At 35.2% G+C, this 144,179-nt stretch overlaps 1 protein-coding gene and 1 long non-coding RNA gene across 2 annotated transcripts; one reads left to right on the top strand and one right to left on the bottom strand.

The window, feature by feature from the left end:
- Positions 1-27,821: 27,821 nt before the first annotated feature.
- LOC141481192 (uncharacterized) lies at positions 27,822-102,264 on the bottom strand. The gene is made up of 3 exons (XR_012464801.1): positions 101,589-102,264; positions 99,466-99,557; positions 27,822-28,797 (listed from the first exon to the last, which is right to left on the bottom strand). It is a non-coding gene; the product is annotated as an uncharacterized lncRNA (long non-coding RNA).
- A 39,176-nt stretch (positions 102,265-141,440) lies between these two features.
- LOC141481191 (uncharacterized) lies at positions 141,441-142,638 on the top strand. The gene is made up of 2 exons (XM_074172377.1): positions 141,441-141,717; positions 141,781-142,638. Exons 1-2 carry the CDS (start codon positions 141,566-141,568, stop codon positions 142,490-142,492), a joined length of 864 nt encoding a protein of 287 aa, XP_074028478.1. The 5' UTR covers positions 141,441-141,565; the 3' UTR covers positions 142,493-142,638.
- Positions 142,639-144,179: the final 1,541 nt, after the last annotated feature.

Raw genomic sequence — 144,179 nt, 5'->3', positions numbered from 1 at the left:
GTGTACTATTCGATAGTCGACGTTTCGCCATCATCTCAGATGGCATTATCAAGACGAGTTACTGACGAGAGCGAAGACGAGACGAGAGCGAAGCTCTCGGAGTACACAACGGATGAACACCCGGAAGAACAACACATTATATATATATATATATATATATATATATATATATATATATATATATATATATATATATAGATACGTGGACGACACCTTCATAATATGGAAGCATGGGAATGCAGAACTAGACACCTTTCTGAAGAACATCACCAACGTAAGTCCTTCCGTCACTTTTACAATGGAGAAGGAAGTCCACAACGAATTGCCATTCTCAGACGTATTGGTGAAGAGGATTGACACGAAATGGGAAACATATCTGTGTATCGAAAACACACTCACACAGGACTCACACAGGACTACAAAACTAAGAGAAGAATCATCAAGACTCTACTAAATGGTGCTTTCAGGTCTCGAAAAGAAACTAGGCATCATCAAAAATGATCTTCAACGAAATGGTTACTCCAAAGTGATGGTGGAGCAAGATTTAGCTAGAAGACAGCAAGAGCTCCACAAGGAAGAGAAGCCGCCACAACCAGTAGTTGTACTTCCCTACATCAGAGGATTGTCCGAAAGGATAAGAAGGATTGGGTCCAAGTATAACATCAGAACATGCTTCAGATCTGGGAACACTATCCGTATCAGTCTCACGAAAACCAGGCCACCAAACGCAATTGCAATTGCATTTAACGGATATCCTGAGAGTGCGAAGAATCATATATCGGTGAAACTAAGAGGACATTGAAAGTTCGCATTGCCGAGCATAAGAAACACATACAGCGAGGAGAAACCAGCAAATCAGGAATTCATCAACATAACATCAAGTGGGATCAAGCTGAAATCCTCCACAAGGAAGAACATTGGTTTAGGAGAAAATTCAAAGAAGCCGCATACATGTTGTCCAACAACACATTTAGCCAAGCTAGCGACCAACTCCCGACAAACGATCAGCTTCCGCTAAAACCGATGAAGCGGATAGAGGGAAGAGGGGACAGGTGAAAGCACTCGAATGACCTTTAAATTGTCAGAGAGGAATAAGTCGTTATCACCCGAAGACGAATGTGGATACTAACAATCAAAATGTCGTTTGGAATGTTCTAATTTCTTGTTAATAATTTTAATTTCGTGTTAATAGGTTAATTTTTTTTATTTTTTGGTTGTTGCTTGTATTTTATTTCATTGTAATTTCAGTATTTTTGCTTATAATAATTGTTATTTTTCTGCTGATCTCTTTTTAAATTTTTGTCAGATTCTTTCAGGTATTTCAAATAAATTTATATCATATTAGACAATGGAAGCCCGAACTAACAAAATGCACCAAAAAACATTGTCAACTACCTTCTAACAAACCCAATGAAAGTTGCTGTGGCAAGTGTAATCATATTTGCAATATCTGTACAATTGAAGTAGATAACAACAATAGAATTTTTAGGATTTTCTCGTATAGATATGATCGAAACCGAAAAAATATGAATTTGATTTTTTAGTATCACTCACTAAAAAATTTAAACGATTCCATCTCTTACCGTTTACGAGGTTCTTATGCTTAGATTCGAATTGATATAGATCTGTATAAATTAATTTTTTTAACGTTTATCGAAAATTATAAAACATATTTGTATCAGTCACAATCAAGTTTTAAATGAAAATTGAAAACACTAGTACAATATCAACTATCTGATCATCAGTTTGCCAGAACAATTTGTTGATCAAATGATGACAAAGTGATTCAATTAGCAAGACCGTAAGTTCCCGCTACCAGGCGAATTGACGTACACCCACCCGCGCTATCTGAACGTTGCGACCTTGACTGGTTGGAGTTCCGTTAGTTTGAGCAAGGTCATGTATAGCTCACGGCCTGCCGCATGCCGCCTGCCATGTACCATACGAGATTTCATAATAACGAGCGCTCTGCTCTGACGAACCTTCGTCTTAATAGATGCTGGCATGGATCTGAAAATTAAATAGTTGGGTATTAGCCTCAATTCGAGACGGTGAAATATGGCGCTAAGCCTTTTTTTGATAAACTGTTCCACGAGCTGAATAATCAACTGAAACAGACTACACTGCTGATTCATTTTCAAAGTTGAAATTTTAACTTAAGACACGATTCAGCGTGTTAGTACTTTCTGTGAGATACAGGGTAGTTTATTTTCGGGTAAATTTTGTGGAAAGAAATAAAATTACATTTATGTGACACTAAATATATTTATGAATGGTAGTAAGCATCTTTTTGCATTCTCACTCCTTTTACTACAAATCTGGTCTCGATTATTCAATTGAATTGTCATGAAACTGGCTTTTGTTCATATTAGTAACGTAACGTATCCAGTAGGTAAGGAACATGCTTTGTTTGGAAGACTTTCAACATAGTAAGGGAGCCCAAGAGGCTAAAAAGTGAAGTACTCGAACGCTTTGGAACTTATTAGATTGCGAAGATTAGATGCTAAAAAAGTTTATCTGATATATTCTTTTTCACTAAGGAAGGGAGCGTGCACAAATTTTCAAAAATGTAAAAAAATCAGTCACAACGACATACTAAAGTGCGTCAGATATTAATAGCGTATACGCCCAGCATGTTTCTGAGAACAGAAAAATATGAATCTGCTGGCTTGCTAGATAGAGGTGGCCGCATGACGGGGTAGAAAATGACAAACAAATTTATTGGAGCTTATCAGATATTCGGGGGGAATGTTGAGTGAACTCTAAAAAGTAATATATTCAAAATAAATAGGCAGAGATGGCCACTAACAATCTTGCCCTTTGGTGAGTTGCGCCACCACTTACCCGAGCAACTGGTGCAAAACCGGCGCCCAGGCGCACCAGGGAAGGAGAAGACTATTCTCCCTCCGGTGCCGGCCGTGGGTCTACAGGTCTAACTACCCAGTAGATCCAACACTTGGTTCCTAGTAATCGAGGAAAGGGCCCCCACAATCGACCCGCTCGGAGGGGTCAGAGGCAAGGTGGTGGGTCCCATAACAATGATTTGCCTACCGATAACAACCCTGGCAATGAAAACAGACTCTTTGAGTTGACGCATGAGCTAAGAGATAATTTTATGCATATCTACGAGAGTATTGAGCCCACGCGGGTACATGGCGAGATTGCATGCTCTGTGGTGTGAAAAGGTAGAAGTGACAGTTCTACCACCCGTTGGTACGGCTGAAGAGGAGACTCGCATCATCTCAACAATAGAGTCAGTCAGAAGCCACAAAAACTGACTTGTTTAGATGCGGAGGTTCATAGTGTTCTAACAGAAGAGGCCGACATCTGGCAAATCAACATACCATGTATAGCGTCGTCCAGTCGCTTTCCGAATCGGAAGGACGGAATACCGATTCGGAAGACTGAACGGCGTGTACACAAAATGGAGGCTAAGATCACGTCGCGTCGGCGAGACAACACGCCTCTCGTATCCAATGTGTGATGGATTACAGGGCGGCAAACAGGCCTTTCATGCTCACAGTGCAGCGAACAGCCGTCAAACTACGACGTATCCATCACACTTTAAGTCAAGGCGTGCTGCTTACCACCACACAGCACTGTCTTAATAGGAAACGAATGCTAGTGGCTGCTAAGAAGTCACAAGTGAGGCGAGCGAGAAGTATCGCGGAAAAGCTTAAGTTCCGCGAGAAACATTCTAACTTATTCCAAGAACCTCCACGTGATGTGGATAATACGCCGACCGCTGATCAGGTGGAATCCTCCTGGAAGGATATCTATGAACACCAGCAGCCACTCAACTTAGACACTCCAGCCCTAGCGCAGTTCGAAGCTTTCAACAGAGAGCTTCGACAGCCTGAGCTCAATGAACTGCGCAATCCGAAAACCCTGGATGACATTCGAAGCGCCCTTGTGGGTTACAAGAATTTTGCTGCTCCAGGTCCAGATGGGGGGAACACTTACTGGTGGAAAAAACTTACAAGCACCCACCGCCATCTGGCCAGAGTTTTTAACTAATGACTGGACGGAGAACAGCCGATTCCGGATTGGTTTGTCGAGGGGCGGGCCGTTCTCACTCCCAAAACCGGAGATTTGTCGATTCCTAAGAATTACAGACTGATGACATGCTTGAATTCGTGTTATAGGTTGTTTACAAGCAGCTTATACACACGAATACTCACCGCAGTTGACCGAGTGTTCGAACGGATATATGAGCACAGAGGGTCGAAGAGAGGAATCGCTGGACGTAAGGAGAACTTGCTCATCGATAGATGTGTAACGCAGGACTCGATATAATATAAGCGTAACCTCTCTGTGGCCTGGATCGATTACCATAAGGCATTTGATATAATATCGCATGAGCTCATCTTGTATTTGCTCAGATGCCTTGCGGTACCCGACAAAATATTGAGATGCATTGAACAACAGACACCAATTTGGTGAACTCGCTTCACCATAACATCTGGTCAAGCAAGAGTCCAACAAGGTGGGTCACTTTCAGAAGGGGTGTATTTCAGGACGATTCCCTCAGTCCCCTTTTCGACTGCATCTTACTATTACCATTATCCGTTGCGCTCAGAAATACTCGAGGGTATAAGTGTGGCACCCCCGGAAACCAGAGGCACAAGATCATCCATTTGTTTTATATGGATGATCTTAAACTTTATGCCTCTGGAGAGAAGGATCTCCATCAGTCCTTGAGGGTGGTGGAAGAGTACACGCATGATATCGGTATGAAATTCGGGAAAGACAAATGTGCAATGGTCCATCTTAAAAAAACGACGATGCGGGGACGACGCAGAGGATGTGCAGCTCGATGGAAGCATCCACCACCGTTTGGATGCCGGAGAGACGTATACTTACCTCGGAGTGGATCAACGCCACTCACAAGAGGTAACAGCAGTGAAGAACTCTCTCCGCGGCAAGTATCAGCACAAAATTCGACAGATCTGGTCATCGGAACTTTCGGGGAAGAACAAAGTTGCTGCAACAAATATGATTGCCGTTCCAATCTTACTCTACTCGTTTGGAGTAGTGAAGTGGACTCCAGAGGAGCTGTATCAACTCGACGTAAAGACTGTAAAGTCGTCAGGAGTTCGGATAACCTTCTCTTCATGATCCGTGACCATGAGAGAGCAGGAATTGGAGCATTTCTCTTTAGGGCAGCTGCCCGAGTAGCTGATGAACTCGGTTTCGTTTTCGACACTAAACGAGGTGACCACAATTCTGTCACCGAGTTGGAACCCGTTCAGTAAAAAGCTCATATATAAAAGCCGCAGAGATCATCTCACTTCTGGGGAAACACAAGGATAAACCTTGGCTTATCAAAGCGCCTGACTTTCGCTTTCTTCAGGTCGAGTGGGCTGAAGTCGGAAACTGAAGGGTACATCATGGCTTTCCAGGATGGTCTCTTCAACACCTTAGTCTACCGCAGTCGCGTAATGGGTATAGAGGTTCTTAACACAAGGTGCAGGGCCCGCCGCGAGGTGCCCGAGACCCCAATGCACGTGCTATCAGCATGTCCAGCATATGCGGTATTGGCCTATATTCTTTAACTACTAGGCCTAGATTTTTTATTTCATCAACTAACGCTATTACCTCCATTTGCATTAAGAAGCAGGCAGTGATCAGTGGCACAACTGATAAAACTTCTTAAATCCTCATTTATAATTGCACATGCATTTTCTAGTTCTCGAGACTTGAAACTATAGTATAGCTGAATATCGTCAGCGTAGAGATGCACATTGCAGTTTCAGATTTTGGTATATTCTGATTATTTTATAGATCTGTAGAAGGTAACAATCTCAATAAAAACCTATTTCCTTCTCAAAATAAAATATTTGAACAAAATTAGTTTTCACGATATTTCAATTATTTTCGCATCATACAGAATATATTATTGGAAAATTCATATTAATACCCCCAGTCCGACGCCTATTGATACTCTTTTTTAACGAAGTACTTTGTCCAAAGTCACTATTTTAATGGCACCTTAGCTGCGTCCTCAAGAGGCATAGCGTGTAGAAATATCTCAGTGACTTTGCTTGAGATAACTATGTTGCTTTTTTGATGTACCGGCACTCTCAGACAATATCGAATGGACTATAGTCGGTGATGAATAAGATAAGGATTTAGGGGGTGGAAACTCATACATGTCAAAAATTACTTTCTATTCCTATTCTTTTTCATTATCAATAGAAACTTCAATATAAATATTTTGCACTGCGTGTCAAACTTCAGTTGTGGCAAAACTCATTTTGCTAGTTTTATACTCTGGTAAGCATTTCACTGTCAATATGAAACAATTTGTTTCTGCATTTCTCAGATAGGTATATATCATTTTCCAAAAGAATGTAATCATTATTGGTTTCGTTTCCTCTTACCTTGAACATTCGATTGGGCTTAAAACTATGAGTAGTTTCAATGACCTATATTTCACACCAAAACCCAGTTGCCAGTTCATTATTACAAACTAAATAATTGAATGGGCAGTAATATAGCCATTACAATGTGCAACGGTAACCTCCTTTCACTTTTCATTTTTGTATTCGATATTTTCATTCTTTCGCAATTCGTTGTGAATCGCTCATTGGGTTATTCTTGATTTACAGCCCCATCAACAGCTTATAAATTCCTGGTTCGTGATATTGCCTCGAATATAAAATTACATACATTGTTTTATTTCCATTATCACTAATAGTAAATGAAGCAGATTCATCAACGTTTGAAATAATCAAATATGCAGAACGAAAAAGAAACCTAAATATAATTTAAAAAAGCATTAGGAAAATATATTCGGACCCCAATTTTCCACCTTTTATAAGTGATTGGCATAAGGTTCAATTGTTGATTGTTTCATAAAGAGCTCATAGAGATTAACTCCACGTACATTGACGACTGTGCTGTACTGGACTTTTGATCATAATATTAGTGTTTCTTTTATTTAACCAATAAGTATATGCCTTAAGTACTAATTTAAACAGCTATTTCTTGATGAATATTTCCGTGTTTGATCACTGATCAACGTTGGCATAAGGTTCAAAAGAATCAATTTAATGTTTGAGGGCATTATTTCATGGCCTCTTATGATTATTCCTTCATAGAATATACATTGGCCGAACACAAGACTGTACTGATATTAATATGTGCTGTACATTGATCAATCAAATTCATTCCTTTTGTATTAAGAATCTGAATCTGTATTCTATTACTATAAAGATATCTTCTATCACTAGTGATAATTGAGTCAATGCCAAAAACAACGTTTTAGAAGAATTTCTTTCAATTGCTAAGATTTTGGTTGAATTATAGTCCATAATATGACCTTCTTTAAAAACGTGATTGCTGAGAGTACATCTCTCAGGATGTATGTAATCTATTATCACTTTGGTGTGAAGTGATTTTATCTTTAAGTAGTCTTGACGTTCAGCCAATATATGCATTACTACAATTCAAACATGGTATGGAATAAACTGAATGAGATTAAAAATTTGAAAGTCTTTTATCCTCAAGTTTTGAAAATAATTCATTTATGGTTAGAATGGTTCTGAAAGCTATTTTGACATATAAATTTATGATTCTGCATAACTTGGGTGTCATATCACTGATGTATAGTAAAGAAGTGAAGACTATAGAAATTGGATGTGTATTAGTCCCAATTGTGATATTATTTGATTGTAACGGATTTCTATCCAACTGGTTGTTAGTATCAAGTTGAACGTTAATGGATGACGTATTAGGTAAATAAGATCTTCTTAAGTTGAGGATCTGGGTAAGAGTTGTCAGTAAATAATTGGAAAAATATTTTTAAGTTTTTTGAATGAAATGTGGGATAAGAAATCTGTAAAATGCAGTTCTTCATTTGTTTAACCAATTTAATTTCGACCTCAATTTTGGAACGGGCACACCCAGCTCTTTCAGTTGTATTGCCAATTGTATATGCTGGAAATTTTCTGTGAAGATTCCTGCACTGATGCCTGTCGGATATAATCCAACGCCCTTCGTGGTATTAGCCAGGGGAGTAGTTGTTTTCTGATAGGCATCAGTCCATTCAACATACTGGGTAGGTATATTTGAGATTGGCTTGAACGTTTAAAGTTCATTTCTGTAGATTTGTTTACTACCAGTATTCAAGCATAACCCACTGGCTAATAAGAAAATTATACTATTATACTCATTAATTGTTTGTTTGAAGGTGATTGCAATGTTTCATGATGAATTTCATTCGTTCGGACTTCCATTGTCTGATATTATATAAAATAATTTGAAATCTGTTTTTCCGTTAACCAGCTATCCCACCCCCATGAACGACAACCCTCAGAAGTCGAAATTTCTGCGAGCTAAGGACTAACCTGCTCTTACATTTTAACGTGTGATTCCTAACACTGAAAGAACTAATAAAAAAGATGAATTAAAAAAAAAGGATAGCTAAAAATAACAATTATATTGAGCAAAAAAACCCTGAAATGAAATAATAATGAAATAAAATATAAGTAAAAATAGAACAATGACTATTTATGGGTCATTTGAGTACTTTCACTTATCTCCGTTTTCCTTTTTGGAAGTCCGAACTAATGGAAAAATCCTCACTGGTTTACTTTGTGGTAAATGTTCAAGAAGTACCGAAAACTTATGTGAATTTCTGGAACTTCATCTAGCTTTTCCTAATACGACTAATAACCAGTCCGTGCAAAGCTTATTGTTAAATCATCTGAAAATGGAATTTTTAACAGGTGATGATCGACTGTATTGTCGAACATGCGCCAAACTAACTGACTGTTATAAGGAAACAAGTATAGCTGAGGCTCCAGTCAATCTAATAATAACACTGATGATTTTCAAACAAGACTCAACCTCTAACGGAAGCAAGAAACTCTTTGGAAGGTTCGAAATAGATGAACATTTCAACCTAGAAGACCACTATTATAATATTCATGCAGTCATTGTTCACCGTGGTTCTGGCGTTGAATTTGGTCATTATTACGCCTTGGTCAAAGAAGAAACGGACTGGTTTAAGTTTGACGATAGTCATGTCACGAAGTGTTCTGGTGATGCATTGAATTTATTGGAGCCTCTGGAGACACCCAACATTTTGTTTTATAAGAGAGAGGACATTGTTAGATCAAGATCTTCAGATGATATGGTGCTGCAGGGTTTTCCGGGTTTTCCTGATGCAGCTGAAAAAGCAAATGCGCCACTGGAATCAATGAAGTCGCCCCGGAGCGCCAATTAATTTTAATGTTTGCTATTATTTTTATCGTTGTTTTAATAAAATAGTCTTAAAAATAAATATCATTAAACTTATTAACTGTTTGCGAAGCAAGTACCTAGACACTTTATTCAACTTGTTTCCTTGGAAAAAATAGTACGTTCTTGATCGGTTTTTTGAATTTGAAATATTTATTTATGATGAATTCAATTTTGTAGCACTGTGTTCGGATATTGAAGCCCTTTGAGTGTTACTATAATTTGATTTGTTTGTATCCAGTCCGCATAATTTGTTGCACTTGTTTTCCCTATGTTCGTGATGAAGTCCCGTGGGATTATAACAATATTCAGATATACTGATATCACTATCCAGCTATTCTGAACGTTGACAGTTCTTTTTTTGCTGGGTGTTTCTCTTCTTCGTAACTTGGAATTCTTTTAGATTTTGTGTTGCAGCCGAAATGAAAGATTTAAAAGTTTTGCCTCAAACAATTATTACTTGATTTGGTAAATTTTTTTCTAGTAGAAAAAAATTAAAAATGTTCCAGGAGAGGTCCTAGAACATGTTACATATCATTCCTCCCAAATATACCGTTTGCGAGTGAAACGTATATATAAGAGAAAACTGTTTGCCGCTACAGTAGATTAAAATGCACTGTAACGCTGAATATACTGTGGATATTCTGAGATATATAAAATTATGTGTAGAAGTAAAATACACTTCACTTCAAAATAATTCAACCCATTTTTTATAAAGAAAGTTTTTGGCTTTCTACTACCCTATTTTGATACAAAAAATGTGGAAATCTTCCAGGGAAAGGAAGGAAGCAATCAATTTCAAAACACGTAACTCTATACATATATATATATATATGTAGATCATGCAAAGAAGTAACTTCCAGACACAAACTGGAAGCTCTTATTCAACTTGACATGTATGTATGTTAACAAATCTTGCAAGTTTAATTTGACCCACTTTCCGGTATCCGATTGACCTGAAATTTTGCATGCTGGTTCAGAGCCGATGACAATGCATGTTAATCATAAACGTGACCTGATGCTGCTGCCAGGATCGGCTCCGTACGACAGATCTCCTCAGCGGTAAATAGCAGGGACACAAAATTTTGTATAAGCATTCTTTTATAATAGGCAGTTGCCTCATCCAGGCATCTAGAAAAAAATTCAATCAAGCTTTTACCTTTAAATACCTACTTCCCGACTTGAAGACAATAAATGGTTGTAGTAGGTTGTAAGAACCCATATTTATTTGCATTGTGAAAAACTATTATTATCTACCACCCTCTAAGTTCCTAGAGTAAAAGGGTCCGTCACGCAATGTGAGCAAAAGGCACAAGAGGCATACCATGACTTGTGTAATTTGTTGAGATGGGCGTCATTAGCTTTGGTCTGCAACCCGTCTAGGAGAAGGAAAACTCCAAAATAAAACCCGGAACGGTGTTTCGTCAGGCACGAGTAAGCTCTAAGCTGAAAAAAGTGGCGCATCTTTTACCAAATTACCACTTTGACCAAAGTCAAAGTGAGGCCGTGCCGAGGACTGAGTGGTATCAGGGTGTTAAATGATGTCGTAAACGTACCACCTCAGGACACCGGAGCGCACCCTGTTGTATATTAGCTCTTACCCTGCTAAACGAAACTCTGGGAGGATTGACAAATATTTCTTCGGTACTTGTGGGAACACCATGGGAAATAAAGAAACATCAACACTAAGAAAAAGAAGGTTAGAGAAAGAAAAATTGAAACGAAATGAAAAACTTGCCAATGAAAGCGTTAACTTGAAACGCCAAAGGCCTCCTGATAGAAGAATTAGACTGTTCGAAATTAACTGGGACTCAGCCATGTAATAATGAAATGAACATTGAAATGAATAGACTAAGAAATATAAGAAGCTAATTCTTCTATAAGGTATGCTGGAGGAGTAGGTACCTACCTACTTCTATAGAATATAGTTTATCCTAATAGTAGTTTTTCCAGTTCCTTGAGTTTTTCTGTTGAAAGACTCTCCGTTTTATAGATGGAGTTTCGTATTGATCGATAACTATCGATTGAAACTAAAAAATATAAAATAAAATAATAAAAAAAACTTTCAAAACAAGCTTTTATTTAAGTGCCCTAAAAAGATCAAAACAAAATTTTGAATCACATTAACCACATTCATTTATGACTTCACAGAATTGAGATTATATTAAAAGCTTGTCGCGATAATTTCAATTTGTAATTGAAATTTTGTAATTGGGTAGGCACCTACTAAAGTTGTGAGCAATTCATAATGTTTGTAATTGAATTAAAGTGCTGTGAATGCTTAAAATGTGAAACTTTAACCTTGAATAACTTTTTTGCACACATAGGATTTATTGGGTTTAAAATTTATTGCAGTACCTAGTTGATCTGTCAGAATATTTCTTAATTTGAATTTTATCTGACTGAATATGTAGAGATTTCGTCTAGGCATCGCGACAGGCTTTTATTATGAATTCAATTCTGCAAAGTCATAAATGAATGTGGTTAACGTGATTTAAAATTTTATTTTGTAGTTGATGCGGTTATATTAAAAAAGAAGACCGAGTAGTAGAAAACCAAATTCTTGCCCAAAAGTTTGTCACTTCTGAAAATATAACCCTTTCAATTTAACTCAACACATGATTTTGCCATTGCAACTGAATGATCGGATAAAGTAACAGTGGTTCTTCTCTAATGATAATTCTCAAAGTATACTGCTTTGTCGAACCCTTGTATTGTTATAAAAAATAAATATCGATTGAAGTACAACAAAGAGTTACAACCATTTTTAACAAATATTCGTTCCACTGGTGCTTTTCTTGTGGATTTCTTTTGAAGAAGAACCACTACAAAGTTTTCAAAAGAATAATATATTTGTCACAAACATACACACAAGATTTGTAACTGTTTAATTTCTCTGTCAAAATATTATTCCGAAAAAATATTATTACAAAAATTTTTTTTTGGTACCAATAAATAATATCGTTGAACACAATGAAAATTTTGTGAATTATATTAAGAATAATAGGATATTGTTCAGGATGGAAATGAATTTACAAGAACTAGTTAATCAATAATTTCGTATTGGAGGGAGCATCTGGTTTGCATAACAAAAATGAGCAATTTCTTTGATTAAAGTAAGGACTCTTTCACACGGGGAGCTTCACGTCTCGCGCTCCTATGCGGGAGGGCTTATCACTCTTACCTACCACACATTCACACCAGGAGCCTTTTCAGTTCCTAGCTACTTGAGGTCAGTCATAGAATGGATCGCACGCGAGCTGTCCTTCTCTACCGTCGACACAAACCTCGACGACAGAAACGTCAACGATCAAGAATGGGATGTATAAAGTTGCGAAATCTACGTTGAGCACCTTGCAGACTTCCACGCATTTTTTATGCCTTCATTTCGGTCCTTATAAATGTCGAGACCTTTAACCCAAAGAGCAGGTCGGTTGCAGACATCACTAATTAACAGCTCCTCATCGTAATCTGCCACTATGAATAGTGTGAAGCGTCAACTAAGAAGAGCCGTTTTCACTTCTCGTATTGAAGCCCCCACTCATTTTTTAGCATTTTAAAGTGGAGACGTGGCTCCCCGGCTCGAGGTGCAGGAGACGTGAGAGCTCTCGTCTCCCGAGACGTAGCGGCTCCCGCTCTTCGTCTGAAAGCTCCATTGGACTCGTTGCATTTTAACGCTAAGAGTCTCTTCAGCAGACTTGTGATGCACTGTTTGGAACCTTTAGTGTAGTAATGAATATACCTGGAGAATAAACAGTTTAATCGTCCTCACTTGGTGATCGAAACACGTGTCGAGGTGTTAAAACGACGGTTTGATGTTGGGAAAAACTCCAGTAATATTCTTCAGCAGACTATTGATTGAGATTTCCTGTGGGACTCTCCACATAATCGTCATAGATATTTCTTCGTGATTGTGAAAAAAGTACCTACATTAAAACTATATTGACCGATCAATAAATTCGAGTAAGTATTCCGGAATATCGTCGTATCATTAATCTCCAACACGAGACAATACATTCGTCCCTGACATTATAAAGTATTTCATATTATTGAAATTTCTTACATGAATAACAATTGTTATGGTATTCCTGAGAACGCAATTCAAATTCCAATTTCTTGAATAAAACAGGATATCAAGATGTTTAAGATCTTATGGCAACCTTAAGAATTGCAGTATCGGAATATATTTATGAGTAGCAATTAAAACTTACAGTGCCGGACTGATTCAGATTGGAATAAACAAAGAGCGGAATAAATTGAATCAAGTTTTACAGATCTATTTAAAAAACAACGTGGCTGTCTTCTGATATAAAAACAATCGAATTGTTTTCGTGAAATAGGAAATTATCACAAACTAATAATTCTTCTCTTAACTTGAAGTACTGGCAAATCTTCACTAACCTGACTTCATAAACTCCAAGCTTCCATTGTGTCCTATATGTATGTCCTATATATATATGTATATATATATATATATATATATATATACATATATATATATATATATATATATATATATATATATATACATATATATATATATATATATATATATATATATATATATATGTAAACGGTCATTTGTCAGCCCGTAGAATATACGATGTGAACTCTGGTCAGCCCTCGGAAACGTCGGTCGTCCCGGTTTCGGGCTCACCAACGTTTCCCACTGTATATAGTGTTTTTTGGACATGTTATCATGTGAAATGACGTTTAGCAAATTTTCGGTTGGGCCGACCATTACACCATATACACATAGCTGATACACCACCTACTTTCACAAAACTTCGCTAGGAGGCGTGGCTGTGTAATTGTATACACCTGATGTGAATAGTGTCTTTGTGAGCCCAGGTTTATACGAACACTTTCAATGGATAGCATGTTGGTCAGCCCACAATCGGGCAACGCTGCACTTGCATTTCATGATTCTAACTAGATTGTCGTGGTGCAGAAATTCGATAATAGAAATGGAAAATTTTTTGAGAGATGTAGAATTTTATGAAAAAGTTCCTGTTTTGTATGTTTTTTGTACAAGCGTTCATGTGCGTGCATCACCCTATATCTATACAAGCAATTTAGATCAGGAATTGTTTCGCATATAAAAGTTTTATCAGAGCTTCGTAACATATTCACTTGTAGAAAAATGCTTGATCTGAACTCATACTTTCCCACATTCGACTACTTACCCGAAATCAGCTTTTTCGGATAACGGTGTCGAGTACGGAAATGTACTGTTTCCGTTCTAGTTAGGATAATAATAATATAATTACTAACAGTGCGTTATTCCATTTAGCTTGTCGAAGCAATTTTAACCTCCGCACTATCTTAGATACAAAAATTTGAATATGTTATAAGTTGAAAATATCAATATAGTGTTCGGAATCACACGTTAAAATGTAAGACCTCGTTAATCTATAGCTAGTACAAGTTTATACTTCTGAGGGTTGTCGTTCGTAGGGGTGCGAGAGACATATTTTGAACCGTTTCCTGTTTGTATTTTCAAATGTAGATTTTCAAATTCTAATTATTTGGCATGGATGCCTCAACAGAAATCGCGTTGTGTAAATCAATTTTAGACATTAAGCAGGAAACTTCGGATTTGACATTGAAATTGTAGATTTGAAAACCTGACTGCACAAAAATAATCGAAGTGTGACTGAGTAGGAATGAGTAGATGAAAAATGACATTTTTTTCACAAACGAAAAATCTAAAATGTGATGAATGATCTGGTAATGAATTTATTGAGAAATGAATAGTGAATATCCAGAATGTCTACAGTTTCAATAAATTCTATATAAAAATCCGCAGCAGCACTACGGATTTCTGATATATAATTTAGTTCAAAAATTAGGTAAAAATCGCACTAAGTATGTTTTCTATGACGAAACGAAATTCTGAGTGACTAGCATAAGGTAAGATATAATTTGTGAAACAGATATTAGTAATAAGTTTCAATTCTCTTTTTCTTAGCAATAGTTTTTTCGAAAACTCCCTTTCAGTTTTTGGAGGTATGATGTTGTTCAGGTTGAACATAATGAAGTGGAGATTAAACCAATGTTTTTTTATTATGTTGACTGTTCATGACGATGAATACGTCATATCATCATCGATTATAACCTGCAGCAGACATTTCAATCAAAATAAAAAACACTTGGAATATTTCAGCACAGAAAAAATTTGATCAGGTTGAATGAACATTTATTTGAATGGAGTATTATTCTTCAATTTGAGAACTGCTGACAAAAATTGTTCGGTAAACTAATAAACACGTAGTATGAAAAAATAACATAATTTCTAATGAAATGAAACTACAACATGGGTAAAAAAATATCAAATGAAAATTATTAATATTATTTCTTCTTTCTATAACAACAGTAAACGTATTCTTTGATTGCAGCCCAGTTTCTATTTTTTAATAATGATGAATATTTCTTTTCCTTATATTTTAGATACAAACAAGAACTAATTCAATTCTAGCACTTCTTTTTTTTCGTAGCGAAAAACTGTTTGACTATATTTCGTTTTGCTCCTTAGACCAAGTTTGTTTTTGAGAAGGTTTTATTGTTTTCAAAACTGTGCGTGTCTGATGATCTGAAATGAGATCAGTGTGTTGAAAAACTCTATCAAGATATCAAACGGGTTGAAAATAGATCCAAAAATGAATGATAAAAATAAAAAATGGAAGGACGATACTGAAAAGTGATTTGACTCATTTCCAACCTATACTCAGAGATACGGATGATTCCAAAACAGCTAAAAATATAAATAATTGCATATAGGGAATTTTTTTCAAAAGGAGCCACGTTCAATATCTCCATCAATAAGACAGTAGTGTAAATTTCCCGAAACACCTAATTTTTGTGAAATAATATAAGGTATCGCTAAGATGCGTATACACTCCTCTTCAAAATATCAAACAAAATAACCCCATATATGCCATCTATTAGATAAGTGATTTTATCAGGAATTCAACGATGATTTTTCAGGGTTGATTTCTAATTTACTGTGAAGAAGGACCTTGAAGTATAAGTGAACGACTTTTTAGATTAATTGATACAATCTCTCACAAAAACGTATACAACAATTATTTCTATTGTCAAGTTCCTAACAGAAAACAACTTTTGTCGCGTTGAATTATATCTGTCGGATTTTTGGCAAAGTTTCTAACACGAAACACTTCAAAATACTTTCTAAAACTCAGTCAAAAATGTTCCACTAAACAGTTTTATAAAAACGCGACACGTGTTTCGCCATACAATGGCTTCTTCGGGCGTATCTTTATCTACTATATTTTACAAATTTAATGCTTGGTATACCTAATTTCAAAATTTAAAGTACCTACATTTCAAGTACTTGAGTTTGTAATGGATTAAATGACCTGAGCTTATGTCCCAGTCCCAACATTTGAAAAATATTCAGTAACGGTTATTCAATTCTAATTGATCATTTAGTCAGTTACCCGAATTCTTGAATCTATTGATTGCTTGACATTTTAGAAGATTGAATTTCAAACTCTTCTCTTCTAAATATAACATGTCATATTCATGACTGAACTCATGTACTTCTGATGAAAGGTGGTTTGCAAATGTGAAATTGGTCTTTCTATTTACAAAATTACATCTAAGCTTTTAATTCTTTCGAAAATAATCTCCCTGTTTGGCCATTATACAGTTTTGGGCAAGAGCCACAACTCAGCTGATATACTCCTGATCTATCCGATACCGAAGTTTTGTCTTTATTGTTTTTAATAAATGCACTTACACTATTATTCGGACTATTACAATTTCTGTGAGCTAAGTTTACGCAGTCTTTCTTCAAAAAAATATTATTGGTTGGTTCAGCCAAAAATGACAATGTCTCATAACTGACGTTATCGCATCTTGAATTTGGGTAGATATGGTCCATGGCTTGCTTTTGTAGTATTTTGTTTGATTTGTTTGATCAAACTCAGCTTTCTCTGGAAATTATTCAATAGTCTATGAAGAATATTATTGAATGCAGCAACTTTATGCTGGTAAGAGTGCGTAGAGGAATTATGTATGATAATGTCCGTGTAAGATGGTTTGTGAAAAATTGCAAATTCATGTTCATTGTTATTTTTTGTAATGGTTGAGTCAAGGTAATTTAATGAATTATTTACCTTCCTCTCAGTGGTAAATTTTATTGACGGGTGGATGGAATTGACATATTCAACGAACTTGCCTACTTGCTTTTCTGTAATGATTTCATTATTCACTAGTGATAAATGGATATCGTAATGCTTGAAGAAATACATGCATAATGAATATTTAATACAACAGTCCTGAACAAACTGTAACGTCTATTTGATAAAAAAAAAAATGATGAGCTTCCGTGAAGTATCATATTTATTCTAATACTTGCTACTTTCTACACACATTCACATCAAATCGATATACCAAATTTAGAACATCCATTCGAAATGAAAATGAAAACACAGGAAAATAATATTTCATTTGAGTTAGGAAGTGGAAAACAGTGAATTACTTAAAATTAAGTAGATTCTATGATATTTATTTGTAATCGTCATATACCTATATATTCTCTAATTATTCTCTAAGTATACCAAAATATTGGTAAGCCAATTAACAAAATAGCATTAGGACCATTGCAAAGATCGTAACGGTTCTCAAAGAGTTTCCCGCCAAAATAGTTAACGCGTGTCAAACAATTGCAGATTTCGTAGGAATACTGAAACTTTAATGAAATGAATAAAAACACTTTTGTCTAATTACCTATATTTGATTTTATTTATATGACCGTTTTCGGGTTTGACCCCATTACCAAGTATTACCTTACCTATAAATTTCGTCGCCGCTGATATATACCATTATTTTTTGAAGGGAAATTTTGATGATCATAATATCCCCCATTTCATAAATTTATTATCGGATGAAAAGTGCAATTTTCTATACTTCACTGAATTTGACTTCGATACTGAATTTTCCCATTTTCATGATGTTTTTCTTCAAGCTTTTGATATATCCTTTCCTAAACAGTTTCAAAAAATTATACAAAATCAAAATTCAAGTAGACACAAACCAAGGATTACTAAGGATTTCGTTGAAGAAGGTATATTACTCAGAAATATTTCTAATTTGAACAAGAGCCAAACCAATGTACATTTATTGGGTCAATATAAGCAACTCTTAAAAAATCATAGACAAAAAATTGTGCTCTCAAAAAGTCAATACTTTAATAATCAATTCCTCAAGGCTCAACATAATCTGAAGCTGCCTGGTCTATCATCAGGAAAAATACTATTATAAACGATTCATCTAAGACATTGGCGATGGTGTACTTGTTGACGATGGTCCCGGTATATCTCAAGCATTTAGTAGTTATTTTGTCGATTCAGTGGAGTCATTAGTAAAAAATACTGCACCTGGTGGCATTGAAAATCGTTGTGTAAAAACTGAGAGTCTTTTCCTCTATCCAATAGATGAAACTGAACTCGTGGAAATAATTAAATTCGCATGTTCGAAAAATTCCAGTGGGGTTGATGAATTGCCAGGCAATGTTTTAATGAAGGCTGCTTTGAAAATAATGGAACCTCTGATTTATCTAATCAATTTATCTTTCTCTGAAGGTATTTTTCCTTCCCGACTTAAGTAATCAATGGTCGTCCCAGTCTATAAAAAAAGCGATAAGCATGTAATGTCGAACTACAGAGGTATTGCTTTACTATCTCCATTTTCGAAAATATTTGAAGAATCATATCAAAACTTGTGTCCTTTTTAAATAAATACAATATCGTGTCTGACAACCAATATGGGTTTCAAGTGGGCTTGTCAACCCAGGATGTCATCCTTTCTCTACATAATCATGTATTATCAAACTTCGACAACGATGAAAAATCACTTAGTGTTCTTTTCGACTTGACACGAGCGTTTGATATCAGTCATCATGGTCTTCTTCTTGATGAACTGTTTGGCATGGGCGTTCGTGGTTGAATAACCTATTCAACTGGTCGTACACAGGTTGTTAAAGTTAGGCTTCAGACTGGGTCATTTTCCTCTGAATTTCGAAACGTTGTTACAGGTGTGCCCCAAGGTAGTGTTTTGGGGCCTACACTATTTATTTTATTTGTTAATGACCTTTCAAAAATTAATCATCCACAGTGCTCTATACAATTTGCTGATGACACATCTTTTACTGTCAGTGGTTCGGAATGTGAAACATTGTCAGTAAAAGCAAATGATGCTGTATTCAACATGCAAAATTATTGTTCTAAGAATGGCTTGATTCTAAATAATCTTAAAACCAAGACCATTTTCTTTACAATTCAGGAAACTGATTGTAGTGTATTGGTTAGGTCTGAGATTGAAAATATTGAACAGGTAAACTATAAAAAATTTTTAGGAGTTTTTATTGATTCCCAACTCAATTGGAATCATCATATTGATTTCATACTGAAGAAATTAGCGACACATTGTTTCGTTATATGGAATCTGCGTAATTTTGTGTCTATTGAAATTCTTAAAAGTTACTATTATGCATATATTTACTCTGCCCTCAATTACTGTAATATTTGTTTTGGCAACTGCAATAGAATCAGTGTCTTATTAATTTTCCAGAAAAAAAATATTAGAACAATTTGTTTTAAAAAAAAACTCGATTCCTGTAAACCACTATTTGCAAAGTTTAATATATTAACTGTTACTTGCATGTATATTTTTAATTGCGTAATCTACGTTAAATCAAATTGCTCCAAGTTTTAGAACAGAGATGATACATGTTTTCTTTCGGGCTTCATCCTGAGAAAAAACTATAACATTTTAATTCCTAATCATAAGTTAGCCAAGGTGACTAATGGACCTCATATCATGTCAAAAAAACTGTACAACAAGCTCCCAATATCCATTAAAAAATAACTAGTGTAAAGCTCTCTAAACAAAAAGTTCGGAAAGTATTATGTGAAAAGGTATTTTATTCGCTTGATGAATTTTTTCAGTCTGATTTGGAATTTTAAATTTTAATTTTTGTACCCCTTTTATGGTCTGAATGTTATGTAATATATCATATAATTATGTTGTTTTATGATTGTGACCTCATTGTAATTGTACTGAGTTATGTGACTTTTTCCATGCCGTCCCTAAGTCTACGGAAATAAAGATTTTTGATTTGATTTGAAGTATTGAAAAAATACTTAATAATGCGGGGTCAAACCCGAAACTGGTCGTATACATAAAATCAACTAGTGGTACTTAGACAAAAGTGTTTTTATTCATTTCATTAAAGTGATCATGAATTACCACAAAATAAACAAGTAATCAATCATACATAATACAGAAACTATATGAAACATAAATAGTCGATAGTAACGGCATCTTTTTCTTTTCCTCATATATTTTTTCCGGTAAACTAACACATAGTTTACCTCTGAAAAACTGGATTTGCCAGGATTTTAAAAACACTTGATACCCTCACGATGAAATCCAATGATACACTGAAATGGATCACGTTCCTGGTCAGCCCCTTGATGTGGCAGCATTGTAGGGCTGACCAAGATGCTCTTCATATAGCGATTTGTATAACTATGGGCTGACCAACAACATGGGGCTGACAAAGGTTTAAAGGATATGTAAAATTTTTATTTTCAGAAAAAATCTACCCCTCTGATGGGCCTATTAATAAAATCATACCACTGAAGAGTATTCCGAAAAGTATATACCTAAATATATTCGGGAAGTGCTGGGTGGACCAACGCCCCGTTCATATACCGGGCTCACCAATATGCAATGAACAAATATATATATATATATATATATATATATATATATTTATATAGAAGGAGGTTTTATATGTATATATATATATATATATATATATATATATATATATATATATATATATATATATATATATATATATATATATACATCCCGATATCAATATGGCATCCATACATTGAATGCGCTGATAGGGCGTCCATCATAATTTGAAGAATTTACCGAATATATTTCATGGTAAGTACTAGAAAACTGATTTCTGTAGGCTGGCATGACATTTTTACCACCATAAAAAAATTGAGTTCACTATTGATTCGATAGTAGAGCGTCCGTCCGTCAAACATTCATAAGAACTCCTCAGTATACACCATCATCAGACATCTGATTGATAATAGGGAGTCCAATAAGTATATTTTCATACATGAAATAGATTATTGGGAATCCTTACAACGTTGCCAATATTTACCGCATTAAATGTAGGCAGCAAGTGGGTTTTAATTTCTTCACATCTGTTTTTCAACAAGCGTTGTGCCAACGACAAATTGCGTATGGATTTCAGGTAGCCGGTATGTATTTCATTTTTACATAGGTACCAAGTGATATTGACTGATCATGAAAAGTTTATTCCATAACGAAATTTTCAATATCATTCGATAATTTTTGTCTTGGTTGGCATATTTCCATTTTAACACTGTATGATATTTAAGCGAGCCGAATATAATGATAGGAGAAGTGAAACCGACACATGCATGGTGTGATTATTGAAAGTTCAACTTTAATTACAAAAAGTTCATTGTATATTTCCATTAGAAAACAGCAAGAATTCAAAGTATTCAAACTAGTTGAAGACGCCAAAATGACAGACGATAGGATAAATAATATGAATTACCAAAGAATGTAAATATTCACGGCCGTAGATGACGCTGTTTTCAGCGTTTGCGTGGTTTGCAGGTTTTTATGCCTGACGTTTCGTCTACTACTGCGGTATACATTATCAGAGGCGATGTGGTAACGGTTGCAAAGCCCGAGTTCGTGGTCGAGTTGTTGTTCCCGTTAACTGAGTTATTGAGCATTGAAAAATTTGGTTGTTGAAAATTGGACGTGCCTGAGTGTTTTGTTGAGCACAGTCATATTTACTCAGTGTCATATTTATTCCATTTGGCTGATACACACTACACAGGATAGCCATCTAGAAGGCATCAAGACCTGTCAAGATTAATTTCCGTGTATGGTATACGATTTTTCGAGTCATGCATTTTTCAATATTTCTTTAAGGACTGACCTAAATATTTTTTAATTTTTTCTAGAGTTTTTCGTTTTTAATACGCTTTTATTAGGTCGACCTGTATGTATGTATGTAACTATGTAGTCAAATCTAAGAAAACTAATTTAACCATCTTTTAAAGATCGTAGCGTTATGAAAATTGGCAGTTTTATGTGATTTTGATGACAATATGGTAGGTACTCTGGAGCTGATCTGATGATGGAGCCGGAAGATAGGCACTAGGATTCCATGATGAAATATCGTATCATAGTCGTGTTTGGTCTTGTAATGAACGTGAATCTCTTTTTATCAATGTGCTCCACAAGATCACATTATAAAAGTTCAAAAACATTATATTTTGTTCATTATGATTTTTTTTAGTAACATAACATATTGTTTTAATTTTTCTATATATTTATCATTATATCCTGTTTCTGTATCAAATAAAGACATTCGGTAAGTTGAACAAACTGTTTTAGCGCAATTTGTTTATAAATTGTGTATGACCGTATGGGATTTCAAAAAATTTTTATCTTCATAATATGATATTCAGAAAAAAATACGATTTTTAATTGTTTATGAACGTTTTTTTATATATCTCGAATGTTCAAATGATTATTCGGAGAATGTTTTCTATTTTGAAAATCATAATTGACATTTCTCTACAAATTGACAGAAACATTTTTCATAATTAATTTTATCATTTATTACCAAAACAATTTATTATTAACGCATTCTTAACCGTCAGAGTTAGTATCTGAGTTTGATACGTAGAATGCCTGAATCAGTTTTCGATATACTGGATGGTTAGTATTTTGTTGATCAACAATCATGCCGTACTCGAAGTTGAAATTGTCATCATCCCAACAACATCGGATGCACTCATCACTTTTTTTCTACTGCTTTAAGTTTTACTGCAGTTAGATACCTACTATGCAACTACAATGAACTAGTTTCAGTAATTCTAAACCTGCCAATGATTATGGTGTTTTCATGGGCAAAAACAGAGTCTCTGTTTTTTCTCATCCCCAATCTGTAGCTGTTGAAAGATTGTTAAGCTATGTTTGAACTTGACTAATCTGATCAAGAAGTGCTTTTTTCCGAACTTTCTTCAGCAGTCTCCGAAAATTATGGTTGAGGTGTCATTCGATTCGGAATAGCGTCTAGAAAGTTTTTGAAAACGGACGACTTCCGAAAATGAAAATAGCAAAAGTTATAAACAATTTAGAGAATAATAAAGAATGGATTTAATTTTTTGAAAATATTTCTAAAACTAATTGAGATTTTCAAAATCGAAAATTCGAAAATAGGAAGAAATTTCCTATAAAAAAGTTTCAACTCCCGGAACTGTAGGACCAATATATATAATTTTCCCGAAGCCCTGAAAATGAGCTCGAAATCGGCTGTCTGGCCGCGCGTGAGCCGTGCCTGTTTGGGCCATTTTTACTAAAAAAAATTTCAGCATTTAAAATATATAAATTAAGGAATGAAAGAATTCAGGCATATACTCAAATGATAAATGAACAATAATCTGTCGGTAAAAAATGTTTATTGCAGTTATTCGATTTATTACGCTATTGTTAATTAACAATTTTCTATCGCTCGATCATCAACAAATCAGAAGTTAGATGAACATATTTCTTTAAAATTTTTATCACTCATTGTTCAAAAATTTATTATAAACAAATGCATTGTTTATAACATGATTGAATTTTTTTTGGATCTTAATTTTTGATAAAAATCATGATTTTTTTCAATTGTCTCTTGAAGAAATTTTTACAATGCAAAAAAACGCATTTGTTGAGTAACAATTTTTTTACCACCAATTAATAATATTAAGAAACCAATTTTTTAAAATAATTATTCATCTTGTTTTTAATTCGGAACAAAAACAATTTAATTGAATACATTGTGTATTGAATAAACAATTTGTTATAAACAAATGAATGTTTTCATTTCATTTTTGTTCCAGTTGCAATTGATGAATGAAAAAAACCATGCATTTTTTTATTCACTCCATTTTTTATCGAATTTATAACAAAGTTTTAAACAATAAGTGATGAAATAAAAAAAATATTTTTATGTAGCTTCTGATTTAAAAAAAACATATCAGTAATAATGATGAATAAAAAAATTTTTTCGATTATTTATTAAACTTTCTCATTAAAAAATGCAGTAAATTGTTAATAAATAATTGAAAAATAATAATTTTTCAATATTTCGAAAATGAATCTATTCCTAACCGTTATAATCATAACTCTACGAAAGGAAAAAATTTCACACTTTTAGTTTAAAGTGTGAAAATATTACATTTGCAATAATGATAATCGAGTGATAAAAAATTGTTAATTAACAATAGCATAATAAATCTAATAATTGCATTAAAAATTTTTTACCGACAGATTACTGTTAATTTATCTTTTGAGTATATGACTGAATTTTTTCATTCCTCAATTTATATATTTTATATGCTATAAATTTTTTTTTGTAAAATTAACCTAAACACGCACGGCCTACACGCGGCTAAACACCCGATTTAGAGCTCTATTTCAGAGCTCCGGGAAAATTATAAATATTGGTCCTACAGTTCCGGTAATCAGGACTTTTCGATAGGAAATTTCTTCCTCTTTTCGAATTTTTTTTTTCGATTTTGAAAATTCCAATTAGTTTTTGAGATATTTCCAAAAAACTGGACCCATTTTTTATTTTTCACTAAATTGTTTATAACTTTCGCAATTTTCATTTCCGAAAGTCATTCCGAAACATTGGCAAATGTTTCTCTGAAAATAGCTCAGCATTCTTGGATTATTCTTTCCTTCAGTGGCTTTATTGAATCAGATTGCGTCGTCTTTAAAACAACCTATTTTAAGTAAGTGGCCCAGAGGAAAAAATCTAGAGGAGATAGGTCCAGGGATGTGAGAGGCCATTCAGTAGAATCTCTTCTTCCAATACATTGATCAGCATAATTATTATCTAACCATTGAATAACTGGAACTACAAAATAATAAGGTTCCCCATTCTGTTGAAAATGTAATACATTTTCTTTCAAAGATAAATTGCCGTGTATGTCTCTGTGATTCTCTAATTCATGAACTATCCGAGGTTCGATAGATCTTTCTAGCATGTGATCATACATTTCGCCATTTACATTTTCTTCTATATACAGTGTGTAACAACGTAAACCTAACAGAGCCGTTTTTGAATATAAAAAGTAAGATTTTCAAAAAAGCTCGGACACGTCGATTTCTAATTGAAGGGGGACACCTTTCAGACTAATCAGATTTTTTGTAGTACGCACCCCCTCAGAGAGGTGCGTCCGACGACCTTTATTTAGATGGGGAAAGTAGGTCGAGTGGCACCTTGTTTTAAAGGTCTTTCGAATACCTTCACAACTCTGTTAAAAGAAAATTTTTGTAACGATTAGTTTTCGAGATAATTTGAAGTTAAAATTGCCATGTTGATAATACATTAGACAGACCACTCGGTAACTTGTATGCCTAAATAAAAAAAATTTTAAGCAGTTCTTCTTATCAATTTTTTGTTAAATAACAACGTTCGATTGTTTTGTTGAAACGGGTCGTGTATTGTTATTTGTTTAAACATTTCTTTCACTACTGCCGAAAGGGTTTCAGTTATTGCTTCATTTTTTGGCAACGACCAAAATGCTAATAAAACATCAATTTTATTTAACGAGCAAAAACCTGGTAAACACCTAAGCAGAAATCACGTTCTGGATTTGGTCACAAAATTCAGGGAGACAGGTTCGGTTTTAAATGAAAAAAGTGATGTTCAGAGAAGGGTAGTGAATGACGATAATGCGATTGTAGTGTTTGGTCAAGTCATCGCCAATCCCAGGTTAAGTACCAGAGGTTTATCCGCAATGGCAGGAATAAGCCATATGATCGCATGGAGAATCCTTAAAAACCACAAATACCATCCTTACAAAATTAAACTTGTTCGTGAACTCAATGAGGATGATTTTGACCGAAGACAGGAGTTTTGTGAGGGCATGAGTGAAATATTAATGCAAAATCCCGAACTGCTTTATAACATCTGTTATTCGGACGAAAGCTCATTTTATTCAAATGGTTGCGTGAACCGTTACAATTGCCGTTATTGGTCGGATGAAAACCCAAGACAATACGCAGAAATACATACCCAACATCCCCAAAAGTTGAATATCTGGGCCGGAATATTAGGCAATCATATTATAGGTTCATTTTTCATTGATGGAAATTCAACCGGTGATTCTTATTAACAACTTCTTGAAGAGGCAATTCAACCTTCATAAGTAGGTGCCACTCAATTTACCTAAAATGTAATGGTGGTAACCAACCCCATCCCCCGGAGAAATCTCCTCGTAATAAACAAATAATTCGACATCAAATGGACACGTATTAGCAGGTTGTCATAAAAAGCAAAAATTTATTTTTTTTATGAGAGTTCTGAACGTAACTTGCACCTTAAAAACAATTTGATTTATTTTAAAAAGAGTTGAACTCAATGCAAATACCTTTAAAACTTCAAATTATCTCGAAAACTAATCGTCACAAAAATTTTCTGTTGACAGAGTAGTAAAGGTATTCGAAAGACCTCTAAAACAAGGTGCCACTCTCCTTCCCTATCTATCCCTATCTATTATCGAGACGAATAAAAAAAAATAGAAGAGGCGTAAAATATTCAAGTCTTAATATTAATGCTACGATGGTAAAAATCATGTTTTTGAAAATTTACTAAATTAATAATAGAAAATAAAATTTATTCTGAATGAATTCTTTTATTTGATGAACCAAAACTTACTGCATCGAATGTAGCTTTGAAGAGTACCATTGAAGAGCATATCTTAAGAGCTTGTGATAATGTATCACAAGTAGGTGGTTGCCTTTCAAAAATATGAAGTTGTGGTGGCTGGGGGCAAGGGTGTGAGAGAAAAAACAAGTTAGTCATCACATCATTTGTTTCTCCCTTTGTATTATGAAAGTTGTTTTCAGCGATTTCTTATATTTTATTTGGTTGCTCAGAGATAGATCTTGTAAGTTTTCAAATTGTCACCCTGTGTATGAAACCGGCGCCGACCTACAAACATACCAAATCAACGATATTTCTAACAAATCATTGAGACTTCCCTCTCGCAAAAACTATTGCATTGTTGTCAGTTATATGGACGCCTCATAATCGCTCACATGTATGAAAAATATACGGCACAAGTATACGCGTACCTCCCGAGCGCCACCAAAATAAAAAAGACTCAACTAGAATATACGCCAATACATATAATTTTGACAATGAAATTGATAAATAGGCGCCCATCTGAAATTTTGTCAGATGGAAGATAGGGAACCTCTGAACTGCCTGGCATGGTGAAACAATTCGGCGTCCATATATGGACGCCTCATTGAAACCGGACGCCCGATTGATAGAAAATTGTAAATGTACGGAAGCTCTATTGATAGTTGGATATATATATATACATATATATATATATATATATATATATATATATATATATATAATTTGAGTGGGCATTGCAGTCAAATCTCTGTGGGCTACAGAAACACCATTTTCTGCTATTGAAGCTTCCGGAAATTTATTTTTTCCTTTTTCAAGAATATCTACAAAAAGTATGATGCAAACATTATATAGAAATGAAAATATTACAAAATACTCGCCAAAGTTAGTTTAAAATATAAATAGGCATAATAAATCCAAACACAGAAAAGCCTAAAAGTCAAATGCAAATTTGCAACTAATGTTACTGCAGTTTCATCCTATAAGGACTTTTTCACGTATACATTAAACTAACCATGATTGATTACATTAGCCCTCATATAATACCACTGTAGGTAATAATAGAGGTACTTAGCTTGATTGAGTACCTGAATTTTGTTTACTAGTGACAATGTGGACTTGCTAATTTGAAAACCGGTGAGTAAACTAAATCGATTTGATCATTTAACATGTTGCACCCGAAATGTTTATGCTTGTAAATTTTCAAGTATTGCAAATAATTGAGTTTGCAACCCTTCCTTGAATAGTGCAAAATTTTCGTATCGTTTAGAGTAAAAAAAAACCTTTCAAAACAACTACTTTCAAATGAACAGCTATTTATATGTGAACAATTGTATAATTGATAGAGGAAATAGGTGACGATAAAGAAGTTTATTGGAACGATATATTATTTACAAGCCTCAGAACCACTATTTACTATTCACAGTATTTAGCGCAATATTAGGCCTTGACTAAACTTATGGTATCACCTGAAATAGAAAGATACGTGTTTTAACTTGTTTTTGAAAAAAAATAAAGATAATGACAGTTAAGTATCATGAAAATAGAAATATGAAATGTAATGGCTTAGGTAATATGTGTTGCGTTCTGCATTGCTTCATATTCCTTGAGAATATGACAGGGTGGGCCAGACTGAGGATCTTCAATTTGTTTTTCTTGTTCCTTCTTTCTCCCTCCCCTGTTTACACCATATTGCTTGGGTTGAAGTTGTGAAGTTGATCTGGTGGTCGGTCCGGTGAAGGTTGATACTGGAAAACAAATGCAAGAAATAATTTTATCGGACGTAGCACTCGGAAAGGGGCGTATTTAGAACTTTTGGCACATCATCAGTATGTTGCTGCTAAGTGCAAGGATGGGCCATACTTGGTTGCCAAAAGTATTACAAATGCACGGAGCCATCAGCAGAAGCCAGCTGCACATTTGTGCAGAGACAGCTAAACCTTACCAAGTGACATTCGTGGCAATTTCAGTGGTATTCCTGTAAACAGAATATCTATTTATCGAAACCACAAATATGCGGCTGGCTTCTATAAGAGCCTGAGTGTTCCTTTATAATGGGGAACGTCTTTATCACTCATAGCTCAAAAGGAAACCTAATTTCAGAATGAAAGAAAATAAATAAACGATGACTAACCTAACCTAACCTAACCTAATTTCAGAATGAAAGAAAATAAATAAACGATGACTGAAATATCGAAAAATATAAGAAAGCTTATAATAGAAGGGGTATATTTTTAGTAGAGACTTATTTTTGGTAAGGTTTTGGCTTTCTACTTCTTCATTTTTATTCCAAAAAAATGTGGGAAATTTTTAAAGAAGAGACGAAAGTATTTGATTTTGAACTCAAGACTTCAATATCTTGAGCGATTATCAATATGGCTTTCGGAAACAAAGATCAACAGGCGACCTTCTATCGTATGTCAGCCATATTTGGAATAACGCAATCGAGAAACATGAATCAAGATCTGTTGCGCTGAATATTTCCAAGACCTTTGAACGTGTCTGGCATGAGGGTCTGCTGGCCAAACTTCAATGTTATGGCTTGTCGGATCATTTTTTGTATGGCTCTCCAGCTTCCTGTAATAACGTTTCCTGCAAATGGCCGTCGATGGATATCTCTCGAATACTTTCACTATCAACGTTGGTGTTGACCAGGGATCCATATTATATCCAACCTTTTTTTATTGTATATCAACGAATTATTGAAAAAAACGAGAATCCAATATGTTGCTTTGCTGACGACAGCACACTTGTCTCGTCATTTCATTTGCATTCCAGGATATCGGCTACGAAGGCACATCTTCACCGGCAGCAGGAGATTGCATAACTTAAGGAGGAATTGCTGAAATTGCAAAGGTTCCTTTCAGAAGCTTGGAACACTGTTCCGAACTCTTGTATGGAGCTCTGCCCCCAAACATACCCTGAAGTTGCTGGATTCCATCCAGAAAAGAGCCATCCGCCTGATTGGAGATGCGAACATCACGTGGAACCTTGATAGACTGGAACATCGAAGAAAGGTTTATCTGGAGAATTGCGTTTATGTGGAATAAACTTCCTGAGAACGTCTTTCCAAATGGGTTTAATCTCCAGCGATTCTTTCGCACAGACACCGCTTTGAAGCGCCCTCAGGATTTTCCTGTAGTGCTTGTGTTTTGTCCTTAAAAAAAATAGTTCATTTTGAAATTCAATTGCTTCCTTCCTGTATTTGGAAGATACCTACATTTTTTTGTATGAAGATGTAGAAGTAAAAAGCCAAAACCTATTTTTCCCTAAAAACGCTAATACTTCGAGATATAACCTTCGGCCTCGCAGTCAACGTACATACTTATGATTTCTGTCGCAGTAGACATCATCGAATGATTTGAAGTCATTTGATGATTGAAAATTTCGAAAATTGATTTTCAAACAATTTTTCTTCAATTTCACTTTCCATTTTTAGTCCGTACCTTGTGAATAATTCCCATTTTTCTAAATTACTATATAACCGTACTCGAGAGTATAGTACACACACACCCTTCAGGCATTTGCATCTGCATGAACATTTCAAGGATACGATTTGTGACGAGATAAAAAGTATATATTCAGCAAGTCATGATCGAGAGACAATTTATTTGTGAAAAGCATAAGATAAATTAACATTGTTCATTCAACTGGAATATTAATCGAGAAACAAACATTACTTTCATGATTTTGTAGTTCAATCAAAAACACATTTTAATGACGAGAGTTCGTTCTTCAAAAAATGTGCAACAAATTACAATTCCAAGGAAATATTTATACTCCCAAGTTTATCTGAAGAAACAAAATCAATATATACTCAATGTAAATCAATTCGAAGAAGTCATTTTCAATTTTTACTATCAGAAAAAAATTCTTGGTCGCTTCAAAGACTAATTATGATTTCTAAAACAAAACTTCTATGAAATTCATAAAAATTTTGACGTGTTCTATTTGCTTAATGGCATTGTCTTTTTATTTAAGTTATTTCATAGAATAAGTTAAATCAGTCTATGACCCAGAGAAAGATTTTCAAGATCTTCAAGATCTTCAATATGTTATTATCTATGTTCCCTCAAAAATCGTACCTTCCAGATGATATTTTTTCGATCATTACTTTCTAAACATTATTAGAAATATGAATTTCTAATTGACGTCCCAAAAACATCAAGAATTCTATCAAGTTCTTGGTATTCCTTTATCGAAAGCTTTACCACGTATCCATGCGATGACAGGGTGCGATTACATGACAGCTTGTTTTAGAAAAGGCAAACTGAGGCCTTTCAAATTGCTCGAAAAATCTGTACATTCATGAAGTTGGAAAAATTCATTTGTTACATTCAAGGAATGTCTAACTCTCCAAATGTTTACGATGTTCGCTTTAATCTATTTGTAAAAAATTACCAATTGGAGGAAGTTGATAATTTTGAGAAAAAATGCGCAATTTGGATTCATCAAGTCCACCAAGTGGAATTATAGATATTTCAATATCGATCTTCATCAAGTAAGGGCCAAATTAATCAGAAAATTATCTATATCATTTATTGCGAGCTCACTTGAAGAGTTCAACATCTCTATGACAGACACGTTTGGGGATTATAACCAAAGAAGACCCTAGCAAAACCCGGAAGCCAATCAAAACCTCAAAAATAATTAACCCCGTATTTTTTATTATTTAGTTGAAAATTGTAATGATAACACTTTTTTCATTAATATTTTATTTAATTCTAAGTTGAGTTTGAGATAAATAAAAATTGCTTTGGATACTTTAGACGTATTGCTGTCTCTTTTCCGCCAGTCTACTTTGCCGCCATCTCTCTCTAACAACTAACATATTACTGTGGTACTCTATAACATTAAATCAATCTGTCTTTTGACTAAACAACCGAATTAACGTCTGGAAAATTAATTTTACACCTATGTATGTATAAATAAAATAATATTAAAATTACAAACACACTAAAACGATTTTGTTTCACTTTTATGATGCAGAAAAACTCAAAGTCATCTCCACAATTTGATATCACCCTCGGATGTTAGAATGGCAAAACCATTGATCAGTACATTCAGTACATGTTTTGAACCTATATAGGTTCATCATCAAATAGTTATTTAATGATAATGATGATGAACCTGTACCTGATGATGTACCTGTCCGAAACATGTATTGATTTTTGCTGTTCTAACATCTAAGGGTGATACTGAATTGTGGAGACGACTTTGAGTTTTTCTGCATCGTAAATCTACTACACTCCACTTCGAGATGTAATGGACTTCTACCACAGATTTTTTTCATTTATAAAAAATAGCATCTGGCGCTTAATTGCCAACAACAAAATCTCTGACAGTTAGAAATTCGTATTTCTTATAATGATCAAAAAGTAATGACAAAAAATCTTCTTTAAATGATTTGACGCTCAATATTTACACTTGTACAGGTGTACTGCGCAGTAATGAATGCAACCTATACTATTCTCTATCCTCCTTTAAGGGAGGATAGAGAATAGTATATAAAAAATCAAGCTTTCTTAAAACTCTTGTTTTTCCGACATTGCTGGCCCTCATAATAAATATATCTTCTGAACCGATATGTTATTGTTTTCAAACGAATATTTTGACTCTTCTGCTTGAAGTGCCCAGCGACACTCCCTGGAACATTCCTGTTGTAAAGATATTGACACCCTTAAAATGAGTGTTTTTGGTAGGATACATCAGTTGCTATATCTAGGTTCACTTCTGGGGCAATACACCTCAAGATATGTACCACGAACCACCCAAAACAACAAGCTTTCTCATTGATATAAAGCTTATTTATGAAAGTGCAAAACATTTGTAAATTTTGAAAACATATTCGATGATTGGTTCCATAATTAATTTAATTTCGCATTCAAATATTCACAATAACGTTGATAATTTTATTCTATTTCATAGTTATGTTAGGTTATGGTAGGTCCAAAATAAATTTGACAAAGCCTAAAGCAGTGCCAATGACAGGTTCTGGTCGGATGAAGCTACTTGCAGCACACTCCTTTGCAAGGAAATCAGCGCCTCATTTTATCTAGGCCAGTATGGCCAGGAATCCAGTCCAGAGACAATATGTTGTCTTCCTATCGAGGAGAGTCGTTTTTGGCAATTTGCTTCCAATTTAGACGTTGTTCGGTGGAAGCCAAGAGCTTTCAACGCCGCTTGACTGTCCGAGAATGTTTTTACTGACTTGTGTATGTCCCCACACACAATTCAATAGCGTAAATTTCCGCTTGAAATACAGTCGCATAGATTCGTAGGCAGTTCGATATCTCTGTCCTGGGTCTGCGACTGAAAACACCTGCACCAGAACGGGAAGGTGTTTTTGATCCAACTGTGAACCAACAACTATCTCCTCTCTCAGTTCTCTCAGTACTTTATAAGTAGTTGACAGTTGGAGGCATGAGGTAATTTCCAGAATGCTGTGACTTCTAGTGTCAACCGTCTGTTGCACTCTGCATTAAACTGATTTGTGCAATTGGCAATAGTACATATGGCATAGAAATCATAACAGATATCGCAAATAGATGAGGACTTTCTTTGAATATCATTTTGTACTTCAATTATAGGAGATACCCTGATAAAATAATTTCCTTAGAAATTTCTGACAAAGTTTGTCAATTTGTTGAATATTTTAGATGAATGAAATAATTTTTATTTTTTCATATTTTGTTAACAATATAATTACAATCAAATATAGATATACGTTTCAAGTCAAGACTTTACTAGTATGTAAATTTCGGAAAACATTAAACTCGAATCGAATGGGTAAAATAAGTGTCTAGAATTGAATTGAAGAAATACATCACGCAATGTATCAAAGATACGTAAATCGATTCTCGTAAAATGTTGATCTGATCGGGATGTAACCATTGACACGATCTCCATTTAGTATTATAACTCAATTGAAAACCATGGACGTCCTTGCCTTACCTGGAAAATACAACAATTATGTTCAGAACATATAATACCAAGGTTGACTTTTGTCTTGAGCATTTCTTTGTTTATCTAAGTTAGTAAACAATTATCATAATTCATCGAACGCCTGTTCATTGAATTATATATAACATTAAAAATTGTTCGGATTGATATGCTCCTCACGACTTAGCTATAATTGAACCTTCTTTGGCGCTGTCATGGGAAAGGGGGAAGTTTAATCTCAATGTTACAAGTTCGGATGTCGATTGCCTTAAAAGATGAAATCTATGAAAGAACAAATGAAATGAAAATTAATGAAATGTTCAAACTATTGAAATTATTTTAAAATACCGCATTGAAATATTTGGATAAGTTAGTTAAAATTAAAAAAATCAACACAAAATAAATAAAGAAATGAGTAATAAAGTTTAAAAAAATGAAAGAAAGCTAGTCCTTGCAGCTTGAGAAATCTTTCTGATACAGATTCTGTGAAACATGTTCTTCTCTACAACAGATGTCCTGAAAATTTCAAGAAGAAAATTGGATTGGATAATTTAGGAAACACTGGCTATATGAATAGCATTTCACAAGTGTTGTTCATGACGAAGAATTTCAAGAACGAGGTTTCAACGATGAACGAGAACGATAATGTTTCCTACTTATTCACCACACTCACCCAATTGTTCATGCAGTTGCAGTTTCATAAGAATGTATCATTTTTGCCACCAACCGAGTTCCCTCAGTCTTTGAAGTCCACTAGATACTCGTTAGGACAACAAGAGGATTGCTACGAATTCTTGGTACTCTTCATGAGCAAAAAAATAGCGGAATACAGTCTATCTCGTCTTGTGTTTGTAAATCTTTTGCTGGAAAAATCCTCACATGTTTACTTTGTAGTGAATGTGATCTGGAACTTCAACTAGCATTTCCTAATATGACTGAAAACTAGTCCTTGGACAACTTATTGTTAAATCATCTGAAAATGGAACTTTTAACGGGTGATGACCAAGTGTATTGCCAAACATGCGCCAAACTAACTAACTATTATAAGGAAACAAGTATAGCTGAAACACCAGTCAATCTAATAATAACACTGATTATCTTCAAACATGACTCAACCTCAGACGGAAGCACCAAACTCTTACGAAGGTTCTAAATAGATGAACACTTCAATCTAGCACACCACTATTATAATCAGCATGCAGTTATTGTTGACTGTGGTTCTGGCGTTGAATCTGGTCATTATTACGCATTGGTCAAAGACGAAACGTACTGGCTTAAGTTTGACGATAGTCGTGTCACTAAATATTCTGGCGATATCTTGAATTTATTGGAATCTCTGGAGACACCTTACATTTTGTTTCATGAAAGAGAGGACATTGGCAGATCAAAATCATCAGATGATGTGGTGCTGCAGGTTTTTCCGGGTTTTCCTGCAGCTAAAAAAGCAAATGCGTCATTGGAATCAATGAAGTCGTCCCGGAGCGCCAATTAACAAAACAAAATAACGCCAACAACAAAAATGAAATAGTGAAACATTATATAATCAAGATAAATGATGAAAAGGGCAAACCAAGTTACTCAACATCTTGATTGTGAGTATCCAGAATCGACTTCGGATGCTAACTGTTATTAATTCAATTATCTCCTCAAATATATATTTCAATTCCATAACGAATAGTTGAAGTTGAAACTTAATGAGAAAAAGTGATTCTCGTGTAATTTTCGTGTATTGTCCCTATGAGTGTGGTTCTTTCACTTATTTTTGTATTATTTTTATTCCATAGATTTCAATTTTTTTCAAGCATATGATGGAATTGGCCGATACTTGATGAAAATCCATAACTAACGTATTCAAAAAACACTTTATTGTGAGATTTTCACTAAATGATTTTTCAAAAACGCAACACGTGTTTCGCCATACAATGGCTTCTTCGGGCGTGCCTTTACTAACTAATTCTACATATTCAATGCTTAATATACCATATTTCACAATTTGAAGTAACTACATTTCAAGTACCTGTTTTTTACCTAAGTTTGTAATGAATTGAATTACTTTATGACCCAGTTTTTACATTTGAAAAAATATTTAGTAACGGGGAGTTATTCAATTCTAACTGATCATTCAGTAAATTACCCGAATTTCTGAATCTATTGATTTCTAAACATACTAGAAGTTTGAGTTCCAAACTCTTCTCTTCTGAATATAACACATCGTATTTATGATTGAACTCATGTCCCTCTGCTAAAAAGTGGTTTGCAAATGTGGAATTGGTCTTTCTATTTACAAAACTACTTCTTTTCTCTCAGACAGTGAAATATTCAAGAAACCAATTTCCAGAGAGAGCTGAATTTGATCAAACAAATCGCGGTTAATAACGGTTATAAGGTAGATATTATATAAGGTAGATTATTATAGGCTCCATTCTTTCCAAAAAACTACAAAAGCAAGCCATGGACCTGGTCTACCCAAATTCAAGATGCGATAACGTCAGTTATAGGATATTGTTATATTTGGGCGAATCAACCAATAATATTGCCCGTCTTTTGAAGAAATAATGCCTAAACATAGCTTACAGAACGAATAATAGTCTAAGTAAATTCATCAAAAACAATAAAGACAAAATTTCGGTGTCGGATAGATCAGGAGTATATAAGCTGACTTGTGGCTCTTGCCTAAAACTGTATATTGGCCAAACAGGGAGAACATTTTTCCAAAGAATTAAAGAGCATAGAAGTAGTTTTATAAATAGAAAGAACAGTTCCAAATTAGAATTGAATTATTGTAAACATTTCAAAAATAAGATTGAAGTCACTCCGGATATACAAAACACCTACGAGAATCATAAATCCAACAATTTCACTTCTTGACTTGATAATTACCTCAAATAATGAAAATATAGTGGAGAATACAAATGTTGCATCAGTTGATCATGTTTCTGATCTCGAGTTGATAATATACAAGGTGGGACACCGAAAACGAAACAGATCAAATATCTTCAAAACATATGTTTCATGAAAAAAAGCAAAAACACGTCGATTTGTAGTGCATGGGAGACATCTTTCTGTCACAACCTCAACTGTTATAACTCTTCCGCCATCCCTCGTTAACTATCACCCAAACAATTTGAATAGGGAAAGTAGTTAGTGTGACACATCAATGAAAAGGTAATTTCATAAGGAATTCGGCCATGTCAATTTTCGCTTTTGACGTCCTTTCACGCGAAAACACTGTTCCGTATTCCAAATTATGATACTTCATTTGACATTAATTCGGTGACAATGCATAATGTATTTTTTCCAAGCGTAAAAACAAAATGACGGCTCCACAATGGCGGAGAAGATTTGCTATTATGGCCCGATTTGATTCAAAATTGATAAATGTTGGTTTTTAGGGTCAAAAATTATGATTCGTTTTTCAATGCAAAAAATATTATGGTAGCTCCAATATGGAGGACGAAATTTGTAATTTTGGTCCGACTCGAATCAAAATTAGATTTTCAGGGTCGGAAATTATGATTTTTTTTGTCGATGCAAAAAACAAGATGGCACGCGAAACTTGTAATTATGGTTCGATCAGATCCGACACCGAAAACGAATTCTTCAAACACATATGTTGTAACAATAATGCAAGATCACATCGATTTTAAATCCAAGGGGGACATCTTCCTGTCGCAGTCTCAACTGTCATACCTCTCTCCTCACCCCTTGGTCACTCATACAATTTTAATTGGAAAAGTAAGGTAATTCCATAAGGAATTCAGACATGTGAGTGTTCGCTACCTAACTTTTCATTTTGGCGCCATATTGCGGGAAAAACAATTCATTCGTATTCCAACTTATGATATTGTATTTGAAAGGTAAAGTGAATAATTCACGAGAAAAGAACAAACATTGAAAAAAGTAACATTGGATGAACTTAAAAATTGAAAAATTGTGCATAAATTCAAGTAAAATCAATCCAAACTATACATTAATTCACGGTAGATGCTCGAAGTGTATAAGCTCGCCTCGAAACATTATCCGACGTTTTGGAGCATGTTTGGGGTTATTTGTCGACATTCGGTTATAATATGTTGACGTAACAGCAAAATGCGGAGGAGCTCTGTCCTGTTGGAATATAAGGTGATTCTCGAGGTATCGGTTATCGTTTTCCATTATGTCCGTTAACGTTGGATCAACGGTATCTTCGAGTAATTCCAAATACATGTCCTCAGTCAGATTACCTGGTAGAAAAAATTGACCAATAATACGATCGTGAAATATTCCAACCCAAACATTGCCAATTTTGAATCGAATCGACCCACAATTACAAATATCATCCACCATCTTGTTTTTGAATCGACAAAACAATCATAATTTCCTACTCTGAAAATTCCCACATATTAATTTTGATTAGAATCAGACCATAAATACAAATTTCGTCCACCATCTTAGAGCCACCGTATTGTTTTTTTTTACCTTGACAAATAAATTGAAATTTTCAACTCTGAAAACCACCACTTATCAATCCGATCAAATTGGACCATAATTGCAAATTTTTTTCCGCCATTGTGGAGCCGCCATTTTGTTTTTTCCCTCAAAAAAATTCCATAATGCATTGTTTCCAAATTTATGTCAAATTAGCTTGCAAATGAAGTAGCATAATTTGGAATTCAAAACAGTTTTTTTCCCACTAGAGGGCGTCAAAATAAAAAGTTATGTAGCGAAAATGACATGGCCGAATTCCTTATGGAATTACCTTTTTAATGATGTGTCACACTTACTACTTTCCCTATTCAAATTGTTTGGGTGATAGTGACCGAGGGGTGGGGAAGAGGTATGACAGTTGAGGTTATGATAGAAAGATGTACCCCTTGGATTACAAATCGAAGTGCTTTTGGATTTTTTTTCCAAGAAACATGTGTTGTGAAGATATTAGATCTGTTTCGTTTTCGGTGCCCCACCCTGTAAATAAAACTGAAAATTAAAACCGAAGTGCGTTCACTCATTTTTAAGACAATGAGGGATTTCAAAAACTTCATATATGGTAAATCTATTGCAGATCTCGAGCTCATTAACTTTTAAAATATTTATGATACAGATGATATAAACGAAAAACTGCACATTTTGTTACGTTATCCGAGAAAGGTATCTATTTATTGTCGCTTGCCCAGCTACTAATAGATCTTAACAACCACCCGATTGCTGCTGCCACTAACGAAAAAATTTGAAACCTCGTTGGTCCTTGACCAAGGAAATTGACAATGATACTCGAACTGTGAATTTAATTTAGGGATTTTCGTAAAACGCTATAAGCGGTTGTAATTCACATGTTCACAGAAATGGATTCGTAATAGTGCTGATTTGGAAGGTTGAGAATTCCGTTTTCTTACCTCCTCAGAGGATATTTATATCAGTTTTTTCCAACTGTATATGAAAACGTCTTCAAATTATTAGGGTTCGATAATCGGGGGTGAGTTTTCAAGTAGTATTCCTTGTGTCATCACATGACTACAATATATCCCATAATACGAGGAATCCAACAATAATTTATATTCAGACGTTCTAAAAAACCCGATATTATTATACGAACAGTCATTTGGGGACAAGGAAATATCACATGGGTTTTCATCCTCTTCCTTGATGGAGTAGTGCAATAGTGCCGTATTACAGCTGGCCCTTTGGAATCGAGACTAAGTACCGCACAGCGGCATTAAGGACTTTCCTTTTGAGTGAAAATTAAATATATATTTTTTTATGCCAATACCTTCACATTTCACATCACCAATATCATATCTTCCGGTCAAATTTCTCTTCAGAAATTTCTAACTAGACAATACGTTATCCCCCTCGTTGTGCAAGAGATTGGAAGGGTAGTTTTTTTTGTTCCAAACACCCTGTCTAGTTTTCTCTATCGTGCACGACCCCCCCCCCCCTCCGTGGTTGGCTATTATTTATTAGTTACGGTTTTCTTGGCACATTGCCAAACCCTGTGTAGAAATATGCCAATATATCCATTTGCCAAATTTTGAGTTTTATTGGGGCATTATTGTATCGTGGATAATTTATAGATTTGGATCTGCTTGCTATTTCGTTATATAGGGTTAATAGTAAATCTGTTGACGCCCTTGGAACATAAATCATTTGTATAACTCACCCCCCCTCTCGCTGTCTAAAAGCTAGCTGTGAGTAAATAACCCTATCCCGTTTATATCTAAAATACCCCATATATGAACTAATGATTGGATAAGTAAGAAGGAAAAAAATATTACGTAACACATTCTTAATGAAACATTCTTTTTGTATTTGATATCCATGTTCCACGGAGGCAAATTCGTATCACGGGAAAACAGTCCCCTTGTATCACGGATAAATCTATCAATGTCGTCACGGGACATTAACAAATTCTGAGAACAGAAAGCATCAGTCGAATGTAGAAATACCTGTATTATCTCGATATCCGTAAGAAACAAACTCAATACCCTGAGTACCTTACGGATGTTGATACGATTAATGAGTTTTTTATAAATGGAGTTTCAAAACATCCCGTTGACCAAAATGTACTGGAATATTATAAATGAAATACTTCACGAATTATTGGGAAGGAATGTTTTTAGCTTTCTACTACTCTCGAGCGTAAAATAAACATTCCATATAAAACATTTCTTTAGAAAGAATGTTTCTTCCGTGTGATTCAATGTTTATATGAAAGTAGCTGTTTCAGGAGGGCACTTTCTTCCAGTTTGTGTGAAAATTACTACTTTGCATGATCTACACATCTATGTATAGAGTTACTCCTTTTGAAATTAATTACTTCCTTCCTTTCTTTGGAAGATTTCCACATTTTTGTATCAAGATGGAGTAGTACAAACCAAAAATTTCCTTTCCCAAAAATTAATCACTTCTAAAAATATAACCCTTTCGATTTCAACTTCACGAATCATTCAACAACTTGACTTCCACCCTGTACCAGAAGACCGCATACAGGAACTCTGTATGATTTGAAATGAAATGCCTTTATAAGGTATTGGAGAGACAGATTGACACGAATTTGTGAGATTATGTTTGTCAGTTCGGTGTAATTCTTGCGGCACAGTCTGGGTTTAGAAAACATTTCAGCTGTGAAACCACTTTATTTAATATCACAGATGATATTTTGAGAGGAATTGGTAAAAATAAGGTGACAGTTTTAATTTTGCTGGATTATTCAAAAGCATTTGACACCATGAATTATGAATTGGTACTAGCAAAACTGAAATATTTAGGGTTATCTTTGAAAGCAATTTCATTTTTCAGAAATTATTCATTCAGCAGGAGTCAAAGTGTAAAAATCAAATAAGAAATATCATCACCACTACAGTTACCTAGTGGCGTAGCGCAGGGTTCTATACCGGGTCCATTGCTATTTGCACTTTGTACTTTCGATTTCAAAAATGTACAAATTCAAGACCTTACATATATCATCCAAAGGCATGAATTGAAACTGAGCGTGGTCTATCAAATTCAATTGACACGTTGGATTACAGATGCAGTCTCGTCGGAATGGGTGTCTTTGTACTAGTCACATCAGATTTTTTGATAGAGGAAAAACGAACATACTCGAATTCAAAGTTGGAAATCTCCTCCCATAAACTAAAAGCTTTTTTACCATCAAGGTGTTTGAGGAAAAGACCATTCGATATATGTCTTATCTCATTTACCCTAAATTGTGACAGCGTTTTCAGGTATTGCACATCTTGGTTCTCGAACCAAACTCAGAGTATCTGAATTCAGTATACCATCCACAGGAAAATTATATTTCTCTTGAAAATCACATAGAGTCGATTCAAAATCTACTAGAGAATTGTTGTTATCGATGTATCCATAACGTGTCAGATCCTGCAACATTTCTTCTTTCGTCACATTTTCACAAGTAGTGAAGTACGGAAAAAATATGATTATCCACAACAACATTTTGAAACAATACTGATTTCTCAAGTAATTGTTCATATTTATAAGTAGTAATCACGTGATTAAATAAACCTATTTATTTTTGGTTATATACTATAATTCGAAAGGTGCTCAAATCAGTTGTGGTCCTCGAGTATGTATGAGTTACATAGCGATGACGTCAGCGTAAGGATACAGAAAACAAAGGATTAATGGTTTGCAAATGGGATAGATAATATTGAAAATTTGAATAACGAGTGCTTTGCATTGGACGTGCATATTTTGGGACCGGGTATGGTCTTTTTTTGTAGTTAGATTTGAACTGAAGACTCGGATTATTTTTTTCATAGGGTGTAGACTTTTAAATTTCAGATGGTATCATGCCAAAAAGGCACTAAGCCATGTCTTGGCTAATAATAAATGAATCGTGATGTGCAGCACGTGAATTGAAAGGGGCACAGATGTTACAGGTGTTTTTTGATATATTGGTGTACATCTATTTTTTTCAATAGTTCTATCGTAAATACGAGTTCACTCGAAAAATAGTCGGAACTGGACAATTTAAGAAATGTATTCGGTGTTCCATGCCTTACAGAAAAACTTTCACAGCAGCTCAAATTGCTATATACATTTCTTACTTTCATTAAGGTTGAAATAACTTTTACTTATAACGTGTTGTATTGACCTCCGTTATCGACTGAAAAGTTTTTATCTTATATACTTTTCATTTTATGAAAAAGAGTCTTATGAAAACTCTCCTTGGATTGGAATCTTTTATCACAAGTACCTATATGATCGACTTCTACTGCTCGACTGAAACTTTGATTACACAGCATTCTTCTGGATTGCCTGGGGTACGCCTCACGATGAGTCTATTTCAATTTGTTTAGTATTTCGGTATGAGATACTTGCAGTCAATTTTCAATATTTTCTACAAATGTGGGAGTTTTGCAAGTTGTTTGTCGAACTTCATATGTTTCGGTATTTTTTATATTTCACACCGTTTTAATATCCAAATATCACCATCCAACTATTACTTTCGAGAAAAATAACGTTCAACTCGTTTCAGCCATCAATCGCAAGTTGATTTACCAACAAACGTTACAAGCTAACAACAGTGTAGGTAACTGGAGACAGCTCGGAAAGATTTTTTTGGTTAGATAATTTGATTTGCAGCCAGTCTTCAAGTATGCCCCCTTACTATATGTGAAGTTTTTCCTTATACGAGGAATTGGGAAAATTCGGATATGCGGTTGGTTTCCTCGTTCACGGGCATATGGGGCGATGACAAAAATGTTGTTTGTCTTTTGCTTCAGCTTAGTTCGAGGAAAGATACTCTGAAAGGAATTCGATTTATGATTATGGGAAATCATCGACTTCATGTTGATGATGGGTACAACCCTGCACTGACGAGTGTCCAAGTAGCCCGAAACCGGTCTGCAAGTGTATTCCAATAATTGATAATCGATTCCGGCAGTTGTATCGCTAACAGTATATACAGGAATTACTTCTGTGAAGAAGAATCTTGCACTGACACTGGATATAATCCAACGCCCTTCGTGGTTATTTTCTGATATATGTCAGTCCATAAACCTACCGTGTAGGTAAGGAAAGACTGACCTAAACGAATTATTCCATTAGATAATTCGATTTATAGCCAGGTTTCAAGTCTTTCCACGTACTACAGGAATAAAAGTAGTTTTTTGTCTTCATACGAGGACTTGGACCATGTGGATATGCAGTTGGTTAGTACCACGACAGGTGGTACTAACCAACTCTACGACAGGTAGAGGGGATGATGACGAGTGGTCAAATACTGTGAAAATTTGAAGACCATTATTTAAACTTTTATGTCGCCATTTGTAAGTAGGAGAAAATGTTTATCAAATAGACTAATGAAAAATCAAAGAAAAAATATTTCTCCCAGAATTCAAAAGAAGAATGGAACTAATGATTGAAGAAAATGGTTCCTTAATATTTATATTTACCGACAAAAATAAATAGTTAATTAACAAATGCATTTTTTTCAATATTCTTTTGAAAACTTTTTTTTCATTATATGATTATAATTTTTGGGAAAGAAAGTTTTTGGCTTTCTACTGCTCCATCTTATTACAAAAAAATGTGGGAATCTTCCAAAGAAAGGAAGGAAGTAATCAATTTGAGAATAAGTAACTCTATATATGGTGTAGATCATGTAAAGGAGCAAATTTCAGACACAAACTGGAAGAAAGCCCTCCTAAAACAGCTACTTTCATATAAAGTTCTTTCGAAACAAATACTTTTATATGAACACTGAATTATACAGAAGATACTTTTCTCTACTCAGTTTGTATTCTAAACTTTCGTTATGGAATAAAATAAGATATCATCCACAGAAGTTCTACTTTAAATGAATGGTAACAAATTATACTTACATGGAACACTGTTATCCTCACTAGTAGACACCGATGTTTCGCCGTAAGACACTTGCCCTCAGGCTCTTCAGTACCAAATTAGATAACATTATAGAAAATACAAACAATTCATTCATGAATTACGATTTTTCATGTCACGGAATAAGTTTGATCTATTTGTGTCATCTTTGACATCGTAATGGCATTCATTCACCTATTTGATTAAATCCCAGCCAGGATGAATATAATATTATCAGGTTCCTCAAAAAAATTAATTATCTCGAATTTATTCATAACAATGTAGCTTTTACCAATGGGGAAACAAACCATTTGGAATATTTAATTACATTCTAATGTTTTAAGTAGCTTTTTAATTTGAAAAATGAAAAAAAAAATTTATGATGGACTCATGAGCTAGACCTTAACACTGAATATATTTCCGCAATCTTTTTCAATTGGCATCCTTGTGCTATTTCTGCTTCGATTCATAAATAACACGTTGTTTTGTTCCAGAAATGGCCTGATTCAACTAGCCCTTGACACACGGGTCACATTACATTTTACTTACTAAATGCACAATGTACATAGAAATAAATACAGCAGAATGAGTTGAATAATATGTAACAAGGTCGCCACCTAATATTCATGTTAAGGATTTTGCAAGTCAATAAAACTGATATCAATTTCATATGATAACAGAAAATGACTTTCATGCTCCAAATTTCTGTATTATTTATATGACTAGCCAATTTGAAAATGAAATCTTGAAGTTTTCAAAAAAGCGTATATTTTTATTCACACTTCATTGTAGTTGAGATGAATACAATTTTTATATCATAGAGTTTTTTTCGGTTGCACATATCTTGAAATCAGCAGCCAGATAGATATAAGTCAATCACTCTTATTCGATAGTAAGAATTATATATCCTCACCCTTGATATCTTCCTTCCAGTAAACAATATGAGGAATAGAAAAAATAGGCACACCATTTTGATTGGCATTCGATTCTGCTTTCAATGGTACCCTGACTTATTATTACGAGAAATACCATTCTAAAGTAACATATTTAATTATTAGTACGCATATACTGCTGCATGGTTTGACCAGAACTGGTAAGAATATTAGGTGGTAGCGTTCCAACCCTTCGTTGGCCATTAGCTCCAATTAATTTACACAAAAATTAGTGTAATAGTAAAACGTGGATGGTAGTAAAGTTGTGTTTAGTAAATGCGGAATTTCAAATTCTCATCGCAGAAAGTGTACAGATACCCATCCTCTTCTGCTACTTATGCTATAAAAAGTTACATCCTTCAAGAATTGAAATGATTATAATTTATGGAGAAGTTGGAAAGTGCGCACGAAGAACGGTATGACTTTTTAATGAAACGCATCCAAATTGTAATGTAAGTCACCGGTATGTGCTTGATTTGGTGAATAAGTTTCACGAATCTGATTCAGTAACAAATAAAAAAGAAATAACTCCAGAGTACTAAATGAAGCAGCTCAAAATGAAGTTTTTGGAACATTTGCTGCAGAGCCCACTAGATCCTTACGATCAGTATAAAAACAGACGGGATTGTCACGCGAGACTGTAGGAAAAGCATTTAAAATGCATACATTTCATCCTTATGAAATGCAGAAGAATAGAATTCTGTGAAATCATGTCTCATCGAGTCAATACCATCGCTAGTCTTCTGTTAAACATCGGTTTCAGCGATTAGTGTTGTTTTTTTCAAAATGACAATGTTAATAGACAGATGAAAACCCAAATATTTATAGGGAAGCGCATACACAACACCCATAAAAAGTTCATGTTTGGACTCATGTTCTTGGAAAAGTCATTATTGGTCTGGAAGAAAACTTGACTGGAAATCTGTACCTTGAAATGCTTGAAGAGACTATCGATCCTCTTATAACTCACGAGCTAGAAACTCAAATGGATTGGCAGAAGGGGAGCAGTTGAATGACCTTCGAAATCACCAGATTCAACACCCTTAGATTTCTTTCTTTGGGGGCATCTCAAATCCATTGTTTATAGAACGCAACCTTCTGATATTGAAGAACTTAAAAAGACGACAGTAAATCTCTGCATTTGGCCAGTGTTTTGGATCAGTCTTCAAACACTCTGGTCCCTTCCACCATTGTTTCTCAACCAAAGTCTTACTCGAGCAACCTCTTGAAGCAACGTCTGCCGGATTTAAGTTACCAGGTACACGTCGCCAATCATTAACAACTGAAGTTATTTCTTTCACTCTGTTACCTACGAAAGTATTCCAGTGACCTTGTTTTAATCCATGTGTGAGCAATCATTGAATCACTCCAGAAGTACGTTCTCAGAACACTCAGTTCATTCACTTTTTACATTTTTCCAAAGTCTGACCCCTATAACAGTGGCTAACAATTCCAACCTAGGTAGGGTTATATTTTTAGGAGCTATTCTTGATTTTGCCTCAACAAGTTCAACAAACACTCTTCCTTCCACAACGTTTCTCAAATAAATGCAGCAAGCATAAGCCGATTTACTAGCATCCGAAAACACATGAATCGTTGTATGGTCATAATCAACTCTTTGGCCACTACTGAGTGATCTTGGAATTTTACACAGACTGAGAAAATATATTTGTTTCAACCACATATCAAAAGGTTTTACAATACCACTTGGCAAAACTTCATCCCAACCAACTTTTAGATTCCAAGTTTCTCTTATTGATAATTTTTGAATAAGTGTTACTGGGCATGTGAAACCTTTCGGATCAAATGCTCTATGTGCTGCTGATAGTATTCCCATTTTTGTTCTTGTAGTGTTTTCTAATTGAATGAGTGCCATTACATCACACGAAAGTTCATCATTATGGAAATTTCAAATCAATCCCAAAACATATATATTTTCATTTTGAGGTACTTCATTTTTCATGCCTGAATTGGAATTGAAAGTCCAATCTCTAAAATTGAAGACATTAATTGTTAGGATTCAATAATACATTTATTCATTTCTTTTTCAGAATCAAAACTACATAAACAGTTATCTACATAAAACGATTTCTTCAACAAATCAGCTGTTTCTTGGAATTCTGGAGGTGATCTAGATAAATGGTAGTTGATAGTTGCAGCTAAAAGAAATGGACAACCTTCCAAACCAAAAACTACTCGACGATGCCTAAAACATTTTATTTTCTCATATGAATCATCTTGCCACCATAGAAATCTCAGAAAATCCCGATCCTTTTCAGTAACACTGATCTATAAAAATGTTTTCTCAATGTGAACTGTTACTCCTATCTTTCCTAATCTGAATTTAACTAAACGTGATGGGATTAAATCAATCATATTTGGACCTTTTTCTAGACACCCATTCAAAGATACACCTCTCTTATCAGTTGCCGAAGCATCAAAAACCGGCCTCACCTTTGTGGTCATACTGACTTCTTTAATGACAGCGTGATGTGGTAAATAGTGTACTTTTTTCTCCTCAGCTTGTTTTACTTTCTCAATGATTGCCAGTATTTTCCAGTCATGAAGAACTTTTTCCTATTCTTGTAATTTATCTGTATTCCTTAACTTCTTTGTAGTAGACATCAACCTAGAATTGGCCATTTCTTCATTTCTTATTATTTCCGGATGACCTTCAATCCAGGGTAGATGAACTTCATATCTGTTCTCCTTCCAAGCTATCGTTTGATTAAACTTTTTTAAAACTTCTTCTTTATGTTCATCTTTGATTTTGAAATGCGCAACATCTTTTATTCCTATCACATCCAAATTCCATAGATCTGCAACGGTAAACTCAGTAAAACCAGCAAATATAGTAGAATATGTTGAACATTCAATTACTCTCCGACCCATTATTGTCCAACCTAAATATGTTTCGAGAGCAACGTAGCCATTCATAAAATTTTCGATTTTCCCTGTCAAAGGCTGACCAAAAACATCGGCTCCTAATAATAATTGTATTTCATTTGAAACATCAAAATTTTCAGTATCACTCAAAATTATATTTTTATGTTTCAAATAGTCTATAACGGATGAATCAGTCAAACGAGGTAGGTTGTTACATATTTTCACTTGTTCCACCACATTCACCTCTGTTTCAAACGCATTATTTGGATTTTGAATAATAATACCATACACATCTTTTTTTTGGTTCTGACTGAAACCCTCCAAAAACATCTTGTACAATATTCTCCTGACGAACACTATCCAATCGTAATTCAACTGCACATTGACGTGAAATATATGATCTTTGCGATCCTGAATCAAGTAACGTTCTAATTAATTTCTTTTTGTCAATCTGACAATTTTGACAACAACCATTTGCAATAAAGTTTCGTTCGAAAAATTGTTAGTTGAAGTATTTTCAACCTTATTTTGGATTTTTATCATCTTGATCAGTGAAACCTTTCTTCACATGCAAATCAGGACATAAAATGGGGTAATGTTTCTTTGAACATATCAAACAGCTCGACAATTCTTACTAATGTGATTCAATTTTAAACAAGAAAAACATCCACGTTTTTTCATTATTCTAAATTTTCTTTCATCAATTGAATGACTTTGAGCTTTCAAACAATCCTTACTTGCATGTGAATTCAAATCGCAGAATAAACAATTATTTCGCCTATCTTTTAGATAATCTTTGGGATTAGCTGTGTACAAAGCAGCTGTTGTGTATAATTCGGGCTCACCTTGTTTTGGAAAATATTTATCCTTACTGGCATGATATCTGTTGTGTTCGTGTCCTTTTCCGAATCCTTTTTGTGCCAAATTTATCCGTTCTTCTGACTCAACCTCCATTTTCAAAAAACCTAATAACATATTCAAATAATTAGTAACTTTAGAATTTTCATTATCATCCTTCTTATTTCGTTTGATCGAAATTACGATGTCTTTTCCAAGTTCTTAAAACTTCTGCAGGCAAAGCCGATTCTACAAGTGGGAAAAGCATAGCCGCATATTTTTCGCTAGTAACTCCTAGGGATTCCAAAGCTCTCAACTGGGTTTCAAGTTTATTATACAGATTGGAAAGAGACACACCTGTTTTAGCTTTTGAAGCTTGTTGCAGTACAAGTTGTAATAGTGCTCTTAAGTAAACTTCGATTAGGAATTCGTCCCTGGCAAAACGAGTCTTCAACTGGTCAATGTCTTTAATGTAATTGGGCCCAAAAGGGGGGTAACTTTCTACTAAATCTCGGACAACTGAACCACTTTCCGTCGCTTGTAAAAGATACTGAAATATGTCTTCATTATCTATTCCTGGGTCGTTGTGAATCTTCTTGAATTGTCCCCAGAACCCAATCCAGTTCTTTACGTTTCCATAGAATTTATTCAGTTCTAGTCTTGATAAATGAAATTTTCTCTGAATTTTCTCCGTTATTGAGAAATTGGAACAGCTCAAACGATCTTCTTGGGTCTTCGTAATCTCGTTCAATCGGACTTCGCATTTGGATCTATATTTTATCAGCTCGTCTCTGTAATATTCTACCTCATCGTACTCCTCTTCTAATTCAATATCATCGCTGACTTCTAATGACAATTTTTCTTTAACTTCTTTATCTGCCTCTAATAATCTGCTACTCTCATCCTCCAATTGTCTCATTAGAAACATTAAATCCTCTTTAGTCGAATCTTTCAGCTTCAAAGCTCATCAAGTCTCAACTGCTGCCTATTTTTCTTTAAACTATCCATCTTTTAGGTCCTGTCACGGTCACCAAATGTTGTAAATGGGATGGAATCTTATTAATTAATCATTTTAGAAATAGGTTTTGACTTTTCTCTTAATGACTTTTTATTAATATTTTTTAACAACTGAACTCAACTGGATACAATAGTTACCAAACAAATCTTCAAACAAAATTATTCATATAGGGAGAGAAAATATTAACATCAAAATAATATGAACAATTCCAACATTCCTGACGAAGAATTTCAAGAACGAGGTTTTAATGATGAACGAGAACGGAATGTTTCCTACTCATTCATCAAACTGTTCATGCAGCTGCAGTTTCATAAGAAAGTATCATCTTTCCCTCCAACCGATTTCCTGTAGTCTTTGAAGTCCACTAGATACTCCACTAGATAACAAGAGGATTGTTCCGATTTTTGGGGTTCTTGTTGAATACTCTTCGTGAGCGAAACAATAGCAAAATCAATAATCCCGACCGCTCAGGATTGAATGATTCCGTACAGTCCATCTTGTCTTGTGTTTGTTAATCTTTTGCTGGAAAAATCCTCACTTGTTTACTCTGTAGTAAATGTTCAAGAGGTAGCAAAAACTTATGTGAATTTCTGGAACTTCATTTAGCGTTTTCTAATATGAATAATAACCAGTCCGTGCATAACTTATTGTTAAATCATCTGAAAATGGAATTTTCAAAGGGTGATGATCAACTGTATTGCCAAACATGCACCAAACTAACTGACTATTATGAGAAAACAAGTATAGCTAACCTAATAACAACCTAATAATAATACTGATGATCTTCAAACATGAATCAACCTCTGACGGAAGCACCAAACCAAAGGTTAAATAGATGAACACTTCAATCTATCAGACCACTATTATAATCTTCATGCAGTCATTTTTCACTGTGGTTCTGGCGTTGAATCTGGTCATTATTATGTCTTAGTCAAAGACGAAACGGACTGGTTTAAGTTTGACGATAGTCATGTCACGAAGTATTCTGGCGATGTATTGAATCTATTGGAGCCTCTGAGACACCCTACATTTTGTTTTATGAGAGAGGACATTGGCAGATCATTATCTTCAGATGATGTGGTGCTGCAGGTTTTTCCGGGTTTTCCTGCAGCTGAAAAAGCAAATGCGCCACTGGAATCAATGAAGTCGCCCCGGAACGCCAATTAATTTTTATTTTTGCTATTATTTTTATCGTTGTAAGAGATATTCAGTTTTTCCAAAATTTGTTTCAGTTTAATCTTCCTCTTGGTGTGGGGATAGAACTCCAGTAATATTCATTACTACACCAAAGGTTCCAAACAGTGCATCGAAAATACACTTTATAACAAATTTCGATCAATCACATGACCTAGAGAAATTGAATGCTACCATTCATCACGAAAACAAACGATTCTTTTCCTCATTCTACGGTGTAGCCAGAAGGCTGATACTGTATCTCGATTAAGTGAAAGTCATCGAGTATTGGTATTTAAATTAAGTGGAGATAAAGAAACGGAACTTTTTCGAGGCTAAACTGCATCGTATGCAACTGTTTATTTCGTTCTAATTGGCACAGACGATTGAGTAGGTGATGTATGAGGTGAGAGGAATTAATGGCGATGGACTCCTACCTCGTCTGAAGGTTAAAAGTTGAATTGCGGGTCTGTTCTTTTATATAACAGTTAGAGTCGTTCGATGAAAAAAATTTCATAGAAGGTTATTCTAACACATTCATCCAATTAACTGTCAGTTTTATCATTCAAGAATCAGCCAATCCGATCCGCAATATTTTCTTGTTTTCCGGGTATGGAATCTAGAGGTGAGTTTCTCATAATATACATGTGAATTATTTACTTTCCAAAATGTAAATTGATGGATGTAGCCTTCAGTTACTACGTGGTAGATCATCATAAAAGAAATGAAAATTTCACAAATATGAGCAATATTTTGTTCTATGTTAAATGTTTCAAAATAATTTCGAAACATGAATAAACATTGGAAAATAGTGGATTGTTTTCATTTTCAAAAGGTTTTCAACTGAAAAGTGATTCAATAATTTCAATGTGGTTTTTGACTTATTTTTGTTAGGGTAATCGTGTTGCTGCAAGGTTGACTCACCAATGATTTCAGACCATGTTTTTATTGTTATATGTAGGCACATATTCTTGTGTTAGTCGTGTATTTTCTGCAATAAAAATTATTAATTTTCACTTGAGTTTTTATGTCACTTGTAATCCAGCCTCTATCGAATTTTCATAGTTCATATGCTTTTTTAATAGAAGAACCCTTGTTGAAATACAAACTGAGGCTCTATAGAGAAATTCATACGTTTTTTCAATCTCGGTTACATTGTGCACGTGGTCGTAGTAAAAATTTATGAAAAGGTTTGAGAATTTTTCATAATTAGCTTCACTGTTTATCGATTGAGAGAGAAAGGTTTGGGCTTCTAGTTCTCCATCTTTATACAAAAAAATTTGGAAATCTTCGAAAGAAAATAATAAAGCAATCAATTTCAAAATAAATTTATTATAAAGATGAAAAAGTTCATCTCTTCTTGGGATAGCTTTTTTCATATAAACATTGAATAACACGAAAGAAAAAATACTTTAAAAACAAATACTTTTATATGAACGCTGAATTACACGAAAAACACTTTTCTCTATTCCGTTTGTATTCCAAACATTCATAAGGGAATCAAATCAGATATTAGATTACTACAGAATATATTGTTCTTGTAATGTATTTATAAAATAGAACTTGTTCCATTGATCACCCATTTATTTTGTAGAAAGTCATATTGAATATAGATTAAAGAAAATAACTTTTCAAATAATCTAAAAAAACAATTCGTTCAGGCCAGTCTCAACTCCCTACACTGTAGGTTAATGGATTGACACCTATTAGAAAACAACTACTCCCCTGGCTAATACCACGTAGGACGTTGGATTATATCCGACAGGTGTCAGTGCAGGATTCTTCACTGAAGTTATTCCTGAATATGCTGTTGGCGATACAACTGCCGCAATAGATTTTCAATTATTGCAACACACTTGCAGACCGTCAGACTGGCCACTCGTCAGTGCAAGGTAGTGGCAGATGGGGCGATGACAAACCTGTTGTTGTTGTCTGCTTCTGCTTAGTTCGAGGAATGATACTCTGAAGGGATTCGATTTTCAATTATCGGAAATCATCGACTTTATGTTGATGATATACACCACCCTGCACTGACGAGAGGCCAAACAGCCCGAAACCGGTCTGCAAGTGTGTTCCAATATTTGAAAATCGCTATGGAATAACTTTCTCAAACATAAAAAGTTCATGCTTGAGAAAGCTATTGTATAGCAAAATGAGTGTCGCGGTTTTTGTAAAACCCTTTATAGTGAAAATCATACAATAAATTGTAATATTCAATTTTAAACTTGATTTAACTGAAAATATTATCAGACATCAAATTCTAAATAGAAAATCTATATATAAAAGGAATGATAAAAACATACATTTTAACTCTAACATTCTCCTCCATTTTGAAATTAAAATAAAAACAAAAGAGAAATTTTAAAAATAACATTATAAATTTCACACGAAACCATAACTATGCGGAGCTCTAACTTTTCGCCCCCTTCTCGTGACTATCTTTTCAGTTTTCTCTTTGATTTCCTGCTCTTCTGTTATGTAGTCCTCATCAGTTTTACTTTTTATTTCATTCATTTTTTTTCTACTTAATGAAAATTCTTACTGTCCTCTTCTGTCGTAACTTCTAAAGGCTGTAAACGCTGAAACGGTCGAATAAGTTCTCCACTGTTCACTTTTATTTTTGCTACCCTGGGTACGTCATCTTTTCCAGGAAGAATTTCCAATATTTGTCCTATAGGTCAGTTTATTTGCTTCACATTGTCGTTGCTAACAAAAACAACATCTCCAAACTTTTTGTATTACATTTCCAGCTACGTTATAGAATATACCCAACCATTTGGAGCCTGACAGAACGATTAGCCCACTGGGAAACAGAAACAGATTCCCAAACAACAACAGGAAAACACTTGAAAACGTTTTATAACCTCTTCAAAAAATACATACAACAAGAGTAATTCAAACTGAATTTCAAGAAAGTAGTTCACGATATTCCTCAACACCACCTAACCAACGCCCAAGAAGCGATTCTATCGAGAGGTTTCAATTTTGCTTCAGTTCCCAAGCAACTACCAATCGGAGTGATATCTGGCGCATAAGCAGCCGAAGAACACCACAACCAAATCTGAGTAGAGAAGGATACAAAGCACTCATAGAACTCAAGGAGAACACTGATGTCAATATACCACATGCAGACTAGACTAAATAACCATGAACGAGAACCCACCAGCTTACGTTATCGTACTTTCAGACCACTGCTTGTGAAAAACACATATTTTAGCTTCAACAACAGTCTTTGTATACAGATAGAAGATGCTCCCATGGGTTCCGCTTCATCACCTGTCATCTCCAATTTCATGGGCTTTTTTGAAACAAAGTTCCTGAACAACGCCCCGATGAAATCCAAATTATGAATGAGATATGTCGGCTACATTCTCGTCATTTGCCCCATAGACATGAAGAACTTGGCCGTTTCATGTCATACCTGAACCCACTTCATGAGAAAATCCAGTTCACCACATAAATAGGAAGAGATAATGAGTCACCCAAAGAAGAAATTCAGAACACAGTCTATAGGAAACCAACGTATACTAACAGATACCTGAATATGGAGTCACATACATCATCGTCCTGCACAAATACAAGCAATAGCCAAAATTCTTATATCCACAAGACACGAAACATCAAGAAATGAATGACATACAAAAAAGATCTTCAGCAGAATGGATATAATTCATTGAGCAACCCAGCAACAAGAAGGAAACAAACACAGAGAAAACCAAAACCATCCTGCTCTACGTCAGAGGAGTTACAGATAAAATAGGACACAACATATAAACCAACGAGAACCAGCACGAATTTCAATCCGAAAGACAAAGTGAACCTAAAAAACCAAACCATATTGAAAATCGCTTGTGGAGATTGCAGAGGGAAATACGTCGCGTCGGCCAAGTAGATAGGCGAATATCAGTCAGATTTGGGGAATACAAGCTCGCACTTCGCAACAAAAAAACAACATTAGCCCTATACAAACACCACCTTGATCATACCATCGACTTCAAAAGCTGCGAACAGATCGCCAGTATACAGCACCAGAAAACCAAAATTATAAAGGAGGCAATCGAGAGATGCCTCCCTTATGACGCACACTACCTCTCAGCTGCATGGAAAACCATCATATGCAAAACCAAGGTCAGTGCACCACCAACAGAAACAGCAGCAGCAGGAATAACAGTTGGTACTTTGTTTGGTAGGACAATGTGTGTGTTTGTGTAAAAATGAATATTCGAAAATTAGTTTGCCTAATAGAAGGCCTTATCAAATCTAAAGCCGATCCTGATATTCTTTCAAGACAAAAACCTTATATTGGAAATACCATTTTAATTCCATTTTTTCAATTCTGAACTTTCATTCAAAGTTAATTCAAATAAAATTTGTATAATTATATGTAACATTGTTTGATATTTCAACTGTTAAAAAAGTTCATTCCAATACCCTGTACTAACCAATAAATCACTGTACTATGAGTAGGAAGTGAAAAGTAAAAGCTATGCAGTTACATGAAGGCCATAGGTGGAAGGTCAAATAATGCAAGGTGAATCCACTTTCCATTATCTATAACCAGGAAATATCTAACAATTCCGTGGATCGGTCGAACAAAAACCTTAGCGATCTTGACATTAATAAAAACCAGCTACCACCTTCATTTTGGAGTGGAAGGCATGAAATAACGTGTATTTTTATTTCGAACTTGAACTTAAAGCTGCCTTGAACTTTTATCGTTTAACTGTTATTGAAGCGTTGAAAAAAGAAGTTTCGCTTCTGTTGTTGACAAATCGATAGCGTCATGGATTTTTTAACGGGCTAAGTAAACTGATCCGCTTCTTTGGAAATTTAATTTTTGTATGATTTCAGTAGTGTTGTATCTTAACACTTGTTCTTAGTAACATTTTTTACTATTACAACAGATATTTACTAAGTAAAAAGAAATGTAAACGTCTAATATTTCCAATGCGGTTTGCCCACGTCTTATGTACAAACTCATTGTTCATGAAAAATGAGCTGATATTAATCTCATACTGTGAATGAATTTTTCTCTCCCAAGTCAAAACTCGAATGGAGTTTTCGAGAATCCAATAATAAAAGTTCTTAGCTTGGAAAATACGAAAGATAAAAACTTCAACGGCTTTTTTGGGAAAGAAAGTTTTTGGCTTTCTACTACTTCATCTTGATACAAAAAAAGATGTGGAAATCTTCCAAAGAAAGGAAGGAAGTAATCAATTTGAAAATAAGTAACTCTATACTTATGGCTTATTTTGCTACTTCGACATCGACCGCCGACCGCTAAATGGGAAATCGCTCATTGTTTTTCTCTGCAGCTCTGCAAGGCAACTAGAAAGAAAAGTGTACGTTTCGAGATGCCCCACATAATTGATAACTCAAACTACTCTTAGTTGAACTATTCAATATTGAGAAATTGTTTAACCTGAGAAAGATTAGGTTATTACTTAAATTTATATATATATATATATATATATATATATCGTTATATTAAATAATGATACCAAAAATGAACCTACACAAAATCAGTATCACCATTTTTAAGCCAAGTTTCGCAAATGTATGTTGGTTTCCTGTGGACCGTGTGGGTGAAGAAGTTATTGAATTTTGTGATGAGGACATCTAGAAATGGAAGGAAGTTATTGGGTTTCAATTTCTACGCAAACTCCCAGAATCAGCCAGCACAAATCAGCTCCGTCTTGAATTATCTCTCATGCACAGATGTATCAATCTCACAGATCGCTATAACAAATCACAAGAGCTAGACCAACTCAAATCAGCTCTCCTTCAAAATGGATTCAGAGACCATCAAATTGACAGATCCATTCGCCGTCAACAAACTTTTCCGTCCAGTCCCAAAGATCCAAAAGACAACAACGTTTCCCACAAAGCTTTTCTTCCCTACATTAAAAGTGTAACTGACAAAATTTGCGGACTTATCAAAAAACAGGACATAAAAACGATATTCACCGCCAACAATTAAATCTCCACATTTCTTCGTTCCAAGGACAAAATTGTCAATGAATTCCAGGGTATATATGAAATTCCATGCTCCGATTGCGATAGAATATATGTAGGCATGACCAATAGACGCGTAACAAATAGAATATACGAACATCAACTTGCGTGAATGAAGAAAATATTTGAAATATCAAACAAATTGTATTACTATGACCTGCCTTTCAAGTCCTTATTTAGGAACTGGCTGGGAGAAATTAGGCCATTTATTTTTTGAAATGCTAAATACGAGAATATCTCTCAACTCTCACTGAATGAACAATTTGTAGAGAAATAATTCTGCTCCAGTTTAACAACCCATAGGGTTTCAATTTGTTGATATTTAAACCTCTAACATTCACCTACAAACATTTCGAAATAAAATTGATTTTGTTATGTTTTCATATTTGTATCAAAACCCTCGTACATTCTTTTATATTTACACAGATAAGTAAATACAAAATTCATGTATAAAATCTAACAATGTCTCGCAGTGACATTGTTATTAACGACCTCTAATATTTAAATTAATTCACAACAAGGAAGTAAAAATCATTTCAATGAAGTCAGTCGATTCATGATCACACAAAGAACCTTGAAAATACCCACGTTTGAATATGAATTAATATACCCAGTGAAATCTAACAATGAGACTGAAGTTATTTTCGGCGTCATAATAGTGAAAAATTAAGAGGTCAGTATTTTCAGGAACCGTGGCAACCATGGATAGCCAGACACTGTGACTTAAATCTACCAAATGAAGATTAGGAAAGCGGATAGATAGTAAAAAACAAGAAAACAATCATTTAACAAAAATATTTTTATTTTACATGATTTCTGGTTAGACGCTTGATGAGTATCTGTATATTTCAATTCAATTCGTATCACTCATCTCCATAAGAAGTGGACAAAACGATTTCCTCACGAAAATATCATCGGCCCACGATGTTGCTGGTTTATCTTTTATATAACTATTGATTCAACAGATAACATTTCCTTAAGAGGAGTCATCATACCTACTACTCATTCAGGATTATCCTTATTAAGGACGGACCAGTACTGTCTTAAACTGGATCATGAATGTGACGCTTTTGTGTACTAACATCATTAACTCACCTCTCATTATTAGGTCACAAGCTTAGATCTTCACTTGTTCAAGATGGCCCATTCCGCCAAATCATTTAATGTATTAATTTTGAAGCGATAGCCTCCCTGTATATTATATCAGCAGGATTGTCTCCTGATCTCAAATGTTTCCATTTTCTGATTGGAAAGAGTTCCTGAATTTGACACACTCTGTTTGGTTCAAAGATATTCCAGTCATTGGATTCACCTGCAATCCACGTACGATAATGAAATCGCACAAGTAACGTATATCATTCTGGAGGTGGTTTAGAATTGGGGTGAAAGTAACCAGGTTCAATTCAATTCGATGAAAACCCAGGCATCTATTTTCTCCAGAAAGATAAATGTCTCTGAAAAGTTTGTTCGGGATTAAAATGGACACCAATATGTCTTGGCACAATCATGTCGCTGAAATTTCAAAGGCTGCTTTCGGAAAACTTGGAACACTGTTCTGAACATCCCAAACAGAAAACTGTACACACATCAGCAACTTTCGATGCTTTATAAAGCTCAGATCAGACCTTCTTTATTGTATTGTTCTCATGTATGGAGCTCCGCTCCTAAGCATGCCCTGAAGCTGCTGAATTCCATCCAAAAAAGAGTCATCCACTTGATTGGAGACACGAACATCACTTGCAACCTTGTTCGAACATCGAAGAAAGTTTGGAGATTTGTCACTCTTTTATAGATACTTTCACGGGAGGTGTTGGAGTGACTTGACAATTCCACCAAGAGCGGTACATATCAGAAATACGCGACGCACTGTGGATGCTCAGTTCACCTCAAACTACACTGTACAAGAACTCTTGCATTTGGAGAACTGCGTTTATGTGAAATAACCTTCCTCATAACGTTTTTACAAATGAATTCTAATGAATCGTTAATTTCGCACAGGCACCGCTCTTAGAGCGTCTAAAGGATATTCCTGTAGTGCTTGTGTGTTGAAAAAATCATGAAAAATGAGGAGTGAAATTTTCCACTTGCATTTGTAACTACCGTTACTGCAGTTTGGTCGACATTTTCAAACGAATACAATAAACTCTTTGTATTCGTTTGAAAATATTCTTTCAGAACGAAACTGTAATTAGTTACAAATACAAGTAGTAAAAAAACATATAAAGTTTTATCTCTCTTTTTCATGATGATCTCTTAACACGTAGAAACATATATTAAAAATCCTAAAGGGTTTAAAATTGTACTTATCACGTATACTCATTAGTATTTATATTTTATTTAAAAATATTCCTTTGTTGTCGCACAACCAGTGCCAGTGTATAGTTCGAGATTCTTAATTGATTGATCACTATCTCCAAAAGATGCTCAGCAAAATTCTTTAATCTTCTCTTACATTGATTTATCTGTACATATTCTCAATATCTACTATCAACACGTAGTTAAATTCACGAACACGAAGTGAAATGAGAAACAATTTCTTTCGTACGTTCGGTACGACCATGTGAGTATCTTCGAGTGAAACTTCTGTATCCCTCTTGCAAGAGGAATCAAAGGCGACCCTTGCCTTTGAGGTACTGCTGGATGCCACGTGGAATAGTATGGATATTGGCTTCTTCTTCCCTGATTGGACTCATGTGGCTCAAGTCCATATATTCATCTTTAGGGCAAGCGCACATTACAGACATTTTATCGGCTGATAGTTTAGTCTGGATGGATTGGGTGGGGGCACACTACTCAAACAAAACTGTTCGGTTTGGTGCGGGTGCGTAGATCACCAACTGAAAAGTTTGAACAGTTGTTTATGTATATAATATTTTGACGCGATGTATTGAAGTATTGAAGAATGTTATCGAGGAAAGCTATTATATTAACATCGGAATATTCTTTTAATGCTTCATTATATAAAGCAGGTCGCTTTTCAACTTCCACAATTGAATTTGCTATTCAACGTTCGGCAATATTCGACATAATTATGAAAAAAATATGTAATGAAAACGCAAATATATTTAAAGATGAATAAGGTACTAATTAACAGTTGATATCAGATATCAACAATGGAATGTATAGTGGGGAGACTGCAGGCACCGACTGTTTAGTTGGTGAGTCTGCGCACTCTCATAAACACACAGTCTGATTAAAACTCGGCCGATAGTTGTCCAACTTTGTAATTGAATCAGAATTGGAAAGCCTATCCAACTTGTTTCTAATTATTCAGTCGACCGACTGGAATCGCTTAGATGTGCGGACTCACATTACGATTCTATACTAATAAACATCCAACTAAACTATCGGCCGATAAAAAGTATGTAGTGTGCGCTGCCCTTAAACTTCGTACTTGTAATGTTTGGAACCTTTGATGTAGTAATGAATATTACTGGAGCTTTATCACAACAGGAAGATTAATCTTCTTCTTGAAGATGATCACTTGGTGATTGAAACACTTGTCGAGGTGTTAAAAAACAAAGGTTTGGTGTTGGGATAAAACTTCACTAATATTTCTTGAACTTCGTGTCCTCTCTTTTCAGGTCCAGGTGCTGTTTGAAGATTTGTTCAAGAATATAACATATCTAAACTGCTCCATAGTAAATATTGTAGCATTCTTCGATGGCCTAAAAATTTTCAAGTTGATTTTCTAAGGAAGTAGAGAAATTACAATTATATATACTTACTTTATTTTGGTATGAAATATTTATTTCACTAATGATTGTTGGAAATCAAATCTTTCGACAAAAACATGAAGAAATAGATTTATTGTAAACATTCTATAATTATTTCCATGGATAGTGTTGACAGTTTTCATCAAGTAACGGGTCAGAGTATTCATACCGACTATGGTCGGTAGCCGGGCAGTTCGACGTGGGTGCTTTGTTGACTCACTCGAATCGACCGCCGTGTTGGTTGGCGGTTCAAGCCCCAGACTGAACGATCGATGTCCACTTGCTATCGACCAACCCGTGTTAGGAATCACACATTAAAAGGTAAGACTTCGTTAGTCCTTAGCTCGTACAAGTTTCGACTTCTGAGGGTTGTCGTTCTTAGGGGTGCGACAGCTGGTTAACGGAAAAACAGATTTTAAACAGAAACAGAATATCAAATGTATTTTGATTGTTTACAGGATAGTGAATAGCTTGATTACAGGACATTACTTAAAGCGCTCTTAGATCGGTGCCTGTGCGAATGTATGATTCACATTGGATTTGAATCGCTGGAGATTAAATCCATTTGGGAAAACGTTCTCAGGAAGTTCATTCCACATAACCTCCGTTCTCCAAATGAAAGAGTTCTGGAGCAGTGAAGTTTGAGGTGTACTGAGTTGAACCTCAAAGCGATGGACAGCCACAGTCCGTCGTGTATTTCTGATATGTATAGCTCTTGGTGGAATCAAATGTTCTAAGTCACTTGAACCCTTCTCGTGAAAATATCTATAGAAGAGAGACAAATCTCCAACCTTTCTTCGATGTTCCAGACTATCAAGGCTGCGAGTGATGTTCGCGTCTCCAATCAGGCGGATAGCTCTTTTCTGGATGGAATCCAGCAGCTTCAGGGTATGTTTGGGGGCGAAGCTCCATACATAAGCACAATTCCCCAAAGAAGGTCTGATCTGAGCTTTATAAAGCATCAAAAGTTACTGAGTTGTGTACAGTTTTCTGGTTCGGAACAGTGTTCCAAGTTTTTGAGAAACAACCTTTTCAATTCCAGCAACATGATGTGTACCGAGACATTTTGCCAAGCAGAAAGCGAAATTGTCTGTCGTTACATTATTATATCCGGTTCGGAAACATTCATCTTCTAGGAGAAAACCGATGTGGCATTGAATTGAACCTGGTTACTCTCACCACAATTCGAAATTACTTCTAGATCCTCATTAAGATATTCAACCTTCTGCAAACCTCGTTTGCAGTATTTGAGTGAGTTATTTTCTGAATATCCAGATGATTGAATTGCTTTTGAAAAATGGAAAAGCTTTCAACTGCTTAGCTGGTCGATCATTTCTTGCTTTGAATTGACTTGTATCTATGAAAAAATTCGATTCGATAATACATATGACTTGTCGAATATACAAGCTTTTATTCACCTTACTTACTGCGACTATACAGGGCGTTTCGTTTATCATGTGGTAACATTGCTAATTTCTAAACCGTAACATATATGAAGACGATTGAATAGGAAAAGAGGGACTATCGTGGGGAACAGTACAATGGTCAAAGAAAAATTACAGGGACTTTCGTCTTTCTTGAGTTATACAGGAACAACTAAAAATTTCTGTTGTGTTTGTTTACGATTATAATCGTTATTTCAGACTTTTTTTAATTTGTGAGACACCGCTGTCCAAGGAATCGATTGATACGTTTTGTTTGCTGAACTTGAGTATTTTCTCTTGGTGTATGTTTTTTAATCGAAAGTGAACTGTAACTTTTTATTTTTAATTTTGAATTCAATATTGTGTGATTGTGCAAAATTATATTATAACAATCTAGCATTTCATGACATCTCTTATCAACAAAAATTAAACAATTTGCGGGAAATGCATGGGTAGAATGATTGATCAAGAGCAAACGAAAACTTTCAGTGGACTATGAGATTATGCTTGTAAAGTGCCATTGCTTTTCGTGAAAGCCGTGGATTTTTGGAATTTCTTCCTGACGTTTCGCTGGCGCGAGTGGCTAGCTTCTACAAAGGTTTAACCATCATGGCTTGCTGTCCGATGACTACCTTTTAGGCTTCATAAAGCGTATTTATGCCTTGTCAGGTAATCCGTTGTATCTGTACCTGTATTTGTACCTGTAGTCGTACCTGCACTTGAACCTGGAACATTAACAATCTCGCTGCCTGTTGTCCTGTTCGTTATTCTCAAATTCCTTAAAATGGGGTTCCATATTCGATTGAGGTTCACCGCTTCTTCTTTTCTGTTGAAATTCTCTGTTTGTTTGTAGATCTCTATTGCCTCCCGTACCAGTCGGCTATGGTATCCCTGCTTGGGGGCAATTAGTTCTATGTTTTCAAACAATATTCTATCGTCTCCTTCACTAAGTGCGTGTTCTGCCACAGCTGACTTGTCCGTTTGACCTAGTCTGCAGTTCCTTTTATGCTCTTTAAGTCTTGTTCCCATGGATCGTTTGGTGGTTTCGATATATATCTTTCCACAAGTGCACGGAATGCGATAGACCCCTGCTGCTGATAATGGGTCTCTTTTGTCTTTAGCCGACCTGAGGCTTTGTTGTATCTTCCTCGTGGGTTTGAAGACTGTTTTGATGTCGTGTTTGCCCAATATTTTTCCAATTCTGTTCGTGACCCTAGGGATAAAGGGAAGATATGCGTGTGCAACCATCTGATCCTTTTTCGCTTTCTGAACCGTGGTGCCCTTCGATTTCATGGCACTGTATCCATTCGATCTCAAGGTCCCTTCAATGTATTTTAGTTCCCTCTCCAGATGTTCTGGTTCACACATTCTCCGAGCCCGTTCCGTTAGAGTGGAGATGACTCCTCTCTTTTAGGTAGGATGGTGGTTCGATAGTGCGTGCAAGTATCTATCTGTATGTGTGGGTTTTCGATACACTTTGTGGGTTAATCTGGTACCACATCGTTCTACTAGTACATTTAAGAAAGCTATCCGTTGGTCCCGCTCAATCTCCATGGTGAATTCTATGCTCGGGTGTTGGGCGTTCAAGTGGTTTAGGAAACGGTTAAGGGCGTCTCTTCCATGTTTCCAGATGACGAAGTTGTCATCCACGTAACGTAGCCACAAGGTCGGCTTCAATTCAAAAGAGTATATTGCCTCTATCTAATTGTCTCTAACTGTATTATCTGTTTCATTTTTAAATTTTTTTATAGAAAAAATTTGAGATATTCAGTTCTCTACAATATTCCTATATAGTAAATGATCATCATATACATTATTTTTCAATTACAACAAACTATAACAAATTGAATTATAACAAATACTTTATTTTTGTGTTCCAGTTTATCGTCACCCTGCAGTAAAAGCTGCAGAGGAAGACAGAAAGCGATTTCTCATTCTTGCGGTCGATGTCAAAATTTGGAAGCCAGTTTATCATCACCCTGCAGTAAAAGCTGCAGAGGAAGACATAAAGCGGTTTCTCATTATTGCAGTCGTTGTCAAAATTTGGAAGCCAGTTTATCATTACCCTGCAGTAAAAGCTGCAGAGGAAGGCAGAAAGCGATTTCTCATTCTTGCAGTCGATGTCAAAGTTTGGAAGCCAGTTTATCATCAGCCTGCAGTAAAAGCTGCAGAGGACGACAGAAATCAATTTCTCATTCTTACAGTCGATGTCAAAGTTTGAAAGCCAGTTTATCATCACCCTGCAGTGAAAGCTGCAGAGGAAGGCAGAAAACAATTTCTCATTCTTGCAATCGATGTCAAAGTTTAATTTTTGCAAAAGACCGCCGTAGGAAGCCTTTCTTATATTGATCTGAAGAATATGGATGATCCCTTGTTTCAGATAGTTTTCCAGTTCAGACCACGTATCAAAGGTTTTCCGGTAAAGTATCTGAGGCATTAACCTTGGTTTGATTCTCATAAAAATGGAATATTTGCTGTTGATATGTCAATTTCTAGAGTGATTGTGGATATACAATTTTTGACAAGCACCAACTAGCCAACTGCACTGCCAACTGCAACTGGATGTAGTTTTGTTATTTGTTTTTTCCATTTTTTAACTAGATCAAAAACTGAATATTTTCAACCACAACCATAACAACGTTCTTTGAAAAAATATGTACTTATCCAGAGTTACCTTCAATTATTGTAACAGCATTTTTTTATTATTAAACGGTTTTATTTAGCTTGTCCTGTTTGTTTGCTTGCTCATTCATTTTTTTGGATCAAATTTAGTAATTGAAGTTTGACCCCTTTCTGTTGACAGATTGATCTGAAATTCGGTACAGACATTCAGTTTTGATGACAATACAACTGATGACGATGAAGTCTATAAGTCGAATGCTGTAGGACCTGATGAGATAAACATTAAAATGTTGCTGTACTGCTGTCCCACAATCCTTCCATATTTCACTCACTTATTCAATTACTGCATATAGATAGACTAATTCCTATCCATCCATCTGGAAGCAAGCAAATGTTCTTCCGTTGGCCAAAAATTCTAACCCCGTAAGTTTAGGTGATCTCCAGCCAATTAGCATCTTATGTGCGCTCTCAAATGTTTTTGAAAAAATATTGAACTTGCAGATGCGTGATTATCTGAATGACTTCGATATATTACCGAAGTGTTAATCAGGGTTCAGACCTTACCACAGTTGTACGACTGCCCTCCTGAAAGTTGTGGACGATGTGCACAGATCTATTGATAATAACAAATTATGTCTTCTGATTTTATTGGACTATTCTAAGACGTTCGATCGCATACACCATGACCTCTTCTTTGCTATTTTAGGCTACCTAGGGTTTTCAATACACGCTGTAGCACTACTAGAAAGTTACTTTCGCAATCGTTTTCAAATAGTTGTGTATAATAACAAAAATTTGATTTAATACAAATTGAAAACGGTGTTCCTCAAGGTTCAACATTGGGCCCTCTCTTGTTCGTTTTATACACATCTCAGTTTCATAGGTCACTAAAATTCGCAACCATGAATTGTTATGCCCACGATACTCAGCTGTACATGGAATTCTACGAAAATTCAATTAACGAGGCCCTATGGCAAATCAATAGCGATATCGATATGTTATTATCTTTGTTTAATAAATATTGCCTATCTGTTAATGCATTTGAATCTAATGTCATGCTCTTTGGTAGAACAGCGGCGAGAAATCGTTGTTCTGGCCTCATAAATGTTGTAATAGATGGAACAGAACTTCCCTTGGAAGGAGTTACAGAAAACTTGGACCTATACTTGACAACAGTCTTCGTTTTAAAACACACATTTCACAAATTCTGAAACGGAGTTAAGCAAATTTGATAATAATTTATTTCAACAGAGCATTTCTGGATAAAGAAAGGAAAATTATACTCTGCGATGCTTTAGTTCTTTCACACGCCAACTACGCAGACGTGGTGTATGGTGAATGGAGAGTGACAGTTTTAGAATTCAAAAGCCTCAGAATGCATATATTAGGACCATTAAGGGTGCGAGGAAAAGATTCACATTACCCATCTGTTCGGGGATGTGGGTTGGTTGAATATGGAATCCAGGCGAACATTTCATTCTGCAACATTTTTTCAAAAACTCCTTTAAACAAAAAACCCTAGTATCTTTTCGAAAAAATATCCTTTAGAACTGACATACTCCATCTTAACTTGAGATTCCATATTGCCTACTCATATAATCGGATACCCATTGAATATAAACCTCTGCCATTAGGAAGCTTCAAACGAAAGATAAAAAAAAATATATTCTAACCATAAATAGATCCACCTAATCGAATTATGTCGAAATCAATCAACCTTTCACCAAGCTCAACAAAATATATATATATTTGTATTTCAATTTCGCTGTATATACTTGTGGCACTGTTCTTGATAGCATACTGTTTTTTTTGTTTTTCACTCTTTTTTTTTGTTCTCACGGTTGGATGGAAGAGCAATCTCTGCGATGATTTATTACACGCAGATATTGAATCCTGCCATTTGATTGATTGTAATTTTATGGAACCATCAATAAAAGCCATTATCATTATTATTATTATAATTTTTTTTCACCGTAGCGTCCTCCCGATACATTCGGGAGGACGCGCCAGCATTATCAACAAATGACCACTACCCACACCGTGGGGTAAGTGATCATTGGGTCCGAGAATCATGTGCCCTGCGCAAGTGCAGTGAGCCAAGAATGACAGCCTTCTGCATCTGTGCGGCTAAGATTTCTGCCTTAGTGCGGCAAGCCGGTAAGATGTTAAGATTCGAGAGTATAGAGAGGACATCATTCCACCAAGGACTCCAATAATCAGAACAACCATCTTGACAGAGTGATCTGGATAGAGTCTGCAGAGTTCGAAAAAAGAATTTCGTTATTTTATCCGTTTTTCCTCCTCTCTTCTGACGATATTCGTCTCGCCAGGAGCTGAAAACTCCACGACAAATATCGTTTTGCTCTGGTGGTTGAGAAGGACTACATCAGGCTTATTAACCTGTATGAGCCTGAGGGTGGGGAACGAATAGTTCCAATAAATTCGGCACTTCTCGTTCCCCACAACGGATTCAATATCCCCCGGAGCGTAGGGCAACACCGGTATCTTGTCAATACCGTAAGAGTGCCGCAGATGGTAATGTAGCACTCTTAGGGCCGCGTTATGTCGATGGATATGCTAATAGCAAAAGTGCATTAGGCTCTCGGGCGCCTCGCGTGAGGCCCTGCACCTTGTGTCAGGACCTGCACCTTGTGTCAGGAACCTGGCAAGCTATGAAGAACCCCTCAGTTTCCGACTTCAGCCCACTCGACCGGAGAAAAGCGAACGTCAGGCGCTTTGATAAACCAAGGTCTCCAATGTTATTGAAGAAGACCCTATGCATTGGCTTATCCTTGTGTTTCCGTAGAAGTAAGGTGATCTTTGCGGCTTTTATCTGAGCTTTTTGCTGAACGGGTTCCAACTCGATGACAGAGTTGTGGTCACCTCGTTCAGTGTCGAAAACTATATCGAGTTCATCGGCTGCTCGGGCAGCTGCCCTAAAAAGAAATTCTCCAATTCCTGCTCTCTCATGGTCATGGCCATGCAGAAAAGGTGATCCAAACTCCTAACAACTTTACAGGCTGTATCATGTAGACACTCCAAACTCAAAAGTCCACAGCCTCCCTGTTGTCGGGGGAAGTACAACCGTGGAACGGATGACTTGGGATGCAAACTCCTATATAGATGCATCATTTTTCAGGTCTTTACGTCGAGTTGATACAGCTCCTCCTGAGTCCACTTTACTGCTCCAAACGAGTAGAGTAAGATTGGAACGGCAAGCATATTTGTTGCAGCAACTTTGTTCTTATTATTATTATTATTATTATCAATATCATTGTAAATCCAAGATGGCCGCGGCTACAAAATGGCGAATTACATATTTTTTCACAACTACATCAGTATGAGTATCAAATGACACTATCGTAATACACTATGGAAAAGCTGCAAATTCAATATATTCTATACAAATAACTTTTCAACTCGGAATCGATATAAACGCATGGATCTCCCACCCAAGTCAAGATTTTGTATCGTGTCGAGGACTATGTGGCGTTAGGGTGGCTAAAAATGATATGTCGTTTGCGATAAACCACCCAACTTAGAGTGAAAGGTTAAAACGTGCCGAGATCTGTGTGGAATTAGGGTGGATAAAAATTAGAAATTGAAAACTCAAAAATGAAACGAGTAAAAAAAATTGTATGTTAAACGGTTTTATTGAATAAAAAGGTAATGAAGATGTAGATAATATACAAAAAACTAAAAAATTATTCAAGAGGTCCTAGGTAGCAGTCATCATACCACTCTTCTCAGCAACCTATGGTATTGTTCAGATAAAAAAATTATAAAAGCGTTGGGCGTAGTGTTTACATATTTACCTAGGTTATACTAGAGACCTTCCGAATTATTTTTGAATCAATTCAAATCAAATTTTATTAAATCCGTTTTCCTATTATACAATGGATTGGACGTGTCAGGTGAGGTGTTAAACCCACACACTTACTACAAAAAAAAGTTACTCCTGAAGTACTAGTTAACAGGTTAGGTTAACAAAATATAGAATATACACATATATACATGGACATACTACATTGGTGAGGATATAACCCAAATATTACTCAATAAAACATAAAAAATCATAAAGCACAATAAACGCTATGAACTCAGTTAACACTGCTAGAAAGAAAGTCATCAAATTCACCTAGGCTATACTCTCCGTTTCGTTTGCAAAGAGTCTAAATACGTGGAGATATCCCAGTTTTGGTACGGTCTTGGTGTCGTTCGTTCTGTTTCTTCCAATGATAATATTATGTTTACGTCTGTTCTTATACGTCTGATTCCCTTGCCCAGGTGATGTTTTGCGTTCGTCTGCAGACAATTCAATTTGGTTTTTTGCCTTTTTGCTCTGATGGTTGTTTTACCGGGTGCTGACTGTTTTTAAAGTATGAGCGAATGATCTACTGCCAGATGGCACACCATTTCTGTTATTATGTTGTGTCAATGTTTTCTGTGCTGAAATATCACTACTTAATTAATCGTTTGTATTTTTGTAGCTAGATGTCTTCTGCTGGGATGTCGCTAGATGTCTTCTGCTGAGATGAGGAGCTATGATCTGATGATGATAAGTTGATAATTAATTCCTGGTCACGTATTCGTTTCTCTAAATGCCCTACAACACAGCGAATATTACCACACTCTAACTTTGATTCCTCCGATTGTTTCGGCTCGCAATGAGCTTCGATATAATTTTTAACTCTAACACTATTGATATTGAGTATTTCACTTTTTGTCAATTTATTCAACTCACTGAAAATAACTTTGTCTGGCTTGTCCGCCATTTTGTCACGGTGTCCATTTTCAGTGTTTCATCTACATTATTATTATCTGTTTTTTTTTTCAATAAAAACGTTTAACATACAATTTCTTTTACTCATTTTATTCCTGTTTCACTTCATATGTGCACCTGCACCTTCGCCAAAATCCAAAGGAGACTCAATTCAACAGACCTGTTATTTATTCAATTATGTTATACGTTGAAATAAATGTAAGACATTCAATTTACACTATGTGAATAGGGAACTTGCAAGTGTTTTTTTATTCCTTCAAACAATTGATGTGGTCCTCAGATGAAACAATTAGTGAAATGTATCTTAACTCATAGATTATGATTTGAACTCTATTTGACTTTGAATTAGAATAACTTCCTCCAAACGCTATCGCCACTTGTGATTTCTTATAAATATTCAGAAAAACCTGCCTATAACCATAAATGAATATCAACCATGAATAATCATCAATAATAATACAATCGACTCCAGTAATGATGAATCATCAATAATAATGAAAAATTAATTAAAATTTCCACCTCCTTACCAACAATAATATCTAATAAATGCAGTCCATAGCATGGGATACATAAATTTCGACAAATGAAAAGCCTCCGCTTTGAAAAAATCTGACTTAAAGAAGTAACGATTCAATTTTATGCAGTTTTCACCACTTCATTTCGTATTGTTGTTAGCTGTGAAATGACCCTATGAAAAAAAAAATCCTAATATACTAGCTGTAACTACCTTATAATGTTAGTAGTATTGAAAGTTGAATTTTAGCTTTATTATTGTGCTTATAAATTTATAAATTTTCTAAATAATGCTTCAACCTGCATATTGTCCAAAACTTTTTCTAATATCCAATATATTCTAGATTTATACTTTTCGTGTAAACCCGGCCACCATCAACTTTTGTATATAATACGAACCTATCTCTTTTATTATAGATATTGATAAAGCGATAAATTCACAATCCAGTGATATTTTTATGGCGGTTTCATTTAAAATAACCAATTTCATTAGTGACAACAATCAAACAGAAAAACTGTTCATTTAATAATGAATTTTTGTGGGAAACAAAAACAATACATAAATTGAATTCTACATGACAAATAACACTAGCTGCTCGAATTTACGACATCTTTTTCGAATGCACATGAGTTGTCTGTCCATACAATTTATGTGATAATTTTCTAGTATGATGGGTGTAATGTTATTATTTTTTGTTTGAGAAGGTCGACATCTGTACTTGGTATCAAAAAAACTAAATCCTTCATATATCCGCAGACAAAAAATCTAAAGAAGTGAGGTCTGGGAATCGAGCTGGCGAGACAATTGGTCCATTGTTTCCAATCCAATTCGTTGGGAATACTGCATCTAAATTTTGCCTTACTATTGCTGTGTTATGAGGAGGAGCACCTTCTTGTTGAAAATATGGTGTTTCAATTTTACTGGGAATGTATGTTTCTATTATTCCTTCTTCATATAGGTTTTCTATTTTAAAGTTCAATCAACTGTCTTCGTGAGAAGTTTTTAATAATAGTTGTCAAATAGAAAAAATTTGATAATGGAATTATATCCATTTCATATTCAAAAGATGTAGTCGATTGTATTTTTGTCATTAATTTTTCTGTAGTCAGCACTTCTCATTCTACCTGATTTTAGAGATATCACACTAGAATTGAATTGTAGTTGAAAATGAATAATATGAAATTCTATGAAAGTTAAAACTTTTCAGAAATAAATAGTATAATTTGTGCGTGTGTGTGTGTGTAATTGATGACTTGTTTATCTTGTGGTAATTCATGATCACTTTAATATTTATCAAATCAACTAGTGGTAATTAGACAAAAGTGTTTTCATTCATTTCATTAAAGTGAAATAGTATAATTATCACAATTTCATATTATTGTGAAATAATTATTTTTGGAAAAGAAAGATTTTTGCTTTCTTTTTATCCATAATCAAAAAAATATAGGAAACTTCCAAAGGAAGGAAAAATGCAATTAACTTCAAAATAAACTCTTTACAATAATGTGTAGATCGTTCGTAGAAGTTACTTTCAAATACTTGTTGTTTGTATCTGAAACAAATTTTTGAAGAGTTATTTTTGAAATTAAATGTTTTTTTCTTTTTTTTGTAAGTATCTCATATTTTCTGTAGGAAGATGGAGAAGTAGAAAGTAGAAACTTTTCTTTGTCAAAAACTTATCTCTCCTAAAAGTGTACCCCTTTAAATTAAACATTTCTCTTTATTCCAGAAATTTGTTACAATGAATCAACTCATGCACTGTAATCCCAAGTTTATTCGCAACGGCTCACAATTCACGGCATTGTTATTAAAATAAAATCAGGCATGTTCAGAAGTATATAAAGTAATCAAAATCAAATGAAAAAATCATCCAAACATTTTAAAAACGATTCAAACAGAAACCATGATGAACAAAGTTGTTCGATGACGATACCTTGCGTGAATACAATTGAAATTATATCCATATCAAATTCAATGGAGCAATAAAAATTGATCTATTATATTATAAAACTAGATATACTGCAATATCTCTGTAAATGTGTAGCGCCAAACAAAGGAAATAAAGCGTTGCTACCTGATTATTCAAATTGTTTATCGACCTTTGCATTCCACTTTAATGTTAATACGTTAATATGCGTATCACTCTCAAACGATTTATACAAATCTTTCGATTTTCATTATCAGGATTGCTGTTTCCGACCTTGGGAAAGGCACAAGAGGTATCAACCTCGATTGGAAAAAGAAATTACATAACGTAATACATATGACTTGGCGGACATGTTTAAGTAAATTGGTGCGTTTTATTACAAACTTTCATTCAACTTATTTCCTGTGACAATACAGGCCGTTTCTTTTAGTATGTGGTAATATAGCTCTATCCTAAACTGCAACAGATTTGAAGACGATTGAATGGGAAAAAGGTAACTATCATGGTGTACAGTACATTAGTCAAAGAAAATTTACAGACACTTTCGCTCTTCTCGAGTTGTATAGAAAAAACAAAAATGCCTTTTTTGGTTTTTCACAAATAGAATTTTTATTTCAGAAAATATAAAAAAAGTTTTTTATTGTATTCGAAATGTACTATAACAATGTAACAATAAATTCTTGATTGAACGTTTCGTATCTTTTGAATGATGCAACAAATTTTCCTTTATTTTCATTATTTTAATATTGAAATGTCACAAAAAGGATTTGAAGCTTTATAACCTGTATTTATTAGATGCGAGCGCTTTCGATAGCTGGCTGTACTGTCACCTTCAAGGCTCGACTCAAACTTGTTTGATCTTGCCGTGGCACCGATGCACCAAACGGTAGAAATGAAACAGTCTCAGTCAGATGTTTAGGGGCAAAGTGATAGGACGAGATAGGGAAAATTATTGGCCACCAAGATCACCGGACTCATCTTCGATGGACTTCTATGGGGTTATCTGAAACAAATAGGGTATAGGCACAAACCATTTGCAAACAAAGAACATTTAGAGAATAACATTCAGGAGTGTTGTGCTAACAACAACGTCAATGTATGGGCGTTAGTCCATATATTGAAAATCAGAATCTGTTTAACAATGAAATGAAAAAAAACTAGATGAATTTTGCAACAACAAAGACGAATTTATGGAGCTCTATTTATTTATTTTTCTGTCAACAGTTCAATGCGGGTATTTTCTGGGCAAGAGATGACATAGAAGTCCCGTATTCATCGAAATTATGGAATTTGAATAATGTTTTATTCGAATCGATATAACTAAAGATTCGAAAATATAAAAAAATTGGAAAAAAGTCGAAGTGACAGTAGAGAGTCCAAATTTTGATCAAGGATATAAAATTGGAAACCGATCAACTTTTTCCTTTGGCATTTTTTGGAATTTAAAAAAAAATAATTTTTTGAGGATTTTTGAAAACATGTTTCAAATTTGACAGGTTTAGAGTGGCACATGACAAAAGGAAAGAAGATGTTTCTTACTCATTTTTCAAGCACAAACTAACTGGAAATGCAAAATAAGGGCCTATATAAGCTCCAACGTTGTCAATATTTTCAACAGTGAAATTTCTGAAAATGAATTATACTCCAATAGAATAAATAGAACAAGAATTGTTTATCAGATTATATATTCGGTCATCAATTGTGCTTCATAATAATTCTTCCTCACCTCCATATATAACATATTGAGGTATTGAGGTATTTAAAACAATTGTGAGGATTCGATTTATTTTATTATAACCCAATTTTGAAAGCTAGAAAGGATAAAAAACCCAAAACATATCAAAAATTGAAATATCTAACTCAAAGGTACGAAAAATGCAAAACATAACTAGGAACCTAGTTGGTTTTACGGGTACGTTACTTCGTGAAATGAAATCACCAAAGCTTCATGGCTAGGAAGAGTAGGAAATTCATTGAATAGCATTATGTTTGTCACGCTGAAATATTTGGCAGTGCTTGAGTAACTCGAGAAGACTGCAAACGTTGTTTTTAAACGACCTGTTTTTTATGTACGAGGGATAGATATTTCTTTACCGTATATATTTGAATCAATATACATTTTATTCTATGAGTATATATGAAGGTTATTGAGTGTCTTGATATAGATACAGAAGTTAATAACACAGGTCTGTAAAAAAACTTTTTAAAAATTTTTTTTGATTTCGTTAACTGATCTTTATGAAGTTTTCTGCGCTGATTTCAAAAATGACATTTGTTTTTATCTATCACGTAAGGTTTGCCTATAAAATAAGGATGAAATAATTTGAAAAGTACAAAAAAACGAGGAATTGTGGATTTATTGTTATTATTTCAACATGAAGTGAAAGCAAAAAAACAATGGTACATAGCTAAACTAAGCATAATAGTGATACACAAGTGTTAGCAAAGTGATTATAAGTCTTTGTAAAAACGTTTTCTTTTTCCGTCAAAGCTTCTTTTGGTACTTTTTCGGCTGTGTTCTTGTGAATTTTCCTTTTTCAACATCCAACAGTAGTCTGCCATCATGTTAACATTCCACCGACCTTGGTATCTGCGTTCCATTTCTTTTATGTCTTGATGGAACCGTTCTCCTCGTTCCTCACTTACAGCCCCTAGATTTTCGGGAAAGTAGTCCAGATGTTAGTGAAGGAAATGGACTTTGACACTCATGTTGCAAACCAACAATTTGTAGTTTTGTATCAATCCAGCAACCAAAGTTTTGTAGTTTGGGTCTTTTTTGTTTCCAAGAAAGCCTGTTATAACAAGTTTGAATGAATTCCAGGCATTTTTTTCTTTCATTTTCATTTTAGTGATAAAGCTTCCATCTTTTGAAAGTTTTTTTATGTCAGGCCCAACGAAGACTCCTTCTTTTAGTTTAGCATCGGATAGACCAGGAAACTTTTCAAAAAGATACTTGAAACAATATCCTTCTTTGTCTAATGCATTCACAAACTGTTTCATTAGCCCCAATTGGATATGGAGTGGTGCATGTAAGATTTTTTTAGGATCCACTAAACTTTGTTTTTCAACATTTTTAACTCCAGGAATAAGACCATTTTTTATTGGCCACACCTGCTTGACATAGTGTTCTTTCCTGTCACAGCTATCCCATTCACATAGAAAACATGGAAACTCAGTGTAACCACTTTGTTAACCTAATAACATTGAAATAACTTTCAAGTCTCCACAAATGGTCCACTTATGATCAGAGTAGCTGTGCTTATTAAGAACGAATTCAATATTTTCGTAGCATTCTTTCAAATGGACTGAGTATCCAACAGGTACAGAAGCATATTGGTTCCCATTGTGAAGAAGTACAGCTTTCAAACTTTTTTTGGTGAATCGATGAAAAGTCTCCATTTCTCTGGTTCATACGTTGTGTTGAACATTTCCATAACGCCGGGTACATTGTTGCAGAAAACTAGGTCACCCTCTTGTGTAAAAGAAGGGACAAATTTCCTTTCTCTGAATCGGTACCATGAAATTCATAATCCAGACTCAATTTACCGCTTATACTATACTGTTACTGTTACTGTTACTATACTGTTACTATTTTTTCCGTAATCTGCACACAAAATACTATTAAAATCACTAGTTAAATATCCTACAATTTTTTAATTCCAGACCTGTGTAATCGGACATAGCACTCGAGAAAGTGGCAAACCATAGACACGTGTTTCGGGCTTTTGGCCCGCACATTTGTGGTTTCAATTATTAGAACTTGTGTTTACACTTGGCTGCACCATACTGATGATTTTTACCAGAACTTGGGCATACGAGTATCATATGCACCTCTCCGAAATATGTTTACTGACTCCCTGACTCCCAGATTTTGTCTACAGGTGGCGCAGTGATACATCCTATACCTAGTTGAAATCTTTAGGTTGTTTCGAAAATGTTCATTTCTATCAGTCTACTTTAAACAAATTTGAATCAATACACTTTTGCCAACACACGTCAAATAATTCCGTCGGCATCGCTTGCCATTCGATGAAGTCGACGAGGGCCGTTTTTGTCTGGTCCTGGTTGGTGAAGGTGAGAAAAGTGATCAAAGTGCTTGAAAAGGTGGTAGTCGGTTGACGAGATGTCTTCGACGCTCAATTCGCCTTATTTTAGAACGGTGATTTGTGAAACGTGCGTACGAGCGTTGTCGTGTAGCAGAATCGGGCCTTTTCTGTTGACCAGTGCTGGCTGCTGCTGACGCAATTTCCGGTATATTTCGTTGATTACCTAACAATAGAACTCTGCTGTGATGGTTTGGCCGGGTTGCAGAAAGTTATAGTGAATCACACCAGCCGCTGACCACCAGCATACAGTAACCATGGTCTTTTTCTTGGTGGGTTTTCGCCTTTGGGAAGTGAATCGGTGTCCAACCACTGTCTTTAACGTCTCCTGTTGTCGTAGAGAATTCACCTTACATCAGACGTGATGGAAGGTGTTGATGATTCATTAGTATAATTTCAATGACAAATCATAAGGAGGTGACAGACATCAAAATAAGTCTGAAGACTGTATCCAAAAAAACGGATAAGAAAATGAATTTTTCAAAATGCAGTTTCGAAATATTCATCTCTACTAGACTCTGGTGATTGTCTGATTGAAAACAACTTTCTCCCCGGCTGATACCGCGATGGACATTGAATTATTCTCGACCTACATTTATGCAAGATACGTCACAGAGGTTTGTCTGAACCTACCGTGTAGGTTCGTTGGAAGAGATGATAGTTTCGAAATAATCAATAATAATAAACTATGGGCAACCATTTCTTGGCTATAACTTTTCTATCGTCACAATAGATATTAGTTTTTTTGTAACGCATATCTTTAAGGGGGATTCATAATGTTATCAGAAATCAAACGTTCAGTATTATTTACGGTGAAAAAGTATTCATAAAAACAAAATTTTTATTTTTAAGTGGACATACAAATAGGGCTTCTCAAATATCTTATAAGCAGTAAAGATAAATGAGAGTTCCTGAACGGTCCATATTTTCATATTTCTATTGCGTGCTCTTGCTTTGCCAATTTTTTTGGCTAAACTTTTTAGAAGCATATGCTAATAATCACATGTTGTGGATTTGAAAGCCAATAGGTATAAGGTAGTACATTCCTAATATATTTTTATCTTAGGTGATGAATTTTTTCCAATCGAATTGGGGATTTTTGGAAATATCAACAGTAAGATACCCCATCTAACCAATGTCTAACCGCAAACTCTCTCAATAAAACACACATTAATTCAAGACCTTTTCCTTCCGAGTGAGTATATTCATTCGCACATTACCTTAGTGCTTGTAACAGATACAGATACCCTAGAAGTAGTACCAGTAGATACAGTAGATAGAGAATAGTCGCTTTTAATCCAGCATCCTTTTCCGACTAGATCTTCTGAGGGAAAGTAATGGATTAAGCTCCACTGCCGTAGTAGTGTAGGAGCGTAGTAAAATGAATACAAATTGTCTTCACCTCGTATATCTGATGGAGTGGCGGCAAGTTTATTTGTCAAGGACAAATGTTTCAAATGCAACTGAAAGTTTGTTTGGAATTGGGGCAAACCTTGACTAGGTCACAAAAACTCTGAAAGACAATAGTCATTAAATGCAGAAGAAATATGTCAATCGATAAGTAAGCTATTGAAGTTACTAGAGAATTTGATTCATAGTACTCGTATTTATTTTCGAATCATTTATTGTGCGGATGAATAAACCTGCCAGAATAAGGCCCCTGTGTGAAGCAGTAAAGATAACATTTCGTGAACAAAGCCCCAGGCTGATGATCGTATTGAGGATACCCATTGAGAAAATGAAATTTTTTTGTAAAAAAGTCAAAACATTCACCTCTTTCAACATCCCTACACAAAAGGATATGGCAAATTCCTACCGGAAAACAGTAATTTCCCTGGCTAATATCACAACAGCTATTGAATCATATCGGATAGTTTTCTCTCATATGCTGTCCGTTATTTCGGCAGTTTAACCCAGCTGAAATCAATCGAGGGATCGTCAGAGATCAGACAGGCGTAAAAATGTCTTCGTCACCTACGAAGAATCTACGTAACCTACGTAAAAGAATCTTTCGATCCTGTGAGTAAATTGGATAGCGGTTAATCCATGTACCTTGGTTAGTTGTTGAGATAAATGCAAGTTTTTTGTATTATCAGCTATAATATCCCAAGGACATTGATAACTAACGAAATAATTTTATCACAGTTTTCGAAAGCACGTTATTTGGTAACATCCCGACGCCGAAGGCGGAGGGATGTTACCTAAAATAACGTGCTTGAGGAAGTTGTGATAAAATTATGAGTTATTTATCAATGTTCGAGGGATATTCGGTGAGAAAATTTTTTGCAATTCGAACAAAATTATTTATTGAACACACAGTTATTAAAAGAACAATTCGTATAATGATATTCCGTTGATCTTGCTGTATTTGCCTCGGTTACTGCATAGGTGTTTCCACGCATACTATTGATTATTTGGTTATGATGTTCCTGATCAATATTCAAATAAGGTTTTATGGAATTTCCATTATTGTGCCCAGTAATTTTCAACAATTGCTGTTCTTGTATTTGACAGTATTTTTTGGTGTATTTTCTTCAATGATTTTGTCAATTGCCGCATCATTTTGAACACCAAAGCGAGGAAGTGACATTTTCGAAATAAATTGAATTACTGATATGTCAAACAACTTTATTGTGTTGGTTGCTTAGCAATGTCATGACATAAGTGATAACTACCCGTGAAAACTATCCATGGGTAGTTATCAGTGGAATGATGGTTTCATTGGTTATTTCGACACACATGACTAGAAATAGACAAATTTGATAGGATAATTTTTTTGGCAAAAAATTTTCACCCTAATAAAAAAAATGAGTTGTAGATGGAATCTAAAAAACGAAATTGGTTTATATCAGGTTATAACAAATGTAATTGTGTGGAATTGGCCGCGGTGGTAGTGCGCCCGACTCACGATCGGAATGCCGCGGGTTCGATTCCCGCCTCGACCAGATATTTTTCTCGAGAGAATTTATCTGGTTGAAACTGGGATAATTCTGCAACCGTGTTAGGAATCACATGTTAAAAGGTTAGTCTTTTGCTCGCACACGTTACTCAACTTCTGAGGGTTGTCGTTCGTATGGGCGCGACAGCTCATTAACGGAAAAACAGATTTTAAACAGATTTTTTTTAACAGTATTGAAACTTCGTCTGCCTTTTTCATGTGATTCGAAATGGAGGTAACTTTTGTCCAATTTTATCGACCTTGTAGGTCCTACCGATTCCGAGATAGCAATAGTGAGATCAGCTGAAAAAGCGGCCTGTAGATTCGTCACAACCGATTTCGAAGTAGTAGCTCCTCATCAATACTGGGAGGGTCACTTTAGACGGTATAAAACGTCTGAATATTCGAAACAAACAAAATTCTATCCAACTAGTCATGAGTTCTATCTGCAGTTCATTCAGTAGTATGTACCACTGTCCAGAAACAACTTCTCAAACAACTCCGGGGTGGGAGTATGTGTTTGTGGAACCTACGACTTTGTAGGTATCGAAATATTCAGACGGTTTATTCCGTCTGGAGTGACCCTCCTGGTATTGACAAGGAGCTAATATTCCGAAACCGGTCTATCGGTGGTCGTCCCGATCAAAAGAAATAAATTTCAGCTTTTCATATATGCCTGATGGTTTCACTTAAGTTTTCTGCGCGGCATTGGTTGAATTAGTTGTTTTTGGCGTCGGGTATCTGCCACACGTGCGTAGGTTCACATGAGAGGCAATGATGAGGTGGTTTCACCTATTAAACGTTAGTTTGAAGGTAGTCGACAATGTTTCGGACTTCCTTTGTCAAGTATTACATAATAAGATTTGAAATCCGTGAAAGAACAAATAAGATTGAGAATTGAAATGAATTTTTTTTGCCTGGTTCCGGGTTTTACCGTGATCTTCTTTGGTTATAATCCCCAAATGTTTCAACTGCAATTGCGGCAGTCATCTTCAGTGGCGTGGTCGAAGTACTCTTCTGGCAGTACTCTTCAACTGAGAATTGGCACGTTAGTTTTAGGTAATTTTATTTCTAGTTGGATTACAGTTAAATAATGATCACTAATAGCACTACTTATAAGTGATATCCTGGTTAGTGTGTTAGCTAAAACACACTAATAGTGATTTTGAGCTATTTGTGTTTCTTGGGCAACATTTCATTACCCAAATGAAAATCATTAGATACTCGTATATAAATACATTTCATTGAATTCGATTCATCTTTATTGGAGAGCATGTTCATATTAAATTTCACTAAGATAAGGCAAAGACGTTTGTTGTTAAAACAATTTGGATTTTCTTCATTTAGGAATTCAAAGAATGTTGGAATATTCAAACATGAATTATGATTTTCAAGATTCAGATTTATATATATGAAAAAAATATTGTTTAATGTCTAAACAGGAATAAATCCCAATAACAAGACATTAATATTAACAAGCATGTTACAGTTTATATCTGCCTGTATACACCCAATACACATACATATATACATACATACACATATACATGAATACAATACTAATTTATCAACTAGAAACACCTGAAGCGAGTAAACAAAAAATAAAATAAAGTAAACATTTAGGAGAGTTAAGCAAAAAATTAGGTGGAACACTTGTGTGCAGCAAGCTAGGAGAGTCATTGAAAAAAAACCCTAAGTCAGATATAGAGCTAACAAGTAAAAACATAGTTCCGGTGTATTACAAAAATAAAACATAATTCAGCAGTAATACAGTAGTAGTAATAAGCTCACATGGTAGAATAACTTTCAATTTGGGCTCATGTATTTTAGTGGAAAAGTTTCTTAACGTGGTTCTTAACTTGACCAATAGGTTCATAATAAATGTCGAGATTTTCACAGAGTTGATTGTGAAGTTTGCTCATTGCAACAACTGGTGACTTGAGTATTATATTTGTTCTAGAATTTGGTAGATAGAAAGTCAGTTCATTTCTAGAATTGATTTGTGGAACATGAAAGTTGAAGTGGGAGAGTTGTTCGGGACAGTCAATCAGATTATTCACTAGTTTATAAATGAAAATTATAGAGTAGTAGTGTAATGTTTTAAAATAATTTATCTGTCTACGCCTATTTTTAATTTATGTTTTTTTTTGTATTCAATGAAGAATGTATTTTTGTTTCATTTTGCGACTGGAGATATTCATTCTATGAATGTTTTCGGCATTGTAAAGTGATGGTGTAATATAAGGGTGTAATGACAACCTGTGTTTCATTGCCCCTTCCGAATATAACAAGTAGGTTCTTCGGTTTTGAAAGGATAATAGATTAAATTTATTCAGTAGTATTCTGTTGTCGATGCCTTGTTCAGGCTAAACTCCTTCTAGCTTGTAAGTAATATATTTTATGAAGTAATAAATATTACTGGAGATTTTTCCCACCACCAAACCGTTATTTTAACACCTCGACACGTGTTTCGATCTTCAAGAGAAAGATCTTCCTCTTGAAGATGATCACTTGGTGATCGAAACGCGTGTTGAGGTGTTAAAATAACGGTTTGGTGTTGAGAAAAAACTACAGTAATATCTATGGGTATTATATCAATAAAAAGTGATATATTCAACCTTCCCCATTTAGGATGAAAACTCATAGGAAATAATCTGCGAAAGAGTTCACATCGTCAACTGGGTTTATTTGGTCCGAAAAATTTCGGGAGAGTTTCCTATGAAATAACAAAGTTTCCTTGAGGGAAAAATGAGAAAACGAATGTTTTTGAATAGTGACGACTTCTGTATATCAGCCAAATTCATTTTCAATAATGAAAAAACGTAATCATCGAAAATCTCATTCTGAAAGGAATAACTTCAGAGAAGGAGTTTTTGGTCAAATACTACATTTTCAAAACATATTAATAATAAAACAGTATTTTCAAATGACTTTTTATTAAAAATGTGGACGAATGAATATACATTATTTTTAGTATAACTTCTAATATCCCAATATGAAAATTAATATTCTGTTGAAAAACCCTAACTTTGATATTGCACTCTTCAACTGAATACCCTGTAGAATGCAATGATAGCAAAAATTTTCATATGAAACGTTATCAGATAGTTTCATTCCTTCATCTCAAACTTCTAGGTAATAGAGGCTCGGTGTTACAGACATTGTATGTTTATGCGTGTCATAACATTCCCATTGAAAACATTTTAGGGCAAATTCAGGCATTAAACCCCCCAGTATATCAACTAAATTCTTTCTAAATTAAAAAACCCCAGTCACTGAAAATCATGTTCCTTTCACTTCGTGAATTTATAGGAAACTAGCTAATCTGTACCTGGATTTTTTTCAGTACTATCGAACTCGAATAAATCTAACGATGTTAGAATAAGGATTTTCAATAAGCATTGAAAATGCATAAATTTCATCCTAATGAAATGAAGATTCTTCAAGAGCTCCTAGAGGATGATTATGATAGAAGAATAGAGTTTTGTGAAAGTATGTCTCATCGAGTCAATACAATCCCCAATCTTCTGTTTCTGTTTCAGCGATGAATGTTAATTTTTTCTGACTGGCAATGTTAATAGACAAAATTGTCGCTATTGGAGTGACTGAAACCTACATATTTTTCGGTAAGGGCATACACAACACCCACAAAAAGTTAATGTTTGGGCTGGTATTCTTGGAAGTGCCATTATTGGTCCATTATTTCTGGAAGAAAACTTGACTGGCAATCTTCACCTTAGAATACTTGAAGAGACTATCGATCCTCCTATGAATCAAGAACTAGAAACTCGAATGGATGCAGAGGTAATGAACTTTTGCAGGACGATCTGTTACATTTCCAGCAGGACGTTGCTCCACATCATTATTTTCTTTCCGTCTGACAGTGCTTAAACGAGAGATTTCCAGGTAGATGGATTGGCAGACGGGAAGTAGTTGAGTGACCTCCGAGATCACCGGATTTAACACCCTTAGATTTATTTCTTTGGTGGCATCTTGAGTTAGTTGTTTATAAAACAAACACAACCTTCTGATATTGAAGAACTTGAAAGACGAATTACAGCAGTATGCCAGTCAATTCCTAGTGAAGTTTTCCGTACTGTTGTAGGGGGGGGAGTTCTAACTAAAACAGACTTTATTAGTGTTTATAGCAAAATGGATGTTATTTCGAACAGTTTATAAGATACGTGTGGGTAGATTTTATGTTTGAAATGTTTTCTCCCGCAAATTAAATTTTATTTTGTAAAAAACAAAAATCCCACGCGTAATACATTTATTTCTGTCATTCAAGGGTTGAAACGGTGTCACCTATACTCCTAACCATCTTCATTAAAAGGAGTCAATATAATAATGCATCTCATAACAGGCAAATTCTAATTAAATGTGTAAGTTTAGAACGTTTTTTTTTTGGAAACTACTCATCAAAAAGTAATAAATCTGGGGACTATTGGAAGCAGAATTCAACGCCAAACAAAATGATGTGCCACTTGACACCCCTTCCCATTTAAGATTCTAAGGGTAACATATACCCCTCCTTGACTATAAAATCGACCTATTTTTTTGGATTCCTCATATTATTTACTGGAAGCGAGATACTAAGGGTGGGAAGTTTTCAAAGTGACACCCTGTATATAATGGAAAGAGTCCAATTATCGTTAATTTCATTTCTTCAACCTTTCCTTGCATTATTATTCTTCATATTAGTGACAAAGTTAAGAAATCGCAGAATGGCCATATATTTCCATTATTTGTTTCTTGGAAATTTCCACTTTCAAATTCGAAATTTCGACTTCAATTTTAATAAAAGTTGAAATTCCGAGTGTATACTCGTAATTTCAACTATCATTCTCAAGTTTCGATTTCAAACTTGAAATTTTGACTTCAAATTACGACTTTAAAGTCGAAATTTCAACTTTGAACTTTAAACTCGAAATTTAGGCTTCAATCTCAAAAATTCCAACTTTCATTTCGAAATTTTGACTTTTATCTCAAAATTTTGGTTTCAAACACGAAATTCCAACTAGAAACTTGAAATTTTGGTTTTAAACATGAAATTCCGACTTTAATTTCCACATTTTGACTTTGAGCTCAAATCAAAATTACGATTTGAAACTGAAAATTCCGATTATAATTTCAATATTCCGACTTTGAACTCGAAATTTCGATTTCAAACTCGTAATTTTGACTTCGAGTTCGAGCTCGAAATAATGACTTCAAACTCAAAATTACGACTTTAAACTCGAAATAACGACTTTAATCTCAAGATTTCGAATGTATAATCAAAATTTTGTCTTAAAATTCGAAATTACGAATTTAAACTCAAAATTCCGATTTTAGTCTGAAAATTCCGACTATTTGGTCGGTCGGTAGCCGATCGGTTCGACGTGGGTGCTTTATTCACTCACTCGAATTGACCGCCGTGTTGATCGGTGGTTCAAGGCCCAGGCTGATCGATCGATTTTCACTTGCTATCGTCCAACACGTCTTAAGAATTACACGTTAAAAGGTAAGACCTCGTTAATCCTTATCTCCTTTCGAATTTTGAGGGTTTTTGTTCGTAGGGATGCGACAGCTGGTTAACCGAAAAACAGATTTTCAACAGATTTTTAAACAGATTCACTTAAAATTTTGGCTTCATTTTTGAAATTACCTTGATCTTGATAGTCGAAATGTTGAGATTAAGATTAAGTTGAGATTACAAAGGCATCCTTCAGTTAAATTCATATGTCGAGGATGTATTTTCATACGTGAATTCCCGCTACGATGAAATTCGTCAATGGAAAAAATGTATTTCGACGTAGTGAAAATTCGATGTTAGAGGAATTCGAATCAAGGAGATCAAGTACTGACTTAATTAATTTGTGATTTTTGTGAATGAAACTGTTTATATTGTTATTTATGTTCAAAATGTGATATCCGTTCATTATGGGTCCCTAAAATTTTGACCATAATTTGAAAAAACCTACAATAATGTGAGTAAACTTCAAATAAACCCTGTATATGAAAGAGAGTTCTCTTGATATGTAAGTGTGTCGATTCCAGGGCGTCAAAATCAACTTTATAAATATAAGAAAACTTTCGAGTTAATTGAAATGCAATGTTTTCAAAGTAAATAACTGCTTATCTTCAGCATATTTTCAAACGGGCGAACATTTTTATGTAGAATCTCTGGTAAGTAGTTCATTAATTCTTACAAAAACTAGATTGCAGCAATCAGACCAGAATTTTCCATAATCATTCCAACCACAACTTCGTGAGAGTGAGAGTAAAAGTGAAGAAAGTGTTACGATTGAAAGAGCACTCAGAAGAAAGTGATAGTGAAGTTAATTGCCAACTAGTCTTTGTTATTTACCTTAATTTGAAATGAATTTGCCAAAATATACAGGTATACAGTAAATATAGAACCTACTGGAGATATTCATTGATTTTTAGTAAAAAATACTACATACTACAGCATGTTTGATTAGCTTAATATGAAAGAAAGTCTCGAAGCAATTTTTTCAAGAAAACTGTTGAATCGAATTTCTCCTTCCAGACATAAGTTGAATCTAAAAATTAGAAATATAAAAAAGTATAGGACGTTGTGATTAAGGAGATATTTTTGTGACAATTTTGCGGTATCTGCCAAAGGCGTATTAACGATTAACTTCGTACCTACTTTGCATGAATCATATGGTTGTGTTTGATGCCAATGAGCGTGCCCCTGATTTCAAACAAAATCAAATCATCAATGGAAAATAGGTGAGAAGATATATAATGAATGTAAATAAATAATAACAAGATCCCAAATGATCCAGGCCATTAATTTTACCGATTAGGGAGGCACTTTGAAGGTTTTTTTATTTCGTTTAGAGAAATTTCAGTAAAAAAGTTGGAACGGTAGGTGCAAAAAAATCATTCTCAAATGTCGATCATAAATGTGCTGAAACCCAATAAAATTACTAAATGGAATGACAGAGAAATGAAACGTTCATCTCATAATATTTTCCCGAAGAAAGTTATTCAATAACAAAACCCGAGGAACTACAAGAAAAAACAAAAATTAACTTATTTCAGTATATCAATTGTAAGATGAGAGATATCTTGATGATTGACAGATTTTATTGAACTGCAAAGAACACAAACTTGGTTTAGAAGTCATATGATGAACAAAGAGTTGTTAGGAATTGTTTTACTCCATATTCATAACGATATGCATTGCGATTGTCAAAAACCAATAGAAAACTTCATTTTGTAGATCAAGTTGAATTTTTAGTTTTTATTTTACACACTGTATACAGTCTGATCCATTTGAAATGAAAGGACCCTCATATTAATTTTCAACCAATTAAAATAATTTTCGTTTCATTAGGTAGACATTTGTGGAGCATACTAAACTTCCAAATTTCATATGAATGAGTCTTTGTTTGCAGTGCAAACTTTTATTATTTCGCTATGTCAAAAATCGAAAAAAAACTATTAAAAAAATTGATAACTAGATATCTGATAACTAGATTCGTGTAATTTAATTTTATTTCGTCGTTAAATCACGTCCATTATTGAAAAAGTTAAGGGGGAATAAAATTTGAAAAATTCACCATTGGATTATCCCATCATTTCGATGTCAAAACTTTAATCATAGTTTATATCGAAATATATTCATTATTGAAAAGGTTGTTAGTGAAGAAAGTTTGAAAAACATTGTTTGTCGTCGATCAATATGTTTTTACTTATATGTTTTAGTGATGAACAAATTTCGATAGAATTCTCAAAGCTGCTGAATCCAGTAGAGCTAGTTATAATTTTGACGGGTACCCAAATGATATATTTTTCAGATTTTGTTTCCTCATAACTTTTTTAACGATGGACGTATATCGATGTCATTTTAACATAAATCATTTCAAAACTTTGAGAATAGTGTGGTCAATGACAATGAGGACTCGTTCATGAAATATGATTCCAGTGGACTTCTTGAATGTCTTCTTATTGAAATAACATACTAATCAGTTAAGAAATATTTGTTTAATATGGGTGTTTCCATTTGAAATGGGCCACACTGTATGTCTTTCGATTGTTATTTTTCGTAAGTGAGGAAAATTCCATATTGTCATTTTCTTGTGTAGTTTTCAAAAAAATGATTGATTTTTGTGACAAAAATATCTGATGGGCGAAAATTAGAAATCGGCACCTTTCGCTGAATATTATTGATTTCTCCCAAATGTGAACCACTTTGAGAGACAACTTCTTGAAGAAATCACCGCAGCACAGATTTGAGATCAGTTCTAATAAAACAACAAACTCCTCCTTTGATCTACAATCGAGTTGGTAGCTTGTATCAAGAGCAATGTGGTCAAATCAATATGTTATCTGGAGATGACAAGAATTTGAAGACGTTCTTACCTGGATGTTGACCTTGAATGTTGCAGAGATCAAGTATACATTTTGACCGGAAATTCGTAAAAAGGAAGAAATTCAAATTTTCCTTCATGAAACTTTTACACGATGAGAATTCGATATCATTTGTTACTGTCGAAAGGAAGCATGAACCTATCACTGAAACATGAGTTTATTTCTTTGTATCTGCAATTGATACGGAGGAGCCTTCAGTACCACCACCTATAGTTATCTATTTTTTTTTGCTTTCCACAACAAGTAGGATATACTCTAGAGCAGCCATAATCTGTGTTCCGCGGAACCGTAGGATTCCGCAATGCCCCTGTAGGGGTTCCGCAAGAAATTGGAAGCAAATTCAGAACACCTATCTCTGGTCGACCGTTTTGACGCGGCGCCACCCACCACAGTATACTTTGTTCATTCAAATGATTGGCATACTTTGTTAAGCCGGGCAGCCGCTCGAGATGAAGCTACCGCAGCCTTGCCAGAGAGACGGCGTTCGTCTACTCCAAGCCATTTGGGTGAACGTACCGTATAATTTCACTATGCCGCCACCGCCGATATCTACTTGAGACCGCGCAGTCCCTTTGATAACTTCAAAATATAAAGTCGAGATTGTTTACACCGCATTTTTTGTATTTCTATTTTTATTTTGGCTTTTTATCTATTACAGGCGTCATCACGAGTATTTTTGAGAATGTTCGAGATCCAGGCTAGGACTATAAAAACGACGAACGCTCCTCAACACTCAGTCAGTTGACGATTAGCGTTTGGAGCGATAAGTACCTACCTGCTAGAAAAGAAGTGTTTATTGTTGTACTGCTGTATAATGATTTTATCAGTTTTGTACATTTCTTCTTTAGACTAATTCCTTTCCGCAGTGACTATCGTGCATTATTTTGATCCCACAATCCTGACATGTAACTTTAATAATAGAGAGGAAGGGAACGTTGACTTGAAGGCATTAAACGTGGAAGGATTTGTAGCTTCATATCTTCTATTAATTATCTGCGAGCGCTAGAAGACGACAGTATTACCAACTGTCGTCTTCTAGGCACTCCTCAAACTGAACTTGTCATCCTGTCGTCTGCCTCTTTATACGGTCAGAGCGTCTCAACTCAGATATTTCAGGTACTTTAGGTAAATTTGCCTGCATCAGGTACTCTTCTTTGTGTTAGATCTTCTCTAGGAATGTGTATGGTTTTGTTTAATATATAGAATGTGAGGTCTTGTTGTGTTTTGATTTGTACTTGTTCCTCGATAAGTGATTTATGACTGTTAAATTTATGGATGTTCAAGTTTTCCCAAATGTCCATGCGGTTTCCCTTGTTGACTTGTTTTATGAGTTTTATGTTCTCTGGTGGGGGAAATTATGTTTGTTTTGTATGGCGTGTGTTGCGAGGTTTGATTTATATACTATTGGATTTATGTATGCCTTTTTGTGCTCATTGTACCTTTGGATTAGTTTTTTCTTGGTTTGGCCGATATAGAATTTGTTGCAGTCCGAGCATTGTATACTGTATATCCCGTTTTAGTCTTTGTCATCTTCTTTTTCATAGTTGTTTATTTTTTGTGTTATCTTCGTGTTCGGCTTGTATGTTATGTTGATGTTCAGTGGTTTGAAGATGTTTGTTAGTTTTTTGGTTTGGTGTCCTACGTACGTAAATGCTGTTCATCGTTGTGTTGTTTTGTCTGTTGAGGTGGCTTGATCCTTGTTCTGTATTTTTTGTATGATTCTGTTTTCTAGTTTATCTATTGTCTTTTGGGTGTATCCGTTTTCGTTCGCTATTTGGTATATGACTTTCCGTTCTTTGTTTCGGGCTTCATTGCTGAGTGGTATCCTTAACATTCTATATATGAATGCGTTATAAGCAGCCATTTTGTGTGATGGTGGATGGTTTGAACTTGCGGGTATGGTGGAGCTTGTTTGTGTAGGTTTCCTGTATATTGCCATTTGAAATTGTGTTTTGTTGTGGTTATATCCTGTGGTTATGTCCAAGTAGTCAAGTTTTGAGTTGTGTTTTTCCTCAATGCTGAAACATAGTTTTTGATTTATTTCGTTAATTTCTTTTTTTATTTGTTCTATTCTTATTCCATTGTTTTGTGATATGTACAGTCCATCGTCAACGTATCTGAACCATTCTCCTTTTTCATCATGTGTTTTTATTATTGTTAAGATTTTCTCATCTATGGTTTGCAGGTATATTTCGGATATAATGCTAGATAGTGGGAATCCCATCGCTAGTCCATCTGTTTGTTTATACATTTTCCCTTCAGATTCGAAATAATTTTGATTACATATTGTATTTAGACTGCGTTCCATTTGGTTGATGTAGGTTTTGTCTATTTTTTGGTGTTTTAGTTTCTCAGATATGATGTTTATACTTTCGTTGACTGGTATGTTGGAGTACGTGTTTTTTATGTCGAAAGAGAACAGTTTAGTGTTCGGGCTGACATTTGTCGACCGTCGACAAATGTCAGCCCGACAGCCGTTGACATTTATACAGATGGGGCCAAGGCAATAACAGGAGTAGTGTCACGAATGGAAAATAAAGCGCCAAATTGTAGTTTCTGAAATTGTATCCTGCATAGACAAGCACTTGCGGTGAAGCAAAATGCCGTTAAATCTGAAATTAGTTATGGATGAAGCGGTAAGAATAATTAATTATATCAAATCAGGACCACTGTTGATCTCAATAATTTTTGCCACTTAGAGAATTTATTTGGATCAGTCGTAACTACATTTCCTTTATCGTTCATATTTACATGAACCAGTTCATTATTTTCTTCTGAGTCTACTTTTTGTCCATTATTATTTGTTCTGAATTTTTCTTCAACAGGCCAAAATTCTGCGGTCATGTACAAAAATTCTGGTCCCTTTAACCACCTACAGTCAGGAGAAAAATCCATCTTCGAGTACTGCTTTGTTGCTTCATCTGCCACGTTTTCTTTTGTTCCAACATATCTCCAATCACAAGTATTCGTGAGCTCTTGAATTTCTCCCAAACGTTGCGCTACGAACATTTTGAAGCGTCGAGCTTCCGATCGAATCCAATATAATACTGTTTTCGAGTCAGTCCAATATATTGTATCATCAATTTTTAAGTTCAAAACGCTTTTTAAGCTTGAACCCAGCCGTGATCCAATTAATGCTGCCTGTAGTTCAAGTCTTGGTATAGATAGTGGTTTTATTGGTGATACTCTGGTTCGTGCGTTCAAAAAACAAACTTTAATGCTATCTTTTCCAGACCATCTCAAATATGCGACACTTGCATACGCATTCTCAGAGGCATCACAGAAGATATGAAGCTGAATTTCAGAATCGGACCTATTCATTTCACAATATTGTCTTGGCAATTTAAAATCATCAACTTTCCTCAAATCTTGTATGAATTTCTCCCATTTGATAATCAAACTGTCTGGTATTTCGTCGTCCCATCCTATCTGACTTCTCCATGTTTTCTGTAATATGATTTTACCTTGTATCAAAAAGTTTGCGAGAAATCCGAGGGGATCGAAGACTGACATGACGATCTTGAGTACTTCTCGTTTTGTCGGTCTTCTGTTACCTTCCAATAAATTTTTGTCAATTTTATGGAATTTTGTTTTGAGTTGAAAGATATCTTTTTTGGGGTTCCACCATATACCCAAAATTCTTTCCTCTGAAGAATTCAAATTTTCGTCAAATTTGGCCAATAGTGAGTCATCTATGTCTTGAAATAAAATCGGGTTATTGGAAATCCAATTACATATAGTGAATCCACCTTTACTATGTACATATATCACGTCCCTTATCAATTGTTTTGCCTCCTGGACATTATCTGCTCCCCCAAGATAATCATCCATATAATGATCATTGATGATGGCTCTGACTGCTTCAGGATATTTCTTCTTGGAATTCTTTGGCATTTCTGTTCTTGGCCTCCTGGGCTAAACACGGGCCACACGATGAACCAAAAAATACCACATTTATTTCATATATATCTGGATCATCATCTCTTCGCATTCCTCTGTATAAAATTATCTGTGCTGATCTGTCTTCTTTCCGGACATTCACTCTCAAAAACATTTCTTTGATGTCTGCTGAAAACGCATATCTTTTGATTCTAAAATTCAAAAGAATTGTTTGAAGTGAATTGTACAAATCCGGTCCTGTCAGCAGAAAGTCGTTTAAGGAATTACCATTACTTTTCGAAGAGGCATCAAATACGATTCGTAATTTATTGGGTTTGTTTGGATTCATGACACCGAAGTGTGGCAAATACCAGATTTTTCCGTCGTTGAGATTATCTTCTGCATTAGAAATTTTCGATACATAATTTTTCTTAATCATATCTTCAAACTTTTCGCAATACATTCGACCAAATTCTTCATCTTTGTGCATTCTCCTTTCCGTACAAACGAGTCTTCTTATGGCAATTTTTTTACTTTCCGGTAAATGATGATTACTCTTTTTCCAAAGCAGTCCTGTTTCAAACATGTCACCTATTCTCCGCATTGTAGAATCCATGATCTCTTGAGCTCTAATGTCTTCTCTGGATAAAGATTGTCTTGAAGTAGGAAATGATTCCATTGTTCTTTAATCAGGTCATGGAGAATGTCTAATTCATCTTTTTCTTTCAAATCCACAAAACAAAAAATGTATTCATATTATCATTACTATGATGTAAATTTCCGTGAACTACCCAACCTAACAATGTTTTCGTGAGTGCGGGTCCATGCCAAGGCCCCGAAATTATTTTCTTGCTTACCAACAATGGCCAATTGTCTTGACCAATCAAAATTTTAGGACGTACATCGATCATAGATTGTATTTTGTTGTCAATATAAGGATATTTCAAAGAAATCTAATCAATATCGACAGTTTGTTTTGGCAATGAAAGATTTTTGATCGTTCGAACATGCCTCAAATAAAAATTCGAATTAGAATTACACGTTTTTGACGATATTTTGAAAGTAACAATTCTTGAGTCATCCTGCTCTTCTGTCTGATTATTTGTCCATTGGATACATAAATACTTTTGAGGACCATCAAGATCCAAATCATCAGCGAGATCTTTATCAATTAAAGTTATGGTACTAGCATCGTCCAAAAGAGCATATGTATCAATTTCTTTTTTGCCATTCGAAATAGAGACTGGTAAAATTTTCAGTAACACTCGTCTATTTGATGAAATATGACAATTGGTTTCAATATCAGTGACTTGCGAAGTAGAATTTGTTTCTCTATTCTCTTCATTTTTATGTAAAAGCTCATGATGTACTCTCTTGCATCCATCTACTGTACATATCTTTTTTCTTCTACAATTTTTCAAACCATGAAAAGGTGTCAGGCAAGAAAAACAAATTCTATTCTTTGTCGCAAAGGACTATCTTTCATCAACGGAAAACGACTTGAAAACATGACATGAAAATAAACCATGAAATTGATCTTTACAGCAAATGCATTTTTTGCTAACAAATTTTGTGGCTAAAGTGATATCTTTATTTCTGTAATTTTCTTTATTAGCCTTGAATTCTGAAATTTGTGGAATTTGAAGTTGACAAGCTGCATTAGCTTTAGATCCTAACCATGAACAAAATTTAATGAGTTTATTTTTTACTGTCTTCTCAGTAATATATTCTACCCAATTCAATTTGTAAGAAGTCGGTAATTTATTCAGAAGTTCTTGTAATAGCAAAGGATTACATAAGTGTTCATTCTCCTCCAATGACTGGACAGTATATAAAAAATTTTTAACTTCGTCTGAAAATGCTATCAAAATATCTAATTTGTCTTCCTTAATTATTGGAAATTTTCTCAAACGATCGAGTAATAAAGTAATAATATGTTCAGATCGAGCAAATCTATTTTTTAATAATTCTATTACTTTATCAACATTTTGCAACATTTTTGGCAGGACCTTTAAGACATTTCTGTAACCTGCTTTGATTCTCCTCTTTTGAATAACCACACAAAGCACTAGAATTTTCAAACTGGTGAATGAAATTGGGCCATTCTGTAGGATCCCCATTAAAATTCGGCAAGTCTTTCGGAACACTCTGTCTAGTCAAAATTTTCTTTATGTCATTATTGTCAATTGATTGACTAGACATTTCTCGTGAATTGAAATTTTTCCTAACGTCATTTTGACAGTTGTTTGCATTTTTAGGAGTAGGATATATTTCTGCGTTTGACAATGTAGAAAATGGTTCACATACCTGAGAACAGCAAGGCGTGCATTTTTTTGTGTCATTATTACCATTCCAAGTGAACTCGTTTACCCATTTTTGAACATTCGAACCATTGTTAATCACTGACCCTGATCCACATGATGGAGACTCATCTTCCACTGATACATCCGAAGATTCATATTCTATTTGTGACAACTTGAAGGCTAATTGTAAGTCGAGAATCTCTTGTTCTTTCTTCAATAATTTCTGCTCCAATTCTTTCTTCTTGATTTCTGTCTGAATCATCAATTCTTTTTTGACTTTTTCTGAACGGGCGCTACTAGTTTTGGACTTAATCGATTTCTTTTCTTGAATGGAACCCTGCCGTGACATTTTCTTCTTGCTGTCTGCATGTGAGTACTTACAAGTGGAGTTTTTGTCATCAATGTCATTACTCTGCTCCAACTGTAAGCCACGGGAAGAAATGTTGTCTTGTTTCCTTTCACTACTGATAGAAATCGCTTCCTTTTCCCGTTTTTCCGCTAATCTCTCGCTTCTTCGATTTTTTTACATGTCTCAATAGGTTGATTCGGTAAAGGCGTAGAAGGACCAATTAATGTTGTGTTTTACCTGGAATATCTAAGTTAAATCCGGCTCGAAGGACCAATTAATGTTGTATTTTACCTGTAATATCTAAGTTAAATCCGGTCTCGAAGAACGAAATATTGAAATTCAATGTCAGTCAAAAAAGTTTTTTTTTATTCTCTTTGTTTTAGTTACAACAACTGAACATCAAACTAAATATAATTATATACAGGGTAAATGAGAGAGTAAACAAATAATAATGAATATAAATACTGAACAACCACTACAATCCCCATTGTTCTCATTATTGTGTGAAGACTATGGCAGTAAACATAAAACACTGCTGCTTCATACAGAAGTGCGATGGCTGTCTCGGGGTAAAACTTCAACGAGGCTATATAACCTTAGAGCCGAGCTACAAATGTTTTTTTTGGATACTCCTTTCAATTTGGAAGACCTTTTGTATGATGAAACTTGGTTATTCCGACTGTCTTTTATAGCAGATATCTTTAAAAAACTTAACGAATCACATTTATCATTGAAAGGTAACCAGACAATACTGTTCCAGGCCTGTAACAAAATAACTACCTTCAAAAGAAAATTAGATTTTTGGATAATTTGCGTTGGTAAGAGATAAATAGAAAGCTTCGCGTCACTCAGTGAATTTGTTGGCGATAACGACTCAGAAATATTTCAAGATGATGTATTTGAAAAATTGGTCCAATATATCTCTTCGATGCGCGCATCTTTTGAGAAGTATTTTCCCGAAGAAAAAAATGAAACTGAATTCATGGATTCATAGTCCTTCTTTACCCAACTTGCAAAAGCCCACAAGGATGTCAAACGAAATATATGAATGTCTTTTAGAAATATCATCAGACACAAGTATGATGTCACTGTTCAAAACGACGCTTCTAAAGGGTTTTTGGTGAAGAATCCGTGATTAATTTCCAATGCTTGCCAAAATGGGTCTGAATATTGTTCTTCCGTTCCCAACAACATATTTGTGCGAAACAGGATTCTCAACCTATGCAGCCACGAAAACAAAATACTGCAATAGACTGGGCACTGAACCTGATATGAGACTTCAACTGTCTAATATCAACCAATTGATGAAATAAATATAGTTTAAAAAAACTAAAAAACATGCTTTCAAAGAACATCAAACTAAAAATTTAAGAATATTTTTTTTAATAAGCTTAAAACAATAACGAACGAAAAATACTAGTATCATTGTAAAAAAGCGACGGGCGCTTGGTATACAAAAAATAGGACACAAAGAGCCCACGCTTTTTTCACAATAATACTGGTATTTTTCATTCGTTATTGTTTTAAACTTATTTAAAAAAAATACTTTTTAGTTCGATGTTCTTTGAAAGCGTGTTTTTTAGTTTATTTATTTTTCATTTTTTTAGTTTCGTATGCTATAATAGCGCATTTATCAGCATATTTATTTTATCTAAACTTTGAGATCAATCAGCCGTATACTTATTGTTTAGAAAAATGACCATCGATATTTTCCGATTCCGGAGACAAATGAAGAAATACATGTAAAGTGAGTTAGAATTATATCAAGGAGGTTATGTACAGCGCCATCTGCCCGCGAATAGATAAAACAATAATGTCGTTAATTCTGTCAAATACAGATCCCGAATTTGAGAGTTACAAACAAACTGACCAGCATACAGGTGAAGCTAATGAAAACGTGTTGAAATAAAAAACAGTTTCATACATCCCATTAGTTAAATATATTTTTTATTATCTTCTATTATTATACTTGTTATGTAAGTAAGTAATAAGTAACTGTTACATTGTACTTTCATTATGCTTATTATTAATGACTACACTTTTAAAAACTAATGTTTCATTGTAGAGTTCCGTCAAGTATTCCGCTTTTTAAAAGGGTTTCATCACAAAAAAATTTTGAGAACCGCTGCTCTAGAGTTATTATTCTCCTCAGAAAAGTTAGCACAGGTATAATGTAACAATCGCACAAACAAAACCAATCGTCAACTTTTCATCAACCAAGGTAATATTAACAACAATTTCAATTTCCTAATTGAAATTATAAAAAACATAATTTGTTTTCCTTGAGAGTGTTACGTCCGTCCATCGTCCGCTGTCACCTAGGAAACAATATCGTGAACTTCCATTCTCCATTGATTGTACAATGCACCGAGTGCACCGTTTTGCATTTATTCAGTACTATCGGGCGACGTGCGCAATTCATGACTACTGCGATCTAAATTTGTGCAGGTTTGGGCTGGATTTCAAGTGCAGCATAGCTAAGGTCAAGGATGTCGGGGTCGTATCGATTGGGGCGGCGGCCCAAATGTTCCCGGTCACGGGAAAGGTCATTGAGAGAATTTACGATCCACGTCGACCAACAAATAATATGTCTCCCTAATTGCTTTGTTTTTCAATTAGTAACATTTTGAAGGTTAGGTGATATTGATAATGCGGCGCATTTGAGTTTTTATTAGTTGTGTGCACGATAATATTCACACAAACTGATACCTAATTCTGAAATATGTTTGCATACATTGCTCGTGTTTCATGGAAAATGGAAGTGAATTTGGATTTGTTGTTCATGATGATGATTTCTAAAAAATCAGAAATGCTGACTTTTTAAAAAAATGTTGCCAGTATATTGTTCTATGAACGTATATTTTTAAAAACTATGACTACTAGATTATATCACACGTAACAGGACAAAAACTTACCAACCTTAGGTTATATCAATTATGTACCTATATTTCCCCGAAAATTGATATCTTCAACTCTAGAATAGTAGCAAAACTGTATTTTCCAGTACCTCATTATTTGAAAGTATGATACCATTCATCTGAATTGCTCTCAATTGTTGCTGCGCGATTACCTGTATTGGTCCGATTGACTGTGCTGTCCCAGCCAATACAGCAACACAGGTAATCGGGCAGCAACAATCGGGAGCAATCCAGGTGAATTCACCCCTATAAATTGAGGAACAGAGTTCGAGTGAATCAGTCTAGTTCTAAACTACAGACATCACCAGAAGATGGCAAATGCGACTTAGCCGAAACGTTGTGAAAATAATTATTGTCAGGATCAGAAACACAGAACACGGACCGAAACCCGGAAAAACAGTTCATCATATTCTGTCCATGACATTCATGGAAGATTAAACTGTTCAATCTTCCTCTTGAAGATGATCACTTGGTGATCGTGACGCGTGTCGAGGTGTTAAAATAACGGCTTGGTGTTGGGAAAAAACTCCATTAATATTTTTTGAGAAAAATGCTGAAAACGCACGGATATCGAGCATTTAAATATCAGTTACATCAACTTTTGAACGTAGACGATGGCGATAGACGAGTAGTGTTTTGTGATTGGTTGCTCCAAAATCATAGAGTCAACCCAAATTTTATTAACTTCATTTTATTTTCTGACGAATCATGGTTACAAATAATGACCTGTTTAATTAAAAAAATTCTCGAAACTGGGCCCAACAAAATCAACATGCAATGAGAGAGGGCAATTTTCAAGAAAGATTTGGCGTCAATGTCTGGGCTGGTATCGTTGAAAACAGAATAATTGGGCCAACTTTGTTTCAAGGTCAGTTACCAGGGTTAAACCCTTAGGTTTACTCCAAAATGAATCTACCTTCAGCAGTTTTACGGCAAATTCACTCCCAACAAGATGGAGCACCGCTTCGTTATACTAGAGCATTTTAATAATCAAGTTATTGCAACTAATGGTCCAGTACGGTGGCCTGCCCGCTCACCGGATCTGACTGTGCTAGATTTCTTCATTTGGGGATAAGTTAAAGAAAAGGTCTACTATGCAACAGTTTCAGCCACTCTCGAAATATTAGAAAAGAAGATTCTTCAGGCATTTAGAAGAATAACGCTACGAATGTTACGGAACGTGTTGAGAGAAACAATTGAATAAACTGAAATGTTTTGAACAAGGAGAAATGCACTTTGAAAATTAACTATAGTAAAATTTTCAAGAGATTAGGATATTACAAAAAATGTAAGTGCATCACTGAAATTATTAGTTAATTAATTAATAGATATAAATTTGATGACTCAATCGCAAATAAATTAGTAACGTTAGATTCGTCAAAAAATATTTTTTTCGGAAAGTGCTTACAAAAGTAATAAATTATCATCCATGGCGCACTTAGCAAAAGTAAATAAATTATTATCAAGTATTTTTTCAGTAATATTTAATTTATGTTCTCATTTGTAATCCAATCGCAAATAAATTAGTATCGTTAGATTCGTCAAAAATCTTTGTTTTCGGAAGTTGCTTGATGAAAAATGGTCGCCGTTTGAAAAATAATAGACAAGAAAATGTAATTTTGCCAACTTCTCTTATTCATATCTAACATGCTAACATACTAGTCACTAAAACTGGACGATTGTAATTTCCTAATATCACCTGAGATCCTTAGATTAGTTTACGTCCAATAATGGCCACCTATATGCAATTTCAAAAGTGACTCTAAAAATAAGTAGGCGTCAAAACTTTCGAAAATGTCACATTCTGATCCAGAATTGTCTCAGAAGTCCAAAAATGTTACAATATACAGGGTGTTCCATTTAAAAATTCAGAACCGGAGTCATATCCGGTGAAAAATATGTGAAAATTGTCCTCTACACATACCATTCACCTATACCAAATCTCATTTTGATACAGGTAATAGTGTAGAAGTTATGACCTCTCTAATAGATTTGTTAACACCCGATATATGATAATTAAATATTTTCCGGAGAGGTGCATATGACATGCTCAAATTTAGGTTGTCTTTCATGTGAACCTACGACTTTGTAGATACATGTGGCAGACACCTGACAGAAAGTATGAAAGTAGGTACCCCAAAAAATATTAAAACTATGATGAATTCAAATACTAATTTGAAAGATAAAACGAATACTTTATAATACGAATAATACAGATAATACGGGTAATTCATAACATTCCTAGTTACAATCGTATTTTAGATGTTACTAAAACAACGTTTAGAATTTGTAATGAATGAATGACGTCACATGAAATTGATATAAAACTCAATAAGAAATCATGTGCATTAGCACAACACTCTATAGAAACAGGACATAAACCAAATAACACTAATATCAAAGTTTTACGTATAGAAAAAAATACTTACAAACGCCTTTTTCTTGAAATGATCGAAATCAATATGTCTTCTGATTGTATCAGTAAAAAAACTGACATTGTTGATCTCGTAACTTACTGGAACTAAACCAAAAACATAATTATCATGAAAATCATTTCAATCAATAACTATCTCTTAAGATTTAACGATTATTCTATCAAATAGTCATGCTTTATTGAAAAATGGCATTTAGGTGAAGGTATGTTTCACTTCTTTTTATCAATTTATATGTTCAATTATTTTTTGGGAAAGAAAGTTTTTGGCTTTCTACTACTTCATCTCGATACAAAAAAAGATGAGGGAATCTTCCAAAGAAAGGAAGGAAGTAATCAATTTGAAAATAAGAAACTCTATACATGGATGTGTAGATCATGTAAAGAAGTAACTTTCAGACACAAACTGAAAGAAAGTTCTCCTGAAACAGCTACTTTCATGTAAACATTGAAATTACACGAACGCGAAAAAAATCTTTCGAAACAAATACTTCTATATGAACACTGAATTATACAGAAGATACTTTTCTTTACTCAGTTTGTGATTCAAGCATTCGTTGTGGAATGAAATCAGATATCATTCACATGGTTCTACTTTAAATGAATGGTAACAAATTGCACTTACATGGAACACTGTCATCCTCACTAGTATACATCGATGTTTCGCCGTAAGACACTTGCCCTAAGGCTCTTCAGTACCAAATTGGATAACAATTTGAAATTATCATGTGAATGATATCTGATTTCATTCCACAACGAATGTTTGAAATACAAACTGAGTAAAGAAAAGTATCTTCTGTATAATTCAGTATTCATATAGAAGTATTTGTTTCGAAAGAATTTTTTCGCTTTAGTGTAATTTCAATGTTTATATGAAATAGCTGTTTCAGGAGGACTTTCTTTCAGTTTGTGTCTGAAAGTTACTTCTTTACATGATCTACACATCCATGTATGGAGTTTCTTATTTTCAAATTGATCACTTCCTTTCTTTCTTTGGAAGATTCCCTCATCTTTTTTTGTATCGAGATGGAGTAGTAGAAAGCCAAAAAGCTTGTTTCCCAAAAATTAATCACTCCTAAAAATATAACCCTACAATTCAAATGTTCAATTAATTGTTTCATACTCATTTTTACTGTAAGTATAATGTTGTAATGTTATTTAAAGAAAAACCCCACATTTAATAAATTATAGGGCCTGAAGAAGCTTCCCATTAGAAGCGAAAGGTTGGCAAAGTAAAATAGCTTCTTTAGTACTGAACGCCTGAAGCACATCCTAGAAACAATTGGGAATTGTTTATTACTTTTGTCAAACAAAATTTTTTGGTGAATTCAGTCTGTTACTTTTTCACAACTCAGGAATTTTTGGGAATAAAATAATAGGTAGTTTCTTAGCATCAACGTCATTTTTTATTTTGCAAAAGATAACATGTGTTAAATTTCCATAGTTACAATAAATATGAACCCGTCAATGTCATGAAAACAGCCAAAATGGATTTGATCATTATTAGAAGCTATCCAAATTTCTAAGACTATGTTAGGACCATGTTTTACTGAAGAAAATTTAATGGTGCAGATATTCTATCAAACTATTAATTGTCCTAGAATAAGAAGATCTAATGGGACTAGCTCTGAAAGAAGTTGTGTGGTATTCTCAACTATATATAATTTGTCACCTCATTACTCTCCACAAGTGAAACTGTCAGTTGATCCACAACAAGTGGTCTCTAAAATTTCCAAATTTCGTTCTTTGTGATGATAGAAGTATGTTGTTCATGCAAAGATTTAGTAATTTGCAATCAATAATTATTCCAACAAACTATCCCAAGGCGTGGCTTGATTTTGTAATCGGTGTAAAAATTTAATTAAATACATGCGTAGCGTTTTCACCAACATATCTTTTATATATCTTTTCAAGCAGTGTGTTTTTGAAATTAAGTTAATATCTCTTTTGAAATGATCATAAATAGCACAAATCAAAATTTTCACAAAAAGTGTTTTTTGTTGTTTTTCAACTACCTATCACTACTTTTCAATTTCAATATTTTTCTGAAATTTGATGAAGCTTGAATAGCTAATAATAGGAACCGAAATTTGAAAATTAACTATTAACAAATTTTGTTACCTATCGATCCCAAATATGAATTTTTTCACCTTGATTTGTCCACAAACAACTAAGTGAAAATGTACCAGATTTTTGTTATCCTACAAGAATGGCACACAAACATTTAAAAAGCGATGTATACAGTTGAACGCAATTTTCAAGGTTGAATATATATTTTCCTCGAGAACAGAAATTTCCGATAGTTTGAAAATAAAAACATGAGAATGACGTTGGCCGCGCTCGTGTATATCGACCCTGACCTTGCAATGCCTGGTAGCCAGAGCTGCATCGATTTGCACTTGAGAGGTGACCCCAGTCGTCCCAGTTAGTCACATCAAATAATCGGATCAGACTAAATACTAACCAAGATCCCTCTTCTTATTTCTGTAACATGAATCAAATTTTCCATTCATAACTGGGAAAATCAATAGAATCTCTATTTTTTTAGGCCAAATCACAAACACTACAGGAAAATCCTTAAGGCACTTTTAGAGCGGTGCCTGTGCGGCAGTATTGATTCACATTGGATTTGAATCGCTGGAGATTGAATCCATTTGAAAAAAGAGTTCTTAAACAGTGAAGTTCGAGGTGTACTGAGTTGAACCTCGAAATGATGAGCAGCCACAGTCCGTCGCGTATTTCTGACATGTACCGCTCTTGGTGGAATCAAATGTGCCAAGTCACTTGAACACTTCCCGTGAAAATATCTATAGAAAATAGGCAAATCTCCAACCTTCCTTTGATGTTTTAGCTAGTCTATCAAGGTTGTACGTGATGTTCACGTCTCCAATCGGGTGGCTCTTTTCTGGATGGAATCCAGCAGCTTCAGGATATGTTTGGGCGCCGAGCTCCGTACATGGGAGCAATACTCCAAAGAAGGTCTGATCAGAGCTTTATAAAGCACCAAATGTTAATGATGTGTGTACAGTTTTCTGGTTCGAAAAAGTTCTTCAAGCTTTTGAGAAGCAGCGTTTGCAATACCAGCGTTATGATTATGCTGACATATTGGTGTACATTTCAACACCAAACAAACCTATCGAAGCAGAAAACGAAATTATCTAATCTGGCATTATTATATCTGGAGGAAACCGATGCCTGGGTTTTTGTGGAATTGAATTGAACCCCAATTCCAAATTACTTCTAAATCCTCATTAAGATATTCAATATCCTGCTGCCGGTGAAGATATGTATCCACAGCCGATGTCCTGGAATGCAAATGTAATGACAAGACAAGTGTCCTGTCGTCAGCAAAGCAATATATTAGATTCTTGGTTGTCTCCAACAAGACGTTGATATATAATTAAAAGAGGGTTAGAGACAATATGGATCCCTGAGAAATACCAGCCTTGATGGTGAAAGTATTCGAGAGATATCCATCGACGGCCACTTGTAGGGAACGTTCTTTAAGGAAGCTAAGGAGCCATATACAAAAATAATTCGACAAGCCATAGCATCAAAGTTTGACCAGCAAATCCTCATGTCACACATGGTCCTGAGAAATATCAAGCGCAGCAGCTCTTGATTCTCCATGTTTTTCGATTTCGTTATTCCAAATATGGGTTACATACGAAAGAAGGTCGCCTGTTGATCTTTGTTTCCGAAAGCCAAATGTAGAAGCCTTCCAAATATTGGAGGATATGGTGGTTTAGGACTTTCTGCATGATTTTTGATATCACTAATAGCAAAGAGACTGGTCTATGGTTATTTGGAGTAGTTTTATTGCCCTTTTTGGGAATAGGCTGAACACGAGCAATCTTCCAACAAGAAGGAAGAATCCCTTTCTTGTAAGACAATTTAAAAACAAGACAAACTTAAAAACAATCAAAACTTGTCACTATGGAAAAGACTCTCCAAAAAAGCACTCCCAAACACCTATACTGCAATAATGTTCTCGACGCGCTTTTCACCAACCAAGTTGGCGTATTCAGGAGGTGAAGTAGACTGTTTAGCAAATGAATTGAAGTGTTTAACAGTTCACGTCATCTGGTTGTTCCATCTGCTCCGCCAACTTGGTAGAAAAGTATTGCAGTTCTGGTGTTTGGAAACTGTGCTTGTTTTGGATTTATTGTTCTTCAGAGGTTTCAGTTCTAATGAATGTTACGAAATACAGTTGTGGTGAAGCAAAAATTACAAATATAAGCACAAAGAAGAGAATATGGTGGTCACTAAAATTACCAATCAAAATGAAAGAAAAGATAAACAGATGGTAAAAATATGTAACTTCCATATCACGAGTGATATTTCTTTTGAAAAATCTACAAAAATATAACTTTGTAAACTTTGAACGTTACGATTGATGACCACTGCCAAAAGGAAAAAAGGAAAAATTTCAAGAACAATCCCATGGCCAACAATGAAGAAGAAGACAATAGATTTGTAGTTGATGAACCAATTTTGGTTATCAATTGAAAAGAAAATGGTCATCGTATTGTAATCAGATCAACTAGAGTCGACTGAAAATTTTTAAGCATTTTTAATTTTTTTATAATTTTCAAGATTTTTTAGTTATTTTTAGATATTTTTTTGATATAAATTTAAGCATGGCCAATTTTTTACTCGAAACATTTTTGCAAAAATGCACTTCCTAACCGCTACTAACCAGAATTTTTGACCTAACCTAAAAACCTAAAAAAGTACCTATATTTATGTTGGTTACTTTTGAAACTCAACGGTTGTCAATTCTGTTATTTATAAGTCAATGACTAAATTACTTTCCAAGTGGAAACTGAAAACCATACACTGTGACCATATATTTTCAAATTGATTGATCTTGTGATATTCAAATTGAATATTGAAGTCGACCATTCCACATTATTAGTGTGTTTAATCTTTTGTATTTTTTAAATGTGTCGAAGAAGGGACCTGAGTCCATTGGATCTCGACAAATGAAACTTCAACTATCCATGATAATAATCATACAATTTTTGCAAAAAATTTCATTCAAGACGCTTTTCGATACACGGTGACTTAATCAGTTAAATAAAATTTACTGTTATAAAAGTTTACTGAAAAAACAGTCTTCATTTGACTTCAGTTTGAGAAAAACGGAACTTCACCTTTTATTTTCCGATATTGTTATGAAAGATAATACTGCATATTTCATTCGTGACGATTTATTATTATTATTATTCCCAAAAGGTTGCGCCGGTTGAACTCTGTCCAGAATCTCCGACACATTCGAAGGGCGCGCCGGCATTACCAACCAATAACCACTCCCCACACCTTAAGGTGAGTGATCACTGAGTCCGAGAATCGTGTGCCCTGAATAGATGCAAAAAACAAAAAATTGCGACGTCTGCATTTGTCCGATCAAGATTTCTGATTCACTGTGGCAAGTCGGCATTACCTTAAAATTCGAGATTCCAACTGAGTGGTCTGGATAGAGTCCATGGAAAATATTCGCCCCACCCAGAACTGAAAACTTCTACTCTGATGGTCGAGGACTACATCAGACTTGTTAGATTTTATCATGGGACGGTAGGTGGGACGGTAGCCCGGTGGGTTAACGTGGGTGATTTGCTTCACTCACTTATAGTCTGACAATTTTCAATTGAAGGTAACTCATGTACAAATTGAACTGAGAGCTAACGGCAACAATGTTAAATGTTAGACTAAATTCTTACCGGGGTCATTTTTATTGTCTATGCAACGACGAATTGTCGCCCATATAAATAGCGAGAGTGGCTTTTTAGACGATAGTTCACAAATTTTTTTATCAAAAAAACGGGGGATTATCACGAAGACATGGACGCCCAACGCTTTGAAGGATAGTTTGAATCCCTTCTTTCACGAGTCGAGCCAAATTCGCTTCTTATCACAACCGATTAGTAGAACAGCTACCAACTATGACCACCAGAAAAGCAGACATGCAAAGTTGGTTATTACAAAAAGGAATTCAATTTTCTGAGGACATGGTTAAGGCCGAGCTTATGAGTGTCATTAAACAGCATCGTGACAGATATCGCCAGCATGTGGTGGATACAATAGCTCGTGCTGAGACTTCCTCCTTACCATTGCGAGTTAAACCCGATAGAATTAATCTGGGCTCAAATTAAGGGTTACGTAGCTCGTGAAAACGTGACATAAAATTTCTGATTTCCAACGTTTATTGGAACTCGCAATGGAACGGATACGGAAAGAAGATTGTGCTAATGCTGTAGCCCATGTGATCAAGGAAGTTTTCGACCAAATAATAATAGATTTAAGTGTGACTGGGGATTCCTCTTCGGACGAGTCAATGGATTCTGAAACTTCATAAGTATAACATAGGTAATTATTTTTTTGCTTTGTAGTTCTCTTTCTATATAAAAGGAACATAATAATTATTTTGTAAATTTTTACTTTTTTGGAAGTACTGTATTAGGCATAATAAGAAAATGTAATCAGTTTTACCATTGACACCAGGTAGCGCCACCTACTATAACAATTTTTACGTAATTACCTATGTGTTTGAATAAATTAAAATATTATTTTGGTACGCGTCTGCAGAGTTGGTAAGAGGATTATCCGTTGGTCACTTCAAGTGCGGCGTTGTTAATGAATCACCTTCATTTGAAAATTGTTATAGTATAATCCATCGTTATGTGAACCGGTGGTTTGAACCGCCAATCGAACGATTTTCACTTTCTATCGTCCAACGTTTAAAGGTGAGACCTCGTTAGTCCTCAGCTAGCACAAGTTTCGACTTTTGAGAGTTGTCGTTCGTAGGGGGGTGACAGCTGGTTAACGGGAAAACAGGGAAAACATACTGAGGGTGGGAAATATGGTAAGGCTAGTTTCATTTCTTATTCCCCATAACGGATACAATATACCCCGAAGGCAACACTGGTGTCTCGTGTTGAAGACACCTCCTTGGCAAGTCATGATGAATTCTTCAGTTTCCGACTTCAACCCACTCGACCTGAGTCGCGTTCTAACTTGGTGACAAAGTTGTGATCATTTCGTTCACTATTTTATTCCTCTTTTCGGACAATATTGGCCCTAACCGGAGCTAAAAACTCCACGAAAAATATCGTCTTAATGTGATGGTCGAGGAGGATTACATCAGACTCATTAGCTTTCATCAGCCTGAGGGCTGGGAATGAATAGATCCAATAAATTCGGCATTTCTCATTCTTTATTCATTATCATTATTATTTTACCTAGAAGGTTGTCTTCTCCGACACTTTCCATATTTGGAAAGAATCTTGAGACGGATACGAGAAAAATTACAAAAAAATTAAGTCTTTGCTATAAAGTTGCAAACGTTAAAAATGTAGGTAGATATAGTTTGCAAAAATATGTGTTTGGGCACATATGCCTCTGTGAGGCAGGTTATTTTGAAATATGTTGAAACAACTGTTGATAATGTATGTTTCTGTTAACCAGCTGTTGCCCCCTACAAAAAACAACCCTCAGAAGTCGAAGCTTGTGCGAGCTAAGCATTAACCTTTCAACGTGCTTTTTCTAGCACGGGCCAGAAGATTTTCAGTGAAAGTAATGTGGAATCGAGTCAACGTTCACATAGCGATTGATTGTATGGATAGAGTAAATCACTCACGCTAATCAACCGACTACCATCCAACCAGACTACTACATCTACTAAATGACTCCATCCGGAGTACCCATTCAACACATTCATATGTCCAGAAAAAGAGTTGGCAATATTATCTGAGAATCTAAACGCTAATTAACTTGTAAATAAACAGCAATTTCTTTCATCACCAAAAGTTCAATTGATGTGCATTCATGTAATTGACACATCTGTTTGGTGGTAAAATAATCAAGCACACTTCAATTATTTTTGCTTAGGGAAAAGAAACCTAAGCGCACTTGGGTTATTCTGCTAGTAAAGAAGATTACAGTATTGTTTTATTTCGTTTTTTACTTCACCAACAGATATCCCTCAGGTTGCGTACGTAAGTCAAAATGTAAATAATTGTCACTTCGGCGCTTTTACTCCTTATCCCTTCAATTATACATATAAGTACTTTTGAAGAACTTTTTATTATTGAACGGGCCTGGTAAACTGTCTACAACTCTCACTTTCAACAATGTAAAATCACGGCCTTGGCATTAGCATTCAGTGTCTTGTTTTTTTCGTAACGAACCTCCTTCCTGATCACTGGCAGTTACCGTTAATAACGTGATTATTATATTTTTGAGAAGTGTAGGTTTTCCAATGAACTCCCAAGTTATTACACTTGAGGTATCAATAAGCCTTGAATTGTAATTGAGAATTACATGTAGAATTCTCATAGAGTCTGAATGTTGTCGCCGTTTCTAAATTGAGACAACAACATGGCACATTATACATTTATTATACATTCAATACTCCTGAATTACACTGACAAACAATAAATCATTTTTTCTAATGCTGGGTATCTACATGCAATTTTTTTTTTCAAAATCATACACAATAACACTTAAATCCCAAGGGGTATATTTTTTATGGGAGAGCAGTTCTTAAGAAAAAAGCTTATCAGCCTCCTTTTTTTGTACAACTTGTTTCTGTTACTGGTACGTACCAGTAACTGATGAAGCTGGTACAGTTAGTGATAACTGGTAGAGTTTCTGGTAACTGATACAGTTACTGCAGATGAAGCTACGGTGAAACAAAACGTGTTTTTAATAAAATGTATTGTGAATTTCCATGAATTTCCCCTTTTCGATTTATATCATACACACTCGAACCAACATATTCCGAAAAGGATACATCATAAATATAGGAAATCTCCTGAGATATTCATTCGATAATATATCTTCTTATTTCAGTCTATTCGATATCGGTGCTGTTTCACTTTGAATTATTCCTGAAATTTTTCGTGTCAACACATTGTTCAATTCCTTGAAAAATAAATGTCAAAAACATGCGATTGAACATTCTCCCTACGACAACGACAAGACCTTTAAGTATTGTGTATACCAAAAATTGCCTCTCTTCCTAAGTGCTATGTATTTTGATGAAGCAGGTATTACTTTCCTGTTGTTATTCAGACGAAGCCGTTTATGTCTCATTTGTTATTCCAAGATCTCCTTTATCCCACAGTCTATAGTCTGTTTTCTATATTTTAAGCGTTTTTATGTACTTGTTTTGCCAGTCGCGAGATAGGATGGTTCAAGGGCATTTATTGTATCAAAGTACGAAGCAAGTCCAAAAACATTCTGCTCTTTATAACAGTGCTCTTACAAGTGAGCAATAACGTACTCGAAAATTAAAAGATTTCACGATTCTGGTACTCAAATTCAATGAACTACCTAAAAAATCGTATATAGTATGACTCATATCTCAAGAAAAAAGTAAATTCGATTTACTTTTATATGATACTTATATTGTCGATGAAAATCAATGCCCGTTCAACCGTCTCCTTATGACTGAAAAATTATCAGCAACGAACGTTCGTTGCTGAGACTTCGACTTAAGACTTCGCAGTCCGGACAACCAAAGTTTGAATTGTAATTTGATTTTGGTGCTGAATCAGTTTTGCATATTATGCATATAATATCGAAAATATATGTGATAACTTTCCCGTCTTGCATTGCCCCCAATGAACAGTGAAAGACGGAGGACTAATCTCGTTTGGCGGTCGATGTCAAGGCTTGGCTTTGTAACTGATCGCCTTAGGGAGCCTCGTTTATCTTCGATATTCAAGTATTGAGTTCTTCATTGCTCCCATAGATGGCGTCTTCGTGACAGGAGCTTGTGGTTCAGCCTAGTACCTCTGATTAGACATATATGCGCTTTCTGGTGTTGTATCGCGCATACTTTCTTTTTAGGCTCTAGTTTCAATACGAGGGTGCCCTGAAAAGTTTCCGACCTAAAAAAGATATAAGACAATTTTTCAGAATTGTTTTTCAACATGGTTTCCTGCGAAGTGATTGTTCACGAAGGTGATTGCCCCTTCATTTAACAAAAATATTTATTCTTCGAGCGCAATTTTTAGATGAAGGAACAAAAAGAAGTCGCTTGGAGCTGGATCTGGTGAGTAAGGCGGATGGTCAAGTAGTTCAAACCATCACATCACCCCTTCTCTGGAACATAGTTCTGGATACCCTGATAAATCACCTCAACAATAATGGCTTCTACACAATTGCGTATGCAGATGACATAGTTATCTCGCAGACCGGCAAATTTGTGAACACACTATGCGAAAGAGCGCCGGATGGGCCCAAATTAAAAGAAACATGGTGTAAGGAAAACTCACTGTCAATCAATCCCAAGAAGACTCAGATGACCCTTTTCACCAGGAAAAAAAGTTTATCGGGCTTAAAACCTCCCGAAATCTTTAAAAGCAAACTAAACTTCTCTGAAGGGGTGAAATACCTTGGTACTATCCTCAACAGGAAGCCAACGTGGAACTCTCACTTACAGAGTAGAGCAAAAAGAGCATATGTGGCTTATGAACAATGTCGGAGGACAGTGGTACGCGCATTGGGACTTTCACCCCGTGTGGTCACCTGGATCTACAATTGCAATAATAAGACCTATGTTAACGTACGGATCCATTGCATGGGGATCGAGAGTTCTACAAGCAACGGCCATTCAAAATTATATCAAATACAGCGACTGGCTTGTTTAAGCATCACAGGAGCCATGAGAACAACACCAACCGCGGCAATGAAACTAATTACGGGACTGACCCCTCTGGACCTGTACGTTAAGGAGGTTGCGTTAATGACCATGTTACGATTGCGCACGGCTGGTGTAAACCTCGAAGTAGGAATGGGTCGACTGAGGCTGGGCCTATGGCGAGAAGCGCTCACTGCGCAACCTCTATTGCAGGCAAAACAGTTTTTCTTTTTTTGGTACCGGTTCCCCCTTTGCAGTCCACTGTTTGGACTGTATTTTTGTTTCGGACGTATGATGGTGTATCCAAGTTTCAACTACAGTAATTGTTCGGTGCATTAACCTGGATTCTTTGTGTCTAAACTGCGCCAACAGAGCATTGGAAATGTTCATTCGAACACGTTTTTGGTCTAACGTGAGCAAACGCGGCACCCAACGTGCGGACATCTTTTTCATGCCTAAATGTTGATTTAATATGCAACAAGAACGTTCTTTTGACATGTTCACAACTTGTGCTATCTCTCTCACTCCAATTGGGCGGTCGTCTATCAGCATTTGGTGAACCTTGGCGATGTTTTTCTCGGTAGTTGCAGTTTTTGGACGTCTCCAACGTTCATCGTCTCCCAAGCTCTTACGGTCATGTGTGAATTTAGTTGCGCAAAATTTCACTGTGGTAAATGATGGTGCAGTGTCCCCATATACAGAATCCAACCTATCTTTCTTTTGCGTAGGCGTATTGCCTTTCAAAAACAAATATTTAATGACAGCTTGATTTTGTCCATTTTTATAAAAACACTCACACCAACTCACTCTAACGACTGTTACATAATAACTGCATGTCCAAAATGGCTGAAACTTTGGTTAGTAACTGTTAACATAGGAACAACGAAATTCACTACCGTTCATTTACGAGTGCTGCTGTCAACATGTTGAGGTCGGAAACTCTCTGGTTGTATTGAAAGAATAATTTTCCCCTTACAGTTAACTTTGAGATAAACCATAGTCAATAAAAGGATTTGGCATCGCAATCGATCCATTTTTCATTTCATACATGTAACATATTTGACATATCTCTATATTTTTTTTGAGAGATAATAATTATAAACTCCGTGAGTCATGTGTTAAACAGCAAAGGGTGGTGAATGAACAATCATTTTGAGAACATGCTCCGCAGAAACACCTAGAATTCAGACGGCTCAAAAACCGAACATGAAACGGGAGCTGAAATTTACTGTGTGAGGAGAAATCTTAATTTCAGTTACCCACTTGATCAGTACACAAAAGTCGAACCCAAAAGTGACATCAAAACTGTTCAGGAAATGTCGTGAAGCACTTCCTCAGCACTTCCTGGCGGACAGAAATATATTGATATTATGCTGTATGCTGGGCATCGCAGGCAACAAAAAAGCTGATGAGTGGGCCAGACACGGATCATCAAGTCCATGTAATCGTATATAACCTGAACCAACCATATTGGAAAGAGGGTATATGAGAAACTGAAGGCCGAAATTGAGAAATAATATAAATATCAACACATTATTTATGGACCAAAATGAATTGCGCCCCCAATACCGGCATCTTGCAAACACAATCCCAAATAATGATTAACCACTTCGAGCACTGATGCAACAAGTGTCACATCAAAATAAACCCCTCCAAAACCTAAACCATCCTATTCAAACATCCTAATACCACTACTCGTCCCAGACTAAGTATTAACAACTTGCACCGCAGACGGTTAGGAGAGAACCTCCAACTTCAGGACTCGATGTCCTACTTAGGGGTTACTTTCACGAGTACCCTCAACTGGGAGACCAACCTTAGAGAAACTCTGGACAAAGTCCGGAAAAAACCAATCTCCTAAAGCCTCTGAGAGGCAAGCTCGGCAGATACGACAGTGAGACTCTTTTGCACACGTACAAATGTTCATAAGACCGATCTTGGATTTTAAAACCACTTTCTACTGTCCGCTCGCCCAGAGCCGAACCCACCGCATACTAACAACTTGGAGACGAATCCTACGAAACATCCATAACCTCCCATTCCGATACCCCTCCCAAGATTTATATAACCGAATAAATATTATCCCAATCAATTTAAGATTTCAGGAACTACAAGGACGATACGCTGCGAAAGCCATGAGAAGCAACAACGCCGCTGCCATCAGCACCCTCACCACCCCTTGGAAGCCATATGGAGGACTCAGAAGGATACCAAGGAAGAGGCTCCCGTTCCCTCAACTAGACCCTGGACAGCGCACGTCCTGGAACACCCTGAAGTCTCAGACATACTTTTCCCGGCCCAACAAAAACCCGAACCCTCAAGAACGACCACAGCTGTGGACCCGGACTCTTCAACCAATAACGCAACTACAAACTCTGATAATTTAATAATTTAAATTATTTGTAAAGGAACCCAACCCTGAAGAGGTATAAGCCTATAACAGCCCCCCCCCTTATATCATTATACCTATGTGACTTATACTGTCAATCCACAAATGGATAAACATCGAAATCAATCAAGTGAGCATTTTCCAAACTGAACACCGTACCTATATATCGGCTAGAAACCGAATAAAAATGACCGAAGAAGTTTTTGAATCCCTTCTCAATGCTCTCTTTCTCCGACTATGCAAAATTAAACAAACACCTCTCAGCAGGCCGCACATCTGACCTTGCTAAACTCGGGAACTTGACCTTGTTTTATTTCAGTAGCGCACTTATGATCCCAGCGGCACGATTACTAGCTGACGTGAGGTCGTAACTGCTCGCCGAGATTGAATCTCTACTTGTCATTGACTCAATCACTAAAGTGTGATATTAATTGTTTATTTTATATAAGTCGAATGAAATTCGAGCTGGCGGTATTCTGGGAAACCTTGAAACAATACAAACACGTCACCATCAACAGAATGACATGACTTATTTCAGTGACGGTATCTGAAGGGTAGGGTTCATTATAGAGAAAATTGAAAGATTTTTTGTAGATGAGTCAATGTTTAATTAATATCCTTCAGTCTGTAAAATGTATAATGGCATAAACCAAATTTTAACTTTCATTTCATATTTCTCTTCAACTTCAATAATAAGGATTTAAAGTTGTTCAATTGGGTCATTCATACATCATTGAGAAAAAAATTGCACATATACTGTAGAAATAAATATTTGGTGTCTCTCACAATATTATCGACTTGGGAAAAATTATTGAAAACATTTGAAATGGCGTTCGAGGTCGAAAGAGAAGGTTCAAAAATATATTAATTATATATCGGTATTATTTACACTTCACATAATAATAGCAGAATGCCAACAGCAAAATTAAATATATCGACATTTTCAGAAAAACTTTTAAGAAATTTCTCTCGCATTCTACGATGTCTAAGAATATTTTGTTAAGTCAAAGTCGCTTTCCATTGTCTGTCTCTATGCATGCTTAGGTCTTCAAAACTACGCAACGGATATTCATGCATGTTTTTTAAAAAATAGAGTGATTCAAGGGGAAAGTTCATATGTATATAACATGCATAATATAGTATAGAATCACTTATCATTTTAGAAGTTTCTAAAGTGATGTCGTAAATAAACACATTTTTTGCGCTTACATTGAAAATGCTGGCTAAACCCTATGAGATAGATCAAAATATTGTACTACAGTATTCAAGTAACGAACTGAAATTATTCCAGATTTACATTTCAGAAAGACAGCAGAATGTAAGAGGCAATGGTGTTCAGAGCGATGTAGCAAATATTGAGTATGGAGTTCCGAAAGCCACGGTGCTAGGACCACTTCTCTTTAACATATTTCTTAACGACTTATTTTATATTCAAAGTTTGAGCGACATCATCGCTTTTGCAGATGATACTGCACTGATCTACTCAGGTAACTCTTGGGATGATTTAAAATCAGAAGTGGAGGATGATTTTGCTCACATAAAAAATTGGTTTGATCACAAGCTACTCACCCTAAACTTTGAGAAAACTACGTATCTTCCATCCAGTATCAGTAAAATAAGAACACCAACATTTCAAAGCCTAGAGTTCGTAACAGAAAGCAAAGCTTCAATATCAGCTGGAAATGATGTAAAATACCTAGGAGTGTTGATTGATAGTCATTTGAGGTGAAACTTACACATAAAATTTATAATAATAAACAAATTAATTGTATATTATTCAGATTTAGGTCACTGAGGAGGATCTTATCAATCGACAACTAAAAATATTATGTCACTCACTAGTAGAGAACCATATCCGATACGGAATATCGGTATGAGTTTGTTTGTCTGAGGCACATATCTACTCACTTGAAGTTCTGCAAAAAAGATTTGTGAACATCATCTACTCAAAGAGTCGAACTTATCCTGCAGATCTCCTTTATGAAGAAACAGGTGTTCTATATGTCAGACAACTCTTTGCACAAAATATTATTTGTCATTATCATCAAAATAAAATAAAAAACCAGACTGTCTCTCATATATACGAAACAAAACAAAAAGGCAGATATGTACTCCCGTTCATGAAAAAAGCACTCGGACAGAAGTCTTATGAATTTGTTGCCCCAAAACTCTATAATGACATACCCAAGGAACTGAAAGAGATCATCAACATTCATGTCTTCAAAAAAAAAGGTTGGAATATTACATCATATCAAACCCACGTAATCTTTTCAATAATTTGCTTGAAAATGAATAAGTTTCCCCTCCCTCTCGCAAATAGTAATATTTAGCTTCAAGTTAATTTTACATATCGACAACCGTTTATACGTTCATTGTCCATCTATTATTTTATCATATTGTATTATATTATTACAGCTAGTTTTTATTCAACCTATTAACAAATAAATTTTTAATTATTTCATTATTGTATTTCATTATTGAATTTATTAGTGTCAATGTCTTCCTTGAACTTGAAACAAGTGTTCAATCACTTATCAAGATTACTTTATTCACATAATAATTTTCTTTAGTCTCATATTGAACTTTGTATTGAATTGTATAATTGTATTGTTCAAAACGAATGTTTGTGAATAAACTACTACTACCTTAAAAAGGTCTACAAAAAAGTTCGTGAAGCAATTTTAGGCAATACAGCATTAATCCTCATCCAATTAAGTACCTTAAATACATTGTGCATTCAATATAGATCAATATGGCCCTTTACAGCATGAAATTTAAATGTATATTATCGAAGGTGTTACAGATATAAAATGCAGGGATATGGTGGTTGCAGCGGTAACGGCCAGGGGGCTGGCGACACGTGCCTATAAATAGGGCGTCGAAGATCGCGCTTTGCCCTATAGCACTTTATGATTAGCAGCCATCGCACACCTTCATATGTATATTTAGTATCATCATTGCACCCGTACGGAGCCGATGCGGATCGCTAGTTATTTATATTCAGTTATTATTGGTGTCTTGATATTATAATTCTTTACTTTTTTATTCACCGGTTATTTTCTAGATTCACATATGTGTACATATCACGGAAAGCTCACGAAATGAGCTTTCCGTTAATCAAGGTGAAGGGTGATAATTACCGGAGAAATAAAGAAACTATAGTCGATGTTAGCATTATAAAAGCCAAGACAGAAATTACCAACTTGAACCATTTAATAGAGTTGAAATTACCAAATAATGAAGAATTAAAAGAACAATTCAAATTAAAGAAATACGAGTATGAACAACTACTCATTAATAGGAAAAAGCAAGTGACGCTGAATAATATTCGCGAGTCGTCTAATAGACCAAAAGCTATCTGGGAGCACATCAACACCAATACAGGAAGGAAACCTAAAAAAAAGACAACTACGACGATATCTGCCGAAGAATTCAACAATTACTTTGTTAATATTGTAAATGAAATAATTAATGAAATCCCACCCTCGAAAGCTCATTTCTCGACACATCTAGGTAAATCCCCTACTACCGTAAATGGAAATTCACTTTTCATCTATCCTCCATCAGAAGAAGAAATAACTGATATAATAAAATCATTCAAGAATTCCAATTCAACTGACATCTACAACCACTCAGTGTGTATGTATAAAGAAAACTTAGATGCATTACTAAAGCCAATAACTCAGATAATAAATAATATATTAACAACTGGAATATTTCCGGATAAACTAAAAATAGCGAAAGTGATACCAATATTCAAATCAGGAGATACAACATCGATATCAAACCACAGACCAATTGCATTGGTCCCCATTTTGGGTAAAATTGCTGAAAAAATAATTGCAATACGAATAGCCTCATTTTTAGAACAAAATAATTTATTCACGAGTTCGCAGTTTGGATTTAGAAAGCGGAAAAGTACTGCTGGGGCAGTTTTTGAGCTAGCCAATTTCATAGGAGAGGGATTCGAAGACAAAGTATCAACTTTGGCCGTATTTGTTGATCTGAGTAAAGCTTTCGATTGTGTCTCAAAAAATATTTTACTCGAAAAACTGGAATACTATGGTCTCAGAGGTATATCTCTTGATTTGATGCGATCTTATATGACAAATCGAACACAATCTGTGTACCATGACAATAAATTCAATAGACAATCCCCAATAGAATATGGAGTACCACAAGGCAGTATTCTTGGACCCTTGCTGTTTCTTATATATATAAACGATTTGCCCTCTTCAATTAATATGAAGACTATCTTATATGCCGACGACACAACATTTTATACGAGTGTAAGACAAGGAGAGGAAACCACCGTTATCCAGGACATAACTGAGTCAGCTAATGATTGGTTCAACGCAAATAAATTACAAATCAATAAAACGAAAACAGCTTCTATGATATTCTCAAACCAAGTCAATGATGCTCAGTCGTTAAAGTTTTTAGGAATCCACTTGGACAGCAACTTGTCGTGGAAAACTCACACAGACAATCTTTCGAGTAGGTTATCCAAGGCCATTTATGCTATTAGACAAGTTAAAATTAATTTAGGTAGGGAAGCGGCTATCATGACATACCATTCACTATTTCATAATGTTATGACATATGGATTATTAAATTGAGGACACTCTATCTACTTACAGCCTATTTTTTTACTCCAAAAAAGAGCAATTAGAGCAATTGTAGGTTTAAACAGATTGGAAAGTTGTAAGCCGTGGTTTGTACAGCTAGGTATTTTGACGTTACCTTCATCAGTCATATATACTAACTTGGTATTCATAAAAAAAAATATCAGCAACTATCAGACACTTAGTGATAATCATAATTATAATACAAGAAATAGAGACAACCTGCTGATTCCACAACATAAATTAGCAAGTACTAGTCGCAATTATCTAGGAATGAGACTGTTCAATAAATTAACTATTGAAATGAAAGATACACACCTGGAAATATTCAAAAAGAAACTGAAGAGTATTCTGTTGAGGAAAGCCTACTACGAAGTAAATGATTTCGAATTGTCCTAAGTTAATTTGAATTACAATTCCTGTTATTTTTTCATTCTTTTGGTTAAATTTGTTTCAAATTATTACATAATACTCCTAACTCTTATTTATAAATATGACTTACAGATTTGTTAATAATCTATATGGACCTTAATATGTTTATGTTTCACTTTTAAATTTTGTTTCATATGTCATGTGTTAGTAATCATGTTGTAATTTCACAATGTAAATGCTTTATAATTTACAATTTTATATATGTCATATATGTGTATTTTATGTGACTTGTCCAGACACCATGGTGTACTTGTGACCAATAAAAAAACTAAACTAAACTAAACTAAACTATTTGATGTATGATACATATGTATTTGTATATGTATATGCACGTATAGGTGTTAGTATATAAGTAGAATTTTTAAATAATTTCTTTAAAATACCGACAAATCTTTTTCAAGGGTTGTATTTTATATCATTACAAACAATAAAGTATGTTTTTAATTGATTGATTGATTAATTGTTACAAGTAATATTGACCACATTGTTGGTTAACGTATGCCCATTCTTTCAATTTGAGAACTAATTGAAGAGAAAGTACTCACCCAGTGAAGGTAAAGTTATGGTTTATGAATACTTATATTCTACTTCAGTTAGAGATTTGAATCTGAATAAACATTATTATTTTTTTAACCATAGTTTGCGCTGGTCAGGCCCTATCCTCCGAAGCCCTGATACATTCGGAAGTGTGCGCTAGCATTATCAACCAACGACTACTCCCCCACACCGTGGGGTGAGTGATCATTGGGTCCGAGAATCATGTGCCCTGGGCAAGTGCAGTGAGCCAAGAATGACAGCCTTCTGGTTATAGGGATCATTGTCTACCTCTGTTTTTGAAATTGAGAATAATGCCGTTACCCACATATTATTTTTGTACAACGTTCTCATAGAAATTCATAAAAAATCAACTTCATTAGTCAAGCAATAAGACCTTCATATCTATGATACCAGTAACAAATTTCGGACAAACCGCTATCTTTTGAGTAAATCACAAAAAACACACTGAATTTCAACCTCTACAACTATCTTCCCGATAGTTTCAAAATTCTTAGTATGTGCAAATTCAAAAAAAAAAACAAAAAATTATCTTTTGAGTTTTTGCTTTTACTCTGTCGAAGAATACGTGAATCTCTTTAAATTTTTATAATGTCAACATACATACTCAATTTTTGTTTTTATATTTTTGTATTTGTGTTTCTCCTTTGTTTTTATAATATTTCGATTGTTTAACAAATTACTTTCATGCTATTTTTTGACTTGCTACAAACATTTTATTATGCAATGTGGTGAAATAAATTGTATATCTATATATCTATATGTCCGGCTAAGATTTTTGCCTCAGTGCGACAAGCCGGTATGATATTAAGATTCGAGAGTAGAAAGGGCATTATTCCACCAAGGACTTCAATAATCAAAACAATCACCTTGACAGAGAGGTCTGGATAGAGTCTGCTGAGTTTGAAGAGAAAATATCGGTATTTTATCCGTTTCTCCTCCTCTTTTCGGACGATATTCGTCTCGCTAAGAGTTGAAAACTGCACGACAAATATCGTCTTGCTCTGGTGGTCGAGAAGGACTACATCAGGCTCATTAGCTTGATTGCGCCTGAGGGTGGGAAAGTAATAGTTCCAATCAAGTCGGTACTTCTCGTTCTCCACAACGGATTCAATATCCCCCGGAGCGTAGGGCAACACCAGTGTCTCATCAATACCGTAAGAGTGTTGTAGATTGATATGTAACACTCTTGTGTCAGGAACCTCTATACCCATCACGCGACTGTGGTAGACTAAGGTGTTGAAGACACTATCCTGGCAAACCATACAGTGTAGCCAACCAGTAGAACTATAAAGTCGCTACACATTTATCAAAATTCCGCCACACTGCTTTATATTCCGCTACGCTTGTATATCTGACGCCATCATTTGGCTCATGCGCCCTATCCAAAATTGAATACCACAGAACTTACAGTTTGTAGTTTGTGTACCGTTCAGATACTACCAAACTGAACTGTAACTAATGTAAGTAATCAGGATTATGATAATTTTAAACCGCGCAAATAAGTAGATGGTACCTAAGTTTACAGCAGTTAATTTTTGAAAGCTGTCGTCTCGACCAAATATTTCTTAGCTTGAAAAAATGATTTTGAAAAGTAAAAATTAAAATCAATTTGTTGAATCGAAAAGAAGAAGGAGAGTGCTGTCCACTGCCTCTTCTTCTTCCATATTTTTTTCAATATTGATTATAGAATATTCCGCTACTTTATGTTCAAATCCGCTACGCAGCTACCGTCGAGTAAATTCCGCTACAGTAGCGGAATTCCGCTACGGTTAGCAACTCTGAGCCATGATGAACCCCTGACTTTCCGACTTCAGCCCACTCGACCTGAGGAAAGCGAAAGTATCCGCTGGTCAGGCCCTATCCCCCGAAGCACCGATACATTCGGGAGGGCGCGCCAGTATTATCAACCATTGGGTCCGAGAATCATGTGACCTGAGCAAGGGCAGTGACTTCGTTAAAGTAAAAGTAAAAAATAAAATGAAAGTGAAAGTTGTATGAATCAACCATAAATCAAGTTAAGTAAAGAATTTCATCTACATATCAGTGTTGCGTATTCTGCAACGTTATGATGTAAATTGAAAAGTACATGTGAATTGTGATGAAACTGGCATAAAATATTTTTTCAGGTATGTATGTATTTGTATGAATATTGAAACCGATTTCTTTGAATTACTTTTGTGAATATATGAGAATATAGAATTATCAGCGATATTTATTATCAAGTTTACGTTTTTCAATTTATGTGTATTGTGAACGAACTTTATTGTTTTGCAAATACAATTTCAATCGACTCAGAAAGTTTTCGGCAACAGTAGACAAGAGTGAAACTAGAACGTGGAAATATCAATTCAAGCAGTTGGTACTCAATAAACTATCGAAAAGAACAAAACAAGATAACGAATCTATTAATCACCAACAGTCTTATTTTTTCAAAATTGACACAATCCTAATATGTCAAAAAAACGTCAACACAACTTAAGTGGTTATTTGTGATGACCTCACTTATTTGATTCTGAAATTCTATTCTATTACAGTTGGTTTACAAACGCAACTCAGCAACCACTGTGTATAGACATCTTATTCTAGAGTTGTCTCTTGAAAATGTGATTTGTATGATATATACAGTTTCAATTGCTTTGAAAGAAATGTTGCTACAATACAATATACAATACTACCTAATATATTCACTACACTTGTCATATTATTCACTATAAATACCTATAATTTTTTATTTTTATCACTCATATCAGACGCACTTCTTTTGGTTGACACTATACTCATCACTAATGATTCAAACAACAGAGGTAATAAATTTGTAAATTAAAAACAGTTTACTGGCATATTAAATTCCCTTTAACAAACGTTAACAAATGTTAATTGGTTTGTTGTGCGCGAGTGTGTGCCATCATTGACCATCACCTTGAAAGCACTTCTCGCAATACCTGCGTAGTGTGTAAACTCAAAATTTTTGTTGTCAATCAATTTGGTATTTCACTCAACAGTCCATTATATATATATATATATATATATATATATATATATATATATATATATATATATATGTCCAAAAATAATAAACAAATTCATAAGAACTTCGTTTGAATAGTTTTGTTCCATCGTTTTGAAGGTATTTGCAACTTCTGAAGTGACGAAAATATCGATATTATTAGGAGAATGTCACAACGCTACTGTCAAATAGTAATCATGGCCTGCTTACCAAATACCGAATGGAAATACCATTCTGAAGGGACATTTTCACAAATAAATGTTCATAAGTCCGAAACTTGACTAGTTAGGTATAGGTATGATATACATAGAAAGAAAGCAAATTTCAGCAGCTTTCCGAATTTTTAATAATATACAGGGTGTTCCATTTAAAATAATCAAATTTCAGCAACTTTTTCAAGCAAACGAAAAAACTGTATTTTTTTACCACCCTGTATTGAAGTAACGGAGATTAGGCTGACGTGTGGGAAGTGTCCAAGTATCACCTAACTCCAAACCAAATTTTGATATCATAGTACTTCTTAACTAAAAGATATCGGCATTTTTAGAAGTCATGATTTTCGAAGAAAAAAATTGAAATTAATTTTTATTTCGAAAACGGTAACAGATAGGTATAGGGAAATATCAATATATATATATATATATATATATATATATATATATATATATATATATATATATATATATATATATATATATATATATATATATATATATATATATATATATATATAGGATGTGTTGTTTTTCCGGGTGTTCATCCGTTGTGTTCTATTCGATAGTCGACGTTTCGCCATCATCTCAGATGGCATTATCAAGACGAGTTACTGCTTCGCTTCGAGAGGTGTAACTGATGTCAGGTTCTTCTTGTGGTGTTTTTATATGGTTTCGCTTGCGTAAGTTGTATGGATTTGTTACCTGTTTTTCTACCTGAGGGTTGTTGATGGCTTTTGGTAGTTCTCCTACCTGTTTGAGATTTTGATTGATCTTCGGAAGTTTGAAGCATCAGGTAGTGTTCAAGATGCCAAACGATCTGGTCGACCAACAATTAGTGATGACAAAAAAATTGACATACTTGGAGAAATGGTAGTGAACCCTACTTCTTCCACAGCCCAAGTTGCGTCTATCTGTGAAGTCAGTCAAAGGACAGTACATAGGGTGTTGGCTAAAAACAAATTTCATCCATACAAATTAAAAATGGTGCACCAACTTTCAGATGATGACCCCGACCGAAGACTAGAATTCTGTGAAACTATGTCCGATGAAATGAACCAACAACCAGGCTACATATAGACAATTTGTTTTAGTGACGAAAGTACTTTCTTTCTCAATGGAAATGTTAACACTCAAAATGTGAGGTATTGGAGTGACACAAATCCTCACATCTTTCGTGAAAAACATACTCAATTTCCAGAAAAAGTAAATGTTTCGGCAGGTATTTTGGGAAACCACATAGTTGGGCCTCTTTTTCTCAATGCTAACTTAACCGGTGAATTGTATCTGGAGATGTTACAAACTGATATTGAGGCGTTAATTCTTGAAATTCTAGAAGATAATCCAGATGAATTCGACAACTTGGAAATAACGTTTCAACAAGATGGTGCTCCTGCACACTATTACGGTGCAGTAAGACGTTACCTAGATGAAGAATATCGTGGTAGATGGATTGGACGACGAGGTTCGATCGAATGGCCAGCTCGGTCACCGGACCTTACACCATTAGATTTTTTTCTATGGGGGTACTTGAAATCTAAGGTTTACGCTACAGCACCTGACAGTATTGCCATTCTGAAACAACGAATTGTTGAAGAATGTAGGGCAATTTCCGCTGACACACTGGGACGAGTACGACAAGAGTTTAGCAATAGGATGCATTACTGCCAGGAAGTAGATGGAGCACATTTTGAACACTTATTATAAGAACTGGTTCTTAAATCTTTATTAATTAAATGCGAAACTATAATTTTCGTATTTCTTCAATTTATCAATCAAAATCAGCCAAAACCCAAACAAAATTGGTATGACTGAATAGGTATTTTCAATACCTTTCAAACGAGCTGTCACTTGCCATAGGGTCCCATTTAAAATTTTTGGTCACAGTGGCCTTGTGACGTCATTTATGACTATTGCGTCACCTGTTATGACCAGTTGAGAAGCCTACATCCGTTTATTTCCACACTCCAAATTTCATTATTATAAGTATACCCGTTCAAAAGATACGAGGGGGGGAGGGGACTTTTGACTAGCACTGTATATATACAAATAGAGATTTTATCGAGTGTGCATGATATAAATCAAAAATAAAAAACTCGTGGATACAACACTCCAAACAGGGGGGCAAACCGCGGACACGTGTTTCTGGCTATTGGCCTCATCAGCGCGGTGCAGCCAAGTGTGAAGATGGGCACCACTTGTTTGCCGAAAGCAGGAAACAATAGCAGAAAATACAAGCACTGAAACAGCTATAAAAAATAGTAAATTTTCTATCAATGAAAGAATTGATAAATGATCAAAAACAATTGAACATAAATAAAGAAGATAAAATAGTAAAAAAAATAACATTTGTTATGAAATCCTTAATAATAAAGAAAAAATATGGGTTTCGGAAAACTTAGGTATTCAAATGATAAAAAAGGGTCACAATGAAAGTCATATTGGAGTAAAGCAGCTAACTCTAACTTTAACTCCCAAATACTATTTTAAAAACATGCATAAGCATATAAAGCTTATTTGTCGAGCATGCGACACATGTGTAAGAAATAAATCAAGGTTCGGTAATTTTATTCAACCCCTTTCTCAATTAGGTCCAGCGTCGCAACCCTTTCAAATAATATCAGTGGATACAATAGTAACCTTATCCATTAAGACAACGGAATTGACTTATCTGCGAGCGCTTTCGACAGCTGGTCGTGCTGTCATCTTCTAGGCACTCTTCTATCTGAACGTGTTATCCTGTTGTGGATCTTTTTATACGGTTCGAACGCCTCTTTAGGTAAATTTGACTTGTTTTATGAGTTTTATGTCTCTGGTGGGGTTGTTTTATGAGTTTTATGTTCTCTGGTGGGTTCTGATGTTCTGGTTCTGGTGTTCTCTGGTGGGACAAGTCAATAAGGGAAACCGCATGGACATTTGGGAAAACTTAAACATCCATTTATTTAACAGTCAAAAATCACTTATAGAGGAACAAGTACAAATCAAAACACAACAAGACTAACATTCAATATATTAAACAAATCAACATACACGCCTAGAAACAATAAACCTAGAGAAGATATAATATATGTCAAGTGGAAAAATGCTGAGTAATACTCGAATTACTAGATCTTGTATTTTCTTTATCATATTTCAGTAGGTATGTGTAAATTTTGCTGAGACTATCAATATCAGTTTTTTTATTCATTGAATGTTCTTCGTTATTGATATGTATCATTTCCAAAAATATACTTCCACAATATTCTTCCGAATTAACATGTTCTGTTAATGCACAAGAATTAACATTTCGTCTACAGTCGCTCTTATGGGAAGTGAGGTCTAGATGTTTGTCCTATATATGTTTCAGAACAATCCATACAAGAAATTTTGTATACTAAATTGGATTTTTTTTTTATTTGAAACTGGAGCTTTCAGTTTACTGTATAATTTAGATATAGTAGTGACATTTGTTTTGGATATTTTGAGGTTATTATTTCGGAATACATTAATTAATTTTGGTGTAAATTCTTGAATATATGGGAGCGATTTATATATGAATGAAGGTATAACGTTGTTGTGATCAACTTATTCATTATTTTGAAAGTTTGTTCTTTCACAAAATAAAATTCTGTTTACTAAAGATTTAGGATGAGAATTTTGGATCAGAATTTTACTGAAATTAGACAAACTTTTGTTTCGTAAATCGGGGTGGGTAATTTTCAATAGTGAATCAGAACAGAATATTATCATCAATTAATGGTACAGAAAACCAACATCAAGTAATAGATTTATTAATTACCATTCTTATCATCTAATTGAAATGAAAATTAATTTGATAAAATCATTAAAAAACAGAATCATCAAAATTACCCATCCCGATTTACGAAACAAAAGTTTGTCTAATTTCAGTAAAATTATTATCCTAAATTTTTAGTAAACAGAATTTTATTTTGTGAAAGAACAAACTTTCAAAATAATGAAGAAGGTGATCACAACAACGTTATACCTTCATTCATATATAAATCACTCCCATATATTCAAGAATTGATACCAAAATTAATTAATGTATTCCGAAATAATAACCTCAAAATATCCAAAACATGTCAAGTTTTTTGCACTCCGTTATAAACCAATTCTTCTCCGATTCGTGAGTCCCTGTTTCTCCATTTTTCTATTGATAGTCGAAAATGAAAATCCCATCACCAAACAGCACACATCTTTCGTGAGATTCATTATTGCTGTCAAAACCATCGAAGAAATGTGTTGAACACTAGATAGAAGACGGAGCAGTAATGAAAATGCAATGTACTACACCTGAAACAACAAGGCTGTAGAGAAAAATGTTCATAATAGAATTCTCAGAGATGAAAAGTATACTTTATCTAGCAGTCATGATGCGCAGATCACAGAGAAACTATCTTCTACAACTGAACACGATGCAAGTATAAAATATTCGTTTTGTCAATATTGCAAAAGGTTTGAGAATCCACTTTTCAAAAATTCATAAATCTGAGTCAACAACGTTTTCCTCTTCCATCCAAAACTGTACAATGAGTCCGAATGTTGAATCCAAATCTAGTGCAAATTCTACCAAAGCTATCAATGATAGACTTTCTCTATACAAACTCCATTCTCACATATTGAAAATAATCCCCAAAGGAGCAAGAATGTGTGCTGCAGAAGCTTTGAGCAAAGCTATTGATGAATGCATTCAGAGCAATTCATTAGATCACTGGGAATATTTGCTTTGTTTTGCATACAGATGCTTTTGTCTTCCACCACATAAAGAAAATCGTAAAAAGTCTCTCACTTCACTCATTAAGAAGAACATTTCCAATACCTGTCCAGAAATTTCCATTCACAAATTCGAGAGTCGATCTAAAAAGAAAACAAATTTCTCAGAATCTGTAATAAATAAAGTTTCGGATAGCGATCTCACTTCGGCAATCCGTATTTTGACTTCAACGGACAGTTTTGCAGATTTTGATGATATTACGTAAACTGAACTTCAAGCTAAACATCCTGCTGACGTCTGTCAAGAACCTATACCTGACACGAACTGTACTCCACTCCAAGTTGATGAAAAAAAAACAAGTATTGAAAGCAATCAGATCATTTCGCACTGGTTCAGCAGGAGGAATAGACTCCCTCAGACCTTCCCATTTACAAGACTTGAAATCAAAAAGTTCTGGTTGTAAAGGTGAAAAGCTTCTGTCTTCTTTGACTTCCTTGTGTAATTTTTTGCTGAGCGGTCGACTGAATCCCGATATTTGTCCTATTTTGTATGGTGCCTCTTTGATAGCATTAAAAAAAAAGATGGTGGCATTCGCCCCATTGCTATTGGTACCATATTTCGTCGCCTTGTAGCGAAATTATCTTGAATTGATGTTTCTGGTTTTTTAGGACATTTATTTCGTCCTGTTCAATTTGGTTTTGGAACTCCAGGGGTATGCGAAGCAGTTGCATATGCTGCACGTCTCTTTTTAAATGAGCATCCCACTCCATCTTCTCAAATTTTTGTTAAACTAGATTATAAAAACGCCTTCAACATGATTCACAGAAACATCATTTTACGAAAAACCCACGAAATTATTCCTCACCGTTTTCCTTTTATCAACCAATGTTATCGGAATTCAACATTTTTGAACTTTGGGAAAAATACTATCTTATCTCAGAGAGGGGTTCAACAAGGCGATCTTCTAGGTCCTGCTCTTTTCTGCCTCACTTTGAATGAACTGACAAAGTCTATCAACACCGATTTCAATTGTTAGTACCTAGACGATGGTTCAATTGGTGGTAATATAGATTCTGTTCTCCAGGAATTTCAAGAAATGATTTATCTCTCTAATAATGTTGGACTTGAATTGAATTTTGACAAATGTGAAATTTTTGCCCCTTTTCAGATGCTTACAAATCCCTTCACAATGATTTCTCCACAAATTAAAATTGTTCCCAAAACACACTGGTCTTTATTGGGATCTCCTCTCTCTGTAGAGACTTTATCACTCTGCCTCACAGAAAACAGAGTCTCTAATTCTAATGTCATCTCGTCTCAATAGTCTTCCTTCCCATATAGCATATTTTCTATTGAAATACTGTTTGGCAATCCCCAAATTATTGTATACCCTGAGATGCAGTCCAACTTGGATATGTCAAAAGAAGTTACAGGAATTCGATTCCACCTTACGCCAATCTTTACAAGAAGTTACCAATAATAAATTCGAAGATATCACTTGGAGTCAAGCTACTCTCCCAGTTAACTCTGGTGGTTTAGGTATTCGATTAGCCTCATCTCTCTCACTGCCAGCATTTCTTTCCTCTTATAACAGTTCTCGTCATTTGATCAACTCCATTCTTTCCAAATCTTTGTCTGAAATTTCTGATGCGTATTATTTGAATGGTGAAAATAAATGGTTATCTCAAACAAAAAATACCCTTCCCGGGTATCAGTTTCAGAAAGCCTGGGATTATCCAATGATCAATTTGGTTCATAATCAACTTCTGCTGAACGTTTCAGCTGAACGTTTCTATATTCAAATGGCTAGACTCAAAGCTGTTATGTCCAAAGAATCTGGTGCCTGGCTGAATGCTCTTCCCGTGGCTTCTTTGGGTACCCTCTTAGATGATGCATCTTCTAGGATTTCGATAGGTCTTTGGTTAGGTTCTTCAATTTATGTTAGTCATAAATGTAGATGTGGATCCACTGTAGAAGAAAATGGTTACCATGGCCCAAGTTGTAAATTCAGTTCTGGCAGATTTTCAAGACATCATTCCATTAATGATCTTATAAAAAGCGCTCTAGCCACTGCAGAGGTTCCTTCAGTTCTTCAACCCCTTGGTGTTAGTCGAGATGATGGTAAGCGTTCAGACGGGATGAGTCTAATTCCTTGGAAATTTGGAAAACCTCTGGTTTGGGATTTCACCTGCGTGGATACAGTTGCAGCTTCACACCTTGCCGCTACGTCTAATTCTACTGGTGCAGCTGCTATGCTTGCAGAAAAATCAAAATTTCGGAAATACTCCACTTTGCTAGATTCTTACTGTTTCTTTCCTGTTGCTATTGAAACCTTTGGTGTTTTTGGATCTCATGCTTATGAATTGTTGAAAGAAATTGGTAGAAGAATGATGAATTCCACCAATGACAACCGAGCCTATTCATTTTTGATTCAAAGAATCAGTATCGCAATTGAAAGGGGTAATGCCACATCGATATTGGGTACTCTTCCGTTTACTCAAAAATCAGATGAAATATTCCTGAACCCACAAATCAAATCAAAATTGCCTATGAACAACGCAAAATGGAGTCAGCAGATTGATCATTGCCCAATTGTCTCAGAAGATGCAGAGGAAAATAAACAAGTTCTGGAATTATCTTTCTTTCAAAAATTCGAAAAAACCACCATGAGCATTTCTGATTCAATTTCAAGAAATTTGACTTCAAATTCCTCATTCCGTTTGTCCAATAATGGGAAGAATCATTACATCCGTGATTACTGGAATCAAAACAGCGGTGGCGAACGTATCACCAACACCTATAACACAATTGAATCAGTGAGACATTCCTCAGTCAAAACCCTTGGGCTTAATGGGTTGAAAAATATTGGCAACACCTGTTTCATGAACAGTGCAATCCAATATTTGTCAAATACGAGATGGTTACTGGAATATTTGGAAAAGGATGACTACATCAAAGATATCAATATTAATATTTCTAATACGGAGGGTGCTTTAATCAAAACTTTCGCAGAAGTTATCAAGGAATTGTGGTCAGAAGATTCATCTGATAGAGCAGTGAACATAGTCTCCTTACAAAGTCAGATTCAGAGTTTTGCCCCTCGATTCATGGGTCATGCGCATCAAGACGCTCATGAGTTCCTTCGTTATCTTTCAGAAGGCTTACATGATGACGGACGTTAATAGAATTATTAAGAAACCTAAACCGACCTTAACGGAGATTAACGAAAAATTGAGCGACAGCGAGTCATGGCTGATTTATTTGAGTACATATAACTCTAAGATTGTAGATAATTTCGTTTGGTCAATTAAAATCCACGATGAAGTGCACACATTGTGGAGGCTCATCTGTAACCTTCAATCCTTTCTGGGATTTGTCACTGCCCATACCACAAAGAACTGGCCAATTGTTTTTATCACAGTGCTTGGATTTCTTCACAAGAGAGGACACTTTGGATGGACATGAAAAACCGACGTGTTCAAGTTGCAAAGGAAGAAGAAAATGCACAAAGTCTCTATCGATCCTTAAGTTTCCCCGTATTTTAGTCATTCATTTTAAAAGATTTTCTCAAACAGAAAGATTTAGAGGTAAGTTGAATGTTGCCATCGAATTTCCTCTAGATGGATTAGACATGAACAATTATGCACCAGAAAATGTGACTCCTTGTCGTTATAATCTATATGCACTTTCGAATCACACTGGATCTACCTACAGCGGACATTATACAGCATTCTGCAGACATCCTTATACTGGCACGTGGCACGAATACAATGATTCACACGTGTCACCAATTTCACCAAAATCGTTTGTGAGTGGAGATGCATACATCCTCTTTTATGAAAAGGAGGAAACAAGTTCGCACCTTTGAGAGTTTTGAAATGTTATTTTTGTACTGTTGTTTTTAATTTTGTAATGAATTAGTTATGTAAGATTTATGTTATATTATAATAATACTTAAGTAAATGTCACTACTATAACTAAATAATACAGAAAACTGAAAGCTCCAATTTCAAATAAACAAAATTCCAATTCAGTATTCAAAATTTCTTGTATGGATTGTTCTAAAACATATATAGGACAAACATCTAGACCTCTAAGTAGTCGCATCACTTCCCATAAGAGCGACTGTAGACGAAATGTTAATTCTTGTGCATTAACAGAACATATTAATTCGAAAGATCATAAAATGAATTTTGAAAACCCAAATATTTTAGATAGAGAAACTAATACAACTAAAAGAATATTTTTGGAAATGATACATATCAATAACGAAGAACATTCAATGAAAAAAAGAACTGATATTGATAGTCTCAGCAAAATTTACACATACCTACTGAAATATGATGAAGAAAATAAAAGATCTAGTAATTCGAGTATTATTCGGAATTTTCCCACTTGACGTTGTCAGTCAAATTTTGAACAACTGTCATCATTTCAAGTTTTTTCTATCTGTTTTTGAACCATTTTATATTTTATTCTCACGTTAGTAAGTTCTCCATATTTATTCATTTTTTACAAGATATATAATCTTATTATTGTAGTTGTTCTGACGAAGGTGTGAAATATACCGAAAGCTTGTCATATAACAAAGAGTTTTTTTCGTAACAGCCCAGCTATTGACTGCAACCTCACAAATTGAACCGATTTATAGTTAATCCCGTCACTAATTCTTCTGCTAAATTTGTTGAAGTAATTTACAAATAGTAATCGACGGTGTTTGAAAACATCTTCCAAAATGAAATTATTTATTTCACATGAACAAAGTGATCAAATCATTGTCAGAACTTACAAAAAATTCAACTAAATGTATCCTGAATCAACACCAATGAACGAGAGGAAGTTTGTATGATTACAAAATAATTTCCCTAACTTTGCGCCAGCTCATTCCACCTAGGAAGTTTCCAGGAAACTTCACGAAATGTTTAACGATCGTTGGTTTAGGCGTTTAAGACCGTGGGATTGGCCACCGAGATCACCAGATCTTACGCCACTTGACTTTTTTTCATGGAATGTACAGTACTCCAGTGCCTACCAAAGAAGAACTGCGACGGCGAATTCAAGATCTGAATCGTCATAAAATTGAAAAAGCAACCACAAGTCGCGTACAAAAGAACATATTAAAATGTTTAGAATGTAATGGACAAAATTTCCAGTATTTATTGTGGAAATGTGATATTTTGTTTACAATTTTGATATTTTTAAACATCCTGATTCTGTTATTATTTGTACTTTCACAGAAAATTATTTTGTAACCTTACAAACTTCCTCTCGTTCATTGGTGTTAATTCAGGATACATTTGGTTGAATTTTCTGCAAGTTCTGACAATGATTTGATCACTTTGTTCATGTGAAATAAATAATTTCATTAGAACTTCGTTTGAATAATCGATATTTAGAAAATGTTTTGAAACACCGGCGACAATTATTTGTATATCTATACTTATGAATGAGAAACTCACTCACCTAACACTCATACATTCGTCTCTGTTTCTTCGTATTGGTATGTCCTAGGAAGCTAAAATTTGGCATGAAGGTGCTTCTTAAGTCTTGTATGCGCGTTGATAAAATAGAGTCACCTTTTCGTCACTGTTTCTCCATACCGGTATATTTCCGGAGGCTAAGATTTTTATGCTAGTTGCACACACACCGATTTTGGACGGCCGACTTTGTACCGGTCGTCCAAATTCCAATAGTGAACCACATGTGGGAACGGGACCTTGCACACACGCCGACCGGTGATCGTCGCCGGTAAAATACCGTGATCAGCCGTCCACTGCCACTGTATCGCCGGCAGTACCGGGAAGTAGTGGCGTATATGACTAAATACAATTTTGCATACTCACCGTTTTTTTACCGACCATTCCAGTCTCGAATGCTCGGTGAAATTGTAGTTACTACGCATTAACTTCGTTTTGGTAGTGCGTGCTAATTACGACAACAAAGCAACTGATTGTTTGACCGGTGTGTGTGCAACTAGCGTAAGTTCGTTTCATGTTGTAGATGTGTAAAAAGAAATGTTTTTGAATATTCCAACTGGGACGCCAGCTGCGGGGGAAAATGGCGCGTTCATAAAATAAAGTTACATTTTCATCACTGTTTCTCCGTACCGCTATATTTTCGGAGGCTGAAATTTTGTACGTAGGTTCGTTTTATATTGTAGATGTGCAATAAGAAAGAATTTTTCAATATTCCAAGTGGAGCGCGGGGGAAAAACGCGAGTCCATAAAACAACATTATTTTTTCATCACTGCCTCTCTGTACCGCTATATTTTCGGAGGTTGAAATTTTGTATGTGGGTTCGTTTTATCTTCCGAATAGGCACTAAAAAAGGATTTTTAAATATTCCTGGTAAGACGCCAGCCGCGGAAGAAAAAGTCGCTTTTATAAAATTATCTTTAATATATCCTTTATATTATCTATCCATAATGTTATCAATATAGCCCCTTACAGCATGTAATTTGAATGAATATTTTCGAAGATATTGCAGATTTAAAATGCAGGGACAGAGCGTTTGGGGTGGTACCGGGCCAAGAGCAAATTCCAAAGAAAACATGTTTGTATTGTCAACCGAGAAAAAAGCTGTGAACGTTGTATATGAAGACATTCTGTATATTTAGTATCAGTATTGCACCCGTGCGGAACCGGGATCGCTAGTTACTGATAAAAGTAACCAAACTGTTATAAGCTTGATAATTCCACTGCTACCTGAAACCAAATTCTTAAAAAATTATGTTTCCAGAAGAAGTGACTTTATTTAAGAAAACTTTATGATTCAGGTATAGGGACATGATATATCACCTAGAAGCATTTTTCATCATCTTTCAATTTATCTAGTAATATACAGGGGGTTTCTTGTCTAGATTTTTACTCCCCATAATACAACCCTTACTTCAAGGCATTTTGTCGAACTACTAGGGGCAATTGAAGTTACACAGGAAGACAAACTAATTAGTTTCGACGTTGAAAGCCTTTACACCAACGTTCCGATCGAAGAAGCACTCCAAATCACACAGAGGAAGCTATCCGAAGACGAAGACCTGAAAGAGGGAACGAATTCATCTATAGAAGTAATTATGGAATTACTAGGATGCTGTGTACGAAACTGTTATTTCCAACTGAAGGACGAATTCTTTACACAAGATGAGGGACTGCCAATAGGATCGCCACTTTCACCAGTCATAGCCAACATATATATGGAGTGGTTTCAAACTCTGGCCATTGAAGAAGCCCACAAAAAACCTCGTATCTGGTTGAGATACGTTGACAACACCTTCATTATATGGAACCATGGAAATACTGAACTACACGCCTTCCTGAAACACATCAACAGTTTAAAACCTTCCATCACTTTAACAATGGAGAAGGAAGACCACAACGAATTGCCATTCTTAGACGTATTGGTGGAAAGGACCGACACTAAGTTGGAAACTCTGTATACCGAAAACCTATTCACATGGGACAGTATCTGAACCACAAATCCAACCACCACAATCGACTAAAAGAGGAATCATCAAGACTCTATTAGACCCTGTTTTCGGGTTCTGTAATACGAAGGAAGGTCTCGAGAAGGAACTAAACATCATGAAAAATGATCTTCAACGGAATGGCTACTCCAAAGCGATGGTAGAACAGACTTTGGCTAAAAGACAGCAGGAGCCTCGCAAGGAAGAGAAGCCGTCACCAGTGCTTGCACTTCCCTATATCAGAGGACTATCGGAAAGGATAAGAAGAATTGGTTACAAGTACAACATCAGAACCTACTTTAGATCCGGAAACACTATCCGTAGCAGCCTCACGAAAACCAGGCCACCAAACGCGGAGTGCGAATCCAAGAATTGCATTTACCGAATACCCTGTGAGTGCGGAAAATCCTATATCGGTGAAACTAAGAGGCCATTGAATATTTGCATTGCCGAGCACAAGAAACACACACAGCGAGGAGAAACCAGCAAATCAGGAATAGCAGAACATGTTTGGACTCATCAACATAACATCAAGTGGTCCCAAGCTGAAATCATTCACAGAGAGGAACATTGGTTTAGGAGAAAATTCCAAGAAGCCGCATACATGTTGTCCAACAACGTATTCAGCCAAGCTATAGAAACATATGGAAACCCATCATCAAGCGAAAAATGGCCAACTCCCGCCAAACGGTCATCTCCCACTAAACCACTGAAAGGAAAACGGAGAAAGTGAAAGTACTCGAATGACCCATAAATAGTCATCTCTCGGAGGAATCAGTCCAGTCATCACCCGAAGACGATTGTGGATACCAACAATCGAAACGTCGTGAAATAATTCAGCTTGGAATCTCTTAATTTTCTATTTTAATTTCTTGTTCAATTGTTCTATTTTTACTTGTATTTTATTTCACAATTTTTTCATTTCAGGTTTTTTTTGCTTAATATAATTGTTAGTTTCAGCTATTCATTTTTAATTCTTCTTGTTTAGTTCTTTCAGGGATTTCAAATCATTTTATATAATATCAGACAATGGAAGTCCGAACTAATGAAATTCATCATGAAACATTGTCAATCATCTTCAAATATCCCTATATATTGTTTCCGAAAGTTGAGATTCCAGAAATTATCATATTGATGTTGACTAACTATTTTTGAAAAAATCCACTTTTAAAGAAAAATAAACTCAAGCCTTATGAGTCAGGAAAGTCCATCATTTGCGTTTGATGGACTTCAACAGGAGAAACGTTTTTCGTAGATGGCTCATTAAGAAATTTCGCCAAAATTATTTGCAAAAAAATGTGGTGTGATGAAAGTTGATTTACCAAAAAAGGATGCTTCAACAGGAATATACATTATTACTGGCGACAAGAAAATTATTATTTACATTACCAATTTTCAAGAGATATATGATGTCAACGTATGGCTTGGTGTTTTTGATAATAAAATCATTGGCCTCCACTTTTTTTTAAACATCTCTGACTGGAGAATTATACTTGGACTTCTTATCAGGGACTCTAATTGAGTTTCTAGAAGATTTGCTACTTATCCTAATAAGGAAATATGAGTATTTCCAACACGACGGAGCTCCACCACCATCGCAGGAGAATGTGCAGAGATTTTCTCAATACAACTATGCCAGAAAGAGTAACGATGGGTAACAAATTTATTTATATGGTCACTTCTAACAAAAAAAATATATGTTACTGTGGTGATTGGTTAAGAATGACCACTCGGCTAGCCTAGCGGTTTTGTTGGGGGTGGGTAAGGTAAATGAATCCACCACTAGTGTGATGTTTCGAAATTAACCTGATTTATTGATTTATAAATTAATACACAACAATAAGTATGGAAAGGCCTTCTGAATCTAATTAAAAACAAATAATAGCTTGTGTGATCACACCTCATCTACAATGGCAGCTACCCCAGTTGTATATGAAATATTGGTATAAATATGAAACATATGAACAATATGAAACCGACAATTACTAATTCGGTGAGATGGCTGTCTGCGAAGCGGATGTCACTATTATGTGCACTATAGTCTATGCATAGCATGCATGAAGCGTTTGGTGTGATCAAGCTAACTGGAAATTCTTCGATGATAACTATTACTGGTTGTTATTCAGCTGTTGACTGTCGCGTAAGCAACAAGGAAGGTTGCAGCATTCAGGAATTGGAAAATATGATAACTCACCCCAGGCGTTACCTAGCACTTATCTTGTTATAACTCATTCCTGCAATATGGAGGGGTGCTAAACTGCTTTATACCATGCAGTGTAGAAAGCAGGGGTGACTTCGGAATGAAGTTGGCCTGGAACCTTGGATCCGACAATATGTCGATGATGTCGCAAGAAAACACTAAATCTTGCGCCTTGAATTGTCTGCTCTGTTTCAAACTTGAAATGCTTTTCGTAATTGATAAAAACCACAAATTCCACCATAAAATACAGAGAAGATGTGTTGCTCCCATGCACAACCATTACTGACTTATTTTTTTGAATGTTATTTCCAGGTACTATTGGACCAGTGACTAATCGACCACAAAGAATGTAAACAAATTACAGAAATCGGATCAATTTTCAAAAATTATTGCTACGAGCATTCAAATGGATGCATATTTACTGGAATTACCGATATAATATAGGCATCGTACCATCGGCAGACGAAACGTGGCCACAGTGTTCGAGTGATAATTCCTGATACTGAATAAAATTGTTTTTAATAAGAGACGACTTGATGATTCAAATACTGTGCATTCTGTTACGGTTCTTTGTGCATCTAGGTATACTCTTTCTCTTGTGTTTTGAATGATAATCTCTTCTTTTTATATAAACTATACTATTTTAAGTAGTTGTTTACAGCTGATTCTCGGCCTCCCCCACCACTATGACGTATTAATTGCTTTTTTTATTGGTTGTTGTTTGGTGAAGTTTTTTTGTTGTGCAGTGAAGTCAAGGCGTTGTGACCTTGAAGTGTCTGGTGCATGGATCGTTCAGATTTTTTTTTCATATGAGATTTTGTGTGTTTATGTGTGTGTGTAGGAGAATGCACGGTACAGGGTTTCATCATGTGCTTGTTTGTCTATGTACAAACATACGTCTGCATACTTCGAAGATCCTCCAAGTAATAAATGCTCCATCGGTGTTAGGGCACCAAGTTAGTAGTGGAGTGACGTCACAGCAATAACCGTTCAACGGCTAGAGAGCGACATGTTCACTCCACGACGTGTGGCAGAGTAATGCGTATTCATCGGTCTGCCCTCACCTCTCCCGAAGCGATGAAGGTTCGCTCTAGCCCCGCTATCGATGGTGACACAACGGCAGCCGAGGACCGTTTGCCTAGCGTCTACCCTCTCCGAGACCGCAACGACCACTGCTTGCTCGTATATCGACATCTGTTATCGCATTCAGTTGGGAGGTAATCTTGGCGCATGTAGTTGAGAAGTGGGGTTGGCTATGACGTCTTGACGGGTCCTATCAGAGTGTATTTAAGAAGCGTACGAGTGTTGGCTATGTCAGTTTACATCAAGTGAGTTAGTGAGAACTATTATATAAAATGTATTCCTGTGACTGTGGTAAATCTTTCACTCGTAGTGATAATCTTCGTCGGCATCAGCTCCAGAGTTGCCAAGGAGGGCCTGCAGTGAAACGGGTGAGAGTGGATAATGCAACACCTATGTATACGTGCAATTGTTGTAATGTGACAATTCCTATGACCCAAGTGAATTCTCACCGAAGAACCATGAGTCATAAAAATAATGCATGTGTTCAATTGTCTGACGGTGTTCAAATTATAACGAATGCATTCAATTGCCGCATTGCTACATACAGGGTGGAGAGTTCGATTGTAACCAGTGACTACATGTCATTTTTCAATAAGATTAGGCAGAAGGTCATTGAATTACTGGAATCAGCCATCAGGATCCATAAAAGCATCAAGGTGAATATGGAAGTTTTTGGGAATTATATTCTTCAGACTGATGATTCGAGGGACACGAAGTCATTTAATTCCCAAAATAAAATAGTGGACCAATCTTCAGATTTGAATGCTGTTTTTGATGGATTCCGTGATGTAATTGTGGCTCAAACGACTGAGTTCCAGGATCGTGACTCAGGTATTTATTTTTTAAAAATTTCAATAAGATTGAATAGTAATATTTTTTTTTATAATTCAGGTTGGACTTGTGAAAAAATATTGTTTCTCGAGGTCAACATTAATAAATACAGTCCACTGGAAGGACGTTCATATGTGAAGCTGCCTCAATGTATTCAATGGAAGAAAGCTGTTGTGAATGTTCGTAATGAAGATCAATATTGTTTTGCTTGGGCTATAACATCAGCATTATATCCTGCAGATAGTCGAGTGTCCGAACTTACGTCATATCCACATTTTTCCACTGTTTTAGATGTCACAGGTATGGATTTTCCGGTTAAAGTTAATAATAAGAGTATCGAAATATTCGAAGATAGGAATGATATTTCAATTAATGTTTACGGTTTAGAGAGTACATTTGAGAAGGGTAAAATGAAGTATGAAGTGATTGGTCCATTGCGATACTCACAGAGAAGACTCCGGAGACATGTCAATTTGTTGTTTATAACTGATGACTCCGGTAATGGTCACTATTGTTGGATCAAAGATCTTTCAAGATTAGTTTCTAATCAACTATCAGCTCATAGACAGAAAAAATATTTTTGTGACGGATGTTTGATATATTTTTCTGATGAGAGATTGCTTTTACGTCATAATATGTATGATTGTAATCACATTAGTACCACAACACCAACTACTAATTTAAAGATCAATAAATATGGTAGAATGGTTGCGGAAAATAAACTAATGTTTGAAAACTTTGAGAGGCAAATGAGGGTGCCATTTGTAGTGTATGCTGATTTTGAATCAGTGCTTAAACCGATTCATGTGAATGAGCCAAATCCTGGAAGTTCATACACGATTAAAACATTCAAACATGCCCCATATTCATTTGCTTATTTGATAAAGTGTTCATATAATGATGATTTGACAAAATTTGTTACATATAGGGGTGTAGATGCAGCTCAGAAATTTGTGAGTAGCATTGAAGATGATTTGAAAGAGATACATGAAAATCATCTCAGAAACCCTAAACCAATGGATACACAAACTGTCGAAGAAGAAGAACAGTTTGTTGCAGCCAGAACTTGTGGTATATGTAATAAAGCATTTACTGATGGTGACGTCAAAGTAAGAGATCATTGTCATGTCACAGGAAAGAAAAGATCACATGCCGCTCACTCGAAATGTAATTTAAATTTCAAAATACCAAACTTCATACCTATCATTTTTCATAATTTAAGTGGTTATGATTGTCATTTATTCATAAAAGAATTGTATAGGAATAAAGAGAAAGTTGATGTTATCCCGCAAACTAAAGAGAAATATATATCTTTCACGAAGCATCTCTTTACACACAGCTATACCGATAAAGATGGTGTGGTTAGGAAGAATTATCTCAAAATGAGATTTATCGATAGTTATAAATTTATGACTAATTCGTTGGAGAAGTTGGGTGCAAACTTGACCTCCGATCAATGTTTGGAGATGCACAAACATTTCCCACAAATTGAGAAATTCAATTTGATGAGACAGAAAGGTGTATTTCCATATAGTTTTGTTGATGACATTGACAAATTGAATTATCCATTACTTCCGACAAAAAATCAGTTTTATGACACACTCAATTGTGAACATATATCGGAAACTGATTATGATAGGGCTAGAAAAGTTTGGAATTTATTCGAGTGTCAGAATTTGGGGGAATACTCTGATTTGTATTTGAAGTCGGATGTATTGCTACTATGTGATATTTTTGAAAACTTCCGCACCACAAGTTTAGAGATATATAACTTAGATCCGGCACAATATTACACTGCACCTGGATTATCATGGGATGCCATGTTGAAGTTCACTAATGTTGAATTGGAATTACTAACTGACATTGATATGATTCACTTTTTTCAAAAAGGTATACGAGGTGGAATTAGTCAATGTAGCGAGAGGAAACATATAGCAAATAATAGATTTTTACCCAATTATAATCCCAACGAACCTTCCACATTCATTACATATTTAGATGCAACAAATCTATACGGTCACAGTATGTCACAACCTCTACCAACAAGTGAATTTACATGGTTGACACCAAATGAAATTCTTAATCTCGATGTGATGGATGTGAGTACTGATAGTCCGTATGGGTATGTATTTGAAGTGGACATTCATTATCCACAAGAGTTGCATGATAAACATTCTGACCTTCCATTTTTAGTCGAAAAAATAATACCACCTCGTACACAATCGAAAATTCCCAAATTAATTCCAAATTTGAATGATAAAAGAAAATATATTGTTCATTATAGGAATCTACAGCAAGCTGTCAAAAATGGATTGATTGTAATGAATACACATAGAGTATTGAAATTCAAACAATCATGCTGGATGAAACCCTATATAGATCTTAATACTGAAATGCGTAATAGGTCTGACAACAAATCTGTTAAAGATTTCTATAAACTAATGAATAATGCGGTGTATGGAAAGACAATGGAGAATGTAGATAATCGAATTGATGTTAGACTCGTTACACATTGGGAAAATATAAAGAAAAATATAGGTGCCAGCACTCTCATAGCCAAACCAAATTTCAAAAATTGTTCAATTTTCACTGATAATTTCGTTGCCATTCAATTGGGTAGAGTGAAGGTTCATTACGATAAACCATTATATTTGGGATTTTCCATATTAGAATTATCTAAAACAGTCATGTATGACTTTTTCTATGGATGCATCAAACAACACTTTGATGAAAATGTCTCTTTACTTTACACAGATACCGACTCGCTCATTCTTAAAGTAAACACAGAAAATTTTTATGAATTCATAAAAACTAACATAAGTAGATTTGATACATCCAATTACAGTATAGTTAACCAATTCAATATTCCAGTAACAAGTTCAGTCTTGGGTAACTTCAAAGATGAATTTCCAAATGATCCAATCATGAGTTTTTATGGTACAGGTGCTAAAGCATATTATGTGAAATCTGTTGATGGTGAATTTAAGAAAGCCAAAGGGGTTAAACGATCTGTAATAAAGAATGAATTGACATGCGAAGATTATCAAAAAATCGTCGAACAAGGTGGTATGATATTCAGAAAGATGAATTCATTTAGAAGCGTGTTACATGATATGTATACTGAATTAAAAAATAAAGTTGCATTATCATATCACGACGATAAACGATTTATCATTCCGAATACTACCCACACTCTTCCTTGGGGTCATAATGATATTGAATTTTATGAAAACGATCCAAATGAGAACATTCGTTGGATAAGTAATATTATTCAACAATCACAATCTCAGGAGACTCCATTGGATCAATTGATTAATTTATTATCTGCCGAGATCAATGATTGAAATATCATTCAATATCTTCAAAACCGGAAAATTCAATATTGATATTTATGTAGCCATTTATAATTAATAATATATGATAGAAGTAATGTGATATTAATGTATTATGTATGTATGTATATGTATTACTGTAATGAATATAAAATGATTAAAATTTTATTTGTATTATTTCTATTTCCCTAATCAATTACTGCATAGCGGTAGGTTAGCGTACTAGGTTAGGTTACGTTAATACATACGATAGGTTAGGTGTTCGGTTGCATAGCGGTAGGTTAGCGTACTAGGTTAGGTTACGTTAATACGTTAATACGTTAGGTTAGGTGTTCGGTTGCATATTATGTTACGAACGCGCGCGCGAAGAGGGCGTAGATGTCTCTCCAGATGTCCCGCCTACCTGGGGCCGGAGGCCCCACCCACCGTGGGGGGGCGTGGCCCGTTAGGGCCACGCCCCCCCCCCCCGTCGCCACCAACTTTTCGGATACCCCGCCCCTTTCCGAAGCCCCGCCCCCTTTCCGAAGCCCCGCCCCTCCCCTCCCCGAAGCCCCGCCCCCCGACTCCCAACATTTGCGCATGTACACCCCTACCCTCATCGCGCATGTGCGCTCCCACCATTTTCCCACCGCTCACGCATCGAAGTCGATACCCTCCGGAGAGCACTCCACAACATTCAGTTCGAGAAGTCATCTCATCGAGAGCAGTCCACTCCACAACAAGGCAGTACGTTCCAACGACCAACTTGATATTTGAGTAAGTACATTAGGAATGTTATTTTTTATATCAACTAACTTTGTATTATTTCTTCTTTTTCAGAATGGCAACCAATACACAGGAGGTGAATAATGCTGTGGCGTCTATTCTGCCGGTGTCCGCTGACCAGGAGGAGGCAGCATCTTCGAGAGCGGTGACGGTTGACCAGCCAACCACTTCGCGTTCGCGAGTTAGGTGCAGATCTTCTAGCCCTGACTTATTCGAGGAGGAGGAGGAAGTCAGGGCTGTGAAGAAGGTTTGCCAACGACCTGCAGCAAAGGTTGGTCCTATTTCAAAGTACCGAGCTACTTGCAATAGGACTAATCCTTATGCAGGTAGTTTTTCGACCTCTCGTAAGAGGGCCTCCACACCAGCAGCAGCACCAGCAGCAGTGGAAATTCCGAGGAGTCCTTCTCCGGAGTTGGTGATATTGTCGCCGTTGGTGACGCGACTACCACCGCTGCCAGCGACACCGGCGGATCCTGAGGTGTTGGTGCCACAGCCTATCGGAGAGGTTAGTGAAAAGATGAGTGTTTTTCTGCAGAGATGCAAGAAAGCAGAACGAGCTGCCCGATCTAGCGAGGCCGCGTTGGTTACCATGAAGCGACAAATGGCTGAAATGGATAACCGACGGAGGGAACTCCAAAAGGAAATGGCCGAAATAGATCGGAAGTATGCATCTCTGCAGGAAAGGTGTAAAGCAGAGACCTCTTCGATAAAGCTGTACAAAAAAATAGTGACAGTTATGGACACTCTTTTTGTAGATGAAGTGTAAATATAAGATTAGTTTTAGGTTAGTTAGGAGTATTTAATTATGGTAGTTTTAAGTTTATATTTGTTAAGTTTATATTGAATAAAGGAAAAGGAAGTGAAATAAAGGGTGTACACTGTTTTTTGGTTTGGTACACATTGAACAATGCGATGGTTGGAGCATTTTTCTTCACTTCCTCTTATTATTATTATTATTTTTTTTATTTCAATTCCAAGTTCTTCTAGACAAATACCTCACATCAATTTTTGTGTTCTCTAATCACTTGTAAATAATTTCATGTGAAGAAAATTTAAAAAATAAAAAATAGACATGTTTCATAGTGAAATCGACAAGTATATTTCATTTGTATTTTATCCATTCAAGTATCTCTTTCATTGAATATGTCTTATGTCACTTTGCAATTTACCCCTACTCATTGAATATGTCTTATGTCACACTACAATTTACCCCTACTCAATGTTCCACTCCTCTCCCACTCCCTCTCGAAAGTATAAAAGTAGAAATCATCTGATGAAACATTCAGTTGATCAGCTAGCATCGAGATGGAACCCGATTCAACCTCCGAACCCTATAGCTGCCCGGATCAGGGGTACAACTTCAATTACTGGGATAACAGCCAGGTACAGGTTGTCTCTTCCACCACGGAACCCCACAGTCCGCCATACGAATACCGGGATCACGACATCAGGATGCAAGTTCAACATGTCACTGGCAGTGACGAAGGACACTTGGATGACTCGGAATATCCAGATCCTGACGGATGGTGGGACCCTGCTTATGATGACATTGTCCCAATGAGTAGCGACGACGACGATGATGACGACGACGACTCTGGTGATGATGCTGATGACGAGCTTGACGTTAGACGTCCTCCACCATCCCCTATTCTCATCGAGGATAGTCCTCCGCCATCCCCAATCCTAATCGATGATGATGTCCTCAATTCCGATGATGACATATAATCATCTACTCGTCCATCATTTCCTTTCCTTTCCTTCCACGGAGTACACACTTTTTGGTTGGTGTACACGAGGCACTGCGAGGCTGGGGCAGTGTCTTCCTCCCTTCCTCTCCCTCTTATTAGTTTTTTTTTCCATAATAATCACTAGAATTTCTCCTAATAATCGCTCAGAGTTTCATTCTTGATGTTTTCGAATCTCAAACACTGTTCTACATTTCACCCCCTCCATTTCATTTCTTCCAATATAAATATAGCAACAATCCCAGTTCTATATCATTCTTCCACAATGTCGAGTACAGGACCCATCCAAGTACATGAAATAGATTCAACGTCTGATCATTTGAGTACAACCTTCGCTCAATTTCTGCAGCGAATCTATGATCTTCCTGATGATTTCGCAGAACGAGTGGAACAAGGTATTCAGGACGACATAGATGCTGTTGACGATAATAATGCGGATGATGTGATTAGTATATCATCTGATTCAGCTGATTATGACGACGACGACATCATGAGTATATCATCTGATTCAGATGACTACTATGAGGATGATATCATTAGTATATCATCTGATTCAGATGACGATACCATAATTATTGTTTCTGATGATGAGGAGCGTTAGTCCATATCATTGCATGGATTAATAAAAAAATAACAGCCCTTTTCAGGGCTACAATTAAAGACTGAAACAATAAAAAAAATAGCTCTTTTCAGAGCTACCATTATACT

Source organism: Leptinotarsa decemlineata, unplaced genomic scaffold (genome assembly GCF_025532065.1).
Source record: "Leptinotarsa decemlineata unplaced genomic scaffold, Ldec_3_MD MMD2_tig00000090_RagTag_RagTag, whole genome shotgun sequence".
Lineage (NCBI taxonomy): Eukaryota > Metazoa > Arthropoda > Insecta > Coleoptera > Chrysomelidae > Leptinotarsa > Leptinotarsa decemlineata.
The sequence above is the reverse complement of the archived record's forward strand: the minus strand, read 5'-3'. Positions and strand labels throughout refer to the sequence as shown.

Coding starts and splice junctions, on each gene's coding strand:
- LOC141481191 (XM_074172377.1), top strand. CDS start 141,566: ATGTGCGCTCCCACCATTTTCCCACCGCTCACGCATCGAAGTCGATAC. Junction 141,718..141,780: donor ACGACCAACTTGATATTTGA/GTAAGTACATTA, acceptor CTTCTTTTTCAG/AATGGCAACCAATACACAGG.